The sequence below is a fragment of the Cotesia typhae genome, unplaced genomic scaffold (genome assembly GCF_013202065.1).
Source record: "Cotesia typhae breed Kobodo isofemale line unplaced genomic scaffold, CoteBio_Ctyphae contig_4, whole genome shotgun sequence".
Lineage (NCBI taxonomy): Eukaryota > Metazoa > Arthropoda > Insecta > Hymenoptera > Braconidae > Cotesia > Cotesia typhae.
In genome coordinates, this window is record NW_027423748.1 from 1442771 (window position 1) to 1575801 (window position 133031).

The 133031-nt window shown below is 36.5% G+C and overlaps 9 protein-coding genes across 10 annotated transcripts; 3 read left to right on the plus strand and 6 right to left on the minus strand.

Moving 5' to 3' along the window:
* Positions 1-927: 927 nt before the first annotated feature.
* On the minus strand, positions 928-4900 carry LOC141527080 (uncharacterized). Of its 2 annotated transcripts, none has more exons than XM_074242352.1 (3): positions 4677-4900; positions 4292-4373; positions 928-3812 (listed from the first exon to the last, which is right to left on the minus strand). In XM_074242352.1, the coding sequence occupies exon 3, from the start codon at positions 3145-3147 to the stop codon at positions 1231-1233; it is 1917 nt and encodes a 638-aa protein (XP_074098453.1). In that variant the 5' UTR covers positions 3148-3812; positions 4292-4373; positions 4677-4900; the 3' UTR covers positions 928-1230. The 2 variants fall into 2 exon arrangements, with proteins under 2 accessions (XP_074098453.1, XP_074098454.1); XM_074242353.1 differs by having other exon boundaries at positions 2922-3812.
* Positions 4901-5517: 617 nt separating this feature from the next.
* LOC141527439 (uncharacterized) lies at positions 5518-12751 on the plus strand. Its single transcript, XM_074242925.1, has 7 exons — positions 5518-5524; positions 5610-5774; positions 6108-6331; positions 6408-6506; positions 7204-7281; positions 8917-9123; positions 12138-12751. Exons 1-6 carry the CDS (start codon positions 5518-5520, stop codon positions 8962-8964), a joined length of 621 nt encoding a protein of 206 aa, XP_074099026.1. The 3' UTR covers positions 8965-9123; positions 12138-12751.
* A 2087-nt stretch (positions 12752-14838) lies between these two features.
* LOC141527440 (uncharacterized) lies at positions 14839-16358 on the plus strand. Its single transcript, XM_074242926.1, has 4 exons — positions 14839-15542; positions 15614-15701; positions 15746-16013; positions 16329-16358. Exons 1-4 carry the CDS (start codon positions 15284-15286, stop codon positions 16356-16358), a joined length of 645 nt encoding a protein of 214 aa, XP_074099027.1. The 5' UTR covers positions 14839-15283.
* A 5841-nt stretch (positions 16359-22199) lies between these two features.
* LOC141527441 (uncharacterized) lies at positions 22200-42423 on the minus strand. Its single transcript, XM_074242927.1, has 8 exons — positions 42196-42423; positions 40509-42072; positions 40029-40331; positions 39224-39362; positions 23159-23270; positions 22999-23070; positions 22481-22619; positions 22200-22387 (listed from the first exon to the last, which is right to left on the minus strand). The coding sequence occupies exons 1-8, from the start codon at positions 42421-42423 to the stop codon at positions 22200-22202; spliced, it is 2745 nt and encodes a 914-aa protein (XP_074099028.1).
* Positions 42424-49913: 7490 nt separating this feature from the next.
* LOC141527442 (uncharacterized) lies at positions 49914-51802 on the minus strand. The gene is made up of 2 exons (XM_074242928.1): positions 50671-51802; positions 49914-50584 (listed from the first exon to the last, which is right to left on the minus strand). The coding sequence occupies exons 1-2, from the start codon at positions 51800-51802 to the stop codon at positions 49914-49916; spliced, it is 1803 nt and encodes a 600-aa protein (XP_074099029.1).
* Positions 51803-51934: 132 nt separating this feature from the next.
* On the minus strand, positions 51935-53854 carry LOC141527443 (uncharacterized). The gene has a single exon (XM_074242929.1). The coding sequence runs from the start codon at positions 53852-53854 to the stop codon at positions 51935-51937; it is 1920 nt and encodes a 639-aa protein (XP_074099030.1).
* An 11839-nt stretch (positions 53855-65693) lies between these two features.
* Positions 65694-67570, plus strand: LOC141527239 (uncharacterized). The gene is made up of 2 exons (XM_074242611.1): positions 65694-67314; positions 67418-67570. Exon 1 carries the CDS (start codon positions 65872-65874, stop codon positions 66991-66993), a length of 1122 nt encoding a protein of 373 aa, XP_074098712.1. The 5' UTR covers positions 65694-65871; the 3' UTR covers positions 66994-67314; positions 67418-67570.
* Positions 67571-101259: 33689 nt separating this feature from the next.
* On the minus strand, positions 101260-102357 carry LOC141527581 (uncharacterized). The gene has a single exon (XM_074243150.1). It carries the CDS (start codon positions 102355-102357, stop codon positions 101260-101262), a length of 1098 nt encoding a protein of 365 aa, XP_074099251.1.
* Positions 102358-102403: 46 nt separating this feature from the next.
* On the minus strand, positions 102404-109772 carry LOC141527582 (uncharacterized). Its single transcript, XM_074243151.1, has 3 exons — positions 108213-109772; positions 105582-108128; positions 102404-102784 (listed from the first exon to the last, which is right to left on the minus strand). Exons 1-3 carry the CDS (start codon positions 109770-109772, stop codon positions 102404-102406), a joined length of 4488 nt encoding a protein of 1495 aa, XP_074099252.1.
* Between the last annotated feature and the right edge of the window lie 23259 nt (positions 109773-133031).

Consider the following 133031-nt stretch of genomic DNA (forward strand, 5'->3'; position numbering starts at 1 on the left):
ACCGCATTCAAGCAGGTGATAGGCCTGAAATTCTTAGGGTCAGACAAGTCACCTTTTTTAGGTATCAGTACGGTTCGCCCTTCTACAAGCCAGTTCGGAATCGGATCGTCAGCTCTAATGTACGATGTAAATATTTATGCAGGCCAGATGGAGGTGGGTAGAAGTAAACTTCTTCCACCAGAAGACATTAATGCCATCTGGTCCCGGGGCAGCCCAATTTTTGCTGCCATTTAGAGCTGAACGAACTTCATCCACACTGACTGCAGGGCTCTCTTCATCAGCATTCTGCCGACGGTGTTCCCGACAGAATGCTTTAAGTCGTGCAGAGCTGGAGTATTGGCGTTCACGTTTGGTTGATCTCCATACAACTCAGTCCAAAAAGCTTCCACCCGCTCAGGTGTTGGATAAGTCCCAGTAACATCGGTCTTTGCTGTCAGAAACCGTGAAGGGCTGGATCGAAACAACGAGTTGTCGACCAACCGCTTCAGCCTTTTCTCTAGTGACTTTTTGGCAGTCACTAGAGCCCGCAATTTATTAAGAGACTCTTCTTTGATGACAAGAAGAGTACTCTTGTTCAGTGTGTGATGACGCCACCGAAGTTCAGCAACAATGCGTCGAATTCGGGGCGTGTATGCTTTTTGAGTTGTTTCGAACTCAATCACACACTGAATGCGGGAGACATGTTTCCGGGATCTGTCAATTTTGGAGCCAAGTTGTAAGATGCGCTGTCTCAACCTTGCCTCGATCGAGAGACAATATCTCTCTCTCGGAAAAGCCGAAACTGCTGCACCATACACAACCTGGCTCACAGTGAGCAGGGTGGAGTCCTCCAGGATGGCTGCACGGAGATCTTCGTTTACCGCGTCAAGCTGTTGTTGGGAGTAAGTTATCTTTTTAGATATACTTACTTGCCGTCCTACAAAGGGATTGTTGTTGTCCAAGGAGGAACGGCGTCGCTCTTGGTGTAGTTGCGCCATTATTATTATTATTATTATTATTATTATTATTATTATTATTATTATTATTATTATTACATCATAATAATGTTGAAAGTTCTGGTTTTATCGGGTGGTTTTAAATTTTATGATTTTTTTTTATTATTCTAAATCGTAAAATGTTCGTATCCTTTTAATTGTTGCTAGTTTCATAAGTAGAATATGGTAATAAAGGTGTTGTCATAGGGATGTAGAAGATTAAAATGTTATTGTTACATTGGTATAATCTTATTTTTTATTGAACTTCAAAACTATTGGGTTGTAAACATACATAATCAGTCATAGAAGTAGAAGATAAGTTTTTTACGCTAATAAACACCATTTTAGATACTATTTTTTCTATCCTTATAGCTGTAAATTCATTTTCCCACTTTTTTACAACAAATATATGTTCAAGAATATCAAATTTCTCAACCGTGGCTACCGTTACCTTTACGTAAGCTTTATTATTTCGTTGATAAAAGCAATGAATCTTAGCAATTTTATTGTTGTCTAAGTTGACTATTGTGTTGTTTGTTTTATTGTTTTTAGTATAAAGTGTGCCATGAAACATTACACTCTTATAAATACACCGGCTATAGATTTGTTCCTCTTCTAGAATAAAGTCTTGAACATCATTGTCTACTAATAAAGCTCCATCACTGGTTCTTGTACAATTTATTATTTCTTTATTTCTATCTAATATAGTTTTGCAAAATTGCCAAGTAATGTCGTTTGGAGCCGTCGGAAGTTGGCTTCTGAATATATTGTCCCGTAAACATCGGCTTGACATTTGATTTGAGACCCCTTTAGGACTTGTCACTTTTTTTTTTAAATTATATATATTATTTTCAAATATATATGCGGAGTTATTGGATGATGGTCCGTTTTTTCTAACACTCTGTACTATGTGCCTTAAACTGTGGATGTTGAAAGTCATGAAAGAATCACCATAAAACTGTTGACAATCATGAATGAATTTTAAAAGATCAATCTCACAAGCTAATAAATTATCTTCAGATAAATTTTGAGAAAGAAGTTTTTGAATACTTCTAACTAAAAGTTTATATGAGTCTAATAGTTCATCATCCAAAATATCTGTTAATACCGGAACACTATAAAATAATAGCCAAGATCGCCACTCAGTGGCTTTCCAAAGTTGCTTATTTTTCAAAGCTCGTGGAACACGATGAATTTCACTTGGCGGTCTGATTTCTAGCAAGCGACGATTTATCTCTTTTCTATCTTCAACATTTAAATGCCATTTACTCCAAAAATTCCAGAGTTGTCTAGAGACTCCCAATAGAACAGCATGCATATAATCATGCGGAAAACCCCAAATACAATCGAAGTTAGGTAAAGAAGACAATACAGATGGCCCTTTGACGCCTTTTACGGTATAGCTTTCATTTTTTTTTGTTTTTGGCAGTTTTTTATAACTTGCTCGTAGAGTTTTCACATCTTCTAAGTATTTATCATGGGTTCTCTCTTCAGGAATGGTTTCAGTAAATAAATACCTCATGGAACGTGATTTATACACTGATTGCTGATAACACCAGCTACAACCAAATTTGCCATTAAATTGTAAACGGTTTTGTAAGATCAGCCGAGCAACCGAGTCTACCGGAAATGAAAAAATTTTAAAATAATACTTCTTTAAGAGTTCATTTTCAGTCATGATTTCTACTCCTTTCTTCATCAATTTAGAAATTTGCATTATAAATATTCTTAAATACAAATCCATAAATGCTGGTGTTGGCTCAACTAATGTATACCAGAGTCCTCCTAATAAAACAATTTTATGACGAAATGAAATAGGGATTTCATTAATTACACATTGAATAGGCCAAAAGCTGTGTTGGCTACTTTTGAATAGAGGTGCTCCGTCGAGATTTACATTTAAAGTTAAAACGATGTCTCCATTTATTTTTTTCGATGCTATGTAATTATCGTCGATATATCTATCACTATCACAAATATCACGAATATGATTTTCACTTTTTTCATTCTGTTTTTTTAACTCATTATCAATCATACTTCGTATTGATTTATCGGATAATAAAGTTTTTATTTGATACTCCATGTTCAAAGAAATAAAAAAGCTTTCCTCACTCGTTGATACCTTGTATTTTTTCTTACATTTCGGACATTTGGTAGACTTTTTCTTCTTCATTTGATATCTTGTGATAGGTTCTGTCACAGGTATACAACATGACTCGCAGTAAAAAACATGTAGTACAGCATTAGCCGACGGATTAAATTGTTTACTTATTGTATATTTCGATACATCTAAAAATTGAAAGTCAGGACCAGCCAAAATTTTTATGAGTTATAAAATTGCTTGTTGAGCTTCGTCAGATAAACTAAAACGAATAGTTATAGCTGTTATCATGTTCAGAACTTGTAATACAGAAATATTAGATGACTTAAACATAATCCACATTGCTAATGCTTTAATATCAACATTACTCGTACATGTTTCTTTCCATTGTGGATAAGAGTAAGAATCAAAAAAATTCTCATTACTTTCACTTTCTTTCCGATTATTTTGACTTTCTTCCTGATCATTTTCATGTACTCCGTGGTTATCTTCTTGTACTTCTTCAAAATCTCCAATTACTTCTTCATCAGTTACAGTTATTTCATCGCCCCCCTTCAAATCACTGGAGACTTCACTTCCACTATCAGATTCGCTTTCATCAATGTTCATAGCAGAAAAATTTCGTTTTTTGCGAGTAGACTTATAATAAGAAATCCGTTTGCTTACAAACGGGGTCTTCTCTAGTTGATCACTTGATTCATCTAATGTTTCAGTTTCACTCGAACTGCTTGTTGCTCCTGGAAAATAAATCTGAGTTAATGAAAAGTGACATAATAATGTAATTGCTTAGATAAACGAAAACTTTTAAAATTGATAAATCTCAGAAAAAATATCACATATATAAGATAGTAAATGACCAGAGTTTCATATTTAGAGAGTAGAAGATCCATCATATGAATAGTATTGACATTTATTGTTTATTATATTATAGAAATATATAAAATGAATGATATAGTTTTAATACGTTACTGAAATTATGCCAATTTAATTCATTTTCATTAAAATTGAATATCTTATTTAAATGTATAACTTGAAACTCAAATCAGTTGAGTATTAATAAAACATTGGGAATAAGCAAATTGTGTACTGTAAGAAACAGATTTGAATTATGATTAAAATATTAATATTTGTGTTAATGTATTTTTGAAATAGTAAAATATTACCATGGCAAAGACTTATTTTTTAAAACAATATAAACACATAAAGGGTTGTTTACCTTTAATTGGAGAGTTCCTTGATTGTCACAATTCAGAGTCCATTTTATCGAAATTAAATTTCCTTTTTTTCGCTGCTTTCATCTATAATTGAAAATTTCATTTATTATAAAAATAAAAATAACATCGTCTGCGAGTTTTGTATCATAATAATTCATTTTTACGTTTAAGCTTTGAAATGTTTCCATAAATAGTTGATTTGTTTATAACAATTAATTTATTTACAACAATTACTTATATTTCTGTAGACATATCCAAAATTTGAATACTATCTGTTTTTTATGAAATAATTTATTTTCAAAACGACTTTATGTTCTTTTAATTTCAATTTTTTTATCATATTATTGAATCTCATAAGAATAAATCATTTTTTTTTTTATTACTTACCGTAAAATCAATATCCATTAAAATGTGTATACATCCCAAAAATGCGTGATATAACCTCAATAATATAAATAATATTACTGCAATCACTAAAATATAAAACTTTGACTAAGGGTAATATTTTTAAGTACCTCTTTGACTCTACGAATCTTAACGATTATTGTTCTGCTTGCAAGATAATTTTATGTGTATATATATTTTTTATATAATTATATTATTTATTCAGTGCAATTCACATTTGTGATTTATAATTTATAAACAATATATATATATCTATATACTCATTATAGTATTCACCAAATATCTGCTAAAACAATTAGCTCCCTCTACAACGTTTGATCAATTTTGTCTTAGCTATTCCTGTCAGAATATAATTAAAAAATGATTGTATAAAAAAATAATTTTAAAAAATTTTGCAATATTTAAAATTCCAATATTATATTATGTAAAGTAAAATATTAATCGATTATTTTTAATCGCGTGATTTTGATTTTTTGCACATACTGAAATGTAATCAAGCAATATTTGAAAAAGAAAAACCCGTACATGTGACTCCAGGTTACTATGTTACCGTTCTGAGAACAAATAGTTTCCTGCTACATTGACAGTTATGTTATTTGCTCAATATCCAGCAGTCTCATAAAAATAACTAAGGAACGAAATGAAATCTTTTTTATCTTCTTGGTCGTCCGTTGAGTTTTAACTGTTACCCAAGCCTCTTGACTATTTGGTCGGATCTCACCGAGCAAGCGTCATTCACTGCGTATTCGATTTTTGTGTGATTATTAAGTAGATATCAAACTTTGATGTTCAATTAATCTTGCAATCATTAAATTCTTCTAAAATGTCAGGTAAGTATTATATTTATTACGGGTGTCTATTATTTAATATTTAATCTTAATGAAGATAACCCCAATGTAATTTTTTTTTTTTAAGTAAAACGTAAATACTTCGCTGGAATTTTAATTGAGAAAAAGAATAAAGCTACAGTCCCCGTGGAGAGTCTACAAAATTTTGATCCAGAAAATTTCAATCCAAGGAAATTGTACCATGTTAAATACAATGGGGAATTGAAAAAATGTCTTGTTCTAGGGGTTAGAGGTAATGTACAACAATTATATAGAATTTTTCGAAAAGGCTATCCGTCTTACGACACACTTTTGCTTTCATATACTCTCGTTAAGCAGCAGACGTTCAACTATTATTGGCTGTTTTTTGTGTTTTTTAAATTAATCGAATTTTATCATTAATATATTAAAAATATCCACATATAAATGTAAACAATATCTTAGATTATCATTTTTGAAAGTTTTTTTGTAAATTTTTAATTTATTTATTAACAAAATCATTCAATTCTATATTTAATATTAAAGTTGTAATAAAAATTCAAAGTCAAAATTTAATTTATTTAAAAATTTTAATTTGGACTTTTAGGATCAAAATCAGCAGTAGAAACGGAAATTTTTTCAAGGAGACATTCTGCCCCGCCTGCCAACTTAATCGAAAGTGCTTCAGAAGTGAGTGAACCTGATTTAAGTACGAAGTCAGGAAATAAAAAAAAAGAAAATATAAAGAAAGGTACTAGAGAAAATAAAAATACCTTAGCTAATAAAGCATTACTTAATCAAATTGAAGAATTGAAAAAAGCATCACAGAAGGTAATTTTTTATTTAAATTAATAACTAATTATGATTGGTCTAAATATAAATATTATTATATCTTGCGATTTTGCAGCGACAAGCAACGGATAATAATGATAATAAAATACCTTCAAAATTTTTGAAAGTAAAAAAAGATAATGAAAAGACTTTTGCACCACAAACGCTACAACATGTAAGTTTTAAATGATGATACCAATTTAAGCCATTTTTACAGAACCAAAAAAATCAAAACAGTAGCACATAGTAAGAAATAAATTGATATTCTTAGTTTTATTAAGTGATTACTGTAAAATAGTTTTTTCAATTCACTTTTTCGTCCATTTTTATGCTTAACATGAACATATGACTATATTACCTATTTTTCTTCTTATAATTAGTAGCAATACTAAGAATCATAATTTTCATTTTTTTTAAGTTAATTATTTTTGTCATAGTCATTGGCATGTTGATATAAAAGGATTACTGGTAAAAAAATAGTTAATTAACAAAGAAATTCTTGATTTAATTAAAAAACTTCACTTCATTTCGTACTTTCAATTGACGAAATAGTAATTTTTTTATGTTTTCACTTCCTTAACTTCATTTTTCCTTCTTTAATTTTTTAATTTGTCGATAAACTATCTTTACTTTTATTATCAAAGAGAAAAATATTCATCAAATACAATATTTTTATTTAATATTTAATTCTTTTAGATAACATTTTTTATAATTTAAATAAGTCATAAATAAATTAAAGATTGTTTTTAGAAAATCTGAGTGGAATGAAAAACTCTGTTCTATTGTTTTCTTTTTTTTTCCCTATTTATATGCTGGAAGCAAATCAAAAATTGATTTTATTAGGTGACTTATTTATTTTTTTATATTTCTAGCCACTCGAAATTTCGACAGTTGAAGAGAAAACAAAACCTCAAATTCGAACAAACGAAATGCTAGAAAGACCTGGTTTAGTAAGTATTTGAGATTTTTTTTTTTATTTCCTAAACTATAGTTCTTAATTTTACAAATAAAAACTTGATTAGGGGTATTTTTTCATCATCTTAAATTATTAATTTTTATTCGAGCTAATTCACACAAAACATCAATATGCAATTCATTTCCTAAATGTAATATTTTATTAGGATTTTCATTTCATATGTTTACCACCTAATGTGTGTATAACGTTACGATTTAGTAATTTCAGAAGTAAACATTAATTTAGTTTTAATTTGTAGAACACCTCATGGTGAAAATTAAAAAATTAAGTAGAAGTTAAAATTATACTCAAATTTTATCAAAATAATTATTTCTGCAGCGAAAAATGAACAGGCTCATCCAATATTTAGTTAAAAAAAAATGTGAATTTTCATTCGCAAGAAGTGTATGAGTTTACAAATGGTAGATATATATTATTATAACTCATAATTATGTGCTACATGCAAAAAAAATGCCTTATTATATATTACTGTGAAGGGTTTTTTCCATAACATTTCACAAAATAAGTGGAAGTAATTCTGTCACATTATATTGAACATTTAGCATTTTATTTCAGATGATTATAAACAATTAATATACTTCATCTATTCAGCATGGTTTAAAAATGCATTCATTTTAATGTTGCACTGATAGAAGAATTTATTAACTATTAATAATTTAATTTGTTTCAAGACAATTATTTAATTTATTAAATTTTAAAAAATTTTTTTTAACATTCAATAAATATTTATTTGGCAAGAAAGTACATTTATTAATAATTAATAAGTATTTATTAATAGTTAACAAATATTTATTAATAGTTAATAAATATTTTGTCGAGTAAATTTGTTTCGCTTACAATGTCATATGATATGAAGATTGCTTAAGCATCTTATAATTATAAACAAAAATCATCTTTATAAATTATTTGCATTAATTATATTACATTATAATATCGTTTATTGTAAAATACCAAATTCTATCACAGCTCATAATTATCGTTTATATTTAAAAATATTAAAAACGTTAATTTATTTATTGAATTTAATTATTATCATGTATTCCAGCTATAAGGTTATAAAAAGTGTCAAAATAAAATTGTTATTTTTGCTTTTTATTTGAAATAAATATTTGTTAACAGTTAACAAATTTGAATTAATCATTAATAAATATTTATTAACAGTTAATAAATTGTACATACTTAATAAATTACTTATAAACTGTTGATAAATATTTATTAACTGTTAACAAATATTTCTAAACATTTAATAAGTCGTATTTAATAAATAATTTATTAACTGTTAATAAATATTTATTAAATCCTATGTTAAAAAATCATTTATTTACAGTTAATAAAACTTATTAAATATAAACTAATCCTTCTATCAGTGTGCAATTTAATTTATCGATCTAATTCTTTTACTCATGTAAACTGTAATGTTTGAAGTTTTTCTCTTCAATTGAGGTTCCCATCTTTTTCTCTTTACGTATTTTTGTTGTAAGAAATCACCATTATTTGGTAACGCCTATGAAATTTTGTGAATGCTGACTATTATTTTATTAAGCTTTTTGAATGATTTTTCTCAAGAAATCGTTAATAAAATTTAAATAACACGTTTGTTTATGTATAGTTATTACCCATTGACGATTTTGGAGATGAAGAAAAAAAAAGCTATTGAGAGGCGTTAATTTATTAAGGCAAGAATTGAAAATAAAAGAACGAGAAATAAAAACCAAAGATGACGAGATAACCGAAAAAAAACATACAATTGCCAAACTAACAGAATTAAATCTACAGCTGCAGATATAAGTTATTGATCAGGTGACTCAATTAATGGGTACGTATGAATTTTATGATTTTCTGTAATTCATATTTTGATAGATTTTAAAAAATTATTAAAAATTACGTTTATTTACCTTATGCTGAGTGTTTCGCAATTCTATTACTTCAAAAATTCATATACTTGGATACACATATCGGTCATAAAGTGTTATGTTACTTAAATACCAGCCAAATTTTCTTATAGATCGTTGTGAAAATTGGTATACTTATTATTTGTATGTACTTTTGTAATCTTATTTCGCTTTTTTGTATTTGAAAACTTATTTTATAATTTTTATTTTTATCATACCTTATCGTTATAATAATTTTTTTAGAGAAAATGATAATAAAAATTGCAAAAATAAATTTTACCGGCCTTATTACTTGGATACAAAGTACAATTTCAAAAGACGCGATAAAGCTTAATATTTTCAATGAAACCAGACGATAATATCTTGATCAATTTTAAAGATGACCCAAAACTATCAAAGTCGGAAACAGACTAGTTCAGCCAACCCGTTTAGAAATATTGGTTTTAAAATTTTTAAAATATCAAAAAAATTTTTTATTTCAATTTATGGGGATTTAACATGTCAATTCGAAAGTGATATGCTATTTTAATTTCCTATGTCTAAAAGCTCATTTAATTACTATCAATTTTTATTATTCAACTCACTTTTTTAATTACTTAGCCTTATAGATGTTATTTAATTTATCAAATTAAATTTCACGCGCTTCTTCACATTTATTACGCTCAAAATTTATAATAGGTAGTGAAATAAGTCTGACAATAAGCCGGCATTGCCATTTTTCTTTAGATTAACTTGATTGACAAACAAAAATCAAATATTTCCAATGCTAGAGAAACTAACGAATCTTCTGAAATTCTCCTTGAAACCCTTGTGGAAATAATTCTCTGAAAAAACTCTTGACAAGTCTTTATAACTCTGAATAAGACTTTTCGAAATTCTTCACATCCCTAACTAAGTGAAGGAAAGACTTAACAAGTCTTCAAAACTCTGCAATACTCTTCAAAAGTCAAATTTTCCCTGCAATTTCGGAATTTCTCAAAGAGTTATTAAGACTTGATAAGACTTGTTCAGTTTTACAGGAAAAGAAGAAAATATTTCTTTTCAAAAAAATTACTTATCAGAATTAAATAAAACTATAAAAAAGAATTAATGAATGTTTTAAAAAATTTTTAAATAATATTTTCATCACGAAAATACTTTGATGGGCATCGAATCACTCATAGTTGAGCAAGTCAAAACATCAACAGCAAATGAAGTGCACTTGCTGTTGGAAACAGATATTACTCAAAGAGTAAATCCAATCGGTATTTAATTTGGACTATCAAATATTAAAGTCAACTTTCTAGGTAGGAAAGAATTTTCTAACCACATGCCACCTATTAGAAACTAAGAACACTCAAAGATTCTAACTGTAAATTCGTAAACTAAAATATGTTAGGAATCAATTAATTCCAGCAGATAGCGTGTGGATAGAAAATTCTTTCCTACCTAGAAAGTTGACTTTAATATTTGATAGTCCAAATTAAATACCGATTGGATTTACTCTTTGAGTAGTATCTGTTTCCAACATCAAGTGCACTTCATTTGCTGTTGATGTTTTGACTTGCTCAACTATGAGTGATTCGATGCCCATCAAAGTATTTTCGTGATGAAAATATTATTTAAAAAAAATTTTTTTAAAACATGCATTACTTCTTTTTTATAGTTTTATTTAATTCTGATAAGTAATTTTTTTGAAAAGAAATATTTTCTTCTTTTCCTGTAAAACTGAACAAGTCTTATCAAGTCTTAATAACTCTTTGAGAAATTCCGAAATTGCAGGGAAAATTTGACTTTTGAAGAGTATTGCAGAGTTTTGAAGACTTATTAAGTCTTTCTTTTACTTAGTTAGGGATGTGAAGACTTTCGAAAAGTCTTATTCAGAGTTATAAAGACTTTTCAAGAGTTTTTTCAGAGAATTATTTCCACAAGGGAATATATACTTTTTACGAATACATATTAATTTGTACTCGGTATTCTATTTACTCAAATAGTTTTGTTTCTGTGTATGTACCCATTACGCGCATATGGGGCATTCCGTGTCTAATAACTCAGTTTTACCCGAGCTTTTCGATTTGTTTCATATTTTGATGTTTTTGGGTGCTTTAAAAGATGTTTAAGTGCAAATATTGAGCTCACACTCGTTAAAACTTCGTCATTTACAAATTATAACAAATTCACAAAAAGTAGCGCTATATTAAGTTTCATATGACTTCTGATAGATTTTATACAATCAAAAAGTAATAGGTTATTTTACGAGTTATTTTTCTTTGTCTAAAAATGTAGTTTCGTAAAAAAATGATGACGCCAAAAAATTGATCTTTCTTAATTTTTTTTGTATTACATTTATAATTAAAATATTTTGATTTTTTCTGAATAGTGCCCATTTTGATTTGTTTTCACAAGATACATATTGCTCTAAAACCACCAAATATTTTCAGCCATTACCAACAATGTAGTTCGAATATTTTTGATTTCTGAATAACTTTATGCAAGATTTTTTTCTTCAAAATCCATTCTTTTGTAAATTCATTAATAATTCATCGAAATGTTATCAATATAATGAGAAACCGAGATTATTCTTTATTAGCGAAGATGAAAAATTCGGAACTTGTTTAAATCTTCGTAGAAAAATTTTTTTTTAATTTTCAAATTTTTTCCAACTTTTAATGACTTGTCGAAAAGTATTTCATTTTTAGTATTAACATTCGCATTAGGATGTCGCGCAAATTTGATTGTTGAGTACCTTATAATCTTTAATAATGCGCAAACAATATAATTATTTTACAAAAAAAAAATTGACCAAGTTATATTCAAAAACATTAAAAAAAAGTAGATCCACACCTAAATGCTAGAAATTGCACGTATGACGTTTTTGAGCTCGAAGAAAATATATTCGTTTTTGAGTTCGAAGTAAATATATTCACTTGTAAATCTGTATCTGTTGACTATTTTACAGATGAGGTTCGACAAGGGCTAGGGCTATCGCCAGTACAGAAACCAAAATATGAAATTGGTTAAGGTAAAGGGCCCTATTATGAGACAGTGTCCATATTTATGATACAGGACTGAATTATGCGATAAATAAAAAAAAAAGATCGAGTTAACTTGAATATAAAAATTATAATAAATCGGTATTTAACTAAGTTTCTAAGATGATCCTTTAATTTTATGATTAATTTAATAGATATAATTAAAAAAATATTTGAAATTGCTTGGCTTAAAATTTGCGCTCTTACAGACCTTTAAAAGGAGTGAAACAGCGACGAGTATCCAATTTTGTAGCCTGGTAAAAACATTGTTTTTGTGACTTTTATTCACGTGTTACATATTAATTGAAAGCTAAAGAGTTGTAAATTGAGTGAGTATAAGTATTTTTAAGTTATTTTTAACAAAAGTATTTAATTTTTGGGTGTCTCATAATACGTACAGTTATTTGCTTGCATGTACGGTTTTATGAGACACTTTATTAGGTGTCTCGCGCAACATGGACATATGATTTTGTTTATAGTCCCAGTTAGTGAGACAGTGAGTTTTAACAGTCATAAATATAAGTAGTAATTAATAATTTATAAAAAAACGGTGTGTATGTATAACTGAGAACCTAATTATTGTATAAAAACTCAATTTAATATTTCTTAGTAAGTATGTCACATTTATTAGTGAAAAATTATGAATCTAACCTAAAACTCTGACAGGATGCTGATGTACAAAATTCATTTTTAATTATTTCAAGTACTTAAATTTTATAATTAACTTGTATAATATTCGAAACATTACTATAAATATTGATTTTTCTTATATTTCAGATTATATAACAACAAATACTTATAAAAATTTTTTTAAAATATGGCTAAAAATCAACACAATCGAAGTTGAAAAAGAAAACAAATCCTGCAAAAAAATATGTAGTAACGTCTGAGAATGTAATTAAAAATTCAAAAAAAAAAGAAAATGTCAACGATTGAATTACAGTACAGAAAATGTTGAAAAAGCTTTAAAAGCTATAAAAGATACCGGAATGTCTTTAAGAAAGGCTGCTGTTGCCTTTGGTGTACCGGTTGTAACTTTGGGGAGAAAGAAAATTTAGATCCAGGAGAAACCAAAAGTAAAACTGGCCCAGGCATAGTTTTGAGTGATGATGAAGAAAAACAGATTGTTACATGGATATTACATCGAGTAGAGATTGGAGTGCCTGTTACCAAAAGTGAGTTATTGGACAATATCCAAAAGTATGTCAAAAAAATTAAGAAAAAACACCATTCAAAGACGATCGTCCTAGTCGACACTGGTACGAAAACTTTAGAAGAAGGCACCCCGAATTGTCAATTCGAAAACCCCAAAAATTGAGTATGACTCGAGCAGCAGTAACGCAAGAAGATCTTCAAGATTGGTTTGCAAACAACAAAATATATTTAGAGAAAAAGATTTATTGAGTATTCTTCCGAGTCGAATATTTAATTGTGAGGAAAGTAGCATTAGTTGTGTCCTGATGCTGAGAGTGTGTTGGCAGCAAAGGGGACTCGTGCGGTTTACAAAGTTGTTGACGGTGGTAAGGAAGCTTTAACAGTATTATTTATGTACAGAGCTGATGGTATTCATGGTCCTCCGATGCTCTTGTACTCTTATAAGAGAACTGTACTAAAAAAATAATTGAGAATACTCCAAATGGTTGGGGGATTGGAATTTCGGACAACGGCTGGATGACAACCGAAACCTTTTATGAATATATAACAAACGTATTCTATCCTTGGCTAGTCAAAGAAAATACGGAGTTTCCAGTAATAGTTTACATGGATAACCATTCAACCCATCTTAACTTGCCATTAGTAAATTTTTGTCGAGAAAAAAGATCGAATTGATTATGTTGCCGCCAAATTCCACCCATATTATGCAACCACTGGATATATCGTTTTTTTGCTCGACGGGCAGAAAGCGTCAACTTTCGGCCCGCTGCGCTAAATGAAGTTGCCACTTTCTGCCTTCGTCGAGCAAAAAAATAGCATACACTCCTCGGGAAGTAAATAAGAAAGCCTCAGATCACATGTTTGTTGACCTCGGCTTCGACTCGGCCAACAATTACATGTGATCTGAGACATTTCTTACTTTACTTCCCGCGGTGTGTAATATACTATTTCCATCCATTTAAGGAATCGTGGAGAAAATGTGTACCTAAGTGGAAAAATGAGCAGAGTGAGACATCAGTAACCAAAGAAAATTTTCCTCTTGTTCTTCAGTATACTCTGGATAATATGCCTAATGCTGAGAACGTGGTTCAGAGTGGTTTTCGAGGATCAGGGCTCTATCCATTTGACTCTAAAGCGGTAGATTACAATGTTTTAAATAAGGGGAAGAAATCAAAACAAAAATTTGAAAATAATGACATTTTTAAGGCCAATGAAGTTACAGAAGAACAAAGATTTTTACATGAGTTTGAAAAAAATTTACAAGAGGAACTACTTTTGGATTTTTATGCGGCAGCGAGTAGTGGATCATAGACGGGTGATGTGGAGAAGAAAGCTTTGTTTGATTATTGATTACAAATTTACAAAAATTCAACGGGTATTTAAAACAAATAATTACATTAACTTATTTTACAATTATCAACTTTAAGTATAATCGAACTATTTTTTTTACTTCATTTACAATTAATTTATTTTTACTATTGATTTTTTGAAATTTTATACGTACAACTTTTTTAGAATTTTATATATTCGAAATCAATTTTTCAGCTAACATAAATTTAATCTATTTTAAGTTTGTACTAATATTAACACCTTTTTTTTTTTTGTAGAATATCTGTTTGAATAATTTGACATAAATTCTCTTTAGTATATACATATAATCATTTCAATAATAGGTGAAACTCCAAGAAAGAAACCAATTATCTTGAGCAATGAGGTTTTACATGATCCCAAAATCCTTGATATTCTTAAATATAGGTCGCGTTCTAGTCAAGAAAACAATGTTGAAGATGTTGATCCAGGAATCAATCCCTTAATAAATAATAGAGCAACTTATAATGAAGAATATGAAACAAATTTCAAAGCAGAGAGTTGCGATACAAGATGGCAATCTGTCATTATTTTCGATAATCAGACGAGTATGAATAGCGACGAAAATGGTGTTGGGGCAATCAATGATACTTATGACATTGTATGCGATCTGCCAGTTCAGATAATTGATCAAGAATCATTAGTTAGCACTAATCCCATGCCAGACACACTTAGCAAACATTCTCCGATCGCTGCAAATTCAGGAGTTGCTTCTGATAACAATTTACTATTACAAAATCAAAGTGATCCTATTGACGTACAATCACTCCTTATAGACAAATGTTCATATAACCAGGATTATCAGCAAGGTACATACATTTCAAAATAATACATTTCACGTATTATTTTGATTTTATTAATAAAAATCATAAACTTTCAGGACTTGAAAATAATCAAGAAAACATTTGTAAATCAATCGATCGACAAAGTTCAAGCGTGAAAAAAATTCTCCAAAAGCAGACAAAAAGGTAATGTGAAATTTTTTTTTAGATTATAATTATGTATCAAAAAGGTATTTAATAAAATTTTCGCGATTTTTAGTTTTAGATAATTCGCCTAAAAAGCCATTCAAAGAAATATTTACATTACCTGTCGAATATTTACCGAAAAAAAAAAGGTGTAGAGTTGAAAAGTCGGGTAAATCAAAATTACCTTCTGTTGGAACATCTGACGAATGGTATCAGTCTGAATTGGAAAAAGAAAAAATTAAGAAACAGCAGCAAGATAAAAAACTAAAACGGAAAGAATTACAAGACGAAAAAAAAAAGCTCCAGGAAAAAGTAAAGGAAATTCAGAAAAAATTAAAAGAAGAGAAATAAATTATTTATTATGTGACTATTGAATTGTTATTTTGTAACAATTTATCTAATTTCTTTGATAATTGTGAAAAATGATCTCATATTAATAAAAAAAAAAAATCATATAGATATCGCTTTACTTATTTTTCAGCTGTCTCATAAATAGGGACCTCTTTCATGAGACATTGGGGTCATATGTCTTAAAACTGTCTCATAAAAGGGGTCATAAAGGTTGTTAGAAAAAATGGTTTATTTTTATTTATTTGTTAGATAAAATTGAGTTTAAATATATAATAGCTGTCTAATAATGACAGAGAAATGATATAATACCATCCAAATGGTATTTTTCTCTTAAATACTTTTCTAAGCAGTGAGAATGTCCCACCTACCTTAGAATCTGTCTCATAATAGGGCCCTTTACCTTATGAAGGAAACAAAATTTCAATTTTCTTGTTAGGATTTGATTTTCAAAATTAACCAAAAAATAACCGTTTATATTACAATAGCTTTACCTGCATTAATTAAATTATTCACATATTTTCTAATTTTGCGCGGGAAAAGTTCAATTTTAAAATTAAGAATGTATTAAGAGGCGAGCAAAAAAGTGCACTTAACAAAAAGATATGAAATCCGAACAAAAACAGTTTCACTGTAAAAAATAGCGCCAAGTCCACGTTCATGAAACTCGTCTCAATAACGTCTACACTTTACAAAAAAAAATAAGACTGTTTCAATAATTTTCATTCTCTACAAAAAAAAGTTAAATACAAAATAATACCAAGAAACCGTCATAATTTTGAAAAAATTGAAAAAAAATTTGTTGAAAATTTAAAAATTAAGAAAAATTTTTTTATCGTACTTGGCGCGCGTCATTGAGTACCCCAAATTTTTTCAGGATAAATGAACATCCTTTTAATGTTTAAAGATTTATAAGTAAGTCAGCCTATAAGATGCATAAATGTAATTAATAAAATATTATTTCATAATACGTTTAACAAAAGTTAGGTACAATCAACATAACATACGTATGTTATTTGAAATTTTTAAGTTCTCCGCACATCGTTGATGATTTCAATAAAACGCCCTCTCATGTTCGGTTATGCAATCTACTTACAAGTGAATACGTCTGCATACGGTGACTCTGTAGTAGAGTCACTGCGAAAATTGAGTTGACTAAAAAATGATACAAATGACCGACTAAATTGAGAAAATGCGGTGTGATTGCCAACTAAAATGTGTTAATTACAATTTAACAATTAAACGAAGCAATATCAAGTTTCTTCATTAAAGCTTAATGACAGAACTGAAAAAAATTAAATACAAAAATTTTACGTAATTTCAGATATCTTCACCACACCACCATATTGACAGTTATTTTCACTAAAAATCTGAAAAAAATTCTAGAAACGGATTTTATCACTGAAACTGATATTAATCCAGTAAGCAGTGTTTTTAATTAATTGAGTATACTCCACCAATGTGAATCTATAAATATAACAATGTATAAAATCATATATCATATAATTAGAGCTGATAAGATATATATAGAACTGTACATAATTAAATTACATAAATTCAAGCGAAATCGTTTTTTCTCGGGTTAAAATTCTTCCGAAAAAATTTGGGGTACTCAATGACGCGCGCCAAGTACGATAAAAAAATTTTTTCTTAATTTTTAAATTTTCAACAAATTTTTTTTCAATTTTTTCAAAATTATGACGGTTTCTTGGTATTTTTTTGTATTTAACTTTTTTTTGTAGAGAATGAAAATTATTGAAACGAGTCTTATTTTTTTTTTTTGTAAAGTGCAGACGTTATTGAGACGAGTTTCATGAACGTGGACTTGGCGCTATTTTTTACAGTGAAACTGTTTTTGTTCGGATTTCTTAATCAGGGTTGTTACAGTAAAAGTTTAGTCAGAATTAATTAATTAAACTTATGTTAATAATGTTGAACGTGATTGTAAAAATTTATATTGTGATTTATTTAATTACCAAAAGTTAATCCAAGGTATTAAGACCTTTTGTTCTAAATAAGTATTGTTATATTGTTAAGACCATGACTATGGTCTGAGTTACTGAGGAATTTTAATCCATCTAATATTTCAATGGAATTAAAATTAACGATTGGAATTTGAGAATGGTAATAGTTAGTTAGAAATTGGTTGTCAATTGAATATTGTTTGTCGTTTTAGTAAATTACTAATGATTGAATAATTTAATTTAAAATATTTAATTAAAATTAGTTACAGTCAATTTTTATTAAAATAAAATTTATAAAATAAAAATCAAGTAAAGTCAAGTTAGTAGTGTGAGTGTGAGACAAGTGTGGGTTATGTGTGAGTTACAGAGTATCTAGGTCTATGTTTCGTCGCTGGGCTGTTACTGCTGTAGCTGGTGTGGGTTATGAGAGTGTGCTGCAGAACATCTAGGTCTATGTTTCGTCGCTGGGCTGTTGTTCTGTAGTAAAGTGTGTATAATTTGCAGGAGTATCTAGGTCTATGTTTCGTCGCTGGGCTGTTACTCCTGTGAGCCGAGTCAACGAGCCCGGTATATGATTCGTCTCTGTGCGGGTGATTGTAGGTTTAGAAATCGGGTAGACGCCGGGAGGGGCCCGTCGAGAATAAGTTAGAAATTGACGGGTAGACGCCGGGAGGGGCTCGTCAAGAATAAGTTAGAAATCGACGGGTAGATGCCGGGAGGGGCTCGTCGAGATTGAGATACTGTTAAGTGTGGTTAGTGTGTACGTGAGTGAATTTTGTTAACTAGTTTTAAGTCAAACCTTGTTAAGTTTGTTAATTTTTTATTGTTAATAAATATCGATCGATCTTGTTAATTAATTATTTATCATTCAACAGCACCTTCCTCCACTCTCTCTACCCTAAGATTAAGTTTTCTCAGCTCTGGACCGGTTCCAGGAACCGTGATTAAAAATCCTGGTGGCGCCCTGATAATTGTATTGTTGTTAATTTTGTTTATTTATTTATAAAATTGATTAGGGGCCAACCTGAGCAGGTAAAACTGTTACAAGTTTCTGAAAGGAAATAAAATGCTCTACAAAAAAGGTCATATCATTTTTCGATAAATTCACTTTCATATCAGAAACTTTAAGATCTATTTAAAAAATATTGATACTTCTATGAGTTACAAAATTCCAAAATAGAAAAATGAAATTGTGAAAATAGACCAATGTTCAAGTCATTACTATACACAGTCATGTACGATTATAAATAACCATGCGTCTTTAAAATTACGGTCGAAATGTAACTTTTAGAACCATGTATGACTAATGTATGATAATGCAAAATCATGAAAAATCATGTAAGCCCTTACATGATCATGAAGCAATGAAAAAACTAAAAGTACACGGCCCAGCTTGGTGGTCCAATCATGATTGATCATACAAAGTCACGCACGTGTTACGTCCCGGTTTCCTCACAGGTTTGTAGGTAGACGGTGGAACAACTAGAGCTGGAGATAAAGATGTTACGACCTCCAGAGTCGTAAGTAGAAGGTTCTCGAATTAACTCCGAAATAACTAGCTTCGGTGAATTTAATTAATAAATAACTTTATTTAACTGTTTAAAATACACGTTTAATGAATATGATTTGACAACTGCCGTGAAGTACGTAATAGTGTTTCGTAACCGTAATTAATAGTCTCACGACAAGTATAAATTATGAAGAGCCTTAAGTGTGAGACGTTAAGATTAAGAAACCGTAGCAAAAAGACAAGCCTCGAACTACCCGTGCACCCAGCTTATATCCCCGTTGAAGCGCCGCGCCCTGAGGGGAGTAGGGCTGCGTATCAGGCCCCGAATGTCCTATTCTCCTGAGTTGATATGCGTGGCATTTCCGAGTCCGACTCGGATGATCCGCGCTGACTCAACTCCGGAGTCCAGGACACACAGGCGTTCGTTATCATTATTTATTTAGGACATTCCTCGAACGTTCTCGAATATACTTATGTACTCCACGCTAGTTGTCTTACAAAATGAATCATTTACCATTAACATTCTTCGTGAGAAAATGTTAATGTAAACTTAAAAATATTTTGTTTACTCAGGTGTTGGCTGAGTTTCACTTTTCTTATCATTTTCTATTTCTATATTTAGTATTTAATGTTTAACATTTGGAATTCTTTACTTATCATTTAACATTATATTTATAAAAAAATGAATGTTTATGAAATTATTGTACAATTGTTAGAGTTTAAATTAGCGCGCGTATTTGCTATCAGAGACATCTGCGAATGCAGGTGGGGACGTAACACACGGTCAAGCAGACTCGTGCTTGATCATTCTGGCCACTCACAGGTGGTCATGTATGGTTAAGCTTGGCGAAGAATAATTGTACGTGTCTATTCAAGACCATGCATAGTCATGCATGATAGTTTTAGCTGCGTGAGTTATTATGCATGATTAGACTTGGTCAAGCATGAATATGTAGTTTCTTACATACACATGCTTTATTATGCAAGCTCATGCACGACCTTTCAGTTTGATTGTATACAGTCGTGCATACTCGAGCATGACTGTATATGGATCATGCAAGGTCACGCAGGATCGTTTATGATCACCCAGTATTTAAATGTATGGTTGAGTAAGACCTTGCATGAATCATGCTTGACCAAGCAAGATCATTCATGATTCATGCATGCTTATGCTTGATTCACGCTTGGTTAAGCATGGTCATGCATGCAGATTTTTTCCCGGATAAAGATTCATTTTTTTGAAATATCTTTTAAACGGCTTATCTGATAAATTTAAAAAACTAATCAGCTCTTAACCCCAAAAAACTAGGTCGATCACCACCAAGTCGGTCACAATTTATTGATACGTTCGTGAGATACCGTCGAAAAAAATTAAAAAAATTTTTTCTTGAGGATTTCTACGAAATTCTTAGTCTGGCCAATTTGTGCTCTAAGATTTTATAAAGTGCTTAAAAAACTGTGTTGAATGCCGCAAATCAGGAGAAAATCGGTTGATTTACATGAAAGTTATTGCGGTTTGAACATTCAGAAAGTAGTGTTCTATGAAACTTCTATCAGACTTTTGAGCTCGAAGAGCTCAAAAGCATAAAAAAGCTATTTCTTTGAGCTCGGAGAGCTCAAAATAACACACAAGTTGTATTTTTGAGCTCGAAGAGTTCAGAAACGTCGTAAGTGCAATTTCAAGCGTTTAGATATGGAATTGGCGGGAAGTTGCAGGGCTGGCCTTTAGGGTCAACCGTTTTTCAGTTTGTTTTCTCATGTGACGGCTAAAGGAAATATTATTTTATTATTCTGTCTGAGTCTAGCTCGTCATCGAGACAATGGAAGTAAGTAATAATAATAAAAATAGAAATAAAATAGATACTTATTGTATTGAGTATATATTGCACATATAGGTCTTTTCTTCCTAAACCATTGATACATTGATTAGTGATCAGTAGCAATGCAATCAATTAAAATTAAAATTGTTGGTATGGGTTTGTTAGTATTATTATTTTTTAGTACAACTCCAAAATATTACTCGAAATATTTATTATTAAATTCACAATTAAGGTTTTTTATCTAATGAAATAATTAATACTCTATAGACTTGAGTAGTTTTCACTTTTATAACTCTAGTTTATAAATATTGATTAAAGGCTATAAGAATAATTGTGTAGATTTACACCTTTTAATGAATTTAATTTGAAGCTCATAAATAAGGCAAAAAGTTTAATCGATAGTTGTTGATATTGATGTTATTATACCTGCCACCGATACTGGTACTAGTGCTATTTTTTTTCTTGGTACTGTTGATTTAGTCAACAATTTTGGATTGTCAATAACAAATTATACAAAAATTTACATTAATCAAAGACTGTGAAGGTTACACGAAAGCTGTACAACTTGGAAGTTTAATTGGTGATAGGACCAAGAAGAATAATTTTTTTTTCAAAAACAATTTCTGGGGTTTCTTCTGATATTTCTTCAAGGCAATAAACATAAGATATCTTCCACAGTTATTACAATGATTATTACAAAATACATCAACACAATACAAATACAAGTTTAATGATACTTAAACAACTGTTTTTATTACTATTAAATTTAATATTAAGAATTAAATTAATAACTATTAAGTTTAAACGGGCATCTTCTTCAATATACTAGTGCACAACAAATAGATTTCATCAAAAATCATAAGACATGTAATACAAAGAAATTTAAATAAGCTATGACTACGTCCTCCACTGTCTTCATTATACTTTTAGCTAGTCTAATAATAAGTTTCAAAACATTTATCACGTTTGAAAAAATGATAGTAATATTAATAGTAGTAGTATCAGTAGCTTCAGTTCTTTCAATTTTATTGACGTCAGTGATACCTGTTTTAATATTTTTATTATTAATGATTTCACTTATATTACTACTACGACTACTACTACTACTTATGCTTTCTAGAATTTATGCCTTCTGACATTTTGGACAGAACCAATCAGACGGTTCCTCTTTTATGTCAATACAGTCCCAATGGCTCCAATATAAGCACTTGTCGCATTCAATACTTTCACTAATACCCAAATCTTTGTGACACATGTCACAGCTCCAATCAGTACCCTCACGTTTTTTTTTAATCAAGTTTATTAATTTTTTATAAGCATCACAAGTATTAAATTATTTTATCTAAAAATCTACAACTCAAAATCATTAATAGTATTTACCAATACTAAATATCTGAAAAATTGAAGGGCCTCTAAAAAAGGATACAAGTTTCAAGAAACAAACTAAACAAACTAAATAGCTTAGTTTATTAAATGAGAAGGAGGAATTACACAGAAAAAAAAATTAACTTGAATCAAAAAAATAATCTTAAAGAAGTTCAGCTTCTTGATTTGAGTATAACAATTCTTAAACTAAGAAATGTATAGCTATCAAATTTTTTAGTTCAGCGGTTTGTACAGGGACAATAATAAGGTAGAAGAACCCATATACTTACAATGAATGAATCAACTATATTGTTGTCAACCAAACTAGCAGCTAGTTTTTTATATTTTGTAAGTCGCGGTTCCTATAAAAGTATATTTATTAGTAGTACTCAGTATTTCCAATAGCTGCTAATATCATTGAAAATTTAATTAAATATTCATTTGTTTTACCTTGTCAGAAGAATCATGGTCGTGTTCAGGGTTGAATTGTGTTATTTGTAGCTTCTGCTTGTCTTTTGTGGCTCGTAAAACTAATTCAGCCGGACATTGCTCTACAGTTATTCTGCAAAATAATGAACAGTGATTAATATGATATTTGGCGTATTTAAACACTACTGTGACTATCGAAAAAAAAGAGGTGATTTTCGGGAATTTTTTTGACAGGGAAAATAAAGGAATTTGGGAATCGGATTTTTTTTTTATCTTATTAATGGTACATTAAATATTATTATCCTTAATTTTTATTGAAAAATATTTAACTATTCCAAATTTATTAACAATCTCGTCGAGCACTGGAGAAAATTTCCCCCCTTCACGGTTGTTTTGATAACTCAAAAACAGATCATCTGAAAATAAAAACCCAAATTGCTTTTTAATTTTTTTTTTTAGCACGTACGGAATTTGAAAAATTTTTATTTTAAAGATTTTTTTAGCCGGGTTAAAACAAAAAAAAAACATTAAGAATAGTGAGAAAATTTTCAATCAGTCGCCATTTTTATTTAAATTAAAATTTTCAAAATTCCATACGTGCGACGATCACTACATCCTTACTGATTAAAAAGCAATTTGGTTTTTATTTTCAGATGATCCGTTTTTGAGTTATCGAACCAACCACAGAGGGGAAAATTTTTTCCAGGGCTCTACGAGATTGTTAATAACTTTGTAATAATTAAATATTTTTTAATAAAAGTTTAGAGTAATAATCTTTAATGTACCCTTAATAAAATAAAAAAAATCCGATCCCCAAATTCCTTTATTTTCCCTGCCGAAAAAATTCCCGAAAATCACCTCTTTTTTTCGATCATCACAGTGGTGTTCCCCCTTAATGTCTAACTTATAAAAATTTTTAACAAAAAATAACATAGCTTACCCAGGATTTTCGTGTTGAAACTTTTCTAGTGCAGCATTTTTAGGATTAATTTCACATTTTAAATATTTATCGCAATATATTATTTCTTTATTGAATTGTCCTTTTGTTGCTGTGTTGGAGAGTGTTGTGCTGTTCCTAATGTTAAAATTATAACCGGTACTTGAATTATATAATTTTAATCTCTCCTGAAACTCCTTAAAGCTATTAAATAAATTGCCCTTCTTGAATAACGATTGATTAGAAGCCATAATTAACTTTATTTCAATTGATAATATAATTATTAGTATAATGGTCGCGGAACAAAGGAAAGGCTCAAAGAAATAATGGCGTGTAACTTGAAAGAAAAGTGATCTAATTGTAAGCTAGATACTAAAAGTGAATGACTATTAGTAGATGTCATTTTCAGTGTACGAGTAAGAGTTATAATAAATTGTAGTGACGATCGATAAAATAGGTTCCGAACATGTGACTACTGGCAGCATTTGAATATTATATGAATTCAACAGATGGTACACTGGTTTGAGTTGTCTTTTGGCTATTACCATAGCAGCATTATACGTGCTAAGATGGTAGTACTGAGATGATAGGAAGTAAACCAATACGAATTATAATCCAGTAACAGAAATTTAAAGAAGTTCAATTAATTTAATTATAGCCAAAATTTTTCAAGTGACGTACAGTAGAATATACAGATTCGCAAATACAAGCTTAATGAATTAGCTGGATATTAAAGATTCAGGTAATTTTATAAAGTAAGTAGACAATAAGTCAGTTTAATCTTCCGTTACTCGCGCTTTCTCTAGTGTCTTACTCGTACTCACACCAACTCTACAAGGTAAGAAAATTATGGGAACTTTTCCTATACCATTATGGGAATGCTTCCCATAATGCTATAGGAATGATTCCTATACTATTATAGGAATCATTCCTATACTATTATAGGAATGGTTTCCATAATTTATGGGAATAGTTTCTATATCATTATGGAAACTATTCCCATAATGGTATAGGAAAAATTCCTAGAATATTATAGGAAGAAATGTTTCTTTTTAATTTCTCTCATTTTCTTATGCACACAAATTATTGAATGTTTATTATTATTATTATTATTATTATTATTATTTTGCTATTAAATGCTCAGGGGGGTTATCCCCAGAGTCCGATTCTCCGAGGGCCCAGCCTGAGCTCCATCCGTTACTGCTGGATCACTCTGCACAACAAGGCGGTTAGTGATCACAGCAGGCCAAAGTCATTTCCCTTAAGAGACGGAGAGAACCAAGTAAAACAGCCTTCTGCATCCTAACTGCCAAGAACTCAGCTTTTGATGAGCAAGCTGGAACTTTGGCAAGTGAGGATACAAAAGACTGTTTCATCCCTCCTAGGATGCCAACAATCAGGATGACAAGCTTGACACGGTAACCTGGGTAAAGTTTGCCAATTTCAAACAGGAGATCCTGATATATTTGTCTTTTGTGCTTTTCTTTGGCTGAGATGTTGTATTCAGCCGGGGCCGAGAACTCAATGACATAAATGTCACGAGTGGCCTTGTCGAAGAGCACAATATCAGGTTTGTTGTGATCTATCCGCCGGGTTGTTGCAAATGGCATGTTCCAATATATTTTGCAACTGTCATTCTCAACAACCTGGGGAATATCTCCTGGCAAATAAGGCAGCACTGGTGTCACGTCAATACCGTAGCACTGACGAAGATAGTAGTACAGTACTCTCAGGGCAGCATTGTGACGCTGGATATATGCAACTCTCGCCAGCACTGGACATGCCGACAAAAGGTGCATAAGCGTCTCCGGATGTTGTCTACACCTCCTACAGGACGTGTCCGGAAGCTGCACCTGGAGCATCTTGCTACGGTACTCAAGAGTGTTAATGACACCATCTTGGCAGGCAAATATGAACCCTTCAGTCTCGGACATCAGGCCCGCTGACTTTAAGAAGGAAAACGTCAGCTGGATGGACAAGCCATGATCACGCACGTGTTTAAAGAACACGCTGTGCATGGACTTGTCCATCAGTTCGCCAAGGAGTAGTTTTTCCTCGGCGTTCCTGATGACGCTCTTAAATTCCTCCTTTCGGAGTTCCATAAGAGCGTTTATTTCTCCAAGACCAAGGGTTCTTGCCGCATATATTGCTGCCTTATACAAGAATGATCCCTTATGCGCATTTTCATGTTTATGTACAATTTGCATAAGAAAATCATCCTCGTCTGCAGTGAAATTGACAACTTCGTGTGTTAAACCCAGGACCAAACGGTCGTGAAGCCGCTCCAAACTCTGCAAACCTCTCCCACCGATGGACCGGGAGAGGTATAATCTGGCGACTGATGAATTGGGGTGCATGCTCCGATTCATATTAATGATTTTACGGGTTTTGATGTCGAGATCTCGTAAATCCTTTCGGGCCCATTTCAGGACACCGAAAGAGTATAGTAAGACTGGGACAGCGAGCATGTTAGTAGCTGAGACTTTGTTTTTGCCGGAAAGTTCGGAGGACCAAATTTTCCGGAATCTCCTATCATACTCGCTCTGGAGAGTTGTTCGGACTTCAGAGACCGCATGCATGCGGTGCTCTTCCATTCCTAGATATCTATACAACTCCCCGGCGTCTAATTGTCTTAAGACACTCCCATCTACTAACTCGACATCATCACCAGTATCAGAGCACTTACCCCTCGCCAGATGTACGACCGCACACTTGTCCAACCCAAAAGACATTCCGACATCTCGTGTGTACTCTGCTACGATGTTGAGGGCTGCTTGTAGATGATCTTCATCAGCACTATATAGCTTCAGATCGTCCATGTAAAGCAGATGGGTAATCGAATATTTTCGATCACCCGGAGGCTCCACAGAGTACCCACGAGTTTTACGGAGAGCAACAGATATAGGCAGCAGTGAAATGCAAAACAGCAGAGGGCTCAAGGAATCGCCTTGGAAGATCCCTCGTTTGTACTCTACAACTCCGGTTACGTGCAATGCGTTTCCACTTCCAATGTGAAAACTAGGGTGGGTCAAAAAAATCGAATAATTTATTTTTGATTTTATACTCTGAAAAATAGGTTCGTAGACACCTAAAAAGAATTCTCTCCAAGTATAAGCTCTTAATTATAACGGGAAGGTCCTCCGCTTTGCGGGTTTCTATTTTTTTCGAATAATCAGATAAAAAAATTTATATCTCGCTTCCAACTGCTTGGAAAAATATTCCGTGGCATAGATTTTGTGAGAAATTGAATGCTTTACAAAAAGGTCTCTTATGACTTTTTCAAAAACTCAACCGATTAAAAGATATTCATAGTTGAAGTTTGGCTATTTTAAGGAAAATATTCGTTTTTATTATGAATTTTATAAGTCGATGAAAAAAATTATTTCGGATTGCGGAACTCATGATTTTGTAGGAAATTTACTGCTCTACAAAAATGGTCTCTTATGATTTTTTGATTAAGTGAAGCCGTTACGAGATATTCATCGTCAAACATTAACGAATATCAATATTTCCAGTTTTTGATCAATAATTCGATAAATTTTAATTTAAACTATGAGTTTCAGGAAAATTTACATAAATTTGAGTTTCGATCGATAAAGAAATGTTATAATAAGTTAGATAAAGAATTATTGGAATTATCATTGATTTTCCTTGGAGAAATGCCTCAAGAAAAGATTTCTTTCAAACGTCCTGGTGCTGTTCATCATGCTAGATGGATGGCTAAGGCCATTTATAGTTTGAAAATGTATCTATTCAGAGATGAATTCAAACTCTCTCAGAAAGAATTGCATGGTCTTCGTCATTTCTGTATTTTTATAGTCACATTGTATTTAAAAGCTTGGTTTTCATCAACTTCTGCAACAACTGCTGCTTATCATGACTTGCAGTTTATGAAAAATTTATTGGAGTACAAACATATCAATCCTTTGATTTCTTCAGCTACGTGTGAAAAAATGATTTCGCACTTATGGTATTTGAGCGATGAACTTGCCATTTTATCACTGTTTGACGATGGCGTTCCATTAGAAGTAAAAAAGTATTGTTGAAGCTGTTAATACTCGTGAAGGTACAGATTCTAAAGCTAAAAGATTTGTAATTGCTAAAAAGATTTGAATTCATTGGCGCAGAGAACTCTGAGTGACTTTGTGTCTAAAAAGTCATTAAATCTTTTCAAAATCTTCGATCTACCGTATGACTTTCTTGATGTCGATGTTGAATTATGGCCTACTAATGAGAGTTATCTCGAAAATAAAGAATACTTTCAACAACTAAAAGTTGTCAATGATTCAGCAGAGCGAGCTGTTGCATTAGTCAGTGAATATAATCAATGCTTGACAAAAATGAAGAACAATTCCAGTACTTATTGCAAGTTGTCAAAGAACATCAAAAACATTCCCAAATTGTAATAAAAGAAATTATTTATAGTAATAGCGTACTGTTATGTTAAAAATATAGACAATTATATTGCAATTGATAATTCAATAAAAAATTTATCTATAAAAAAGTTAAATACTGGTTGTTTCTCACTTGATTCAATACTTTTCATATTAAATTTGACAAAGAAATATGTCATTCACTTCAAATTAAACTAATCATTGGCTATATGTCGAAAAAATGCTCTAATTTCTTGTTTTAATGCAATCAAACAAGCTCAAGACTGAAAACAATATTAAAAAAATTGTTTATAACATTTCTTTATCGATCGAAACTCAAATTTATGTAAATTTTCCTGAAACTCATAGTTTAAATTAAAATTTATCGAATTATTGATCAAAAACTGGAAATATTGATATTCGTTAATGTTTGACGATGAATATCTCGTAACGGCTTCACTTAATCAAAAAATCATAAGAGACCATTTTTGTAGAGCAGTAAATTTCCTACAAAATCATGAGTTCCGCAATCCGAAATAATTTTTTTCATCGACTTATAAAATTCATAATAAAAACGAATATTTTCCTTAAAATAGCCAAACTTCAACTATGAATATCTTTTAATCGGTTGAGTTTTTGAAAAAGTCATAAGAGACCTTTTTGTAAAGCATTCAATTTCTCACAAAATCTATGCCACGGAATATTTTTCCAAGCAGTTGGAAGCGAGATATAAATTTTTTTATCTGATTATTCGAAAAAAATAGAAACCCGTAAAGCGGAGGACCTTCCCGTTATAATTAAGAGCTTATACTTGGAGAGAATTCTTTTTAGGTGTCTACGAACCTATTTTTCAGAGTATAAAATCAAAAATAAATTATTCGATTTTTTTGACCCACCCTAGTGAAAACGCGTTCGCCAGAGCTGCATTGTACGCCGAATGCATTCCACTATTTCGGGATTGACTCCCAAGCATTTGAGTAGATATAAAATCAACTCATGTGGAGTTGAGTCAAATGCCTTGCGATAGTCAATCCAAGCCATTGACAGGTTGCGTTGATAGTAGATCGCATCTTGTAAGACGCATCGATCCACTATCAGGTTCTCCTTGCAACCTGACGGGCCTCTTTTACTGCCACGTTGTTCATATATCTGTTGCCATACAGGCTCTATCTGCTGCAAGATACGGTTATTTAAAATTTTTGTAAAAATTTTATAAACCGCATTCAAGCAGGTGATAGGCCTGAAATTCTTAGGGTCAGACAAGTCACCTTTTTTAGGTATCAGTACGGTTCGCCCTTCTACAAGCCAGTTCGGAATCGGATCGTCAGCTCTAATGTACGATGTAAATATGCAGGCCAGATGGATGTGGGTAGAAGTAAACTTCTTCCACCAGAAGACATTAATGCCATCTGGTCCCGGGGCAGCCCAATTTTTGCTGCCATTTAGAGCTGAACGAACTTCATCCACACTGACTGCAGGGCTCTCTTCATCAGCATTCTGCCGACGGTTTTCCCGACAGAATGCTTTGAAGTCGTGCAGAGCTGGAGTATTGGCGTTCACGTTTGGTTGATCTCCATACAACTCAGTCCAAAAAGCTTCCATCCGCTCAGGTGTTGGATAAGTCCCAGTAACATCGGTCTTTGCTGTCAGAAACCGTGAAGGGCTGGATCGAAACAACGAGTTGTCGACCAACCGCTTCAGCCTTTTCTCTAGTGACTTTTTGGCAGTCACTAGAGCCCGCAATTTATTAAGAGACTCTTCTTTGATGACAAGAAGAGTACTCTTGTTCAGTGTGTGATGACGCCACCGAAGTTCAGCAACAATGCGTCGAATTCGGGGCGTGTATGCTTTTTGAGTTGTTTCGAACTCAATCACACACTGAATGCGGGAGACATGTTTCCGGGATCTGTCAATTTTGGAGCCAAGTTGTAAGATGCGCTGTCTCAACCTTGCCTCGATCGAGAGACAATGTCTCTCTCTCGGAAAAGCCGAAACTGCTGCACCATACACAACCTGGCTCACAGTGAGCAGGGTGGAGTCCTCCAGGATGGTTGCACGGAGATCTTCATTTACCGCGTCAAGCTGTTGTTGGGAGTAAGTTATCTTTTTAGATATACTTACTTGCCGTCCTACAAAGGGATTGTTGTTGTCCAAGGAGGAACGGCGTCGCTCTTGGTGTAGTTGCGCCGGAAAGGAAAGTCTATTAGACTGCCTTCTGTCCGGCACAAGCGATCTTCTATTTCGCCGAAGATGAGCGGCATAATTATGCAGGTGTTTGGGCGTAAAATGCGCTAGCTCCGGATGCATATCACTGCAAAGAGTGTGCATCCGGGCCATATAGCCGCTCACCCCCGGCTCGCTACGTTGGTAGCACACCAAGAGATCGACTCTCAGTTCCTCCGTCCATTTAAAGTAAGTCCTTAAGGCGCCAGGGTCGTCATCTCTCATCGGGTCCGGCGTGCTCCTCCCACCTGATGAATGGTCCTCATCCGAAAAGGACCGGTTGTGGGGAGCACTTCTGAGTTGGTATCTTGTGGTAACTCAGTTATTTCCATGCACTGGGTAGTTGGCCCACTGCACGGGCTACGTCGTTCGCCTACAGACCTGATGTTATGGTCTGCGTTTCCCGCGATGCGCCGCTTGGAGGCCACGTAGCAAGCACCGCTTATTATGATTATTATTATTATTATTATTATTATTATTATTATTATTATTATTATTATTATTATTATTATTATTATTATTATTATTATTATTATTATTATTATTATTATTATTATTATTATTATTATTATTATTATTATTATTATTATTATTATTATTATTATTATTATTATTATTATTATTATTATTATTATTATTATTATTATTATTATTATTATTATTATTATTATTATTATTATTATTATTATTATTATTATTATTATTATTATTATTATTATTATTATTATTATTATTATTATTATTATTATTATTATTATTATTATTATTATTATTATTATTATTATTATTATTATTATTATTATTATTATTATTATTATTATTATTATTATTATTATTATTATTTGTTATTAATTGCTCAGGGGGTTTTCCCGGAGTCCGACTCTCCGAGGGCCCAGCCTGAGCGCCATCCATTACTGCTGCACCACTCCACACAACAAGGCGGTTAGTGAGTGCAGCAGGCCAAATTCATTTGCCTAAGTAGACGCAGGGATCCCAAAATGACAGCCTTTTGCATCCGCACTGCTAGAGACACGGCTGCTGAACTGCAAGCCGGTATCTTCGCAACTGAAGACACAAAAGACTGTTTCATCCCTCCAAGGACGCCGACAACCAAAACGACGAGCTTGACACGGTAACCTGGGTACAGTTTGCCAATTTCAAACAGGAGATCCTGATATATCTGGTGTTTGTGCTCTTCTTTGGCCGAGATATTGTATTCGGCTGGGGCCGAAAACTCAATGACATAAATGTCACGAGTAGCCTTGTCAAAGAGCACAATATCAGGTTTGTTGTGGTCAATCCGCCGGGTTGTTGCGAATGGTATGTTCCAATAAATTTTGGAACTGTCATTCTCAACAACCTGCGGAATATCTCCTGGCAGATAAGGCAACACTGGTGTCTCATCGATACCGCAGCTATATCTGAGATGATAATAGAGTACTCGCAGGGCAGCATTGTGACGCTGTATGTAGGCACCTCTTGCCAGCACAGGACATGCCGACAAAAGGTGCATCAGCGTCTCCGGATGTTGTTTACACGTCCGACAGGACGTGTCCGGAAGCTGCGCCTGGAGCACCTTGCTACGGTATTCGAGAGTGTTGATAACACCATCTTGGCAGGCAAATATAAACCCTTCGGTCTCGGACATCAGGCCAGCTGACTTCAAGAAGGAGAATGTCAGCTGGGTGGACAAGCCATGGTCACGGACGTGTTTGAAATACACGCTGTGCATGGACTTGTCCATGTGTTCACCGAGGAGTTTTTTCTCCTCGGCTATCCTGACGACGCTCTTGAACTCCTTTGTCGGGAGTTCAATGAGAGCGTTTATTTCTCCGAGACCTAAGGTATTTGCCGCGTAGATTGCTGCCTTATACAAGAACGACCCCTTCCGCGCATTTTCATGACTATGAACAAATTGCATCAGGAAGTCGTCCTCGTCTGCTGTGAAATTGGCAACCTCGTATGTTAAACCCAGAACCAAAAGATCGTGTAGCCGCTCCAAGCTCTGCAATCCTCTCCCTCCGATGTTCCGGGAGAGGTACATCCTGGCGACTGATGAGTTAGAGTGCATGCTCTGATTCATATTGATGACTTTACGAGTTTTGATGTCGAGACCTTTCAACTCATTTCGAGGCCATTTCAGGGTCCCAAAAGAGTAAAGTAGGACCGGGACAGCGAGCATGTTAGTAGCTGAGACTTTGTTCTTGCCGGAAAGTTCTGATGACCAGATCTTCCGGAGTCTCCTAACATACTCGCTGCGAAGAGTTGTTCGGACTTCAGAGACGGCATGCATTTGCCGCTCTTCAATCCCTAGATATCTGTACAACTCTCCGGCGTCTAATTCTCTTAAGACGCTCCCATCCACTAATTCCACATCTCCACCCGTATCAGAGCACTTACCCTTCGCCAGGTGTACGACCGCACACTTGTCCAACCCAAAAGACATTCCGACATCTCGTGTGTACTCTGCTACGATGTTGATGGCCGTTTGTAGATGATCTTTGTTGGCACTGTATATCTTTAGATCATCCATAAACAGTTGGTGAGTGATCGAGTATACTCGATCACTCGGTAGCCCCGCAGAGTACCCACGAGTTTGTCGGAGGGCAACAGATATTGGCAGTAGTGAGATGCAAAACAACAGAGGGCTCAGAGAATCCCCCTGAAAGACGCCTCTCTTGTACTGAACAGTTCCGGTTACGTGCAATGCATTTCCACTTCCTATGTGAAAACGCGTTCGCCAGAGCTGCATCGTACGTTGTATGCATCCCACTGTTTGGCGATTGATTCCGAGGCATTTGAGCAGATAGAGAATCAACTCATGTGAAGTTGAGTCAAATGCCTTACGGTAGTCAATCCAGGCCATAGACAGGTTGCGTTGGTAGTAGATTGCGTCTTGAATGACGCATCTATCTACCAACAAATTGATCTTGCAACCTGACACGCCCTGTTTACTGCCACGTTGTTCGTATATCTGTTGCCACACAGGCTCTATCTCCTGCAAGATACGGTTATTTAAGATTTTTGTAAAAATCTTGTAAACCGCATTCAAGCAAGTGATAGGCCTGTAGTTCTTTGGGTCGGACAAGTCACCGTTTTTAGGGATGAGTACGGTTCGCCCTTCTACCAGCCAGTCTGGAATTGGTTCGTCGCCCTGAATGTATGATGTAAAAATCCGGGCCAGATGAGCATGTGTAGAAGAAAATTTCTTCCACCAGAAGATGTTTATGCCATCTGGACCCGGGGCAGCCCAGTTCTTGCTGCCATTCAGGGCTTTACGAACCTCTTCCACACTGACTGCAGGGCTCTCTTCGGCGATATCCTGCCGTCGGTGTTCTCGACAGAATGCCTCGAAGTCGTGCAGAGCTGGAGTATCCGGGTTGACGTTTGGTTGATCTCCGTACAATTCACTCCAAAAGGCTTCCACTCGCTCAGATGATGGATAATTCTCGGGAACAGCGGTCTTAGGTGACAGAAAGCGTGAAGGGTTGGATCGAAACAAAGAGTTGTCGATCAACCGCTTCAGCCTTTTCTCTAGTGACTTTTTGGAAGCCACCAGAGCCCGCAACCTGTTAAGAGACTCTTCTTTGATGAGAAGAAGAGTACTCTTGTTCAGTGTGTGATGTCGCCTTCGAAGTTCTGCCGCCAGGCGACGAACTTTGGCGTGTACGGTCTTTGAGTACTAACATACTCTATCACACACTGAATGCGGGAGACTTGTTTCCGAGAAATGTCAATTTTGTGTCCAAGTTGAGCGATGCGCAGCTTCAACTTCGCCTCGAAGGAGAGAGAATGTCTTCTCTCTATCGGCAGAAGCGAAGCCGCGGCACCGTAGACAACTTGGTTGACAGTGAGCAGAGTGGAGTCCTCTTGAAGCTGTGTGGGGAGATCTTTGTTCACCGTGTCGAGCTGTTGTTTTGAGTGAGTCATCTTTTTGGAGATGCTCATTTGTCGACCTGTAAAGAGGTTGTCGTTGTCCTCGGAGAAACGGTGCCGTTCTTGGTATAGCGGTGCTGGAAATGAAGGCCGATTAGACTGCCTTCTATTTGGCAGCAGCGATCGTCGATTATGCCGAAGGTATGAGGCGTAATTACGCAGGTGTTTGGGCGTAAAATGTCTGTGCTCCGGATGCATGCCACACCAAAGTGTGTGCATCCGGGCCATATACCCTGATACCTCCGGCTCGCTGTTCTGCCAGCACACCAAGAGATCGGCGCGAAGCTCCTCCGTCCACTTAAACTTAATCCTATAAGCGCCGGGGTCGTCATAAGTCATCGGGTCCGGTGTGCTCCTCCCACCTGATGACTGGTCCTCATCCGAAGAGGACCGGTTGTGGGGAGCACTTCTGAGATTATACTGTTTTGGAACTCAGATATTACGGTGCAACGGGTAGTTGGCCCGTTGCTCCGGTTACGTTGTTAGCCTACAGACCAGATGTTGCGGTCTGCGTTTCCCGCGGTGCGCCACTAGGAGGCCACGTAACAAGCACCGCTTATTATTATTATTATTATTATTATTATTATTATTATTATTATTAACATTTTCGTAAATATAAGCTCATTCTAATTTTATACTCATCGAGACGTTTCATTTGAGTACCCACATAAATTTTTTTATATATCTTATATATATAATATTTATGAAATACACTACTGGAAAAAATTAAGGGATCAAAAAAAAATTCCAAATTTTTCGGTAGTTTTCAACAGGCCGTAACTTTGAGAGAAATGGTCGTACAGGAAATAAAAAAAGAGTAAATTGCAGCTCCAAGTGTCTAGTTTTTGGATTAGAACTTCAAAATTTTGTAGCCTCCGCGGTTTCTGAGTAATCGTAGAAAAACCAGCAACAAAAAAATTCTCAAAATTTTTTTAGTTTTTTTTTTGGTCTACGGGCGTGGAAAAATTTTTTTAGCTTAACCACCATAAGAATTGGATACTTTGTTCATTTAGCTTTAATTTCATTTTTAAACACCCTGATACGTCCACTCCTCGCTGAGATATCGGTCTTCAAATGGAAAAGGATCTTTTTGTCTTTGATTATCGATATCTCAGCAACCAATGATCGCACAGAAAGTTAAAGGTGAGTTTCAAGAACTTGAATGAATTCCCTTAACGACTGTCCATTGTTTTTTCGAAAAAAGTTTTTCTTTCCGTCACATGAATTTGAAAATGCAACAAAAAAGGGCTTTTAGTGGTTTTTTGGAAAATCAAGCGCTGGATCGAAAATATTGAGGAAACCACTAATGTTAAGTGTGCCTTTTACAGTTCAATATGTCCACAAAAACCCTACAAAGAATCAAATTAATCCAGCCAGCCGTTTTTTTGTTTCACTTGATCGAATTTTTGAAAAAATTAAAGGATCACGTTTTTTGCTCTGAAAAGCTCATAATTTTTAAAAATGAGAAAAAAAAATGGTTTTTTCGAGCTTTTTCCACATTTTCGTTCCAAAAAGTGCTTAAATTTTCAAAAAAAAAAAAATTAAAAAAAAAAAAAATTTTCAAAAAAAAATTTTTTTCGAAAAAAATTAAAAAAAAAAAATTTTTTTTGGAAAAATTTTTTTTTTAACAAGTTAAGGAAACTCAAAAAACCAACGCCCAATGATTTTTATCACCTTTCCACCGCTGCATTCCTTGATTCTACTGATCTTCTTTTAATTAAATTAATAAAAAAAGTTAATACCCCCAATCGAATTTCGATTTTTTCATACGCTTTTCGGAGTTTTTTTTTTTTCTTTTTTTTGTGAATCCTTAGCAAATCGCTTCATTCAACAGTTTTTTCAAAACTAATCCCTCTGCGCTAAAAAAATTTTTTTAATTTTTTGGTCAAAATTGAAAATTTCTGACTTTTGATTCTTAATCATGGTTAGACGACATTTATCGGAGGTGGAAGTCGCTCGGTTAGTGACTCTTATCGACGAAGGTTACACTCAACATGCAGTTGCTATCCGGATGGGTGTAAGTCAATCTGTCGTATCTCGAGCTTATACCAGATACCAAGAGACGAATCAATATCATCGTCGCCCCGGACAAGGTCGCCATCGAGTCACTAATGCCCGCGATGATCGAACAATTGTTAGAGAAGTTCGACGACAACCTTTCGTCAATGCGAATATTGTCGCTCGAAACTTCCCCAATCGCAGACAGCAGCAACAACAACAGCAACAGCGACGACGGCATCAAGTGCGAAACATTTGCTCTCGAACAATCATCAACCGTCTTCGTGAAACTGGGTTACACGCACGACATCCTAATCGTGTACCCCTGTTGACAGCAAGACATCGTCGAGCTCGTTTAGCGTATGCTTACGATCATCAAAATTGGAACTTGAGGGAATGGACAAATGTTTTATTCACTGATGAGTCTCGTTTTAATCTGTATGGCAACGATCGACGTCCTCTCGTTTGGCGCCGTCGTGGAGAACGTTTTCGCCAGAACTTTGTCCGTCCAGTCGTTGCCTACGGCGGTGGATCAGTTATGGTGTGGGGCGGCGTTTCACGAAATTGGAGAATACCTTTGGTAATTGTACGCGAAAATTTGACAGCTAGACGTTACATCGACCAAATTTTAAGGCCCATTGTTCTGCGCAGACGACAACATCTGAGGTCGTTCATATTGATGCAAGATAATGCACGTCCACACACAGCCAACATTACCCGGCGCTTCTTTGAGCGGCATGACATCACATTGTTGCGACACCCAGCAATGAGTCCAGATCTCAACCCCATAGAGCACGTTTGGGACATAATGGGCCGTCGGTTGCGCAGAGAGTATCCAAATTTGCAGAACTTAGCTGCTTTGGAGCGCGCGCTTCAGCACATTTGGAATACCATTCCGCAGCCTCAAATTACCGTCTGCATAAACATGGCTGAACGTTTGAGAGCCGTTATTGAAAATAGGGGTGGTAATACGCGGTATTGAACCAACAAAAACCTTCAGAGAATGAGTTTGGAGTCATTAAATACGGTGGAACTGACGAGCCACCGGGTCTCAATTCTCCTGAAATACCTTACACACACACACACACACACACACACACACACACACACGCACACGCACACGCACACACACACACACACACACACACACACACACACACACACACACACACACACACACACACACACACACACACACACACACACACACAGAGAGAGAGAAGCGTAAATCCGACCGCGCGACCTCCACGTGGTACGCTTTGGATAACACTAATGCCGGCGGTAATTGTTTTCTTAAACTTTTCAAGAGAAAAAATTTCAAAAAAAAATTTTTTTTTTTTCAATTTAAGCACTTTCTGGAACAAAAATGTGGAAAAAGCTCGAAAAAACAATTTTTTTTCTCATTTTTAAAAATTATGAGCTTTTCAGAGCAAAAACGTGATCCTTTAATTTTTTCAAAAATTCGATCAAGTGAAACAAAAAAACGGCTGGCTGGATTAATTTGATTCTTTGTAGGGTTTTTGTGGACATATTGAACTGTAAAAGGCACACTTAACATTAGTGGTTTCCTCAATATTTTCGATCCAGCTCTTGATTTTCCAAAAAACCACTAAAAGCCCTTTTTTGTTGCATTTTCAAATTCATGTGACGGAAAGAAAAAATTTTTTTCGAAAAAACAATGGACAGTCGTTAAGGGAATTCATTCAAGTTCTTGAAACCCACCTTTAACTTTCTGTGCGATCATTGGTTGCTGAGATATCGATAATCAAAGACAAAAAGATCCTTTTCCATTTGAAGACCGATATCTCAGCGAGGAGTGGACGTATCAGGGTGTTTAAAAAAAGAAATTAAAGCTAAATGAATAAAGTATCCGATCCTTATGGTGTTTAAGCTAAAAAAATTTTTTCCACGCCCGTAGACCAAAAAAAATAACTAAAAAAATTTTGAGAATTTTTTTGTTGCTGGTTTTTCTACGATTACTCAGAAACCGCGGAGGCTACAAAATTTTAAAGTTCTAATCCAAAAACTAGACACTTGGAGCTACAATTTACTTTTTTTTTATTTCCTGTACGACCATTTCTCTCAAAGTTACGGCCTGTTGAAATCTACCGAAAAATTTGGAATTTTTTTTTGATCCCTTAATTTTTTCCAGTAGTGTATATAAAATATATGAAAAATGCAAGTGGGTACTCAAATGAAAGGTCTCGACGAGTGTAACATCGGGATGAGCTAATATCTTTAAAAATGTCAATAGTTCACAAGATAGAAGGTCATTTCTTAATTATTGAAATTTTTAAAGATATAAGCTCATTCCTACGTGTTCAGTACTAATACCGGTACCTTCCTTCAAACTTGGGTAGGTTTTCTTACAAATAAAATTATTTATTGGTCTTGAAAAAGACCGATTGGTTAAGACTACGTAGTAGTCTTGAGATGACTTATTAGTCACACGCTCTTAATTAAGAGAAAATGATTATTGAGTTCTGAAAAGAACTGTTTGAATTTTAGCTCTTAAAAGAGCTGATTTAATGATACTCGAACGTAGCTGAGATTGAGATGACTGGATAAAGACGTTCGATTGAAGATGGACAAGCTTTGCACGCTTGCTATCCTAAATACTGTACTGTTGATGTAAGCCTTGCTCGCTTACTGTAGACTATTGGCGTATTTCCTTCTTCTTCTTCTTCTTCTTCTTCCTCGCTTGATGGTTTAAAGTGGACTGTGTCGTAGCTCTCCTCGCTACCTCCTTTTAAACAGTCTGTTGATTTGAGAGGGGATTAGAGTCTGTCAATTCACTGGCCCGGCAGCTCCGATGGACTGAGTGGGGGTTTCGAAGGTAGCGGCCCAATAACAATTTAGAATAATTTCCCACTATAAATAGAATAATTATCCACTAGCTCTCTAGTTAAGGTCCGTGCTTTTGTTAGTACCATGACTAGCTCTCTAGTCATGGTCCGTGCGATTTTTGATGCCAAATGATGATTTTGGCTTTTTTTTCAACATTCTCCCCCCTAAATTCTGCAGGAATGCAGAATTTTACTATGATGTATCTTGATGAGGAGCTAATGGGAGAAGAGCTAACTTGACAATTGGTCTGGTAAGAGTTGTTGTAGCGGTCTTGAGTGTGACTACTCGAGTAAGTCCATCTTTCCCAGGGTGAAGTTGGATTACTCTCGCGAGAGGCCATTTTGAAGGAGGAAATCTTTCATCTGTTATTAAAACTAAAGACCCTAGTTTGATATTGTCTTGTTGGTTGCGCCGCTTTGAGATGGACTGATGTGCGGATAAGCATTCTGTTGACCATGTGTTCCAGAATTGTTGGAATCGTTCCTGTATCCTTTGAAATTGAGATAATCTTGATTCGTTCACGGAAGTTAGAGATGGTTCAGTATGGAGTTGAGCGCAGGTCCTCGAATGAAATGGCCTGGAGTTAGGGCTGAGAGATCTTCTGGATCATCTGATAAGGCACTGAGAGGTCTTGAGTTAAGTACTGCTTCAACTTGTGCTAGGAGAGTAGAAAAGTCTTCAAATGTGAATTTGGTTTCTGATATTGACGATTGGATATGACGTTTGACAGATTTCACTGCAGCTTCCCATTTTCCTCCCATGTGAGGTGCTCCTGGGGGATTAAATTTCCAATTTGTGCCATCATTAGTGAGTAGACGTTGAAGCTCTTTTGATTCTGAGGTGGCCTTGGAGAAGAGACGTTTCAATTCATTGTCAGCTCCTTTGAAATTAGTTCCACAATCACTATGTAGTGTTTTGCAGATTCCTCGTCGGCTAGAAAATCTTCGAAATGCCTTCAAGAAGGCTTCAGTTGAGTAGTCCGAGACTGCTTCAAGATGAATTGCTGACGTTCAGAAACAGACGAAGACTGCTATCCACCCTTTAAATTTCCTTGCACCTCTTCCTTGAAATGTCTTCAATGTGATTGGTCCAGCGTAATCAACTCCAGTTGTTTCAAAAACTAATGATGGAGTTACTCGAGATGACGGTAGAGGAGCCATGAGTTGTGTTCGGACTGCTCGGATTCGGGCGCAGACTAAACAGTGTTGGATAAAAGACTTGATTGGAGCTCTTCCTCCTAATATCCAACATTGACGTCGTAGGTACATTAGTGTAAGTTGAGTTCCACCGTGGAAGGTCCGGGCATGAGCATCTGCGATGAGAAATTCAGAAAGTTTACATTGTCGAGGTAAGATGGGTGGGTGCTTGCTGTTATGATCAAGTTGAGAATTTTGAAGACGTCCTCCAACTCGAAGTATACCTTGATGATCTAATCTTGCAGTTAGTCTAGAGAGGGCATGAGATTTTGCTAGGGGTTTTCCTGACATTGGCCAATATTCAGGAGATTGAGCTAACCAAGGCGGACCGGTCCACCAGAGATGATGACTAATTAGTTGAGAGGCGTTTAGGCCTCTTGAAGCACAATCTGCTGGATTGAGTTTTCCGGACGTGTATCTCCAACAGGCGTTTGGAAGTGTTTGATGAATAGATGAAACTCTGTTTCCAACGTATTCTTTCCATTTCATGGGGTTATTTTTAACCCATGCAAGGGTTATTGAAGAGTCGGTCCATAGAAATACGGGGACATCTTGGAGTTCTAATGTAGATTGTGTATGCTTTATGAGATGGGCGAGAAGTACAGCAGCTGAAAGCTCTAATCGTGGAACGGTTAGTCGCTTGATTGGAGCGACTCTAGTTTTTGAGCAGACTAGAGTGACTTTCGACTTTCCTTGACAATCAGTGATCCTGAGATAAACAACAGCAGCCATTGCTAGCTGAGATGCGACGGAGAATCCGTGGAGTTGTACCGAATAAAAATTGGATTGCATATTAATCCATCTTGGTATTCGAAGTTCAGTTAACTTTGAGATGTCTTCTCGAAATTTGGCCCATTGATTTACTGTATCAGGGCAAAGTTGATCATCCCAATCAAGCTTCTCAAGCCAAAGTTGCTGGAGTAAAATTTTTGCTTTAATAACCACTGGAGAGATGAGGCCGAGAGGATCGAAGAGTTGAGCTACTTCTGAGAGAATTGATCTCTTGGTTATTACTGCACTTTCTGATATGGAGCTTTGAAATGTAAACTGATCATGAGTTGATGACCAGGAGAGACCCAATACCTTTGATAATGATTCATCAAACGTGTGAAGCGATGACTTGTCCTTGGATTGAGATGTCGATGGAATAATAAACTCTTGTGTGTTGCTTTTCCATTTATCTAGTGGAAGACATGCTGAAGCGCACATGCTGTTAAGCTGTTGAGCTATTGTGTTGAGATGGTCAATTGAATCAGCTCCACCTGAGATGTCATCAACATAACTGCCTTTTAGGATTGAATCAACTGCTAATGGGTAACTTTCCTTTTCATCTTCCACTAGTTGGAATAATGTTCTGCAAGCTAAGTATGGTGCTGATCGAGTTCCATACGTAACTGTTTTTAGCTGATATTCTTGGACTTCATTCTGTTGGTTGATCCAGAGAATTCGTTATAAGTCCCAATCATCCTGATGGACTTGAATCTGTCGAAACATCTTGACTATGTCAGTCATGAAGATGAATTTGAAACGTCTGATGAACAGCAATACGTCAAATATATCTCTTTGAGTTTTTGGACCAGCATGCTGAATGTCATTGAGTGATACTTGTGAGGTGGTTTTACATGACCCGTTGAAAACGACTCTGAGCTTTGTAGTAGTGCTTTGTTCTCGGAGAACTCCATGATGAGGTAGGTAGTAGACTTGTTTAGGTTCAGGGGCATTCTTTGGAACTGCTACCATGTGACCTAATGTTCCATACTCGTGCATGAAGTCCATATACCGCTGTTTGAGAAGTCCGTCAGATTCCAGACGCTTGAGAAGTCGTTTCAAACAACGATAAGCGATAGCTCTATAAGCTCCTAACTGTGAGATTTCAGCTGATAGTGGTATTCGCACTACGTAGCGCCCTTCTTGGTTTCGTGAGTGTGCTAATGTAATATTCTTCACATTGCGCTTCTGCTAAACTGAGAGATGGCTTTGTTTGATTTGGTACTTCTTCCTGAACCCAGAATCTTGTGAGGGAGTCTTGAAGCTCATCGTTTGTCACATTATGAAGAGACCTGAGAGGGAGATTTCGTGCTTGAGACGATGCTGGTCCAAGAAAGGCCCATCCAAAGATTGTGTGAATTGCTAATGGCTCATCTGATTGCCCTTTAATTATTGGAGATGTTTCTAGTATTTGATTAAGCGTATCAGCCCCTATGAGGATTTCAACGTGTCCAGGCTTCAGGAAGTCTGGATCGGCTCTTTCTAGCTTGCTCAGATGAGACCAATGCTGGTCTGTGATGGAGATTGATGGAATCTTAGTAGTGATTTGAGGCAGGATATGTGCTCTGCGATGGACTTGTTTATGTGAGATGCAAGACTCAATGGTTAAGTTCGTTTGACCAAGAGTTTTGCTTGAAGACTGATTACCCACGCCTAGGATTGGTATCACAGCAGCTAGTTGGTTAAGTTTTGCTTCTTTAACTAGCTTGGCTGAGACTAATGTCAGTTCTGATCCTGGATCAATGAGAAGACGAGTTGTATGCTTTTTCATGTTAGGAGACACTACTAATACTTTGCAAGTAGCCAGGATTACTGCAGTTCTTGTGTTAATTGCTGATAAGGCTATTGCATTTGCCTGAGCAGGCAATTGTTCTGGTTGAGATGACTTGGAGATATCAATTATCTAAGATGACTGGTTTGCCTGAGCAGGCAACTGCTCGGGTTGAGATGACTTGATGATAGTAACCTTTTGAGATGACTGCTTGTATTTGGTGATGTTGGTATCAGTTTGAGATGCTCTTGATCTGAGATGTCTTCCTGGCTTGAGATGACTGCGTGGGTTTCGAGATGACGGCTGCCACCGTCATTGTGGAGCTGGCTTGTCTTCTGTCTGAGAATGTTGAGACAACGATGATAACTTTTCAGAGAAGGCTGTGAGAGATGTTGGCTTTTCCTTTGGTTTTGCAAACAAGCCGTGCAACAATGTGTGATGGCGTTCTTTACACAGCTTACAAGTTTGAGTGTTAATACACTTGTACAGGTTGTGTCTACCTAAGCAGTTGTAACACAACCGCTCGGTCTTGACTAACTGAAGTTTTTCAGCATCGGGCTTCGTTGAGAAGTCTGGACAGAAGGAAAGGTAATTTTTTTGCCACAGTACTTGCAGGTGTTGTTTAAGTCCTTCACCCATGGCTTTACTTCAGTTTGAGATGACGTTCCAGGTTGGTCTGAGATGACGTGATATACTCTTGATGGTTGAGATGGCCTTGTGTCTGGTTTTGTTTTCTTAAAAGCTGTCTTGGATTGCTCTTCGATGCTTTCCAGAGCTCTAGCAGCACCAGTTAGAAAACCAGTTAGTTGATGTAGAGATGGATACTCTGTTTCTGATCCAAGGTGCATTTCCCAATCTTCACGAGTCTTGGGGTCTAGATGGTGTGTCATGAGATGTACTATTATTGAATCCCATTGGTCCACTGGAAGTCCTAGGGCTTTCAGTGAGTTAGTTGATTCAGAAACTACATTGAGAAGTGCGTTGAGAGTAACTGATGACCGAACTCCTGGCGTCTTTAATCGTAGCAGCTTATCCAGCTGAGCTGCGATTAGAAGTCTCTTGTTTTCATACCTCTTGACAAGCATGTCCCAGGCTACTTGGAATGAATCAGCTGAGATTTTGATGTTTGAGATGAGACTAGCAGCATTTCCAGATAGACTATTTCTGAGATGAACAAACTTTTCTGCATTTGAGATGGCTGTGTTTTCTCCGATTAGAGAGGCGAACAAATCTGAGAAGGCTCTCCAATCTCCAAAATTACCGGAGAATGGTGGGATTGGAATCTTCGGTAATTTCGGAGATTGGAGTTAAAGTTCGTCCATCTCCGCAATTTGTGGTCCCTCGAGCCGGATCTTCCTTCAGCTTGGGTAGTGATCAGCGACATCTCAAGACATATCTCTGAGTGTGCGTTGCATTTCTTGAGTTTGGGTTTCACTACTTTGCGCATTGCGGAGCACTAAGTGCTGCGGGAAGTTTTGCTATTCAAATCCTCAATAATGTCCGCACTTCAGGCAAGACTGTCTCTGCAGCAGTCCAAATATGCCTTCATCATGTCTCTTCAGAAGGAAGTCCAAGCAGAGACGCACCACAACTTCAACATTCACGTGGCCAAGGCAAAGCTACTAATGCTTAAGACGAACTGGGAGAAATTTGAAGCTGAGCATGAAAAGATCATATTGTCCACGGTTGAGATCCCATCAGACGATCCTTACATCATGAACAACGCCTACGAAACTGCTATGCAGTGCGTTGTTAATATTCAAGCAGCCCTGGAAGAAAGAATATCAGAGTTAGAAGCAGCTAACCCTCCTAGTGGAACTAGTCTTGCCAATGTAAGTGTAACCGGAGGTACAGCAGTCAGACCATCATCATTGCCCAAGATTCCGATTCCACCATTTTCTGGTAACTTCGGAGATTGGAGAGCCTTTTCCGATTTGATCGGATCATTAATTGGTGAAAATACAGCCATCTCAAATGCGGAGAAATTTGTTCATCTCCGAAATAGCCTCTCTGGAAAGTTCATATCCGGCTCGAGGGACCACAAAATGTTCAGTACTAATACCGGTACCTTCCTTCAAACTTGGGTAGGTTTACTTACAAATAAAATTATTTATTGGTCTTAAAAAGACCGATTGGTTAAGACTACGCAGTAGTCTTGAGATGACTTATTAGTCACACGCTCTTAAATAAGAGAAAATGAATATTGAGTTCTGAAAAGAACTGTTTGAATTTTAGCTTTTAAAAGAGTTGATTTAATGACACTCGAACGTAGCTGAGATTGAGATGACTGGATAAAGACGTTCGATTGAAGATAGACAAGCTTTGCACGCTTGCTATCCTAAATACTGTACTGTTGATGTAAGCCTTGCTCGCTTACTGTAGACTGTTGGCGTATTTCCTTCTTCTTCTTCTTCTTCTTCTTCCTCGCTTGATGGTTTAAAGTGGACTGTGTCGTAGCTCTCCTCGCTACCTCCTTTTATACAGTCTGTTGATTTGAGAGGGGATTAGAGTCTGTCAATTCACTGGCCCGGCAGCTCCGATGGACAGAGTGGGGGTTTCGAAGGTTGCGGCCCAATAACAATTTAGAATAATTTCCCACTATAAATAGAATAATTTTTCACTAGCTCTCTAGTTAAGGTCCGTGCTTTTGTTAGTACCATGACTAGCTCTCTAGTCATGGTCCGTGCGATTTTTGATGCCAAATGATGATTTTGGCTTTTTTTTCAACACTACGTTACCCTCATCAAGAGCTTTCATATGAGTACCCACATGCATTTTCATATATTTTTCATATATTCATATACATAATATATATAAATATATGAAAAATTAATGTGGGCACTCAAATTAAAGGTCTCGATGAGTATAAAGTCATAATGGACTTATATTTACAAAAATGTTACAAATTAACGAATGATAATGTATTTTGTTAACTAATGATGTTTTTAACTATATAAGCTCATTTCGATGTTACACTCATTGAGAGCTTTCATTTGAGTACCCACATGCATTTTTGATATATTTTATATATATACATATATTGTGACTTTATTTTAACGACCGGGATCTATTTAAAATGAACGTCACTAGCGCCAACGAATTTTTGTAGTTTTAAGCTGATATTTCAAGGCCAAATACCATAGAAAATATAATTTTGAAGATTAAAGAAAATTGTTTTGTGAATTAAGTGAGTGTTGATGCCGAGTAACGAAAATATAGTTTTAGAGTGAATTTAGAAAATTAATGTTGCAGTTGAGATTTTAGGATTTTTAAGAGTAGAGTCAGTTTTAGAGTCAAGTTGTGAAAAATATCAAGGTCAAGTCATTTAAGGATTTTATTAAGTTATTTTTGAGTTATTTTGAGTTTTGAGTTTCGAGTTCTGAATTTTTAGTTTTGGGTTTTGAGGTTGCAGATGACGTAGGTAAGTCAGCGTTACCGTGGAGCGGGACTGTAAGTCACCCGGCTTCGTTTGACGTTAGACACCAGTCTAACCTTTTGAGACTTCCAGGTGGAATGCTTAAGTCTGGTTGAGATGCCAGCGCTCCGACATAGAGGGACATGACGAAAGCATACGGGATCAGTTTGAGTTTTCGGTTACGTTTTAGCTAGTTTTGATAATTTCTAGCGAATAAAAATTATCCACTTTTGTTTAATGTTACGTTTACGTCTTGAGTTTTTGAGTTTCGATCCCAGCCGTAGTCAATTCCTGGAGAGCATCCATCAAAGGAATATCCGTACTTTGAGCCTCAAGGGTTTGATTAAAGATTTAAAATATTTGAGAATTAATTGTTTATAGAGATTTTAGTTGTGAGAGAGTCACGTTTACCAGTCGAGTTTTGGACTTCGTAGAGTACAGTCGCGTGTGGGAGTTGCCACTGGTCACTTCAGGTGATCGGACGTGCGTAGAGTTTAAGTTCCAGGTTAAGGTTTCAGTCTTTTGCATTTTATTTTTGGCTCCAGATAAAAATACAGATTTATAAAGTTGTTAGAAATAAAATAAAAAGTTACTCAGCATCGACATTGTTTCAAAAAGGTATGAGGTCGCTTGATTTATTGTAATTTGAGCGTTAATAATTGAGTTCTTAGTCATAAGATACTAGATAGCCGATTCTATAGAATACTTTTGTGTGTAAATAATTTAGAGTACGTTGACAGATTTATTTGAGAATATTGTTCAAGTTATTTAGATTCATTTATTTATTTGGGATTGTTATTTTGAGATTTATTTATTTTATTTGTTTAATTTTATAAGAGTAAGAGTCTGTAACATGACTATAGCGTATCCTATTGTTAGTTATATCGTTCCGATAATTTTGTTGCAGTTATGTTCAAGTTTGTTATTTAGGTTAAAGTTTTTGTTAAATAAATAAGGATTTGGTTGAATATAAATTTTGGTGTTGCGAATAAAGTCATTGCAATCATGGATTCACTCTCTACTCGAATAACATCCTCTCTCCACAAACCAGCACACTGAGCAACCCCGAGGTATCCTGTTGTCTCTCCGATTGTTGGTTATTTGGTCTGTATTTTGTTAAGTTTTGTGTTTCCGGTTACATTTACGTTTATTGGCTAGTTTGATAATTTCTAGCGATCAAAAATTATCTAATTTCGTTTAAGTTTTGTCTACGTGTACGGTTATGTTTAAGTTTTTAGTTTGAGTTTGGCTAGTTTGATAATTCCTAGCGAATAAAAATTATCTGATTACGTTTTCACTGGTTTGGTAATTCTAGTGATTAAAAATTACCTGGCGCCCTAATTTTATTGAGACCAGAAACCAAAAATCGGGAAGATACCGAAGTATAATTGAGAATTTTAGGAAGAACTAAGTTCCCGTAAAACCCCAAGGAAAACCCGATTATAAATTGGCGATTCCCGCCAAGGTCTGGGAGCGAGGACCACTGTAGCGATCGAACACCTGGATCGACTTTAAAAATTCTGCGTTATAATATATAATATATATAAATATATAAAATATATGAAAAATTAATGTGGGTACTCAAATGAAAGGTCTCGATGAGTGTAATGTCGAGATGAGCTTATATCTTTAAGATTATCATTAGTTGACAAGATACAATGTCATTTCTTAATTATTGAAGTTTTTAAATATATAAGCTCATTCCGATGTTACACTCATGAAGAGCTTTTGTTTGAGTACCTACATGCATTTTTGATATATTATATATATATATATATATATATATATATATATATATATATATATATATATATATATATATATATTGAGACACTACAAAATGTCCCGACTTTATCAGCCTGGCGAACTACCACCCGAAATTTCCGTTACCGACACTAGCTAAAATAATAGATAGTCCCGTGACGTCACAAGACGGCACGAGGAGGGGAAAAACGGTCACAAACCCCGATACTTGAGCGGTGATCGACACTTCGATCTATCCCCCGGTGTCAACCACCACGTTAGATTTATCTTAGTCAATCTTACCACTATTACCACTATACTACTATTACCACTATTAGGTGATTACTCACCAAAACTAAATAACTATTAACAACTACCAAATCTACTAATTAATTAATAAGTTTATATCATCATTATTACTACTATTTTGTGTTAAAATATCATTGCGTTATTATAAATAATTAACCATCGACAACCTAGAATATTGGTAAAATAATCATACCACAAATCTATTGTATTTCATCACCGAATATAATAAGTATAATTCAAGTGTTTAGCTAGTGAAAGAAAATTAAGTTTGTTGCAATTTTGTTATCAATCAAGTTAATTTATCCACTATACTATTCAGACTGCGTAATTTCATCTAATCAATTACAACACCAACCACGGAAGAAGGACCATCTGCACAGTAACTTTTGTGAGTAAGTAAAATAAACTTAACTGGCACACGTGATAACTTCTGTCCCATAATCATTCTAATCGAGCTCTCTTAAAACAAAAGACAATCATAAATACGGGAGCGGAATATCCCAGGGCAGTGGACCAAAATTATAAACGAAATCCAGGCAACTAATTCTGTTCGGTTATAATACCGGCACCTTCTCTCAAACTTGGGTAGGTTTCTTACGATTGTAATTCTTTGTTGGTCTTGAAAAAGACCGTTATAATCAAGACTACGCAGTAGTCTTAAGATGACTTGTTAGTCACACGCTCTTGAATAGGAGCCTTGAGTAGTCTTGAGAAGACTTATTCTCACTCTAAAAAATGGGAGTGAGAATTGATTAGTTCTGATAAGAACTGTTGAAAGTTTAGTTTTTAGCTCTTAAAAGAACTGATTTAACGATACTAGTCAGCGTTTGATGTAGTCGAGATGATCCGAAATGGTCCGAATGGTTTAGTCGTGGATATACAAGCCTTGCTCGCTTGAGATCCAAATATACTGCACTGTAGCTGTAAGCCTTGCTCGCTTACTGTAGATTCTTGATTGGCTTCTTCTTCTTCTTCTTCTTCTTCTTCTTCTTCTTCTTCTTCTTCTTCTTCTTGGCTCAATGGTTAGAAGTGGACTGTCAGTAGGTCTCCTCGCTTCCTCTTTTAAACAGTCTGGTGATTTGAGAGGGGATTGGATTATGTAAATACATTGGCTCGCTAGCTCCGATGGACTGAGTGGGGGTTTCGAAGGTAGCGGCCCAATGACAATTTAGAATGATTTCCCACTATGAATAGAATAATTTTCCACTAGCTCTCTCGTTATGGTCCGTGCTTTTGTTAGTACCATGACTAGCTCTCTAGTCATGGTCCATGCGATTTTTGATGCCAATTGATGATTTTGGCCTTTTTCAACATTCTCCCCCCTAAATTCTGCAGGAATGCAGAATTTCCATCAGGCGATTCTTGGTGAGGAGCTAGTGGGAGAAGAGCTAACTTGACAATTGGTCGAGTAAGAATTGATGTAGCTGTCTTGAGAGTGACTACTCGAGTAAGTCCATCCTTCCCTGGGTGAAGTTGAATTACTCTTGCGAGAGGCCATTTTGAAGGGGGAAGTCTTTCATCTGTTATTAGCACCAAGGATCCTAGTTTGATATCGTCTTGCTGGTTACGCCACTTTGAGATGGACTGATGTGCGGATAAGCATTCTGCTGACCATCGGTTCCAGAATTGTTGAAATCGTTCTTGAATCCGTTGAAATTGAGATAGTCTTGACTCGTTTACGGAGGTTAGAGATGGTTCAGGTATAGAGTTGAGCGCAGCTCCTCGAATAAAATGGCCTGGAGTTAGAGCAGAGAGATCTTCTGGATCATCTGATAGAGCACTGAGAGGTCTTGAGTTGAGTACTGCCTCAACTTGTGCTAAGAGAGTGGAGAAATCTTCAAATGTGAAGCTGGTCTCCGATATTGACAATTGGAGATGACGTTTAACAGATTTCACTGCAGCTTCCCATTTTCCTCCCATGTGCGGTGCTCCTGGGGATTAAATTTCCAATTTGTACCATCATTAGTGAGAAGACGTTGAAGCTCTTTTGATTCTGATGTAGCCTGAGAGAAGAGACGTTTCAATTCGTTGTCAGCTCCTTTGAAATTGGTACCACAGTCGCTGTGTAATGTTTTGCAGATTCCTCGTCGACTTGTAAATCGTCGAAATGCCTTCAAGAAACCTTCGGTTGAGTAGTCTGAGACTGCTTCAAGATGAATTGCTGACGTTGAGAAACAGACGAAGACTGCTATCCACCCTTTGAATTTCTTTGCACCTCTTCCTTGAAATGTCTTTAATGTAATTGGTCCTGCGTAATCAACTCCAGTAGTTTCAAAAACTAATGATGGAGTCACTCGAGATGACGGTAGAGGTGCCATGAGTTGTTGTGTTCGGACTGCTCTGATTCGGGCGCAGACTAAACAGTGTTGGATAAAAGACTTGATTAGAGCTCTTCCTCCTAATATCCAACATTGACGTCGTAGGTACATTAGTGTTAGTTGAGTTCCACCGTGGAAGGTCCGGGCATGAGCATCAGCGATGAGAAGTTCAGAAAGTTTGCATTGTCGAGGTAATATGGGTGGGTGCTTGCTGTCATGATCAAGTTTAGAATTTTGAAGACCTCCTCCAACTCGAAGTTTACCTTGATGATCTAATCTTGCAGTTAGTCTAGAGAGGGCGTGAGATTTTGCTAGGGGTTTTCCTGATACTATGGTGCTGATTTCGGATGAGTAGTATGCTTGCTGAGTTGCTTTAATCCAAAATAGTTTTGCTTTCTCTAAGTCTGCTGGACCAATTGGAGATGTTGATACGTTCGAGTTGGGGATTCGTTTGAAACATGAGATGGCTCGTTGACGTAGTGCTGTTATTCGTAGTAACTTGTTAAGATCCTTGTGGAATGTTTTTACACATGGAAGATCGGTCAAGTCCCAAATTGTTGGCTGTATAACTGCTGTTAACGAGATGCCAGGTCGTGCCTCGAGATCTTCTGTTGGAGATGGAGCTACGGAGATTGGCCAATATTCAGGAGATTGAGCTAACCATGGTGGGCCTGTCCACCAGAGATGATGCTGAATTAGTTGAGAAGCGGTTAGACCTCTTGAAGCACAATCTGCTGGATGGAGCTTTCCTGATGTGTATCTCCAACTTGCATTTGGAAGTGTCTGATGAATAGTTGGAACTCGGTTTCCAACGTATTCTTTCCAGTTCATGGGGTTATTTTTAACCCATGCAAGTGTTATTGAAGAGTCGGTCCATAGAAATACGGGGACATGTTGGAGTTCTAATGTAGATTGTGTATGCTTTATGAGATGGACGAGAAGCACTGCAGCTGAAAGCTCTAATCATGGAATTGTTAGCCTCTTGATTGGAGCGACTCTAGTTTTTGAGCAGACTAGAGTGACTTTTGAGTTTCCTTTATGATCAGTGACTCTGAGGTAAACAACAGCAGCCATAGCTAGTTGAGATGCATCGGAGAATCCATGGAGTTGTACGGAGTATGAATTAGCTTGCAGATTAATCCATCTAGGTATTCGAAGTTCGGTTAACTTTGAGATATCTTCTCGAAACTTGGTCCATTGATTTACTGTATCAGGGCAAAGTTGATCATCCCAATCAAGCTTCTCAAGCCAAAGTTGCTGGAGCAGAATTTTGGCTTTAATGACCACTGGAGAGATGAGGCCGAGAGGGTCGAACAGTTGAGCTACTTCTGAGAGAATTGATCTCTTGGTTATTACTGCACTTTCTGATATGGAGCTTTGAAATGTAAACTGATCATGAGTTGATGACCAGGAGAGACCTAATACCTTTGATAATGATTCATCAAACGTGTGAAGCGATGACTTGTCCTTGGATTGAGATGTCGATGGAATAATAAACTCTTGTGTGTTGCTTTTCCATTTATCTAGTGGAAGACAGGCTGAAGCACACATGCTGTTAAGCTGTTGAGCTATTGTGTTGAGATGGTCAATTGAATCAGCTCCACCTGAGATGTCATCAACATAACTGCCTTTTAGGATTGAATCAACTGCTAATGGGTAACTTTCCTTTTCATCTTCCACTAGTTGGAATAATGTTCTGCAAGCTAAGTATGGTGCTGATCTAGTTCCATACGTAACTGTTTTTAGTTGATATTCTTGAACTTCATTCTGTTGGTTGATCCAGAGAATTCGTTGTAAGTCCCAATCATCCTGATGGACTTGAATCTGTCGAAACATCTTGACTATGTCAGTCATGAAGATGAATTTGAAACGTCTGATGAACAACAATACGTCAAATATATCTCTTTGAGTTTTTGGACCAGCATGCTGAATGTCATTGAGTGATACTTGTGAGGTGGTTTTACATGACCCGTTGAAAACGACTCTGAGCTTTGTAGTAGTGCTTTGTTCTCGGAGAACTCCATGATGAGGTAGGTAGTAGACTTGTTTAGGTTCAGGGGCATCCTTTGGAACTGCTACCATGTGGCCTAATGTTTCATACTCGTGCATGAAGTCCGTATACCGCTGTTTGAGAAGTCCGTCAGATTCCAGACGCTTGAAAAGTCGTTTCAAACAACGATAAGCGATAGCTCTAGAATCTCCTAACTGTGAGATGTCAGCTGATAGTGGTATTCGCACTACGTAGCGCCCTTCTTGGTTTCGTGAGAGTGTGCTAATGTAATATTCTTCACATTGCGCTTCTGCTAAACTGAGAGATGGCTTTGTTTGATTTGGTACTTCTTCCTGAACCCAGAATCTTATGAGAGAGTCTTGAAGCTCATCGTTTGTCACAGTATGAAGAGACCTGAGAGGGAGATTTCGTGCTTGAGATGATGCTGGTCCAAGACAGGCCCATCCAAAGATTGTGTGAATTGCTAATGGCTCATCTGATTGCCCTTTAATTATTGGAGATGGTTCTAGTATTTGATTAAGCGTATCAGCCCCTAAGAGGATTTCAACGTGTCCAGGCTTCAGGAAGTCTGGATCGGCTCTTTCTAGCTTGCTCAGATGAGACCAATGCTGGTCTATGATGGAGACTGATGGAATCTTAGTAGTGATTTGAGGCAGGATATGTGCTCTGAGATGGACTTGTTTATGTGAGATGCAAGACTCAATGGTTAAGTTCGTTTGACCAAGAGTTTTGCTTGAAGACTGATTACCCACGCCTAGGATTGGTATCACAGCGGCTAGTTGGTTGAGTTTTGCTTCTTTAACTAGCTTGGCTGAGACTAATGTCAATTCTGATCCTGGATCGATGAGAAGACGAGTTGTATGTTTTTTCATGTTAGGAGACACTACTAGTGCTTTGCAAGTAGCCAGGATTACTGCAGTTCTTGTGTTAATTGCTGATAAAGCTATTGCATTTGCCTGAGCAGGCAATTGCTCTGGTTGAGATGACTTGGAGATGTCAATTATCTGAGAGGACTGGTTTGCCTGAGCAGGCTACTGCTCGGGTTGAGATGACTTGTTGATGGTAACCTTTTAAGATGACTGCTTATATTTGGTGATGTTGGTATCAGTTTGAGATGCTCTTGATCTGAGATGTCTTCCTGGCTTGAGATGACTGCGTGGGTTTCGAGATGACGGCTGCCACCGTCATTGTGGAGTTGACTTGTCTTCTGTCTGAGAATGTTGAGACAACGATGATAACTTTTCAGAGAAGGCTGTTAAAGATGTTGGCTTTTCCTTGGGTTTTGCAAACAAGCCGTGCATCAATGTATGATGGCGTTCTTTACAGAGTTTGCAAGTCAGGGTGTTGCTGCACTTATACAAGTTGTGTCGACCGAGGCAGTTGTAGCACAACCGTTCGGTTTTCACAAATTGAAGCTTCTCAGCATCTGACTTTGTTGAGAAGTCTGGACAGAAGGCAAGATAATGATTCTTGCCACAGTACTTGCAGGTGTTATTTAAGTCCTTTACCCATGGCTTGGTTTCTGGTTGAGATGACGTTCCAGGTTGCTCAGAGATGACGTGATGAACCTTTGCTGGTTGAGATGCCCTTGTTTCTGATTTTGTCTTTCTTAATGTGGTCTTGGACTGCTCCTCGATACTTTCTAGAGCTCTAGCAGCACCAGTTAGAAAACCAGTTAACTGTTCTAGAGATGGATACTCCGTTGATGACCCAAGATGCATTTCCCAATCTTCGCGTGTTTTGGAGTCTAGATGATGTGTCATGAGATGAACAATGATTGAATCCCACTGGTCAACTGGAAGTCCGAGAGCTTTCTGAGAGTTGGTTGATTCAGAAACGACGTTGAGAAGATCATTGAGAGTTGCTGATGACCGAACGCCTGGCGTCTTTAAGCGTAGAAGCTTGTCCAGTTGAGCTGCTATGAGAAGTCTTTTATTCTCATACCTCTTGACTAGCATGTCCCAGGCTACTTGGAAAGAGTCAGCTGAGATTTTGATGTTTGAGATAAGACTAGCAGCATTTCCAGAGAGACTGTTTCTGAGATGGACAAACTTTTCTGCATTGGAGATGACTGTGTTTTCCCCTATCAGTGAGACGAACAGATCTGAGAAGGCTCTCCAATCTCCGAAGTTACCAGAAAATGGTGGAATCGGAATTTTGGGCAATGATGATGGTCTGACTGCTGCTCCTCCAGTTAGACTTGCGTTGGCAAGACTAGTTCCACTAGGAGGATTAGCTGCTTCTAATTCTGATATCCTCTCTTCCAGGGCAGCTTGGACATTAACAACGCATTGCATAGCCGTTTCGTAGGCGTTGTTCTTGATGTACGAATCGTCTGGTGGGATCTCGACCTTAGACAGGATGATTTTTTCGTGCTCTGCCTCAAACTTTTCCCAGTTGGTCTTGAGCATCAACAGCTTTGCTTTGGCCACGTGAATGTTGAAAGATTGATGAGTTTCGGCCTGAACTTCCTTCTGCAGAGACATGATGAACGCGTACTTTGACTGCTGCAGCGACAATCTAGCCTGAAGTGCTGACATCTTTGAGGATTTGAGTGACAAGACTTCCCGCAACACTTAGTGCTCCGCAATGCGCAAAGTAGTGAAAATCAATCTCAAACAATGTTGTGCACTCTCAGAGATAAGTCTGGAGATGTCACTTAGTACTACCCAAGCCGAGAGAAGATCCGGCTCGAGGGACCATAAAATGGTTCGGTTATAATACCGGCACCTTCTCTCAAACTTGGGTAGGTTTCTTACGATTGTAATTCTTTGTTGGTCTTGAAAAAGACCGTTATAATCAAGACTACGTAGTAGTCTTGAGATGACTTGTTAGTCACACGCTCTTGAATAGGAGCCTTGAGTAGTCTTGAGAAGACTTATTCTCACTCTAAAAAATGGGAGTGAGAATTGATTAGTTCTGATAAGAATTGTTGAAAGTTTAGTTTTTAGCTCTTAAAAGAACTGATTTAACGATACTAGTCAGCGTTTGATGTAGTCGAGATGATCCGAAATGGTCCGAATGGTTTAGTCGTGGATATACAAGCCTTGCTCACTTGAGATCCAAATATACTGCACTGTAGCTGTAAGCCTTGCTCGCTTACTGTAGATTCTTGATTGGCTTCTTCTTCTTCTTCTTCTTCTTCTTGGCTCAATGGTTAGAAGTGGACTGTCAGTAGGTCTCCTCGCTTCCTCTTTTAAACAGTCAGGTGATTTGAGAGGGGATTGGATTATGTGAATACATTGGCTCGCTAGCTCCGATGGACTGAGTGGGGGTTTCGAAGGTAGCGGCCCAATGACAATTTAGAATGATTTCCCACTATGAATAGAATAATTTTCCACTAGCTCTCTAGTCATGGTCCGTGCGATTTTTGATGCCAATTGATGATTTTAGCCTTTTTCAACAAATTCTTATCCGCGAGGATTAGTGGCCTGGAAACTAAAATTTTTCATAGAAGTAAAAATTCTAGTGTTTCAATATATATATATATATATATATATATTGTAACAGGGTAAATTACCCTAAATCGATAAATCACCTGAGATCGATAATTAGTCGACTCAGCACTGGCGCGCCCCGATCTTCCGGGTCTCCCGTGTAGTAATTAAGAGGGGAGTGGAATGGGTAAGTATTCGGTAGTTGGAGGGTGACAGAATCAGAAGAGGTTTGATAGTCAGCCGCACCGGTCACCACTACGGAATTAACAGGTAATTATTTTTTCGCAAGCGTATTTTCGGAACGCTGCGATGGGTTTTTTTTTGATTGTCGTTTCAATCTATTAGACGGGAGTTCTAATTGTTGCACTGTTACAGGAATATACCGAATTTCAAGACGTACCCGGAGTGAAGGATAAGGAAAAGGAAATTTACAACCTGCACCTGGAATACTCACCACGGCACATAATATTCGTGAAAGGAGTAAAACGTTTACCCAGGTACATTATTCATTCCGTGGGTGGAAGATAGACCGCGGTTCATACTCGGTCTATCATTCCTCTTCTTTTCTTTATTAAAATTTAATAAATTAATTGTGGAACATTTGCTAGTTTTTAGATTGAGTGATTTTTATGGGGGTTTATACCCGAGGATCACTTAATCGACCTTGCAGGGGAAAATTTTAATATCTGAAAATTTTCAATTAATTAATTAACATCTGAAAATTTGTTAAATTTATTTTCACAATATTTAAATTGAAAAGTTGATTGATTTTTTTTTATTAAAAATAATCGACAAGTTTTTATTCGTGGAATTTCCGTCAAGCGTCAACTTTGTGTGTCGCATAAATTCCAATACCCAAGGTCAAACAAGACTTATCTAGCGAATGTTCTAGCAAATAAATTTGACTATTTCGACTTGTGTCGAATTATTATAACTGATCAACGAATGTTAAATTAGTAATAATATTTTATAGTGAGAAGATAATATTTATATTAAGATTATTTTTATTGAGAATTAATTATTGTGATATTTAAAAATTTACCATTTGAAAAATTGCCGGTCGGAAAATTATTTGAGAATTAATTATTAAGATTATTTTATATTGAGAATCAATTATTAAAAATATTACATTAAGAAATTATTATTGAAAACAGTACCGATCGAAAAATTGTTAGGAAGATTATATTGAAAATTTTTGTTGAAAATATTTATTAAAAAAATTTATTTTTTGTCAAGTATAAATTAAGTAAATTTTGGGGATTAAGTCCGTGAGGGGATTAAATTAAAACAAATGACACTTGATAATTGTCAGCGTGGATATTAAGTCCAAGTAATCAGTGATATTGAGTCAAGGTCATCAAGTAAAAGTTTAGTCAGAATTGGTCATTATATAGGAATTTTCGTTTCACCGATAGCCAATGATTGAGTAAAATAAAAGTAAATTGTAATTAATTTAAAATCATTTTTAAAATTAAAAATAAATTATTTAAGCGAAGTGTGGGTTATGTGTGTGAAGAATTGAGCGGGTTATGCGTGATAGAGAGTGTTAATAGTGTTAAGTTCGGTAGTCCTGTGGACTTAAATTTCAAGTGTGGAGTTAGTTGTGTTAGTCCGGTGGACTTATAGTTTTAAGTTTAGTTCTAAGACAGGTGTGGGAGACCGTTTGTTCGAAAAAGCCCAATTAGTTCTAAGACAGGTGTGGGAGACCGTTTGTTCGAAAAAGCCCAATTAGTTTTAAGACAGGTGTGGGAGACCGTTTGTTCGAAAAAGCCCAATTAGTTTTAAGACAGGTGTGGGAGACCGTTTGTTCGAAAAAGCCCGTCTAGTCATCGTATCGTCAATTGGAAGGTTCGTTTGTAAATATCGTTTAGTTCGCAGTTGTTCTCCGCTTCGTTAGATTATAAGTTAATTAAAGTGTGTGTGTGAGCGCTTAAATTTGTTAAGTTTGTTATTTTTATTGTTAATAAAACTGTACAGATTGTTAATTAAATTTTTATTATTTAGCGGCACCTTCCTCCACTCTCTCTACTCTAAGATTAAGATTTCTCAGCTCTGGACCGGTTCCAGGAACCGTGATTAATAATCCTGGTGGCGCCCTGGTAATTTTTATTGTTGTTAGTTTTGTTAGTTAAATTTAAAATTGATTAGGGGCCAGCCTGAGCAGGTAAAAACAGTTACATTGGCGCCCAACTTCTTAAAAACCCCATAGAGAGAGAATGGAAGTTGTTGAGTAATAAAATTTTGATTAATTAATTGGAAAAATATTATTCAATCATTGGAAAATTTTTTTTTTTATTAGTCGAAAATTTTTTTTACTTAGAAAGGTGCGTTAGTAAGTGTCGAAATATTTTCTTTCTTTTAAATTTTCCTCGAAATTGTAATATTAGCATTAATTTGATACTTATTTTAAAATTTAAAAAAAAAAAAAAAAAAAAAAAAAAAAAAAAAAGAAGTCATCATTATCATTCGGCTAAACCCAGTGGCTTGTGGTAGTTTTTCTACAAGTCACAGCTACTCTGGGTACCAAAGAAAATAGCCAAAACATCCAAACCCGGTAGTCGAAATAAGTCGAAATATTTTTTCCTTAAATAAGGATTAAAATACTTTTCGATTTTGACTACCTTGGGTAACTTATTACTCATTTTTGAGGAATTTACTTGAGACATTCCGACAATTGCTTTTGAAAGGAATTTTAATCCTGTTATATTTAAAATTAGCAAAAATTCTTTTCTTTGGTAGTGAATAAATAATTAAATTTTAATTAGTAAAATTAGAAAATCTTTTCTCATTTTGAACAAATTCTTTTAGCTTTTAAAATTTATTTCAATGTAAAATTTTCTTTTATTAAAATTTGACAATTGAATTAAAACGTAGTAATTACTTTTCAAAAGAATTTTTGACACATAATCTCTAGAGGAATTTTTATCCTACTCGAATTAAATTTAACAAAAGCTTCTTTTCTTTAACAGAGAAAATATTTAGTTATATCTTATTGAATAAATTATAAAATCTTTTTCTCTTGAAAAATTCCTTTTGGTTTTAGAATTTAACAAATATTTTATTTTACTTTTTCTAAAATATAATAAAATTAACATAGGATATTTCAATTACAAGTTTATTGTCGTGTTCCAACAGAGAGATTCTTCAGATTCGAGTAATATTTTGTACATTCAAACATAATGTTACGTCAAGGTGGACCGAGAACCAGGTCTCAAGGACTCGAAGAGCCAGAAGAAGAGGCTCGACGACTTTCCTTCGGTAGAGGCCGGGGTAGAACATCACCGACTATTACTAATAGACCAGGATCCAACGTTGATCAGAGACCCTTGGGGGAGTCAGCTCAAGTACCCGGGTCAGGCGTCATGCCTGCGCCCATGGGTGAGTCGACTCAATTAAACCCGGGTTATAGACAACAGGGATCCGCGGGAGTAATATCTTCGGTCCAAAACAAACAACGTATATCAATAGGCGAGACTCCAGGTACGAGTGGGACTGCGTTGTTCCCTGGAAATCAAAACATGGCCAGAATCAGCGATGTAACTGGAGGGAATATGATTACACCAGCTCCAGCCAGTTCGTCAAACTCTTCTTTACATTTCGGAGAGGTTGCTGACACGATGAACGGAATAATTGACGACATGGACCGTGAGCTCTCCTGGTTACAACACAGACTCCGAGGTGATCCTACAACCAATCAAGCACCTCGAACACGACTTCTAGGAGTCGAGGAAGCGATAAGAGTAAGAGAGACACGGGAACAGGCATTAAGAGACCAATTGAGACAAGAACAAATTCAACGAGAACGTCTCGAACGCCTGCATCAACAACAAGAGCAGGAAATTCGTCAACTTCGTGAACGGGAACGACTGGCTCGTGAGATTTACTCAGGGACAGCGCATCTTGGAGGAAATTCGAGTTCTCCTACATACCAACAGCTAAATAACCAAGAGACTCGACCAATTGGCTTGACTTCTCGCCCATTGATCAATACAATAAATCATCAGGATTATCAAACTAATCTTGAACAACAAGATCGTTACCGGGGTTTCACACCAGGTAACACTTGCATACCACAGGCTAATTATCCTGGGATTGGTCCCGATAATTACACACGTAGATTGCCTGGAGGTGACTTCAACGGGTTGAACACCAACATTAGACCTGGACACATCTCTTATAGCCGCTGGAAGGAAATCAAAGACAGCATACAGATGTCCGGCATTTCTTTTCCTCAAAAAGACACAACAGCTAACGATTTCGTGAATGCATTGGAGGCTAGAGCGAGACGAGAAGATTGGAGTGAACCAGAGCTAATGAAGGTGATCAGTTATACCCTGAAGGAGCAGCAGCTCGTTGGGTGGATACGAACTATTACAGATGGCAAAATTTCGCCCAGTTCAAGCAGGAGTTCCGAAAAGCTTTCGGGAGCCCCGTCACCGACCATCAAATGATCCTGGACATAAGTGAGATGAGGATGAATCCTGGGGACAATGCCACGGAGTTCGTGCTCAATGTCCAACAAAAATATCAATCGATGGAGATTCCTCCACCAGTCCAGGAACAGGTGAACTGTATCCGTAACCATTTAACTGACGAGCTGAGACTCATGGTCTTCTCCAGACAAGTAACAACATACGAAGACCTTCTCAACGTATTACACGAGGCAGCCAGGTGTACCAAAGACTCGAGTAGCAAATACCAGTCTAGTTCACAATTGAAGAACACGGATAAACCTCGTTTTGGAGCTATCCAACTTCCTAACGAAGATATAGAGTTTGTTGAGGAAATGGTGGAACTCCCCGAATTCAATAATATGAAATTAAATTCAGGGAATACGACAACCGTTACGGAGTCATCAGACGTCCGAATAACCAGTTTCAAGCCAACAAACAATATTATCGCACGAAGTTTTATCCATCACAACAACCAAATGCTACTCAACTAGCAAACCAACAATTGCCGGTGCAGAATATACAAACTGAAACCCCTAATACCATCTCATCAGGACAATATGGGACTCTTCAACAACCAGGACTACAATTTTCCAATGCACCTATACGAGACCTGGGCCAAATGTATAACCTAAAATACATCCGAGGACCGAGCCCTTGTTTCAACTGCGGCACACCAGGTCATACATTCGAAGTCTGCCCTGGTCCAAGAAGAGAAGTTTGTAATTTCTGCTACAAAATAGGTCATACCAGGGAGAACTGTCCTTTATCAGCTCTCTGGAATAACCAACCTGGATCAGCAGCAACTAATACTGAACCTCCTGCAGAGAAGGTCGTTCAATCTAACCAAAAAAATGCTTAGAGGTAACACGTAAGTTTCCCACGTGTTTACCGGAACAATTTGAAAACCAGGGAAACAATAATTTCACTGTATTAAATGAAACCAATCTGGATTCATACCCGGGAAAAGACGCGGGAAATAAACCAGTCTCTTCTCGAGGGCCAGATGAGGTAGACAGTGACAATGTCATTGATTCTGTTGCTGAATTAGAGATACAAGATAAGTCAATAAATAAACCACTCTGTGAAGAGGAGGTATTAAGAGCAATTACCTTATTAGAGGATCCCTTATCAGCTCCTCCGGAGGAAGTAATTGAACCCTGTATATCCTTGGTGGAACATGACTCCGAAGAAAATTCAACAGCAGGAGAAATCTCTGATTCGGAGTGGGAAGACGAAGTCGAGACTCTATGTGAACCAGCAACTACACCAGCTGTCTTGGAAGCCTCACAAGCTTCATTTTTACCTCGAGTATTTCAAGGTAGACCTCTCTCTGCGTCTTTTATTCACAGACTGGCTACCCGACGAATCTTCAAACCGGGAAATGGTTCACCACCGGAAAGAACGTCACGTATCCCGATTTCGGTATGGTTATTTGGAGTAAAACTCCAGGGAATTCTGGACACAGGCAGTGAGAGGTCGTATATAAATGAAAAGGTGTACCAAGATATCAAACATCTAGCTGCTGGTGAGCTTCAAGACGATCAGACTAAGAAAGGAGTGCTTCTTGCTAATCACTCTACTTGCAAAAGTAAGGGTGGAGCCCCTTTCATAATTCAGATCGGATCTGTTGCTGGAGAACAGTATTTGAGCGTTTTACCCGACCTAGGTTATTCCTTGGTCTTGGGGATGGACTTCGCGACAAAATTCGAGGTGCTGATCGACTGCAAGAACTGTACATGGAAATTCACTGACTCTCCGGAGGTTTTTCCTTTCCAACCTATCAACTGTCACGAGAAGTCAGCACCATTGTGTGCTATGTCAGAACTCCAAGAGGAGGAAATGGAGAAATTTCTGGAAATCGAGTTAAATAAAATTGATGAAGTGTCAAATTTGGGGGCGACAAAAATTATTCAACACGAAATTCTTTTGGAACCCGGAACACAACCTGTGCGAATAAAACCTTATCGCAGAAGCCCAGTCGTGAATGAAGAGCTGAATAAACAGATTGATGAGCTGTTAGAGAAGAAGTTCATCCGCCCGAGCTTCAGTGTCTGGTCATGTTCACCATTGATGGTTTCGAAATCCAACAACAAGTGGAGATTTTGTATCGACTATCGTCCACTCAACAAAGTCACGATTCCACCAGCTTATCCATTGCCTAACATGCTCAGAATTCTGAGTGCTCTCCACGGAGCCACCTTTATATCTACAATGGACTTACGCGAAGCATTTCATCAAATTTCAATGTCTCCAGATTCAGTTCCACTGACAGCCTTCTCGGTAGAGGGAAGAGGCCAATTCGAATGGTTAAGAATGCCATACGGACTAGTAGGAGCTCCTAGTACCTTTCAAAAAGCCATGGACCATGCGAAAACTAGATTCTGTGAACTTTTGGTCCAGAGGGAGTTGCCTCTCAAATGGGCTGAACAGGTTTTCGCTTATCTCGATGATTGGATCGCGATAAGCGAGACATTCGAAGAACACTTGAAGGTCCTGGCTCTGCTGTTCGAGGTATTTCGTGAATTTGGCCTCCTCATTAATCCGGAGAAGTGCAAATTCTGCAGAAACGAAGTTAGATTTTTGGGATTCGTGGTCAACGAAACTGGATTATACCCGGATCCTGAAAGGATCGCACCTGTTGTCAATTTCCCTACTCCTACAAACAAGAAACAATTAAGAAGCTTCCTGGGCTTAGTAAACTGGTACCACCGTCATCTCCAGAATGTTGCGAAGGCTCAAGGTCCTTTAAATAAATAAATTAACTGGCGCAAATTCGGAGTGGAAATGGGGTCCAGAAGAAGAAAAATCGTTTCACGAATTAAAACAAGCTCTCGTTGATGCTCAGCCCTTGGCAATTCCCAAACCAGACTGGCCGTACGTATTATACACTGATGCCTGCGATACCGGTCTGGGTGCCTTTCTAGTGCAAAAAGAACCCGGAACGGACAAGGAACATTTAATTATTTGCCTGAGTCGCCAGCTCCGAGGTGCAGAAACTAGATATACGACTACAGAAAAAGAGTGCTTAGCTGTAGTCTGGGCGGTGAGGAAGCTGAGGTGCTATCTCGAAGGCGCCCCATTTACCGTAGTAACAGATCACGCTTCTCTATTATGGCTGCACTCACTTAGAGAACCCAATGGACGCCTGGCAAGATGGGCAGTGGAGTTATTTTCTCACCAAGTTACCATCAAACATCAACGAGGTACGACAAACGAAGGCCCAGATGCTCTCTCTCGCCTATACGAAGATGATTCTCCCGAAGATTGGATGGAAATAAAGGACAGATTACAAACAGCTAGGTTTGTCCATATCCAATCTTCCAGTTGGTATGACCTAAAATTCAACAATGTCAGGAAACATCCGAAGAACTTTCCAGACTGGCAAATACGGGAGGATTGTCTTTATTATCGCAGACCCGATCCCCTCAAGGAGATCCTGGGTGACGAAGACGAATGGAAGAAGGTCCTAAGAGATTATGAAGTACCAGAAATACTGAGGAGAAATCACGAAGAACCAGATGCTGGTCATCTAGGTCGTGACAAAATGTACGAGCGTATTAAAATAAAATTCTACTGGCCAGGAATGTCTAAAGACATTGAAGACTTTGTTCAAGCCTGCGAGACTTGCAAACGGGTTAAGTACAACCAGAGTACATCTAAAGCTCCACTCCAGACGAGACAACCGATTAAACCCTGGGCAGTAGTGGCAGCAGATGTCACGGGTCCTTTCACTCGGTCAAAGTTAAGGAATGCATACATTTTTATAGTACAAGACTTGTATACCCGGTTCTCGTTGTTCTACCCGCTGCGTAAACACACTGGAAGTCTCATACTGGAGTGTTTTAAGCACTCTTTCTCACTCTGGGGATACCCAATGTTCCTGGTAACAGACAATGGGAAAGAGTTCATAAATTCTCTAGTACAAGAGTACCTGGGGCAAGTTGGAGTAAAGTTTAGCCCGATTGCAGTCTCTCATCCTCAGGCAAATCCTGTAGAGCGCATAAATCGTACGATAAAACCCATGATTCGAGCATATGTCGGTAAGGACCAAACAGATTGGGATAGACACCTAGGAGAGTTCCAATTAGCCTATAATAGTGCTTTCCACTCATCTCTTAAAATGTCTCCCTATTATCTATGCCATGGCCAAGAACCACGCCAGGCGGGTGACATATGCCACCTGGAATTAGAAGACCTGGATTTTAAAAGCCAAGAGTGGGCTAAGAGAGTACAACGTCTCGATGAGCTCAGGCATAAGATTGAATCCAACATGAGGAAGGAAAAGGAACGACAGGAAAAATACCACGGGTTAAATTTTAAGATTCCGGAGGTTTCTGTTGGAGATAGAGTTTATTATCCTAATCGTAAGCTTAGTAATAAGACGGCCGGTTATAGCGCGAGTCTCGGAGCTAAGTACTTAGGGCCTGCATTAGTCTCTAAGTTAATTAGTCCGTTGGTCGTAGAGTTAAAAAACGAGAAGGGGAAATTGTTAGGTCAGCATTATATCCCTGATTTAAAACTCCCGAGGCGCAGTAATCGATTAGCAGATAAAAAAATCTAGTATTAAGGAAAAGTATGTCGTCAAAATTTTTCTAATTAATGATTTTTCCAGGATTATGGAGAGAAATGGAGGAGGGGCCAGAAACCAAGGGAAATACCCGAGGCAGAAAGAGACAGCCCAGATTAACATCGGAGGAGTAAGGCCAGGGACCAACTCAGTAGCCGTACAATGTACTATCCTCTGGGCTGCTAACAATTCAGCCTTCTACGTCGCGGGTATCTGCTTTTTGGAGGCTGGGACCTCAAGTGCCTGGTTCTCACTTACTTCCAGCAACAACTACACCCTCGGTGGCAAGCCCTGTGGGAGTTGCCGTTTCCGAGACGGGTACTCCAGCCATAGTGGACGCTGGTCCATCGGTTCCAAACCGAGAGGAGTCCGTTGTGACTGGGGGGCGCGTCTCGACGGCGTCAGCTGCCAAACCCTCGGTTTTCCACCGAATGGGGGTTGCTGGAACCAGCAAGTTGGAATCGAAATCTGCAGAACCCTCGGTATCTCACCGAGCGGTACCAGCTCAGGATAAAAAGAAATTGATCCAAGGGAGAGTCTACACTAGTGAGTCGAAATGGCATGGCTGCACTGAAGGTCAGACCCGGCTCAACAGGCGTCGAGTTAGGTTTAATAAATTGCTGCTGGATCCCCAGACACCTAAGGTGAAACTGCGGGCAGCATGGGCAAGAGCATCGACTGTGGGGGAGCGAATGAAGGACAAAAGGCCCAGACTTCTAGAAGTGTTGACTTTTGGATCTCGAGCGGCTCACGTGGAGAAGGAATCGGAGACTTCTCCTCTGACGGTTCGAGTTTCAATTCCACTGGAGAATTCTCAAACACCTACGTCTGCGCCTGAAACGACTCAAGGGTCAGAACTCGTTGGGTCTATTGCAACATCGGTTGAGGGAATTGGCGCTATACCCGGACACGTTCTAGGTGTGTCCAAGGGTGCCATACCCCGTCTTAAGACGACTTCTCCTAATATCTCGGTTGAGTCCAGAATACCAGTGAAGACCAGGGTCTTCACCCGGTCTAATGTTGCCGTGACCCCACCTCGAAGACTGTTTGCTCCATGGAAACCTCCAGCGTCTCGGTCCAAGCCAGTTCCACCCAATAAACCAACATCTAGGGATGCAGTGGGGGCTGCGGTAGCTCCAACCCGGAGCCAATACGCTGCTGACACTCAGTTAGCGACAGCTTCGATGTCAACGTTCGTGTTGCCTGAGTGCCCGCCACATCTGAACCCTGCCTTCGCTGCATACCGGGCCAGTCTGTTCAAGGAGGCTATGGAAAGAGCAGCTAGGACTGGCAAGATGGAGACTGGCATTCCGCGCGCCGAGTTGATGCCGAGACCGGAACCAACTGACGTTCCAGTCCGTCGACGAACTGCCAAGAGGAAGAAGAAGAGGAACAAGAGGGAGCTCCGAGGGCCAAACTGGAGTGAGATGGAGATGGGAGGCCAAGGTGAGCCGATATCCGAGGACTCGGGCCTAGAGGACATTGGCTTGTTCAATGACGAGGAGACCAGTGACGAAGATGTTCTTCAGCTGGACCTCGATGAGGACTTGTAAATAGTGCTAAATAAAATTATCCTTGTTAAAAATAATTACACTGTTTTAGTTGTGATTCACCAACCCCGCGGAGGAACTGAGGATCGGGACCCCCAGTGCTGGTCTGGTGGGGAGGAGTGTAACAGGGTAAATTACCTAAATCGATAAATCACCTGAGATCGATAATTAGTCGACTCAGCACTGGCGCGCCCCGATCTTCCGGGTCTCCCGTGTAGTAATTAAGAGGGGAGTGGAATGGGTAAGTATTCGGTAGTTGGAGGGTGACAGAATCAGAAGAGGTTTGATAGTCAGCCGCACCGGTCACCACTACGGAATTAACAGGTAATTATTTTTTCGCAAGCGTATTTTCGGAACGCTGCGATGGGTTTTTTTGATTGTCGTTTCAATCTATTAGACGGGAGTTCTAATTGTTGCACTGTTACAGGAATATACCGAATTTCAAGACGTACCCGGAGTGAAGGATAAGGAAAAGGAAATTTACAACCTGCACCTGGAATACTCACCACGGCACATAATATTCGTGAAAGGAGTAAAACGTTTACCCAGGTACATTATTCATTCCGTGGGTGGAAGATAGACCGCGGTTCATACTCGGTCTATCATTCCTCTTTTTTCTTTATTAAAATTTAATAAATTAATTGTGGAACATTTGCTAGTTTTTAGATTGAGTGATTTTTATGGGGGTTTATACCCGAGGATCACTTAATCGACCTTGCAGGGGAAAATTTTAATATCTGAAAATTTTCAATTAATTAATTAACATCTGAAAATTTGTTAAATTTATTTTCACAATATTTAAATTGAAAAGTTGATTGATTTTTTTTTATTAAAAATAATCGACAAGTTTTTATTCGTGGAATTTCCGTCAAGCGTCAACTTTGTGTGTCGCATAAATTCCAATACCCAAGGTCAAACAAGACTTATCTAGCGAATGTTCTAGCAAATAAATTTGACTATTTCGACTTGTGTCGAATTATTATAACTGATCAACGAATGTTAAATTAGTAATAATATTTTATAGTGAGAAGATAATATTTATATTAAGATTATTTTTATTGAGAATTAATTATTGTGATATTTAAAAATTTACCATTTGAAAAATTGCCGGTCGGAAAATTATTTGAGAATTAATTATTAAGATTATTTTATATTGAGAATCAATTATTAAAAATATTACATTAAGAAATTATTATTGAAAACAGTACCGATCGAAAAATTGTTAGGAAGATTATATTGAAAATTTTTGTTGAAAATATTTATTAAAAAAATTTATTTTTGTCAAGTATAAATTAAGTAAATTTTGGGGATTAAGTCCGTGAGGGGATTAAATTAAAACAAATGACACTTGATAATTGTCAGCGTGGATATTAAGTCCAAGTAATCAGTGATATTGAGTCAAGGTCATCAAGTAAAAGTTTAGTCAGAATTGGTCATTATATAGGAATTTTCGTTTCACCGATAGCCAATGATTGAGTAAAATAAAAGTAAATTGTAATTAATTTAAAATCATTTTTAAAATTAAAAATAAATTATTTAAGCGAAGTGTGGGTTATGTGTGTGAAGAATTGAGCGGGTTATGCGTGATAGAGAGTGTTAATAGTGTTAAGTTCGGTAGTCCTGTGGACTTAAATTTCAAGTGTGGAGTTAGTTGTGTTAGTCCGGTGGACTTATAGTTTTAAGTTTAGTTCTAAGACAGGTGTGGGAGACCGTTTGTTCGAAAAAGCCCAATTAGTTCTAAGACAGGTGTGGGAGACCGTTTGTTCGAAAAAGCCCAATTAGTTTTAAGACAGGTGTGGGAGACCGTTTGTTCGAAAAAGCCCAATTAGTTTTAAGACAGGTGTGGGAGACCGTTTGTTCGAAAAAGCCCGTCTAGTCATCGTATCGTCAATTGGAAGGTTCGTTTGTAAATATCGTTTAGTTCGCAGTTGTTCTCCGCTTCGTTAGATTATAAGTTAATTAAAGTGTGTGTGTGAGCGCTTAAATTTGTTAAGTTTGTTATTTTTATTGTTAATAAAACTGTACAGATTGTTAATTAAATTTTTATTATTTAGCGGCACCTTCCTCCACTCTCTCTACTCTAAGATTAAGATTTCTCAGCTCTGGACCGGTTCCAGGAACCGTGATTAATAATCCTGGTGGCGCCCTGGTAATTTTTATTGTTGTTAGTTTTGTTAGTTAAATTTAAAATTGATTAGGGGCCAGCCTGAGCAGGTAAAAACTGTTACAATATATATATATATATATATATATATATATATATATACACTACTGGAAAAAATTAAGGGATCAAAAAAAAATTCCAAATTTTTCGGTAGTTTTCAACAGGCCGTAACTTTGAGAGAAATGGTCGTACAGGAAATAAATAAAAGGAAATTGTAGCTCCAAGTGTTTAGTTTTTGGATTAGAACTTCAAAATTTTGTAGCCTCCGCGGTTTCTGAGTAATCGTAGAAAAACCAGCAACAAAAAAATTCTCAAAATTTTTTGAGTTTTTTTTTTGGTCTACGGGCATGGAAAAAATTTTTTTAGCTTAACAACCATAAGGATCGGATACTTTGTTCATTTAGCTTTAATTTCTTTTTTTAAACACCCTGATACATCCACTCCTCGCTGAGATATCGGTCTTCAAATGGAAAAGGATCTTTTTGTCTTTGATTATCGATATCTCAGCAACCAATGATCGCACAGAAAGTTAAAGGTGGGTTTCAAGAACTTGAATGAATTCCCTTAACGACTGTCCATTGTTTTTTCGAAAAAATTTTTCTTTCCGTCACATGAATTTGAAAATGCAACAAAAAAGGGCTTTTAGTGGTTTTTGGAAAATCAAGCGCTGGATCGAAAATATTGAGGGAACCACTAATGTTAAGTGTGCCTTTTACAGTTCAATATGTCCACAAAAACCCTACAAAGAATCAAATTAATCCAGCCAGTCGTTTTTTTGTTTCACTTGATCGAATTTTTGAAAAAATTAAAGGATCACGTTTTTGCTCTGAAAAGCTCATAATTTTTAAAAATGAGAAAAAATGGTTTTTTCGAGCTTTTTCCACGTTTTCGTTCCAAAAAGTGCTTAAATTGAAAAAAAAAAAAATTAAAAAAAAATTTTCAAAAAAAAAATTTTTTCGAAAAAAAAGTTTAAAAAAAATTTTTTTTTTCGAAAAATTTTTTTTTTAACAAGTTAAGGAAACTCAAAAAACCATCGCCCAATGATTTTTATCACCTTTCCACCGCTGCATTCCTTGATTCCACTGATCTCCTTTTAATTAAATTAATAAAAAAAGTTAATACCCCCAATCGAATTTCGATTTTTTTCATACGCTTTTCGGAGTTTTTTTTTTTCTTTTCTTTTTGTGAATCCTTAGCAAACCGCTTCATTCAACAGTTTTTTTCAAAACTAATCCCTCTTCGCTAAAAAAAATTTTTTTTAATTTTTTGATCAAAATTGAAAATTTCTGACTTTTGATTCTTAATCATGGTTAGACGACATTTATCGGAGGTGGAAGTCGCTCGGTTAGTGACTCTTATCGACGAAGGTTACACTCAACATGCAGTTGCTATCCGGATGGGTGTAAGTCAATCTGTCGTATCTCGAGCTTATACCAGATACCAAGAGACGAATCAATATCATCGTCGCCCCGGACAAGGTCGCCATCGAGTCACTAATGCCCGCGATGAACGAACAATTGTTAGAGAAGTTCGACGACAACCTTTCGTCAATGCGAATATTGTCGCTCGAAACTTCCCCAATCGCAGACAACAGCAACAACAACAGCAACAGCGACGACGGCATCAAGTGCGAAACATTTGCTCTCGAACAATCATCAACCGTCTTCGTGAAACTGGGTTACACGCACGACATCCTAATCGTGTACCCCTGTTGACAGCAAGACATCGTCGAGCTCGTTTAGCGTATGCTTACGATCATCGAAATTGGAACTTGAGGGAATGGACAAATGTTTTATTCACTGATGAGTCTCGTTTTAATCTGTATGGCAACGATCGACGTCCTCTCGTTTGGCGCCGTCGTGGAGATCGTTTTCGCCAGAACTTTGTCCGTCCAGTCGTTGCCTACGGCGGTGGATCAGTTATGGTGTGGGGCGGCGTTTCACGAAATTGGAGAACACCTTTGGTAATTGTACGCAAAAATTTGACAGCTAGACGTTACATCGACCAAATTTTAAGGCCCATTGTTCTGCGCAGACGACAAAATCTGAGGTCGTTCATATTGATGCAAGATAATGCACGTCCACACAGCCAACATTACCCGGCGCTTCTTTGAGCGGCATGACATCACATTGTTGCGACACCCAGCAATGAGTCCAGATCTCAACCCCATAGAGCACGTTTGGGACATAATGGGCCGTCGGTTGCGCAGAGAGTATCCAAATTTGCAGAACTTAGCTGCTTTGGAGCGCGCGCTTCAGCACATTTGGAATACCATTCCGCAGCCTCAAATTACCGTCTGCATAAACATGGCTGAACGTTTGAGAGCCGTTATTGAAAACAGGGGTGGTAATACCCGGTATTGAACCAACAAAAACCTTCAGAGAATGAGTTTGGAGTCATTAAATACGGTGGAACTGACGAGCCACCGGGTCTCAATTCTCCTAAAATACCTACACACACACACACACACACACACACACACACACACACACACACACACACACACACACACACAGAAGCGTAAATCCGACCGCGCGACCTCCACGTGGTACGCTTTGGATAACGCTAATGCCGGCGGTAATTGTTTTCTTAAACTTTTCAAGAGAAAAAATTTCAAAAAAAATTTTTTAAAAAAATTTGTTTTTTTTTTCAATTTAAGCACTTTTTGGAACGAAAACGTGGAAAAAGCTCGAAAAAACCATTTTTTTTCTCATTTTTAAAAATTATGAGCTTTTCAGAGCAAAAAACGTGATCCTTTAATTTTTTCAAAAATTCGATCAAGTGAAACAAAAAAACGACTGGCTGGATTAATTTGATTCTTTGTAGGGTTTTTGTGGACATATTGAACTGTAAAAGGCACACTTAACATTAGTGGTTCCCTCAATATTTTCGATCCAGCGCTTGATTTTCCAAAAAACCACTAAAAGCCCTTTTTTTGTTGCATTTTCAAATTCATGTGACGGAAAGAAAAAATTTTTTTCGAAAAAACAATGGACAGTCGTTAAGGGAATTCATTCAAGTTCTTGAAACCCACCTTTAACTTTCTGTGCGATCATTGGTTGCTGAGATATCGATAATCAAAGACAAAAAGATCCTTTTCCATTTGAAGACCGATATCTCAGCGAGGAGTGGACGTATCAGGGTGTTTAAAAAAGAAATTAAAGCTAAATGAACAAAGTATCCGATCCTTATGGTGGTTAAGCTGAAAAAATTTTTTCCACGCCCGTAGACCAAAAAAAAAAAAAAAAAAATTTTGAGAATTTTTTTGTTGCTGGTTTTTCTACGAATACTCAGAAACCGCGGAGGCTACAAAATTTTGAAGTTCTAATCCAAAAACTAGACACTTGGAGCTACAATTTCCTTTTTTTTTATTTCCTGTACGACCATTTCTCTCAAAGTTACGGCCTGTTGAAAACTACCGAAAAATTTGGAATTTTTTTTTGATCCCTTAATTTTTTCCAGTAGTATATATATATATATATGTTATGTCCACCCCAAAATTTTTCTTCAACTTTAAATCACCCGCCCAGATGGAAGACTTCTCCATGCGCGAAAGCCACAATAAAATAAAAGCTACGCGACTGCTGGTTGACTAGCGGGGACTTCTGCAATCTCAGCACCGCGAGTGTTTAAAAAGGCGATCAACAGCCAACGCCTTGTCTTTGCTAAGTTAATTTGACTTCCGCATTTAACTGACGGGCCCGTGCCTTATAAAAATCCCTTATCTTAATTTGCGCTGCACTTAAGATGAGTTCAAATTCGGTTCAACCGGCAGGCCATGGATTAGTTTTAATTATATACGAGTCGGGATTCTCAAAGTTCTACTTTGCCCTGCACTTAGACGAGAGTTCGGTCAATAAGTATAATATCTTTTAATTTAATATCTTTTAAAGCTAAATTTACGCACTTTACCCTACGGGGAACTGGAGGACGTTAGCTCAAATAAATAAAATTCATTAATATAATTTCGATTAAATAAAATTTGTGAAAGTGTAAAAGTTTTAGTGTTTATAAAAAGAAATCGTAAAAAGAAGTGAAATTCCATTCGAGTCCGTTAATTTCATAAAATAAGAAGCCCTTAGAATAAGCAGCCCAAATCCATCCAACTCCATCCGCTGCGAGAACCAACCAAAGGGCCCAATCAAGGAACCGGCGCTAACAGCTGCCCTGAAACCACGGATCTGACCATCTATAAATTTCCTGTAACAGTAAGTACATCTACTCTCATAAAAATCCATCAGTCTCAAACGAAGGCGTGGTAGGTTCGTATCTCGAAAACGTTCCACATAAATAATTAAAACAACTGTTATGTCGGACTCAACGTCCGACATTGTTATTTTATAACAAATAGAATTTAATTATTCATAAATAATTTTATGTTCTTACAACTAATTACATACATTTATTTTATTTTTAAAATTTTGTTATCTTCAAATTTATCAATAGTATTTTCAAAAGAAACTTATTTGAAAAATTTAGTTTTAGTTGGGCCTGACCATACTAAGGGATTTGAGCCTGAACAAATACCGTAATGAAATTTTAAACTTTGTCGAGATCCGAAATAGAAGTTTTCGATAACAAAATAAATGTATATATAAACAATAGTTTAAATAAAATAAAAGTAAATAATGATAAAAGAAAAAAATAAAAAGGAATGTTATGATAATTCTGGTATCAACAGAAAAAAAAATATATGTTGATAATTTAAGGAACAAAATTTAATAACTATAATTTAAGTTTAAACAAAAAAAATAAATAAATGTTTTCTTTTATTTTCGAATAAAATAACGACTTAAATAAAAAAAAAAATTTAGATCTAAGAAACTAATGATAATTTGTAATCTATGCACAAATTAATTTTTATCTAACTAATTTAATATAAAAATTTGGTCACAGTAAATAATTTAATGTAAAATAGTACACATGTATGTCTTTGTCTATGCATAAATGCGCTTACGTATACACAAACACATAGATGTATAATAGAGCATAAGAGTAAAGGAGAAGCGATATTGTACTCTGACCCAAGTAGAGGGGACTCATGCAACATTATAGATAAATCTAAGAGAGAGAGCAAGGGCTCAAGGAAATAAAAAAATACTTGGACATTATTTCTCCCATCTAGTAAAAATAAGTAACGCCCTAAAATTCGACACCTTTACGATTTTCAACAAAAATATCTCTTGTTGTCCTGACGTCCTAGTGTTAACATCGAAAAAGTTTTTATAAGTTTTAATGAAACCACGCGTCAGATTCAAAAAAACAATTGTTAGTAAAGTAAATTTCAATTATGTAAAGAAACAATGACATTTAAGTAAGTTCTTAATTGAGATTTTTATGTTTGTTTTAATAATTCAAATCTTTGTATGATAATTTTATAATATATTTATTAAATTGAATTCATTTTCTTATATTATAACTTCAACCCCTTCCCATAAAGCTTCCGATCCTTATCTATTAGCCTAACGGCTAGGATAAAAATAATTAAATTTTAGTTGCGTTTTCAACGTAACACAACGGAATTAAAACCTCCGTTGCATATTCTTTAATTCGTTAGTCCAATCCTCCTTCCCTTTCCCTTTCCCACCTATTAGAAACTAAGAACACTCAAAGATTCTAACTGTAAATTCGTAAACTAAAATATGTTAGGTATCAATTAATTCCAGCAGATAGCGTGTGGATAGAAAATTCTTTCCTACCTAGAAAGTTGACTTTAATATTTGATAGTCCAAATTAAATACCGATTGGATTTACTCTTTGAGTAGTATATGTTTCCAACATCAAGTGTACTTCATTTGCTGTTGATGTTTTGACTTGCTCAACTATGAGTGATTCGATGCCCATCAAAGTATTTTCGTGATGAAAATATTATTTAAAAAAAGTTTTTTTAAAACATGCATTAATTCTTTTTTATAGTATTATTTAATTCTAATAAGTAATTTTTTTGAAAAGAAATATTTTCTTCTTTTCCTGTAAAACTGAACAAGTCTTATCAAGTCTTAATAACTCTTTGAGAAATTCCGAAATTGCAGGGAAAATTTGACTTTTGAAGAGTATTGCAGAGTTTTGAAGACTTATTAAGTTTTTCCTTTACTTAGTTAGGGATGTGAAGACTTTCGAAAAGTCTTATTCAGAGTTATAACGACTTTTCAAGAGTTTTTTCAGAGAATTATTTCCACAAGGGCAGGTTTTTCGAACTCTGCAATGTTAAAGCATACTGAAGTAGAATTTGAACTGTTAACTGATCCTGAGATGCTTCTTTTCATTGAAAAGGGTGTTCGTGGTGGGGTGTCGATGTGTGCTAATAGACACGCTGAAACTAACAACCGGTACATGGGTAAAGATTTTGATTCAAACAACCCTGAAACATACCTTATGTATTATGATGTAAATAATTTGTATGGAGCAGCAATGAGTATGTCTTTGCCCAAGGGTAATTTTGAATGGGTTGAAAATGTAGACAATGTAGATCAGTTTTTCAATGATGATGAAAGTGTAGGCTACATCCTTGAAGTAGATCTACGCTATCCTGAGAAATTACATAATCTACACAAAGATCTACCTTTATGCCCAGAACATTTTGTACCACCTGGTAGCAAGCAACTGTTATGTCCAAGGGCGTTTTTAGAGCGGTAGCGTAAACGGTGGAGGTTTGGACTAACAATTTAAAGAATACGCAACGGAGGTTTTAATTCCGTTGTTTTAATTATTTATGTGGGACGTTTTCGAAGTACGAATTTACCACGCCTTCGTTTGAGACTGTTCACGGATTTATTGAGAGTAGATGTACTTACTGTTACGGGAACTTTATTGATGGTCAGATCCGTGATTTTAGGGCAGCTGTTAGTGCCTGTTCCTTGATTGGGCCCTTTGGTTGGTTCTCGCAGCGGATGGAGTACGGTGGATTTGGGCTGCTTATATTTCGGGCTTCTTATTTTATGAAATGACTTGTTGGAAACTGATTTCACTTTAATTGAGATTTATTTTTATTAACATTAAAACTTACACTTTCACAATTTGGATTTTAAAGAATTTAATTTAATGAATTTTAGTAATTTAAATGAGCTAACGTCCTCCAGTCCCCGTAGGGTAAAGTGCGCAAATTTAGCTTTTTAGTGGTATTTTATTTAAACTTACTGCCCGGATTCTCGCCTAAGTGCAGAGCAAATTAGAACTTTGAGATTTCGGTTCTCTAGATTTTTAGAACTAATAACTAATACGTGGCCTGCTGGTTGAACCGAATCTGAACTCGTCTTAAGTGCAGCGCAAATTAAGATGAGTGACTTTTACAAGGCACGGGTCCGTCAATTAAACGCGGAAGTCGAATTAATTGCTCAAAGACCAATACGTGGCCTGCCAGTTGAACCAAGTCTGAACTCGTCCTAAGTGCAGAGCAAATTAAGATGAGTGACTTTTACAAGGCACGGGTCCGTCAACTAAACGCGGAAGTCGAATTACTTGATCAAAGACAAGGCGTTGGCTGTTGATCGCCTTTTTAAATACTCGCGGTGCTGAGATTGCAGAAGTCCCCGCTAGTCAACCAGCAGTCGCGTAGCTTATATTTTATTGTGGCTTTTGCGCATGGAGAAGTCTTCCATTTGCGCGGGTGATTTAAATTTAAAGAAAAATTTTGGGGTGGACATAACATTCCCCCGGAAAAGCGAGAAGCTAGTATAGTTTTTCGGTTTTCCTATGGCCACCTTCCCCATAAGCGAGAGCCACTTACAAATTTTGATTTAACTTAATATAATTTGATATAATGAAAAGAGTAACAGTAGGAGTCATCTAGTGCTTGTAATTAAGTTTTATTCATATTTTAATTTTGCAATGCATTGCATTGTACGTGTTTTGCTGACAAATGAAAAAAATTTTTTTTTTTTTTTCTTTTTTTTTTTTTTGCTTGCTTCTCGAGTTCGCGTAGTCGGGTTGAGTGTTAGTGTACTTCAAACCGTGGGCTGTTGTAAGGATATTCTCCTCAAAAAAATATAAAAATATGTATACTTGTGAGGTGAATTTTGAAGGCTATGGTACCTGGTACCAGATGGTTCTAATGATGTATGGGGAGAGGGTAAGTAAAGCATTATTTTAAAATTGATAACGAAAATTTGTATATAGAAAAATAAAAATTATTTAATATTTTTTTTTTTTTATAAAAAAATTTTTTTTTTTTTTTTTCAGGATTTGAGAAGGGCGATTCGTCTCTTAGCGGGGTTGGCTCGTCCTATCCATCCGAGAGAGGCCTTATTTTCGGCTTCATGCCTGGTGACCCTGTTTGGCTCTCTGCCTCCCGAGGTCGTGGATGCAGTTGTCTTCTTCGCGTTCCAGGACCTAGCGATGGTAGCTGAGGTTCAGGACTTTGAAGAAGTGCTTGCCCCCAACCACGAGGACATCGATCGGTTAAGGATCGCCTTGATCGAGACGGTCTTTAATGGTTTGGTCGCCATGGGATAGAGGTATGTTGCGTGATGCTTCATAGTTATTATTTAGAAGAAAAACTTTAGGATTTAATTGTTTTTCCCCCTTTTTTTTTTTTTTTTTTTTTCACTTTAATTGCAGGCCAGGCGTGTCGGGTGACATCGCTTCCGCCGAGAGCTGGACGCCTTCTCTTTTATTTTTATGTGAAAACTTATGTAAAAGAAATATAAAAATTCTTTTTTTTTTTTTGAAAAATAAAGATTATTTCTTTTTATTTCGTATTGTTTTCTCATTTTTGTTTCCTGTACTTTCTCCTTTTTTTTTTTCAAAATTAATCCTATTTAGAAAAAAAAAGGTAAGTAGAGTTTAACGGTATTTTAATAATTGATTAATAAAATAGTTAACTATAGTAATTTAGTTAGATAATTTAGGTTTAGGTAGTGAGGAAAATTTCTTAAAGGTTTAGTTTAGAAGAGTGTGAGAGAGAGAGAAGTGTATTCGTAATTATATGTGTATACGTGTATTATATGTATACCCATGCGGTAATGCGGTTGTGGGCGTGGCTTGCCGAGAGGCGGTTGCGATGAAGCGGGCGTCGATAAGCTACTCCGCTGGACTTAATAGCTCGTTACGTTTAACGCTAGATGCCTCTTCTAGTTCTCTTTTCCTATTTTATTTTTGATTATTAAATACTAAACTTTTAAGTTAATCGTTTTGAATTATAAAAAGAAAAATTTTTGAAGAAATTTTGTATGAGTGACGTTAGCTCTGAAATAGAATTTTCATATAAAACGAAGTAAGAATTTTGTATATGGAAATTGTTGGGTGTATATATTTAATAGTTAAATATTTAATAGTTTGACATAATAATAGATAATAATATGACTAAACATGATAATTGGTTACATATAGGGGATATGAATTTTAAATAGTGTATAATTGGGTTCTTAATATAAGTTTTATATGGATTTAATATTGAATGTAATTAACTAATTGAATAATTGGATAGTATATAGAAAAATAAAATTCTTAATGTATGATATAGTGATAGTAAAATGGAAAAGGAAAATTTTATGTTAAATTTATATTATATATAAAGAAAAGCGAGAAAAAAATTTTCAATTGAGGTTTTGCGCTGTTTCCACTCGTCCCCTCAAGGCCGGAGGTAAATTTATCTTCGGTCTTGTGAGTTTTATGGTCGCAAAAAAATTTTGTAAAATAAGAAAAAAATTTTGTAGATTAAGAGAAAATTTGTTTTACATTTTACTATCTCTTTCTCTTAGAAATATTGATGTGAAAACCGTTGACTCGTTTTTGGCTATTTTAAAATTTCATAAGGCAAAATGTCATTGGAAGATTTTTATTATTAATGGTTTACTTTATCAATTTTCGGTTTTCCCCAAAATGAGCCATCGGTTTTATGATTAACAATTCTTTAATGTTGATCTTATTTTCCACGATGTTGATGTTCGGTTTGTCTAGATCGGTGATTTGTAGTCTTTTATTCGGAATGTTTTCGACTTCTTTGGTTTCTCGTTGTTCTCGGGCGCTTCTTCAGTCGTTGTTTGCTTACTCGGTGAGCTTCCTTCTTCGTTGGTTTCAGATTTCTCTGGGAGTGATTCATTGACTTTCGACGGTGATGTCGTTTTTTCTTTTGTTGTTTTCACTTCTATAACGACTGGCTTTTCGATTATTTTGTTGTTCTGTCGTGTTTTTAGTAGGCATCGACGAATGAGCTTTTGTATTGCGAACCCGCTTATAATGATCGATAATATTCCGATTGTTGATACCGATCCGATGGTTATTTTCTTATTTATTTCTTCATTTTGGTGATCTAGTGCTATTAATGACATTTTTTCTTCATTTTCTTCTAGCCCTCGACCCCAAGGTTCGAATTTGTCGATGATTGTAGCTGGGTTTGAAAGTTTTGTTAGTAGATTGGGATTTTCGTTGTTAAATATGATACTCGAGTTTAACGTTTCGAGAGATAGATTGAAACTTGGTGCGATAATTTCTATGTTTGTTGATTCTCTAGCTGTTCCTCGGACTTTATATTGGTTGCAGTTTGCTTGGCATCCTTGTTGTAGGTGTATTAGTCCGATTCCGTTGATTATGGTGTTTCCGGTAGTTAGTTCTGGGCATTTCCACTGGATGTTTTCTTCTTTACACGTTGAGTATGCCCACGTGTTTTTCTCGTTCATTTTTATCCAAGTTAGTTTACATTTTTCGATTATTCTTACGTTGCACTCTTTGAGATTTTCGGTTTTTGGATTTATGAGTAACTCCATTTCACAATCTACTTCTTTTTCTAGTTTCGTTATTTTTGTTGGAATGTCGGTTGGGCAGGCCATATCTGGTCCAATGGGTTTGCAGTGGTTCACGTAATCTTGTTCAGCGAGGAAATATTCTTCGAATGCAGGTTCCGTCATTAGATATTTTGACGTAGGCTGAATTGTCAATGTTGATAATTGATCTCCGATTTTCTCGGCCTTGGGAAGTGATTTTAGTTCATATGATAACCACGGCGTCTGGTCGAAGAGTGGTACGGTTATTATTATCAGGAAGTGGCCGTTCGATTTTCCTGTTTCTACTTTCGACACCTTCGCTAGCGTGCTGATGTCCATGTGGTCCAGGGGTTGTGGCGGATTTAAGGTCGGATGTTTTTGATCATGTCCGCGGTGGCTTGGTTTAGTTGTTTAGCTGACACCGTTAGGTAGGTCAGTTTTCCCCATTTTGCTTCCTCTATGGATTTTTCTGCATTATTAAGAGTTCTTAGGTGGTTAGTCATTCGGTGAATATTTTCATTGCCGATCATTGAGAACAGTTGAATCCTTTGCATGTCAGTTATTTGTTTATTCGTTGTTTGTTGCAGAGATGCTGAACTTTTTGCTAATTCTTTGATTCGGTTGGTTATATTTATTTCGTGTTTGAGGATTTCGTTGATTTCGCTCTTAATAATGTGGGTGTTATTTTGAGATAGGTGTACGAGTTCCTGTTGTTGTATTGATATAACTTGTCTAGTTCGTTGGAGATATGTTCTTTGTCGCTGTAGTCCATGGTTCCGAATAGTTTTCGCGCAATCGAGCCTACGAAGCCGAACCACGGTGCTCTTTTGGTGCGATTCTGTGGATGTAGTTTTTCGAGTTGAGGATCTTCGAGGAATTGCCTTAGTCGGTGTTTTGCTTGTTCGATTTCAGCATATATTTCCCGGTGTGTATTTGTTCTTAGGTACGACACACAGGATGAATGATTGAATTTTTGAGCGCATATCCCATAAGCTTCCCATATATTTTGATTTAAGTAGGGATAGAGAGTTACTAGTTTTTCGATGTTTATTGAGCTGATGATTTGCCATTCTTCCCTGATGAGGTGGACTCTTTTGAATGGATCGTATAGTAGGCCCGGATTCGCTTCCATTGGTTTTATTTTCACCTCGTCAGCTCCCCATGCCAGGTGTGCGATTCCCAGGAGGAGAAGTGGTGGAGTGATCATAATTTTTTTTTTTTTTTTTTTTTTTTTTTGTAGATTTCTGCGTCTATATGTATATTTACTGAAACAAACAATCTAAGTTCTTTTTAGTCGAAATTTTCGCGGCTGGCTGTTTTAGCCTTATTTGGGTGGATTAATTTCCGTTTTCCGTTTTCTTTTTCTATTATTAAATTCCCCATTTCGTTTATTTCCACTATTTTGTATGGGCCAGTATAGTAATGATCTAATTTATTTTTTCTAGGTTCTTTTAACGTATACACGAAGTCTCCTACGTTAAATTTTGCGGGGTGTATATGTTTGTCAAATCGGATTTTTGACTCGTGTTTAGCTTTCGTTAAATTTTCCGCAGATATTCGTTGAATTTCGGAAATTCGACTAATTAAGTCTGCTAGATAATCGTTATATGATTCGATTTTACTGAAGTCCGGAAATTGAGTTGGACTTCGGGCTTTTCTTCCGTACAAAATTTCGTATGGTGTAAATTTTGTGGCTGTGTGCACGGTGGTGTTATAATTCAACATTGCCATTGGGACATACCGATCCCAGTTACTGAATTTATCTACATAAGCCCGGAGGTAGTCGATTAAAGGCTGGTGAGATCGTTCCAAGGCTCCGTTCGATTGTGGATAGTAGGAGGAAGTTGTTATTCTTTGAATTCTCAGTGCTTTGGCTAGCTGTTGAATTAATTTGCTTGTAAATGAGGTGCCCTTATCTGATAGAATTACGCGAGGGCACCCATAAAGAGCGATATAATGATTTAACAGGGCATCTGCAACAGTTACTGCTCTGATATCAGGGAGAGGAACTGCCGCAGCTGCTTTAGAAAAATTATCCTGGATCGTTAGGATGTGTACATTTCCGTCAGGGGTCATGGGCAGGGGTCCTACCGTATCTATACTAATTTTTTCGAAAGGTTCGAAGGGTGTGTCTGTGATGAACATAGGCTGTTTGGTTTTTATTCGCGTGAGTTTATTTTTCTGGCATATCTCGCATGCTCGTATATAATTGTAGATTTTATCTTTCATTCCTGGCCAGTAATATTTTTCGCGAATACGCCAATATGTTTTTACCACACCTTTGTGGCACCCTATTAGGCTGTTATGATTTTCCTCAATTATTTTTGTTCGAAGGGATTCGTCTGGTACCTCGACGTTCCCTTCGCACAAGGTAATTGTTATTGGACAGTCTCTTAGTTTGTGTAATAAATAGGCTTTTATGTCTAAGTCGTTAAATTCGTCCCCCTGCTTTGCACAGCGAAACGAATGAATGTCGTGTTTGTGCATTGACTGTCGAAGATTTCTCAATCCTTCGATCAGTTCGATAGGGTCTAATTTTTCGAAATGTTTTGTTTTGATAAATACCGTAAAGATTTTACAACGACCTAGCTTGGTGACGAATACGTCCCCGTTTGTAGGCTTTGAGGCGTGAAGGTCATCGGCATTTATAAATTTTAAGTCGCGGAGCAGCTTCGCTACGGGTTTTATTATTTCGCAATCAGCTGCTAAAAAGTGTACTAAGTGGTCTCGAGCGTAAGTAAGCCCGTCTCGGCTGGTTGAAAATTTGATTTTTATGTCGGACCCTTTTGGCGGTATACTTTCGTCTGAACTCGAGGGTGAAGATATTCTTGGTCGATGGCGCCTTTCAGCAAAAATATCTTCAGCCTCTTCGAAAGTTGGAGGGTCGTAGGCGACAAATGGTGGTCCGAATCGGCTGTTCCCTACGTCATCCCCCACTGTTTTATTCCCGCTTGTAGTTGTTTCTCGTCTAATTTTATTGGAATTGCTAGGCTTTTCCGAATTGCTAAGTGATTTAATATTATTATTAACCTGTGAATTATTTAGTTTTGATTCCGTTTCGATAAGTGTGTTATTGGGGTTGGCCGATACGGTTCCGGCCCTTTCGGTTATTGCTTCGCCGTTTTCGTCTACGATTTGGCCGCTAACATGGTCATAATGGATCCCCATGGCCGCTAATTCATCGGGAATGAGGACTCTTCCGAAGATTGGGGTTCGGGGTTCTGGACCGTCTCCTAAATATCCCGCGAATCGCGATCTGTTTACGTTCTGGGGAGTGAAAGTATTCATGTTTGACTCGTTTCTATCGTACGTATCGGTGACGTTTCTGAAATTAATGTCGTCTGTTTCAGTCGAGGGCTCTGGTTCTATGATGATGGGCTTTTCTGCTCCGCTGGAATCTCCGCTTTTTCCGGTTTTTTCTGGACTGATATCGCTGCTTGATCCTTCCTCAGGGTTTTCGCTGTTGTCTCTTAGAAATTCGTCGACATTAATTTCGGTTGCAGTGTCATTGTCTAACGAGTCTTCTTCATTACTCCAGAGTGGAGGCATTTTGCTGAGTGCTTGGCGGATTGTTTTTGCTGTCTCAGAACTTGTTCGTTTTAATTCGGCTAACTCTTGGGGAGTGTAGTTGAATATCGCTTCTTCTCGTCGGATTTTCTCTAGAGCTTTTTCTTTGTAAGCGTTTTCCGGTGGGGGTCGTTTTTTTATGATTTCGTCGAACATTTTTATTAGCTCGATGGTTTTTCGTCTTTGTTTTGGTGGGATGACGTCTTCTCTATTCTTTTCTACTTCTTCGTCCCTCTCTGCTTCGTCGTCCCCCTCTTGTCCCATATCTGGTTGGGTAATCGCGGAGGTCCCGGGAGTTAAGGCTGGCAAGAAAACATCATCGTCCCCCTCTTTTTCGTTTCCGGTTTTCTGCGACTTGGGATCATCTATAGTTAACTCAAGGTTGCTATTTTCGAAATAATTTATTTTGGGAGGGACTCGTGTTTTTCCCATTTCCCTTTTCCTAAGACGAGAAGCGATTGTTTCTCTGACTTCGGGGGCGCTGCTGATTCTTGGTCTGTTTTTCGATCCGAGAGGACGACCAGGGCGCTTGACCCATTGAATCGCTTCTTCATCCGAGAGTATTTTACGAGAGTTTTTATGGTAGTATTCTCCATGATGGGCAGTGCCAAATATTCGTTTTCGGTGGTATTGTTATTTTCGTTTTCTAAGGGCTCGGGGCGACCTTCGGGGTTGTATGAGAGTCCTTCTGCATATTGTTCGGTGATTTTGTGCCGAACTATGACAGAAAATTTGTATTCGCTTAATCTGGACCGCCATTTAGCTTGCCTTTCGGTGACAGTCGTGCTGTCCCTTAGCCAGGTGACACAAGGGCTGCTCGTTATTAAAGTAAAGTGTTTTTGGAGATATGGTCGAAATTGTTGGATGGCATAAACTACTGCAAGGCATTGTTTTTCGATGTCAGTGTATCGGGTTTCGGTGTCGTGAAAGACACGTGAAACACATGACACTATTTTCTCTCCGTCTCCTTTTAAGTCATCGTCCCCTTCTGTCGTCTGCTGACTGAGGATTCCGGATATTCCTGAGTCTGACGCGCTGACAGCGAGGATGAAGGATTTGTTAAAATCTGGGTATTTGAGGAATGAATCTACGCAGAGGGCATTTTTGATATCATCGAATGCCTTTTGTGCTTCCTCGTTCCATATGAAGGGCTTCGTTTTTCGCGTGAGATCTGTTATAGGTTTAGCCCTTTCCGCGAAGTTTTGTATGAATCTTCGGTAATAGTTTGCAAGTCCCATAAATTTCCTGGCTTCCGTATGATTTCTAGGTCTTGAGGCATTTTTAAGTGATGAAATCTTTTTAGGGTCTGGTTTTATGCCTTCTTTCGTTATTACGTGACCTAAATAATCTACTTCAGGGCAGAGAAATTTATATTTTTCGGGTTGGAGGGTGAGACCAGCTTCTCTCAGTCTATTGAATAATCTTTGAACTCTCACCCCATATTCTTGTAGGGTTTTTCCATAACTGACTAAGTCATCGATATAAATAAACAATTCTGTCCCTTTTAATCCGCTTAAGGTGGAATCCATCATTCGTTGGAAGATAGATGGAGCGCATTCTAGTCCAAAAGGCATGCAACGATATTCCCAGTGCCCGTCTGGAGTAGAGAATGCCGTTTTTGGTGCGTCCGCGGGGTGCATCGGGATTTGGTGGAAACCCATGGCGAGATCAAACACGCTGAAGAAGTTAGCGTCGCCTAATTGGTCTAATATATCGATAATTAGAGGTAAAAGATAGGCGTCCCCTCTAGTGATTTTGTTTAATTGCCTAAAGTCAATAACCATTCTATATTTTTTTATAGAGGCGTCATTTGATTTTTTTGGTACAATCCACAAGGGTGAGTTGTACGGCGAGTTAGATTTTCTGATTATTCCTTGTTTTTCAAGATTTTCGACCTGCCTGGCGATTTCTTCCCGATGTTCTGGGGGAAATCGATATTGTTTTATTCTCACCGGTTCGTTGGTGGTGGTTTCTATCCGGCAGGTGAAATTCTTGGAACGACCTAATTTATCTCCGGGGAGGTGAAATACGTCGTGATTATTTCTAATGAGATTCTGAACTTGTTCTTTTTCTTCCTGATTTAGGTGATCTACAGGTATTTTCTGAAGTAAGATCTTAATACGTTCTTGTTTGTCTATTACACGATTGGAGTTTTCTATAGAAGAGTCGTCGGATTCATCCCCCTCTGAACTAGGGTTATCGAATTCGAATTCTTCGAGTGTTTGAGGTCCTATATCGATATCTACTGGGTTTGAATTGAGGTTGATGACCATGCACATGGCATACCCGTCATTTACCTTGACAACGGCTTCTCCTCCGAGTACCCCTTTTGGAAGGTTCATTCGGGGGAGGTATCCTTCGTCTTTTTCAAACTCTTGGATTGGTACTGATATTGATACTCTCATTCGAGGTGGTAAGGTGTAGCTGGAAGAAGGCTTTGTTTCGAAGCTAAAGGGTGTCGGTTTCGAAGGGCAGGATAATAAAACTAGGGTTTGGTTATCGTAAGAAATTTCCGCCTTTTCGGCTTCGAAAAAGTTGTTTCCTAAAATTCCCACTCCAGGGGATGGTAAATCTTCTAAACAAACTTGAAATTCTACGTCGATATTGAGGATTTTTAAGGTGGCCGTTCCTAACGTTTCGAAAGTGCTTTCACTGAGTCCTCGGAATCTCCTAGCTTTTCCGGTGTCGATAATTATTTCGGGTTTTAAAGCGGATGCATTGATGAGGCATACATCCCCCCCTGTATCGATGAGGAAGCGCTGATAATTGCCTAGGAGTGAGTTACACGACACGTATATTTTTGGCCCGGTTCCTAGAGCGAGGACTTTTTGCTCTGGGAATTTTCTTGGGTTAATTATAGGGATGGGTTGTATTGGTTTACTTTTCATTACTAAGGTGTTCCAGTAAAACGAGATGGTTACGCGTTCTCGAATGAAGAATTCATTTCCGAGTATGGCCTTATAACCTCCGGGTGGTTCTGGTACGAGATGGAAGGTAATTTTTGTTCCAAATATTTTTAAGTTTGTTGAACCGATTATGGGCATTGAGCTAGTAGCGATGCCTCCTACTACTCCTGTATTTTCGTTGTTACAGAGGACTTCGTTGCATAGTTCTTCGATGCAGAGTAGGTTGAGGTCAGAGCCGGTGTCCAGGAGTGCGTTTACCCCTCCATTACGAAATGCTGGGCTTCGTATATGGACCGAGGGGCCTTTTCCGGTCGTTAGACATTTTGGTTTGTCCTTCCCTGGACTCGTAATTCTCCTGCCGTCATCAATGGCGGGTTCTGTTGAACGAGTGGTGGTTTTACGTTGTTCGGATCGGGTTGTTGTTCCGATCTCTGATGGGTTATCATTTCGTTCGTTTCTGGATGGTGTTCTAGGTCTGGCCTCTGGGAGTTTTGGAGGATTGGTCGGGGGTATTGGTTTTGAAAGCCCCGATATGGACCCCTTTGATACTGATGATAGCTGTTGGGGTTCCTCGAAGGTGTGATCGGAGACGGGACGGGCATACTCGCCATTGCCTCCTGTTGACGAGCGCCCGTCCCGTTTAAAGGGTCATAGGCGTCTCGTCGTTCTCCGTTAGGGCAAAAAGGACAATTACAGACTACCGAAGGGTCCCTTTTATGTCGTAATTTGGCTTCTTCGGAATCTTCGTCGTCTTCGAAACGAACCGATCTTTCAGTAGGACCTGGTACTCCCGGATGAAAACGATTTTGGTTATAATTTTGGAAAGGTCGCGGTTGATAATAATTTTGAGTCTTAGGCATATATTGTGTATTTCGCTCGGTTCCGAACGTGAAAGTAGAGCCCATCATTTGTTGTTCTACTTGATAACCCGCGCCGTAGTGACTGTCAGGAGCGTAGTCTTCATATGTGTCGGGAAATGGGTCATCGTAATACCGAGGAGCGCTTGTTCTTGGACCTTGACTATATTCTTGATATGCCAAGGTGCGGGGTAATTCGCGATAATTACCACGATCGTCATAATCACGAGAAGATCTCGGCATTTGCGGATAATGTCGGTTACCATCTTGTCCGGTTCGTCTGTGAAATTCTACGGAGGGCGGTAGGGATTGGCCTGGTATGACTCCGTCGTCTCTCATTGCGCGTCTACGGTCTGGTCTTCTGTATGCGTCATTTTCAATGGCCTTGTACATGTCGTTTAGTGTTTCGGCTCTTCTCATTTTACATAAGCATCGTAAAAAGTCTGGTAAGTATTCATAGAAAGTAGTGGCTGCTGTCTTTTCGAAAGTTCTTTTTACTACAGCTCTATCATCTTCGGGAGCATTAAGTTCGATACGCCGGACCATTTCGCTTAACCGAAAATAGAAATCTTCGATATTTTCAGATTCTTTTGGGTCTGCAGCAGCTAGATTTTTCTGCCACGTGGTGTATGGGTCGCCTCTTTTTAACTTTTGCCCTAGGATTAGTAAAATATCTTCAACAGAAGCTAGTTCTGCATGTTCTATTAATCTTTTAGCTCGTCCATATAGTTTTTGTGCTACGCGGCGAGCGAAAAAGCCCTGATTATCAGCTGGAATACTGGGTAACCAGTTTCTTACTATTCCGTCAAATAATTCGAAATCTTTTATCGCGGTTGGACCTTCTCCGTTAAAATACGGGAGCGCATCATGTAATTCTTTAGCGAGGGTTTGAATTTGGGTATTGAGGTTTTCCTCGTTTATAGAGGTATCAACGCGGAAGGTTCTTCTTTCCTTGGCTCTAAACGGGAAATCGTTAGAGCAAGGCACGAAAAACGTTCCGGATTCGTCCTCGAATGGTTCCACGATTTTTATTTGATTAAATCGTCTTAAATTTAGCTATTCTGTGTAAGAGAGGTATTTAAAGAAGGGTTACAAGGGAGGTTTGTTCAAGAGAAGAAAAAGAAAAATTTTGATTTTATCTAATTTAAATCGCGATGTATTTTTATTCGGTCATTAGGTAAGTAGGTCAACAGCTGTAGAGTACAATGACACGAAAGAAAGATTAGTTATCGCGGTGTATGGTTACCGAGTGGCGAGTACGGTAGTGTTCGCAAGGAAGAGTTGATATAAACAATTTTACGATTGAAATAAGAGACGATTTAAATGCCTTTAATCAAACAACAAAAATTTTAACTGATAAAAAAAATTCCCGTGTTCGACTGAATATTCAATAGTGGTGAATAGTTTAAGGAGGTCAAACAGGAGTTTAAGGGGAATTAATATGTATAATTCGGAAAGATATTAAAAGTAGAAAGGATAAGGTTTAGATTTTCGGATAAATCTATTTGCAACGGGGATTTAGATGTCGTATAGACGGGTTTAGATGAGCATTGATAGGGTTTTGGGTTTGTCTAAATTTTAGTATTTTTTGTAAATTTCCGGGATAGCCTTAACGTTTTCTAAGATTTTCGGACCGCCAGCCTGATTGACGACTACCTTATTCGCGGGTTCCGTATCTTCTTCCCAATATTTAGTTTCGATAAGAGGGCGGTGGTATATTCTGCCGTTAACGAAATCGGAAAGTATCTTTTTCAGATGGTATCGATAGCCCGACCGTCTACTCTTTCCCATTAACTTTTCTCGAATTCCGGAAAAATTTTTATCGATTTTAACCCAACATAGTAAAAGTGTTCGAAAATTTTGGATCGTAAAATTATAATTTTATCGATTGATGATAGGGGATTATAGTTTTCTTATAATTAATATGGGTTATTATTACAAGTATACAAATATAAAAATTTGTTTTATACCCTTGTGAGTGTGTAATCTAGAGAAGGTGCTAAATTCAAAGCACCCTTCCCAAGAGTTTTGTGAGAGCTTCTTTCGTAAAAGAAAGTGCTAATTAAAGCACCTTTCTAGTACTAGGAAACTTCTGTGAGAATTTTGTCAGATGAGGTGCTAGGTTCACAGCACACTTCTCTTAAAATGTAGTGTAAAGGTAAGGGATAAAAAAAAATTTTCAAAATTTCGAAATAAATAGAGTCTAATGTTAGTATTGCTTAGTTAGCAAAAATAATTTCTTTATTTCGCAATACCGAATTAAAATAAATTTTGCTGACAGGACTTGCGATTGCAAATTCCGCTGGTGTTAATCAACTCTGGCATATACGCGTCAGCGAATTCCTTTTGAGGTAATTTATTGTCTAAAGAAAGTATATTAGGTCAGAAAACGATTTTGAAACGATATTATTTGAGTTCTATAACCTTTAAAAAAATTTCGGACAAAGGAAATTTTGCAAAATATAATTTTATGAAGTTTAAAATATGTCGAAATATAAAAGAAAATTTTGTAAGACTCGAAATTCGTTCTACAATTAAGTTGAATTTATATCAAGATTGAACGAAATTATAGCTTGAATTTACTTTATGAATTTATTTTACGCAGTGAATTTACTTTACTTTACAAAAAAATTTGAATAACGAACGAAAATTGTTAGAGTTTTTAAATTTTCTCAAACGGAAGTTAAATAATTTCGTATTCGAATCCCACCGCTGCCACCAGTGTTCTTTATGTTATGTCCAAGGGCGTTTTTAGAGCGGTAGCGTAAACGGTGGAGGTTTGGACTAACAATTTAAAGAATACGCAACGGAGGTTTTAATTCCGTTGTTTTAATTATTTATGTGGGACGTTTTCGAAGTACGAATTTACCACGCCTTCGTTTGAGACTGTTCACGGATTTATTGAGAGTAGATGTACTTACTGTTACGGGAACTTTATTGATGGTCAGATCCGTGATTTTAGGGCAGCTGTTAGTGCCTGTTCCTTGATTGGGCCCTTTGGTTGGTTCTCGCAGCGGATGGAGTACGGTGGATTTGGGCTGCTTATATTTCGGGCTTCTTATTTTATGAAATGACTTGTTGGAAACTGATTTCACTTTAATTGAGATTTATTTTTATTAACATTAAAACTTACACTTTCACAATTTGGATTTTAAAGAATTTAATTTAATGAATTTTAGTAATTTAAATGAGCTAACGTCCTCCAGTCCCCCGTAGGGTAAAGTGCGCAAATTTAGCTTTTTAGTGGTATTTTATTTAAACTTACTGCCCGGATTCTCGCCTAAGTGCAGAGCAAATTAGAACTTTGAGATTCCGGTTCTCTAGATTTTTAGAACTAATAACTAATATGTGCCTGCTGGTTGAACCGAATCTGAACTCGTCTTAAGTGCAGCGCAAATTAAGATGAGTGACTTTTACAAGGCACGGGTCCGTCAATTAAACGCGGAAGTCGAATTAATTGCTCAAAGACCAATACGTGGCCTGCCAGTTGAACCAAGTCTGAACTCGTCCTAAGTGCAGAGCAAATTAAGATGAGTGACTTTTACAAGGCACGGGTCCGTCAACTAAACGCGGAAGTCGAATTACTTGATCAAAGACAAGGCGTTGGCTGTTGATCGCCTTTTTAAATACTCGCGGTGCTGAGATTGCAGAAGTCCCCGCTAGTCAACCAGCAGTCGCGTAGCTTATATTTTATTGTGGCTTTTGCGCATGGAGAAGTCTTCCATCTGCGCGGGTGATTTAAATTTAAAGAAAAATTTTGGGGTGGACATAACACAACAAAAACTCACTACAACTCTGTAGGATAAAAACAATTATGTTATTCATTATCAGAATTTGAAACAATGCTTAGATTTAGGTTTAGTTCTTAAGAAAATACATCGAGTCTTGAAGTTTGAGCAATCAGACTGGCTCAAATCATATATTGATAAAAATAATGAATGTAGAAAGCTCGCAAAAAATGAGTTTGAAAAAAACTTTTATAAATTAATGAATAACGCAGTTTTTGGAAAGACAATGGAAAATGTTCGCAAATACAAAGATGTATATTTGAGAACGAAGTGGCAAGGTCGATACAATGTATCCGATCTTGTATGTAGACCCAACTTCCACAGTCTTACTATTTTTGATGAAAATATGATTATAGTAGAACTTAAAAAAGCTAGAGTCTGCTTCAACAAGCCAATATATGTAGGCTTTAGCATATTAGATTTATCCAAGACTTTTATTTATGACTTTCATTACAATTATGTGCTCGAAAATTATGCAAAAACCTCTATATTATTGTACACCGATACAGACAGTTTAATTTACCAATTCAATGTACCCAACATCTATAAAGACATCAAACGTGATATTTCAAGGTTTGATACTTCCGATTACCCACCTAACAATATCTTCAACATGCCCCTTGCTAACAAAAAGGTTCTGGGACTCATGAAGGACGAGAACAATGGAAAAATCATGTCCGAGTTCGTGGATCTCAGAGCCAAATTGTATGCCTTCGAAATTCATGATCCTGAGAAGGAAAAGGATAGGATTAAGAAACGGGCAAAGGGTATCGGAGGATCAGCCTTGAAGACTATCACGTTTGATGACTTCAAAAGATGCCTTTTTGAAAATGTGCTGTTAAAGAAAGAACAGTACATGATCAAAAGCAAAAAACATCAAGTGCACACAATAAAACAGGAGAAACTTGCTCTCAGTTGGGCTGATGACAAACGTCAACTCATTGAAGCAAGCACTGATACTGTGCCTTGGGGTTATAAAGGCTCCTTAGATTTTAAGAAACGAAAACTTGTAGAAGATGAAAATAATAATAAGAGACAAAAAGTTTTGTAATAGTAAAAATAATGTAAATATATTTTTAAGGATTTATGTATTAAGATTTTGTAAATAAAAACATTGTAAATATAATTTGTGTTTTACATATCTGATTTATTGATCCAACTATTATGTTTAGTATCAAAACCTAACCATTTAACATAGTATTTATTTCCACGTTTTCTAATTACTTTTTCAACAAGATATACATTTGGATATTTGACTTTGCTGAGTTCTTCGTTGTAAAATCCGCCTTCAATTGGTTGATCCTGATAGTCCACGAGCTTGTACGTCGTTGGATTCGTATTCTGCACCGATTTGATTATGAAGATTTCTGTTGTCCAGTTTGGCGTGTATCCTTTGTCAAAAACATGCTTGTACTTGCTGATTCGGACTTTGTCTCCAACTTTAAACTTCTGCTTTTGTTTCGATTTGGTTTTCAGTGGTTGATATATATTTTCCAACAGTCGTGTCTCCTGAGCAGCGGTAACATCAACAGGTTTCATTTTGATGGTACTGTGTTTGGTATTGTTGTAAGTATTCACCAAGTCATCAAGTATATCAGTCCACTTGTAGCTGCCACGAGCTGTAAATTCTCGCCACATTTTATTCTTGAGTGTTCTATTGAAACGTTCACATATGGATGCTTTGAGATTGCTGAATGTTGAGTAAAGATTTATCTTGTGCTGCTTCATCAGATCTTTGAATTCTTTGTTGTAAAACTCTTTACCCTGATCAACATAGAGATTCTTAGGTACACGACCTTGCTGGAGTACAGACTTCATAGCACTAGTGACATCTACACCACTTTTTGATTTAATTGGAACTGCCCAGGCATATTTAGAAAATATGTCTATGATTGTAAGCAGATACTTGTATCCTTTATTGACTGTCGCATATGGAATCATCTCAACCAAGTCAGCTTGCCAAGTCTCATCGAGACCTCGGATGTTAACATGACGACGTTTATAGTTCCTGCGAGCTGGTTTGTGAAGCTCTTCAGCTATCACTGTCTTTTTGTCGTTCATTGAGTTTCTCAGTGAGATATTTGATATTATTTTGTTGAGAGGAAAGTACTGCTTTAACTTCCTCAATAGTCGTCTGCAAATTTCCCACAGCAGCTTTCAGTATTACTATTTCAGAGTGTAAATGTGAAATAATCTCTTTGTGTTCACTGTCTATACTTTTATTCAGTTCAGACATCTGTCTCAGTACAAACTGCACTGTCGCCGCATCATGTTCATTTGAAGGATTACCGAGATTGCACAACCTTTTATTCTCAATGTTATAGTTTCCATCAGAAGTTACATTGAAATCTCTACCAGCTGGTCCTCGTTGACCTAAGTTATTGTCCAGTGGACGTCCAAATATATCGATGCTCATGGTTGTGAACACTTTGACTGTCAGCGTGTGAATGATTTAATTTTCCAGAAGCTTTTAATATATAAATCCAGCCTCCCTAAGCTCTTCAATAATTGACATGATTTTATTCGTGTGACTTGGATTTCCAGCAGCTTGAGATGCCATAAGTAGTCGCAAACGATCAACTAGTTCATTTAGATCATCCCAGTAAACATAGTCCATTGGTAATCTCTGTTTTCTTGCAATCATATATTTTGGTAACCCTTTACCGAACTTGGTGATAAAATCAGCAATGTATTTATTAAACTTGATTGTTGTATCTTCACGAATAGTACGATTTGGATCATAATTTTTCCTATGAGCGTTGGTATGTTGAATTATGTCCAAGTACTTTTTCTTATCATCTGGGGTGATGAGTGCATCCTCTGGTGATTTTCTAAATAATGATTCCAACAACCCAGGAGTTATTGGATAATTTTTTTCTTTGACAGTTATTGTATAATTTGCAAATGAAATAGGTGAATCATCTATATGCATTTCACCACGTTTTCTGCCTACACCATATCTCATATCATTATCTTTATGTTTTTTACTTAAACGTTGTAGATAATTAGTGAGAAGAGGATTTCTACGAGCTGGAGTACTTGTTGATGGTGGTGGCTGAGTAATAGCAAGTGCTGTATTATTAAATGAACTTTCATCATCTGTTATTAAACTGTTGTATACTTCTGGATCATCATATAAAGATTTTTCAACCTCTTGTTTTTCAACCTGTGGTCAAAAGAAAGACTTCCAAGAAGAAGGATGTTGCTCTGAGACAGATTGTTGATGAAGCTAAAAAGTCCATGCAGCCTGGTGGAGATCCAGTTAAAACAGCTCTTGGAGGTGCCCACAAAGCTGTCAAGAAAGTTGGTGGGAAGAAAAACGTTCGATTGCCTCGTATTCTACCAGTTCCATCAAAGATTGGTGGAGTACTTCCATTCTTGATTCCCCTGTTTGCAGGGTTATCAGCGGTTGGTGCTCTAACAGGTGGAACTGTAGGTGTTGCAAAAGCTGTGAACGATGCCAGCGCAGCCAAAAATCAATTAGCTGAAAAGAAACGTCACAACTTGAAGATGGAGGAAATAGCTGTAGGTAGAGGATTATACCTCAAACCTTACCGCAGTGGTATGGGACTTTATCTGAAACCATACCCAGAAGGAGCTGGCTGCAAGAAGTCAAAAAACCAGTAGAGCTACCACATCGACCACTGACTAACATCGACTTATTAAAATATGTCAAGCTGCTTAAAATTTCAAATTTTCGTGGAGTTTTCATGAGAAATAATTTACCAAAATCTGGACCAAAGACAAACGAATCAGCAATAATAAATTTAGATGATAAACTTGGACCTGGAACTCACTGGGTTACATACAAGAAGAATCATAATCAAGTAATTTACTTTGACAGTTTTGGTAATCTACAACCCCCACAAGACTTGATGAAATATCTCGATGTAGGTAGCGTAAAGTACAATCATAAAAGATATCAAAACTTTGATACAATCATATGTGGACATTTGTGCTTAAAATTCCTGGCTGGACAACTATAAATTGAAGTGAGTCGAGACAACAAGCGTCAGTCATGGCAGAGTCATTCACCTTGACACTATCCGGAAACTCCTCCATACTGGAGGCAAATTATTTTCCACCGATTGAGCTATCACCAACAAAAAATTATGTTCTTGGGCTTGTTAAGCTCCTAACATTTAATTCAATACCAAATATTGATGTTGGTGCTAATAAATTTTATGTGTCATCAAAAAGATCTAAAAGAAGTACAATCAAGAGATTTCAAGAAATAACTATACCAACAGGGAGTTATGAAATCAAAGATATTGAAACTTATATAAACAAGACATTACCTGAACTAAGTTTCACTTTAAAAGCAAACAACAATGAGTTGAGAAGTGAAATAAAATGTGATCAATATATAAATTTTGAACCTGAAGATTCCATTGGATCATTACTTGGATTTACCAACCGCGTGCTTGAACCTAACACAGCACATAAATCTGATTTACCAGTCAAAATATTGAAAATCAATGCTCTGAGAGTCGAGTGCAATATAACTACTGGATCGTACATCAATGGTGAGAAGAATCACACAATCCATGAATTTTTCCCGAGGGTTCCAGCAGGATATAAGATAGTGGAAGTGCCAACAAACATCATTTACCGACCAGTCGCCGTACGAGCAATACACAACTTGAGGCTCCGCATTGTTGATCAGGACGGGGGAATAGCAAATTTCCGTGGCGAGACTATCACGATAAGACTGCATATAAAAAGCCTGTAATGGGTATCGTATATGAGACAAAGACTGGTAACGGGTATAAAAGGATTGCAGGATGCCCAAAGATCATCAGTCATCATCGAGCTCTGAAAGTGTTGACACGTCAAAACGCAGAGTTCCTAAAAAGTCTAGGACTAACATTACATGGAAAATTCACAAGATAAAAATAAATTTTTGTTGTCTAGCTTGTGTGATACCATGGCGGAAATCTTAGTTATAAAAAAATCAATTATTTTCGATGAGTCTATTGCACACTGTGAAGCTCATTCACACTTGCCATATGCATCATCAACATTCAACAACAGTGATTAAATCAGGATTGCTGTTCAACATCAAGATCTGTGCTTGCTCCCAAGCAAGAGCACATTACATTTTTATGGAAGAATGAGGAAAGCTGATGGTACTGCTGTAAGTGCTACTACGAAGATGGTCAACATGGCTGTTTGTCATATGTTTGAAGAGATACGTTATGAGCTCAATGGCGTAGAAATCGATAGATGTAAGAATGTTGGTATCACCAGTGTTATGAAAGGATACGCTTCTCTGAGTCCGGGACAACAAAATATTCTGGAAAATGCTGGTTGGATTGTTAATGAAGATGACAACAAGCTGACTGATAATAGCGGTTACTTTGATATCTCAGTAACGCTGAGTTTCATTCTTGGATTTGCTGAAGATTATCAACGAATTATCGTGAATGCCAAGCATGAATTGATACTGATCAGATCAAATACTGATCAAAATGCTTATGTTGTTACCGTTGAGAATGAAAATGTTTCAATTACGATTCAAAAAATTGAGTGGATTGTACCGTATATAACAATGTCTGACAAGCAAAAAATCGAGGTGTTGAATTACATAACCTCCGATCCAGCTATCCCAATCAGTATCCGGACTTGGGAATTGTATGAGTATCCACTGCTACCAGCTACCAACAAGCATATTTGGGTAATCAAAACAACAAATCAGCTTGAGAAACCTCGTTTTGTTATCGTTGGATTTCAAACAGCAAGAAAGAATCAACCGGATCAAAATGCAAGCGAGTTTGACCACTGCAACATTAGAGACATTAAGCTGTTCTTGAACTTTCAGAGTTACCCATATGGAAATTTGAACCTCAACATTGTGCATAATCAATATGCCTTAATGTATGACATGTACACAAATTTTCAAAGTGCTTACTATGGAAAAGAAGCTGAACCCCTAATGGCTAAGAAAGATTTTCTGAATAAAGCACCTCTGTATATAATTGACTGTTCCACGCAGAACGAGTCAATCAAGTCTGGACCTGTGGATATACGTCTAGAGTTTGAATCATCAGCACAGTTTCCAAAGCAAACTACTGCTTACTGTTTAATAACTCACGACCGAATAGTGGAATACCATCCAATCAGCAGCACTGTAAGAAAACTTACGTAATGGTACAGTTTGATCCCAGACCCACCATACATTACATGTATGTGTGGAATTTTGCATCCAGACAAGCAAGGAAAGGCCCATGGGAACAAGCAGCAGGAGATCGAGTTATAAAAGGCTGAGTTGACTTTGAAAGTCATCATTCAGTCACTCCTCGTTGTCAAGAGCAGTAAAAATGGAGGTCATTCTGGATGTTCAAGGATTCAGAGGACCTGATAACCGCTTCATTGCCAAGGAGTTGGCCTCAATAACAATTCAGCATGATATTGATAATATTGAAGAGTTGTCATACACACTATTTCAACCACCATATCGCTGGAAAGTGCTACCAGCCAACTATCAACGTCTGAATGCCTCGCTGATTCGACATTATCATGGAATCGGTTGGAACGCTGGAACAACTTCATATTACAAGCTCAAAGAAGTTCTTAATTATTTAACTTATGGTAAAAAAATTATTTATGTAAAAGGTATCGAAAAAAAATTATGGATACAAAAGTTAATTGATTGTACTGATAAAATTGTAATCGATCTTGAAAATTTCAATTCTCCATCTCTAAAAAGCATGAAAATATGTAACAATCATTTTTGTAATCATCATTATTCTTTATCTGATTTATGTGCTTTGGAAAACGTAAAAAATTTAAAAGATTGGTTTTTAAGCACTCAATAAATCTAAAATACATGAATTACCATTGTTATTATTATTATATCCTATCACATTTAAAATAGAATTATTATTAATTGTTAGTCATTAAGTTCAAATACTTTTACAGTACTGCTGATGGTAGTAATACCCCCATCTATAGATAATTTTAATATATTTAATTTGGATATTCAAATTATTTTACAATCCTGTTACTAATACACTTAAACGGTAGATGTTTTTACTATGAAAATCAATTTTTATGGCCATTATTATTTTCTAACATTTTTTTATTTGTTTGAATTAAAAGTTGTATGTTATTTTATATAACCATTTGAAAATAAGTATTGATTTTTAAAAATATATTGATTTAAGATTTTTCAATTTAACTAAAGATGGCGCTTCAGTCGCATATTACTTTTTAAAAACATTCGATATAAGATTTTTCAATTTAACTAAAGGTAGCGCTTCAGTCACATATTAGTTTTTTAAAAATATCTATTTAAGATTTTTCAATTTAACTAAAGGTGGGACGCTTCAGTCACATATTAGTTTTTTAAAAATATCGATATAAGATTTTTTAATTTAACTAAAGGTAGCGCTTCAGTCACATGTTAGTTTTTTAAAAATATAGATATAAGCTTTTTCAATTTAACTAAAGGTGGGACGCTTCAGTCGCTTATTCGTTTTTTAAAAATATTTCGATATAAGATTTTTTTCAATTTAACTAAAGGTGGGAGCTTCAGTTGCATATTAGTTTTTTAAAATGATAATTTTAAAATAAAAATTATTATTATAATTATATTTTTACATCTAAAATTAATCAAATATAATCAACAAGTTTTTTAACTAATTAATTTTTTAAATCAATAAAATAGTTATAATTTCAAATAGCTATAAGTTGAATCACCCTCTTGAAATGGTGGATATCCGATTATATAACTGACTGTATAACTGACCATGAAAATTCTCATGAATCAAAATGTATCAAAGTATATACTATTCCTCACATCATTTTTAAAGTGTTAATTAAAATGATATTCAATCAATATTAATATTTAATTAATTTCAAAATAAAGATCTAATTATTAAGTTATAACTAGAAAATTTTTTTAATATTTTTGAATTGGCTGCTTTTACGCGCCAAATGCACCCTCAAAGCAGAATTTGCTGTGATTAAATTTTAATAGAAGAAATTGATGAAATTTGATGAAATTTCGGATTTAGGGATAATGAAAAATGATTATCATATTTATCCAATAATTTTTAAATAAAAACGTTTATCAACATTTTTTGTTAACATCCAAAATGTCAACTTGTTAGCTATGTATAGTGTGTACCCAATGAAAGAACCAATCAGTATCATGCGTTTTCGGCCTGATAGCTGCTATTGGTGGAATGAAGACCTTTGACTCTATAGGAAGAAAGAACTTTCTAGGGTGTTAGTGAAATAAGACAATGCAACTACAATAGAATCAGTTACAACAATAGTTACAACCATAACGTCGTAAGTGTTTTTTAAAATATTAATAATATTAAATAAATTCAAATATTGATAATATTAAAATAATTTAAATCCCACTATATATAATTAATTATAATATATTTCGTAAATGTGAAATTTTTTATATATTTTATATATATATATATATATATATATATATATATATATATATATATATATATATATATATATATGTTTGTTGGATTTATAGATTAACGAAGCATTCCCAATCAAATATCATCATCAACAACATCAATATTTATAACAAAAAGTATTATTTTTTCGTAATAATGCTTTATGTTAAGAAGTTTATACAAAAATTTTATTATTTACATTTTATTTTTTATCTAACTTTGTAGATGGGAAATTTAATAAGCTATGAAATTATTATTCCTATGGAATGGACTAGGATTGAACCTGATACATTATGGGATCTGATCATCATCGAACTTGATCATTTAATTCTAGGTGGTGAAGAATTTCATGATGCAATTATAACCATTAATGGTATAGCAACCTTGCTAACAATCATTCATGAGAAATTATCTTGGTGGTTTAGGATTCCAGGGCATCAAGAACCATCACCTCAAAGATATGTTGTTTTTGGGGATCTCTTGGTAGAAATGTACCCTGAGCTCTACAATGAATATGTTGTAAAACAACAATTACATGTACCAAGTAAGTTTTTATCTTTCAATAATGTAAGATAATAGTCTTAACATTAAATATTTAGTTGCCGGGACTGGGTGTTAAAAGATGGAGTAGACACATTCGTGGTTATAATACTGTTTATTCTAAATTAATCACAGGCATAGTTTATTGTACAGAGTTTGAGTAGTTTACAAATATTGAGCACGTTGAACATAGTTATAATCTTGAATTATCACATTAATTCATGAGTACGCGTTGATTGAGTTAATTGAGTTGTATTAATTAATGCATATTAATTAGACTGAGCATGAGTTGTAGAAAGTTGATCTTCAATTGAACTGTTAATTAACTTACAATGTAATTAACACTAGCAATTATGAGCGAGAAATATGAGTAATGTTGTAGAATTAGGTCACCAGACGATTAATTAATTACACTTAATTAATAGTCATAGTATGAGCGTATAAATTGGATTGACTGAGTGTAATGATTGATAGAGTGAATGAATGCAAGTGTAGTGAGAGTTTGAGCTTGAGTCTGTAGAGTTCACAGTAATGATTAATTGGATGAGCTGTATAAGTTAGAGTCACTGGATTATTGATCAATTAACAACATGATTAACTCTCACAGTGTGAGCGAATGAGCCTTAAACTAACGAGCTCAATTGAGTACTTGAGTCTCGGGATACGAGATAGAACACACAACGTTGAACACGGAATGGCGACAGACCCAGAGCATGTGGCAGTCATCCCCAATCACCACCAAGCAACATCTGCAATGCGGCAGTTTATTTTGCCGCAGGATGACGTATCAATTAGTAATTGTAACATGCACTGTTGCTGGGTTGAACGTGTAGGTGACTGTTGTACGTATGTATGAGAGAGAGCGACACATGGGTGGCCATGTGACAATGAGTAAGAGAGAGAGGGAGCATGAGAGTATCGATTGTGATAAAGTGATCTCAGATGATTTATAACAAATACTTAATTGTACCTGAGTTGCCAATGATTGCTGGTGAATGAAGATGAGTAGCGATGCTGTAGTTGGCTTCAGTGAAGTTGAGTAGATGAGCTTGGAGATTTTGTAAATACAACGAAATGCACTAGTCACGGTAAATGCGTGTGTACGCTGTACAATTAGCACGTGTTATGAGGAGTATGGCTGTTTGCCGGTGAGCCAGTTGAGTTGCGGTGGGACACCCGAGGGCGCTTGTGTAGCGGCGCCTCGGTGCTACCAGTTTGTTGCGGGAATGTTTGAATGATTCCGCAACATTCCGCCCGCCATCAGGAACTGGGTTGCTGATTATGATCTCAGGAGTATTGAGTACTTGGTGGTGATGAGTTATAGTTCTGGAGCCAGTGGCAATACAGCTAGCTTGGTGATTGGACGAGTGAGAGTGCCATTGACTGTTTCAATGGTTGCCACTCGGATGAGTTTGTCATTGCCTGGGTGGACAGCAGTGACTCTGGCCAACGGCCATCGAGTTGGTGGAATTCGTTCGTCAGTCAGGAGGACAAGTGACCCGATGGTGATATTGTTGTAGGCCCGGTGCCAATTGGTCTGAGCTAGATGTCGTTGAATGTAACTGTTGGACCAATGCTTCCAGAAGCATTGGATCCGTTGTTGAATGAATTGCCACCTGGAGAGTCTGGCAGTGTTGAGTTCGAGTAGTGATGGTTCTGGAATAGCGTTGAGTGCCCGTCCAATGAGTAGGTGACCTGGAGTGAGTGCTGAAAGATCCTGGGGATCTTGTGAGAGTGATTCCAATGGTCGTGAGTTGAGAATCGCCTCCACCTGGTGCAGAAGAGTCGTAAATTCTTCAAACGTGAATGACGATTCTCCGATTCTCCGAGTGAGGTGATGTTTCATTGATTTCACAGCTGCCTCCCACTTTCCACCCATGTGTGGAGCAGCTGGGGGGTTGAAATGCCAGATGATCTCGTTAACTGTGAGTGTGTCAAGTATTTCTGATGATTCCTGAGTTCCTTGAGTAAAGAGCCTTTTGAGTTCAGCACAGGCGCCTTGGAACGTTGTCCCACAGTCGCTGTAGAGTGCTGTGCACAGTCCACGACGGCTGGTGAACCTGTGAAGTGCTGCAATGAATCCAGATGATGAGTAGTTGCTGACGAGTTCAAGATGAACTGTAGATGATGCCAGGCATACGAATACACATATCCAGCCCTTGTAGGTACGTGATCCTCGGATGATGGTTGTTTTGATTTGCACTGGACCTGCATAGTCCACTCCAGTATGAGCGAATGCTGATCCTGGTGTGACATTTGGAGCTGGGAGCTGTCCCATGAGTTGTTGAGCACGAATTCCTCGATGTCGAGCACATTTGAGGCATTTGAGTATTTGAGTTCGCACTGGTTGGCGTCCACCTATTATCCAGTACCGTTGGCGAGTGTATGCAAGTGTGACTTGAGTTCCACCATGCATGGTACGCTGATGAGCATCAGAGATTAGGAGTTTGGAAAGAGCAGCATCACGAGGAAGAATGGCAGGGTGCTTGATCAGAATCTGGTGTGTTTTCCAGACGTCCACCTACACGAATAATGCCCTCGGTGTCTAGGAAGGCAGTTAATCGTGCAAATGGATGATCTCTTGGCCATGATGCTTGATTTTTGATCATTTTGAGCTCTGGATGGAAATGAGTGCGTTGCGTTTCTTTGATGCAGAATTGTAGAGCTTGTTTGATCTCAATAGAGGTGATGGGGTGAGCTAGAGATGAGTTTGGCCGTTTCTTGATCAGGTCCCGGATTCTCCAACATATTGCAGTAGCTCGCAACATGCGGAGTAGTGGAATTGGTCGGTCCATGATTGACCATCTTGATGTTAGAGGCTTGGTAGTTAAGGGGGATAGCCACTGTGACGCTGGAAAAAATAGGCAATTTTCGGGAATTTTTTTTACTAGGATAATAAAGGAATTTGGGGATCGGGTTTTTTTTGTTTTATAAAGTATATGTTGAGGATAATTCTCCTAAATTTTTATTCAAAAATATTTTGTTATCACAAAGTTATAAACATTTTTGTAGAGCACCAAAAAAATTTCCCCCTCCATTGCCGGTACTGTAACTCAAAAACGGATTATCTGAAACAAAAAAACCAAACGGCATTTTAATCTATAGGAATGTCGCTATCGTCGCACGTAGGGGATTTTGAAAATTTTGATTTGAGAAAAAATGGCGCCATATTGAAAATTTTTTCGTCTTTTTCCTCATTTTTTGGACTCAGACAGCCTTAAAAAATCTTAAAAATTAAAATTTTCAAAATCCCCTACGTGCGACGATAGCCACTAAGTAGACGAATACGGGGAAACAAAAAAATTGAGAATCGGTTCATATTTACGAAAGTTACAGTACCGGAAAGTTTGAAAAAAGTCGTTTTGAGAAAAACGCGAGTAAAGTTTTAAGAAGATTCTCGCAACTTTAAAATCTAGTCTTTCACAAAATATTCATACTCACATCAAACTATCAAGTCCTGGGCCATATGAGGGTTCTTCCTCCTTATCTTTAGTATTGACCTTGACTTTTTTATTTTTTACTGGCCGTTTCCATGCGGCTTTCAGCAGCTTTAACCCGAGTAGCGTCGCGCTCAGCGCAGTATGAGTAGAGTGTTGGTCCTACTTTAACATCGAGATTCTCTAATATCTTCAGAGTTGCTAGAGCCCCATCATTGAATGTAATTGTTGAAATATATAAAGCTATTTCAACAATAAGGGAATAAGAAGAATTTGTTTTTGGGGCGAGCTGCCACACTAATGCATTGAAGCTTTCATTATTATTTTGTGTAAACCCACCGACACATCGTTCCAATAACTCTGGATTCGATAGATCTTCATAAATCGGTATTAAAGCTTCCGCAATATCTGCAGGAAGTGGTGGTTTTTCAACTAATGAGTCCAAAGTATTTGTTGCCACAGCTTTTTGAAATTGACACCACGAATTTGCACCTTCAGGACAAAGAAAATGCTGCGGATCTTCGGGTGATGAAAACTTGTGATAAAATGTTTGCCAAATAGCATTATACATCTCATCAACATCATTAGAATGACGTCTGATTGCTAAACCATAATACTTTGTAAATTCATTAATTGCTTTGTCCGTTAATCGACCTTTCCCACCTAAACTTTTCTGTGTATTTTCTTCTTTTCCTGTTTTTGTCTTCTTGTTAGTTCGTTGCTTCTTCAAAGCCCTTAGTCGACTGCCCATTCGTTTTTGTACGTGATTAATACATTCCTTTTTTTTATCTTCACCATGTCCCCATACGGTTTAGCATCACAAATATTTTTATACGTTTTAGTGTCACCATCACCTATATAGTTTACATACTTAACGTTATGTAATAACTCTGATCGCATAAACATCTCTTTTATTCCATCTACCTCCATTTGTCCAGAAGAATTTTCATGGTTTATTGGACAGTCTAGAGCATGGTCTTGCATAAATTGATCGTATTCAGCTGTTCCTTTTTTGAGCTCATTAGCGCACACATCTTACAATAACTGGATTTCATACTTACATCTACGATTTTGCCAGTGAAGTAACCAATTAGAGAAGATATACCAAATGAAGATTTAAACCCTCTTTTCTTCCAACTACCGTCACCGGAGACAGAAATTCCAGGAATGTCATTGGATTTTAAATGCTTGCAGGTTTCTTGGATTTCTTCTTTAGCAGCTTTTTTCAACACTAAATCACAACAGTTTCTAGCTGCATTTCTGATTTGTGTGACCAGACGATCGTAAAAGCTATGGAACATTGGTCGTGGTAAATCCATGAAAGCACAAAATCTTTCAGCTCCAGATAACCCAATACCAATTATCCGCATTGCAAAGATGAAACGGCGATTAATTTCATACGCATTCTTGATGAGTGGACATGAATTTATCAAAACTGGATCACATTTTTGCAATTCACAACTAGTTTAAAACCTAATCCTCGAATACTTGTCTCAGTAAAGTTTACATCACCACCACACTTTTTACACGATACACAGCCACTTAGTAAATTAAATATCGAAAAAAATTTATAATTTTGTAGCTAATACTCGAATCAATTGTACAATCAGATTTTTGTGATAATTTCCTCTTGGAAGCACTATCACGTCGTTGAGAGCCAGTATTTTTTCAGTTTCATATCTGTTGAGCGGTCGATTAAATTTTTTCCTGTCGTTTGGCAGTTTTCTTTCGTTTTTAATAACTTTACTTTGTTTACGATCCATTATTTAACAAATTTTTTTGTTAAATAAACAAAAAAAAAAAAGATCAGAAGATTTAAAAAAATAAGTAAGTAAACAATAACGAGTACACTAAGAAACTCAATAAATTAAAGAACGAGTGTGTATTCATACAAAACAACTAAACTATGAGGTACAGTATCTCAACAATAAGAAAAAATATACGTTAAAAGTCAAATAATTGTAACGGTTGACAATCGTGAGGGAAAACAATCGCCAACCCGTACGAATCAAAGACGGAGCGAGCAGGCGACGTTTTCGTCGAAGCGCCGCGCGTAAAACGGTCAATCGACGCGCTCTTATAAAAATGACTATAACTCGAAAACTATTCGGAATTTTTCTATAAAATTTGAAATACATAATTTTGAATATATAAACTTCAGTTTAATGAAAAAAAAAAAAAAATTTTTTTTCCGAAATTTTACAGTGGCTATCCCCCTTAAGTAGAGTGCCTTTACTGGCCGTTCTTCCAGTTGAGTATTGGAGTCGAGTTTTGTGTTGATGAGTGGCCAGGACGATGAGTCTTGAAGTAACCATGGTGAGCCAGTCCACCATAGTTGATGACTTTTGAGTTGGAGGGTTGTCAATCCTCTTGTTGCACAGTCTGCTGGATTTTCTAAGCCAGGAACGAACTTCCAGTGGCCATCTGGAATTAGATCTTGGATTTGTGACACACGATTTCTGACGAAGTCCTTCCAACGAGACGGATGCGAATGTATCCACGTGAGTGCAATTGCAGAGTCGGTCCAAAGGTATGTTGGCACATTGTTGAGCTTGAGTATTGACTGGCAGTGAGCGATGAGTTTAGCCAACATATGAGCAGCGGTGAGTTCTAACATTGGTATGGTTAATTGTTTTAACGGTGCTACCTTGGTTTTGGAGCAAAGCAGCGTAACCTTTGCTCCTTGAGTGCAGTTGTGATGATGGACCTTGATGTATACCACAGCTGCCATCGCCAATTGCGAGGCATCTGAAAATCCATGGATTTCGAGTGATGAGTTCGTGGACGAGTGGATCCACCTGGGAATTTTGATACAGTTGATCATGGCAAGTTGATGGGTGAATGCTTTCCACCCTTTACACAGAGTTTCAGGTAATGGTGAGTCCCAGCTGAGTTTGACAAGCCAGAGTTCCTGCATGAATATCTTGACTTGAATGATGAGTGGTGACAAGAATCCCAGGGGATCAAAGATTTGGGCTATCTCTGATAAAATTGATCGCTTTGAATACCTTTGAGCCTTGCATGGTGTCGAGTTCTTGAAGGAGAATTGGTCTCGTTGAGGAGACCAGTACATACCCAGAATTTTTGTACTGTTATCTGGATCCTCAATAGCGTATTGTGTGATTGCTTCCGCATGATTGAGTTGTTTTAATTTAGGGTGATTGCTTGCCCACTTGGCCAGAGGAAATCCGCCCGCCATGCAGAGTTCTTCTGTTTGATTTGCTATTTGTTGTAGCAAATCTTGAGTATCTGCGCCACCGGATATGTCATCCACGTAGCGTCCTTGAGTAAGTGGTTTCACTGCCAGTGGGAATCTATGGCCTTCGTCATTGACGAGTTGGAGTAGAGCACGAACCGCTAGGTATGGTGCAGCCCTTGTCCCATAGATGACAGTGGTGAGCATGTATGGGGTGATGCCTCCATCTGGGTTGAACCAGAGGATTTGTTGAAGATATCGATCATCAGGATGGACCAAGACTTGGCGATACATTTTTGCCACGTCAGTAATGAAGAAGAACCGATGTCTTCTGGATGTTATGAGAACATTGAAGATGTTGATGAGTAGATTGGGTCCAGTATGCATGATGTCGTTGAGTGAGAGCCCAGAACTGGTATTCTTTGAGCCATTGAAAACCACACGGATTTTGGGTGAGTTGGTATTCTGCTTCAGTACTCCATGATGTGGTAGGAAGTATTGCACTGATGATGATTGCAATGTGGTTGGTTCCATGTGGTTGAGTGATATGTATTCTGCCATGAATTCCATATAGAGCTGTTTGAGTTGTGGGTCTTTGCTGAGCCGATGCATGAGGTGGCGAAGGCATTGGTATGCTGCCTTGAATGAATCTCCAAGTTTGTGAACTGGAGAAATGAATGGTAATCTGACTATGTATCGCCCAGATGAGTCACGAGAGTGAGTCTTTGCAAAGTGAGCTTCACAAGCCTTCTCGTTGGGTGTTAATTGAGGTTGATGAGTGGTGATGATCTCTTCTTGAACCCAGAACCGTGTCAAGAGGTCCTGTAGGTTCATGTCTTGGTGAATAGTAGCTGCCTGGAATGAACTCTTTGACTGATGAGTATGATCTTGGGTGGGACCAAGAATGATCCATTCAAACAGAGTGTGTTGAGCGATTAGACCCGGAAATTCAAGCTGAATAAGTCCCCCAGTAATCACTTGGCCGTAGTAATCGGCTCCAATGATGATGTTAATTGGACCTGGTGTGCAGAATTCAGGGTCAGCCAGAGTAAGATGTTGTAGTTGTGTGAGTTGATTGTGCGAGATTGACACCGGTGGTAATTGTATTGTCAATCCGCGCAGTACATGAGCGTGAAGGTTAAGTGTTTTGCTTGAATGTTGTGATCTCAGAGTTAGCTCAACACAGCCCTTGGTTCGGCCAGCCTTTGCATTGCCAATGCCAATGACACTGAGTTGAGATCGAGTGCGAGTGAGATTAAGACTATGTACTAGTGAATCTGAAATAAAGGAGATCTCAGAACCAGAGTCTAGCAAAATGCGTATTGGAATGGTACTTAACTTTGTAATGATGTTGACCAGGCAGGTAGCGAGAATTGTGGCAGAATGTTGATTATTGAGATTACCAGTTGGGGTGTGGTGAGTGTGATCATGCTGATCATGAGTGTTGATCTTTGGCGGATGTAGACTATGAGTGTGAGTAGAGTTTGATGAGTGCCAAGTGGTTGAGTTGAATGTTGAGTGGATGAGTGATGCTTCATGCGGAAGCTCGAGTTCCTATTTAGTGAATGGAGTGTTTGCGATTGCTAATTTGAGTGATGGTCCAGGATGAATCATGGTGTGGTGATTCGCGTTGCAGACCTTGCATCTGAACTTGGACTTGCATGCTGCCACTTGATGATGTCCTAGACAGTTTGGGCACAGTTTGAGCCTAACAACTCGCATGGCTCTTTCAGCAGGTGTTAAACTGGCAAACCTTTCACACCTTACGATGAAGTGATCGCCTTGGCATTCATCGCAAGGGTACTGTGCTGTGGCAGTGCTTGGCCTCTGGACTTGATTGGAGCTCACTGGATGAGTGGTGGGTGATGATGAGAGGTGACAGCGAACCTGATCTCGTTGTGGAGTTGCGTTGTAGTGACCCCGGTGGAATCTAGATGAGTCAGGGTGAGTTTTCTGGGGCGTGGATGAGTCTTTGGCTGAGTTGAGCTTGTTGGTGCTTTCTTCGTACCGCTCTTGAGCTCTTGCACACTCCAATAGGAACTCGTTGAGTTGTGTGAGTGTTGGGAATTCTATTGATGATCCCAATGAGTGTTCCCAGGCTTCCCGAGTGAGTCTGTCCAGTTTGGAGATGATGAAGTAGGTAAGGAAGTGGTTTTCACCTTGCGAGAATTCCACTTTCATGGCTTTGAGTGCTGCGACCACCTCGTGAACCTGGTTGATGAGTGCATTGAGATGTGAGGCTGATCTGGGGGTGAGAGGTTGGATCTTGATGATTTTCTCCAATTGAGCTCCGATGAGTAGTCGAGGAACCTCGTACCGGGAGCGTATGGCCTCCCAAGCTATGGGAAATTGATCGCCAGATGATGGCAGGTTGACCACCAGTTGAGCAGCTGATCCAGTCAGATAGGTCTTGAGATAGTGGAGCCTGTCCACATCTCCCATGTTGCGATTGATGACATGTGTTGTGAACATGTCACGAAACTCGGGCCACTTAGTGAAGTCACCAGAGAACACCGTGATATTGAGAGGTGCCAGATTGATGGTGGATGGAGCTGATTGGTTTTGTTGAGCAGGTGGAGCTGGTGGAGCTGGAGTATCCACCTGGTTGATGAGTGCAGTGAGTGCAGTACGAGCCCCTTGGTATGATTGATATGTCACCTGGTACACACCATCAGTGACATATGGGTGATGCAAGAACTCCCTGGTTCCAGCTGATCCAAGATGGTCGTTGACTTCTTGGAACAGCTTCCATTCTTCGTTGAGTACTTGCAGATGAGCCTTGAGAATGTGAGCCCCAGATGTTGCGTCGAGTGCAGATGAGAGAGTCTCCTTGTCGGAGATGAGCTTCATGCGAGCCAGTTGGCCGGCAATTTTGAACTCCATTTCGCACATGCGAGAGGTTGTTCGCTTGCGAGTGTTGCTAGGAGTCAGATTTTGCTTCCCATCAGTCTTTGAATTGCCATCACCATCAGTGACTTCAGAGTCACTGAGATCATGGCTGCCCGAGATGTTGGTGGACATGGGGGGTGGCACCAGCAGTGGTACGCTGTCTGATGTGAGACTGATGGTAGCAGTTCCATGGCCTGGATGAGTAGGTGAGCTCTGATCTTGTGAAGCTGGAGTAGCAGTTTGCTGTTGAGTGGTCTGCTGGGCAGGTTGGGCACCTTCCTGATTGTCAGGGACCTTTCCGTCTGTCATGATGAGTGTGGAATCTGAGGAATGTACAGCAATTAGTTGATTGTTGATTATGAGTGTGGTATAAGTCTGTGATCACTTTAGCTAATTTTAACACCCAATCCGGCTCGAGGGACCAAATGTAAGATAATAGTCTTAACATTAAATATTTAGTTGCCGGGACTGGGTGTTAAAAGATGGAGTAGACACATTCGTGGTTATAATACTGTTTATTCTAAATTAATCACAGGCATAGTTTATTGTACAGAGTTTGAGTAGTTTACAAATATTGAGCACGTTGAACATAGTTATAATCTTGAATTATCACATTAATTCATGAGTACGCGTTGATTGAGTTAATTGAGTTGTATTAATTAATGCATATTAATTAGACTGAGCATGAGTTGTAGAAAGTTGATCTTCAATTGAACTGTTAATTAACTTACAATGTAATTAACACTAGCAATTATGAGCGAGAAATATGAGTAATGTTGTAGAATTAGGTCACCAGACGATTAATTAATTACACTTAATTAATAGTCATAGTATGAGCGTATAAATTGGATTGACTGAGTGTAATGATTGATAGAGTGAATGAATGCAAGTGTAGTGAGAGTTTGAGCTTGAGTCTGTAGAGTTCACAGTAATGATTAATTGGATGAGCTGTATATGTTAGAGTCACTGGATTATTAATCAATTAACAACATGATTAACTCTCACAGTGTGAGCGAATGAGCCTTAAACTAACGAGCTCAATTGAGTACTTGAGTCTCGGGATACGAGATAGAACACACAACGTTGAACACGGAATGGCGACAGACCCAGAGCATGTGGCAGTCATCCCCAATCACCACCAAGCAACATCTGCAATGCGGCAGTTTATTTTGCCGCAGGATGACGTATCAATTAGTAATTGTAACATGCACTGTTGCTGGGTTGAACGTGTAGGTGACTGTTGTACGTATGTATGAGAGAGAGCGACACATGGGTGGCCATGTGACAATGAGTAAGAGAGAGAGGGAGCATGAGAGTATCGATTGTGATAAAGTGATCTCAGATGATTTATAACAAATACTTAATTGTACCTAAGTTGCCAATGATTGCTGGTGAATGAAGATGAGTAGCGATGCTGTAGTTGGCTTCAGTGAAGTTGAGTAGATGAGCTTGGAGATTTTGTAAATACAACGAAATGCACTGGTCACGGTAAATGCGTTTGTACGCTGTACAATTAGCACGTGTTCTGAGGAGTATGGCTGTTTGCCGGTGAGCCAGTTGAGTTGCGGTGGGACACCCGAGGGCGCTTGTGTAGCGGCGCCTCGGTGCTACAAGTTTGTTGCGGGAATGTTTGAATGATTCCGCAACAAATAATAATAAATTGATTATTTATAAAATTACCATTAATGATTCTTTATTACAGATTATTCATCGAAAGGTCCTGAATTGTGTTACACCGCATTAGTACCTAACGAATGGTTGCTTGGAGGAACAGAAACAGAAGTTTCAAATTTAATTTGCCAAAATCTGAGTCGAAGGATGATGGATAATCAACTAATTAATGGTTCAGAAATTACAATCCGAGGTGTGACAACGGTTTTGTTTATAAGCAATCAATGCTTAGCAGGGTCATTTATTAAAAACGGCGACAATGGAGTAAATGATCATGAATATACCCGAATTAATGATTGGATCAATGGATTATTCCGTCGAATGGTAAATTTTCATACTCGACGTCATCAACTTATAGAAGCTATGAATAATGTCATGAATGTGGAAGATGATGAAGGATTTTTTGAAAAATTTTCTAGTGACGAAGATGATGACTAAGATAATATTAATTAATTAAAGTTTTTAATAAAAAATTATATTATTGATTCTTTTTTAGTATTTAAAACATAAGAAAGTTTATTAGAAATGTTTTTTTAATTTTATAATATTTAATTTTTTTACCGAAATAAACATATAAAGTCTTAAATAACTATGATATGATTGATAATTATTAATTAGAAATTCCTTAAACCTCCTCACTCATTACATCTACTCATGATATATACACCGAGAAAAAAATACTTTTGCTCAATTAACAATTTCTTGGCTCAGGAAACTTGCTGATGATAAAATATTTAATTATTAATTTCTGAAGAGAAGAACATCAATATTTTATCTTTGGATGATAGATAAACAAAAGAACAGCTTTATTTAAATTAAGTAAGTAAAAATTATTTCTATTAACTTAACAATTTCTTTAGCTAAGAATATATATTCTTGAAAATTTTCAAGAACATAAATTTGTATCCAGTAAATTTTCTTAATAAAGGAATTTTTCTCAGTGTAAAAAATTTGATATCAACTATTTTCTTTAATGTCAACTAATATGAAGTTTGAGATGCGCCAGACATAGGTATATGGTTGAGAGGTGGGAGGTACAGTCTAACAGCAATAACATACTGTTACTATTGGAAAACACCTTTTACTACTCTCCTAAAGGTGGCGCTGTAAAAGGTAGCGGCGGAAAAGATTGTTTGAAGCACTCACTTTCCCGCGCTAAGAATATACTAATATTAGATGACTCTGGTACAACATGCGCGAAATTTGAAATATATATATATATATATATATATATATATATATATATATATATATATATATATATATATACATATATTATGATGGGTTTTTCTTCACGGTGCTGGCGTCGACAGCGCCGGGGAGTTCCACCTAAATGTTGGCTTACCTGGTTCGTAGCTTGTTGGGCGCCAGGAACGTTACGTTCCGCGGTTCGAATTCAGTAATTGATCGTCGTCGGGCGGCAGGTCAACGTCGAAGAGATCCTAAATTTTGTAGAGCGAGTGTAGAAATCGAGGCGGAATAATTTTACCACCAGAGAATAGAAAAATAGAGACAGCTCAAAGAAACAAATAGTGCGCAGGGACTATTCAATAAAAAAAAAGAAACTGAATATGACCGAAATTACAAATAATGAGTTATTCTTGGTTCGTTTAACAAACAAAATTTCGGATTGAGGAAATTAATTGCATTCGCTTTATTATCGCCAACAACAAAAAAAAATAACAACAAAAAAAAACCAAAAAAATAATCGTTTCGCTTATCGTATCGTAACAACAAATTTCGAATTTCTCAACAAAACAAATTAAATGTCGCCGCTTCGTATTAACCAATTCAAAAAAATTAACAAAGAGAAGGAAAAAAAATGTTCTAGTTCGCGTTTATTTTCCTAACAACAAAAATTTCGACTTCATCAATATAATTAATTATCGCCACTTTCTTCGTAACAAATAAATTTGAGTTTTCAAAAAAATTACAAAAATATAATTGTCGTAGCCTTTCTTTCGTAATAACAAATTTTTAAATAAAAATTAAATCAACAACAAAAAAAAATATACTGTTTCGTATTTCTTTCCTAACAACCAATTTCGCATTTATCAATAGCATCGATTTGTCGTATACTGGTTCGATGATACAAGCGATCGATCAATTATCCGCCGCGGCGGGTATGTGAACCGGCGGTAACTGTTGTTACCCGGCGGGCAATCTACGGGACAAAGCTCGAGGTATAGTTCCTAGTTACGCTCGTAGATGGACCTGGGTTCGCGCCAATTTTATTCGGCATGCAATCTCAAACTTTGGTCAATTAAATTGACACTGTACACAACATTCCTTACAACGGATTAAATATTTTTTTTTTGGCACCGAATACCTGGCTGACGTCACCCCGAAGCCGAAATTCAACAACGCAATTGCTGAATTTCGGTACGATTTTACTTTCTGACTTAATTACAACATTCGTAATTATCTGAATTTCGATAACAATAAAAAAAATAATCAATTAATTGCAAATCATAACTCTCTGCGTAATTGTGGACCGCGGTGAAGTCACCCAGGTGTATTAACAAACTGCGACCGCACTTACCCCGTTCAGTCGATTCTCCAGGTAGATGTGAAAGTCCTTGCAGCAAGTGTCGGCGGTACTGATGGCGGCAGAGGCTCTCGGCGATGGCGTCACGGAATTTTTGTTGTAGGAATGACCAAAATTTTGTTCGAATTCTTGACTGCCTGGCAGTTGACAATTACAGCAATTTACGAGAGAAATTCTAGCGTCGACTGGATCGACACTCAAGATAACAATAACTCAACACATTAATTAAATTCACCACGTAAGCGGCTGAATTTTTGTAATAATAATTAACACTCGTTTTAACTGTATTTCGTAGCGTAACAATAAAATAATCAGCGGTTCAACAGTGGCTTTTACGGTGTCCGGCCCAGAATTGCTGGCTTTTTCGTTTTCCAGCAACATGTGGTGTTTTCGCTAGCGCAGCTACAAAGCTGCGCGTCCAATCAGCCGTTGTTGGATAAATTTCCATAGTCGATGGTTGGTCGATTCGCAATTTAGTACTCCATTCGGCGTTCAGGTGGAGCCCTGGTGTGCTCCCGTTGCTTCATGGTACGGTGATTCGTAGATTCCGATTCCGGGTTTTCCTCGTTGCTCGTTGTCACTCCCAGATGTCTCCCTGGTCATTGATGGTAAACTGAACTGCGGGTTCGCCCGGTCGCTTTTGTCATTCGCTCTCTCTCTCTCGCTCACACACTCTTAATTACATAGTAAATTTATTTCGGACGCATCCATTCATACTCATTTTGATAATTTGGCATGGTTTGGCTTAATTTTTAATTACCTCGAGCTTCGCCTTCTGACCGGAAACCACTTGGGGCGACACAGGCGCGTCGAATCTCAGCAGTCCATCAGCATAGCCAACTTTATAGACTAATTAATACGTAAAAAAAAATAATCTCTATTATTAAATTTTAGTGGGAAAATTTCCCCACGTCACAATATATATACAAATTATGGTATGTACAGCTTGAAACACTTGATTCCTAGTAGAACCTATAAACTATAGATTTTAATCTTAAATTTAAAATGACAGGAGATAAAAACAAAAGAATTATTCATATTAAAATTTAATATTTTATTCATTTAGATAATTCTACTATTACTATTTACATCGAGAGTAGAATTAATAAATTCAAATTTATTGTATTTTCCATCATGGTAACGCAGAAATAAGTGGTTTGATTCCGATAAATCATTCAACATCTCCATAACACCATCACCCTTCAATAATACTGCTGCTCGGGTCGGTAAATAAATGTTGAACTCATCCTCAATATTTGCAACAATTCTCGATCCATATTGCGTTGAGACGTGTTTTAACCCTTTGATTTTGTACTCCCGATTGAACTCTAACTCATTCATTTTCTTGATCGGTAGGATTCCCACTAAACAATTGACCTCATTCAATTTGGATAGATCCATGCTCGAAAGCTGTAAAATATTAATAATTAAAAATTGATTAGATGATTGATTAAAATTAATTGATAGAATAATTGAAAATGATTACTTACACTTGATAGTAAAAAGATGAACTTTTGGTATACTTGTAGTTCAATAAAACTTGTAGTCACCGAGAGCTCGTACTTCACTGGAGACGCGTACTTCGTTTTGTGAACTTCACTCTCGGCAACCTGCTTATATAGACAGAAAATACTGCGCAGTTACCCTCACTACTTTATCTCAAAACCTGTTTGATGATGTCATCTACTGCGCAGTAAGAAGATTCTAGATCAGAATGAGTCATCTACTGCGCAGTTACCCCCACTCTTCTTCTTCAAAACCAGTTTGATGAGGTCATCTACTACGCAATGAAAAAATAGAACGAAGAGATCTATGCAGTTATGCGACCTTGAACAGGTTCAGACCTGCTTAAAGGTAGACAAAAATCCCGACTGATGGCGTATCTTCTCGCATGTACATGTCATACATACAGTTTCAATATATTAATCTTTTCAGTATACAAACAATGAAATGCACTTGTGATCTAAGCAACTATAGTTGATGCTGAGATCACAGGTGCATTTTTTAACAAAATGATGAACTAGGACTCGAAACGATGGATTCGTAATTAAAAATGGCGCATTGCAGCTATGCGTTGGCAGATTCAAAATGGCGGATAGCAGCCACCAAATGGCGGATTCAAAATGGCGGATAGCAGCAACGAGATAGCAGATAGTAAAATTCAAAATGGCTGGAAAATGGCGGATAGCAAAATTTAAAAATGGCGGAAGAATTAACCACCAGCGCCACCATATCCCTAATGTGTCGGTAAAACAGAGCCGCCAAACCCCTTAAGGTACAGATAAGACCCCCCATTTCCACTGCCGGTAAGGTAAACCCAGCTTAGTATGGATATTGACCCGCAAATCTGTTTTGCCGACTGAGTAGCACCTGTCAAGAGTTTTTTCAGAGAATTATTTCCACAAGGGTTTACTAAATAATCCTCCTGATATTGATGATGCGAAAATTAATTTACAACGTAAACTAGCACAGTGGCAATGCCAGTACAATATTAGCCAAACTGCATGTGGAGCTTTGCTTAAAATTCTGATTGACGTCGATTCAATAGAAGAATTGAATAATCTCCCCAAAGATCCTCGTAGTTTATTAAATACTCTGAAAACTACCAATATCCGTTCTGTGTCACCTGGTGATATTTTCACTATGGTTTACAACGAGGATTAGTTGAGCAATTTAGAATTATTGATGTAAATAATCTCAGTACTAATATTCTAATTAATGTCCATATTGATGGATTACCAATATCAAAAAGCTCTAAAAGGCAATTATATCCAATACTAGCTGAAATTTTCCCCAAAATTGCTTCACCGTTTGTTATTGGTATTTATCATGGATTCGAAAAGCCAGATAATTGTAATGAATATTTAGAAGATTTTATTAATGAGTATAAGGACTTGCATACAAATGGTTTTCAATACAATAATAAAAAATTTTATGTGACGATGAGGGCTGTTATTTGTGATTCACCAGCTAGGGCATTGGTAAAATATACAAAAGGCCATACTGGTTGTAGTAAATGCATGCAAGAAGGCAGTTACAATGAACACTGAATGCGATTTCTACAAATGGATTCCCCATTACGAACCGATGATAATTTTCGGAAGAAAATTAATGAAGACCATCATTTAGGAACATCTAAAGGAACATCTAAATTTGAAGAGACGGAAATTGATATGGTTTCTCAGTTTCCTGTAGAATATATGCATCTTGTATGCTTAGGAGTTATCAAGAAAATCATAAACTTGTGGGTCAAAGGATGGCGTGTAAGTCCAAAAATATTATTGAAGCTTAGCCACAAAATGATAAAGAACATTTCAGATTCATTGAACTCAATAAAAACTTGGATACCTTCCGAATTTGTCAGAAAAACACGCGATTTAGGTGAAATCGATCGGTGGAAAGCAACAGAGCTTAGATTATTTCTACTATATGTTGGTCCAATAGTCTTGAAAGGTCATCTCCCTCAAGAATACTTGTTTCATTTTAACTGTTTACATGTTGCAATAAGAATCTTATGCAATGAAACTGATTGTATAAAAAACAATGCCTGTGCTAAAAGTTTATTGCATTACTTCGTAATCGAATCAATTAAATTGTATGGTGAAAATTTCGTGATTTATAACATACATAATTTAATTCATTTACCTAATGATGTGCTGAAATTTGGCCATTTAGATACGTTTAGTGCCTTTTCATTTGAAAGTTTCTTATATTTTCTGAAAAAAAATTTGAAAAAAGGTGAAAAGCCATTACAGCAGCTCCATAAACGTTTTGAAGAGCGTGCGAGCTGTGATTACCAGCAAGAAATTATTAAAAAAGTTTTACTAAAGCCGGAGGTATCTAATTTCAATCGTAAAATGACAAAATTTAGCAAATTTCTTTCATATAATAAAATAAATTACGGTAGGTTCATTTTATCCGCTTCTCAAACTTGCAATAGATTTTGTTATTTCAAAAATAAAGTTTTTTGCGTAAGTAATATTTTAAAAAATAATGGAAAAATTTTCTTGAAAGGTAAAATTTTAATAAACTTTAAAAATTTGGATAATTACCCAATTGATTCGAGACTACTTTCTCTAGTTACGGGAAATACGTGTTCCAATTTTAAATATATAAAAGCAACTGATATCACGACAAAAGCTGTTTGCATACCTGAGAATGATAATAAATCATTCACTTTTTTCCCATTGATTCATTCTTTAAGTTGAACATTTTAATTACTAGATTTTAAAATATGTATATTCACTTTGTATTATTTAATCCATGTACAGTATAAATATATATTCCAATATTATAAAAAAAATTTCAATGGTTGTATTATTAATTCCATTAGTTGTTCTAATTTGAATTTTGTGCGCTGCTATCAACGCGCCACCTTATGGAGAATTGGATTGAGTACTTGGTACTTGGGATCAAATTACATGTGCGTCTTACTTTAAAGTTTGGTCTGACTTACTTATAGTGTGTTGTTATGGGCAATAAAAAAGTAGTGAATGACAAATTATATAAAATAAATAAAAAATGGTAATTAAAAAATATATTTATTGAAAGTGATATTTGAATTACTTTTTATGTTTAATAGAGTAATGGAGAAATATTGCAATATATATATATTCTATAACATCACTTCTACTCTTACTAATATTAAACGTTTCTTTCTTCAGGCTTTCTTTGTAGTATTTTGTGGTACTTGGTGTTCAACTGTTCATGAATCATTGATAAATGAAGATACCAAAAAAGTTTCATGGCCGCCAAAAAAATTAATGCTTCAAGAGCGTGCATAAAAAAATACACACCAAAGCTGGATTGGAAAACTCTAACGTACACTAAAATACTTGCCCTGTTTAAAATTTTCAATAGGATCCCATCAAAAGCGACAAAAGCCACTTAGAAACCCCTAAGGGTGGACCCGTACGGTAAGTCATTGCATTTTTTATGAGTAAAATCGTATTTTTCATTATCAATGTTTATTAATTTGTGACTTTTTTTTAATTATTAAATAAATAGAAACTTATGACACAGCTAGAGCTGTTGAGGTTGCTGCCGTTGATATGTCCACTTGTGATGAGACATCTGTTCAAAATGTTATTGATTCCAAGAAGAACTCAAAACGTTCACGAAAGAAACCATCATGTTTCCAAGATAGTTGTACTTCTAGCAGTAGCGATGACACTGATAAAAATAACGAAGACGATGAAGGTACAGTATTAATATATTCTTACATTACACTGCTAACAAATGCATGACATTCCGATTATTATTTCATTTTATTTTTTTCTTACAGGTCTTGGATTAGATAATCTAGAAACGAAAGTATTACCGTCTTTTCATTATGACGGTAGTGATAATGGTAATATTAAGCATACAGAGGAAGATGTCGATGATTTGCTTGAAACTCAAGAGCTGAACTACGGAGATTTTTTTGAAGATCATCCCACTCACAGTGATAGAGCATTGACGAAGAAACTGATCATACGTAGTGTTGAACGTGTTCGTAAGTGTTGCATACCAAAAATATTTAATACCCAAATAATTTTTTTTTAGTTGCTATAATTTTATTAATATTATTTCTAGAAATACCAAGGATTGAAGCGAAAAAAATCACTAGTATGGGCAAAGATGTTCAGGTAACAAAAGATCCGTATCAACCAAACAAATCCGGTAAAACCGAAAGTTCTAATGATTCGAAAAATCCACTAGCAGCCAGTTCTGCAGTCGAGTCCAATAATAATTCAAACATGATAAATGAAGTTAACCATGATAGTGTTGCAGCTAGTTCTACGGGCATGAAAAAAGATACAACAAATCAAGTTGACACTCTTACTGAACAGTCAGTAACATGTAATTCAAACTGCTGCTGTAAGTATCAATTGATTTTGTTATTGATCTCTTTAAATTTCTCATTTTATCTTTATTTCATTGAAATGGGATAAGGAAAAAAATTCTCAATTGCTGTATAGTAAAAAATATTTTTTTTTCTAACAGCTGGATGTCGATCAGTGTTATATCCCGTTTCTCGTAAGCTTGACACATTATTAAGTATTATAGGGGATAATCCTCGGCCAAATATGATTAAAGCATCAGATATACTGCCAAAGTTTCCAATATGTAATCATGAAGATTTGGTAAAATTTAACAAATTATTGACAGATAAAGTAGCAGCACGCACTCAATACGTAATTACTTTTTCTATTCTGGTGAATTGCATCAAATTTTATGGTTGATTTGTTTTTTAATTAATTTTTGCCTTTTTCAAAATCTAAATTTATTTACGATTATTCTAATAGAAATATAAAATTTTGACTTTTAAAACTTTACAAATTCAACTAGTTCTTACGGTCTTTAAGTTGTTATTATTTTTGCTTGCAAACTACATCGTCAACCATGAAACTAAATGATAAAAAAGAAGAAAGACGGAATAGCTGTCTTCAGACAAAATTTTTCAAGAGTACATATTCATGTTACATGCTTTTTATTTTTTTCATGCTATAAAGAAAAGGCTATGAATAATGCTAATGAAGAAACTATTGCTTATTACTATCTAACTTGAATAATTTTTTTATGGACATCGATTATGCTATACAAATGTTATGTAAAACAATGTTTTTTTTAAATAATTTTTAAAAATAATTTCTTTTTATTTTTCCATTAAAACCGACATAATTTTTCCTTCGTCTATAGATTAGATAATAAGATATATAGGGCCCATGTCCCCTACTCAGGCACTTAGCCTAAGACCTCAATGCATTTAAGACTTTAAAAACCTAAGTAAACAGATAAATGGGAGTTTATTATACAAAAAAAAAAAAAAAAAAAAAAAAAACATTTAGAAGATAGTATCCGAAATTTTCAAGGACATTCTTAAATGCATTGTGGCATTTGAACTTAGACTGGGAAATATTTTTTTTTTATTACAACTCAAAAAAAAAACCCCATTAAAAACTCATAAGAATAAAATAGTTTCTCTACTGCCTAGACATATAATAAAAAAATTAATAATTTAAGTTTACAAATAAACTAAGAAATATATTTAATCCACGCGTTGAGAATAATAAATTATTAAATAATAAAATAGGCAAATACTGACTCAAAATAAATAGTCTAGTTAACAATTATAGTATAAAACAAGTTTTAAATGCTAACATATGTAAATGAACAAATCAAAATTATTAATTAAATCTTAATAGGGATTGATAAAATATTTAATATCAGTTAATTGTTCGATTAAATTATTTTAAATATTAACTAAGTTTAATAAATAAAGTCTAATATTTAAAGTTCTAATATAACATAATGTACATTAACATTGGGGTCTCTAATGCATTAGTGTGTGTGTATAGATACGCCTATACACTATCACAAATGTATAGTACGTAACCTGTGACCTGTACTTGTACGCCAGTATACAGGGTAGACCGCCCTCGCAACATTTTCCGATGCTTCCGAAGAGAGGGTAAGCGTCCCCGAAACTCGAATGTTAATTGGACATTGAGTTCTCCCTCCAATTAACAATCAGGGGACCACAAAAATCTTGGACCCGGAAAACTGCTGGGTGTTCCCTCTCTTCGTGCTTTGGCCGTCCTAGTGGTAACATCGCCTAAGTTTTAATAAGTCTTAACCGACCACGCGTTAATTTATCGTATCGAAACTTAAAATATTGTAAAAGAAAGTAAAATAAAGTAAAATAAAATCGTAGAGGAAACCAACTAAAATTAAATTAAATCGACAAGGCTCATCAACTTGTATCAGGTATATTCTGAATTATTTAATATTTGTGGATTTGATATCATTGTAGACGAAAGAAAACATTAATAGTTGATCATTGTGTAATAGCTATAATAATTGTAATAACTTTAATTCAATTAAGATTATAAATTTTCATCTACTTAATATACATATTAAAATTATTCAACGTCCAAATTATTCAAAAACCTATTCTCAATAAATAAAACCTCAGAATTCCCGGTCTATTAGCCTAACACGCTAGGACCAAATATTTTACATTTAATAAAAAATCAAGTAATTTTTCATAACATTTTGGCGCTCGAACAGGGACGCTGAGGTTTATTTATTAAAAAAAATACATTTATTAGAGAAATTTTTGAGAACTAAATTTTTTTTTGTTATTAAGACACAGAGATACTTTTTTTTTTAAAACAGTGCAAATAATATTTTCTTTCTTTTTATACTTTATATTATTGTGGAAAATGAATTATTCTTTTTTTTATTGTTTTTGTTGTTATTAATGTGTATAGTGTTTTATTATTTTCAAACGTTTGGGAATTGAAACTTGGTTGTTCAAATAAGTTAAAGATTGTACAATTAGAATCATTGATCTTGTTACGGTTATGAATTAATGTCGGATAACGATAAATCTTACGATCTAAGAAAGCACGGACGAGCACCTTTTTCAGAAGGGTTACCCCCAACCACTAGGAAAAAATTTCAATTCTCAGATTCACCCGACGCGAACGCGACCGTAGATTCAGGGATTGGAAGATCTTTGATTCGACCGGAAATCACTTCAGACGAGGACTCAGAGGAAGATCCGATCGCCAGAACCCCAAATAATTCTGATTTAGATAATCTTAGTGCTAATACGCTTATCGATAATAGTGGAAATAATTCAGTCGTTGACGATCTTAACGTAGAAGGTGATTTGCCGGTTCAAAATCAAGTTGATCCTAATTTAGATAATCAAATTATTCAAAACGATTTAAGAGATTTAGACAACATGCAGTTAGCAGCTAACCAAAATATCTCACTAAATGACGCGCTTACTTTTGTTCCTCGGTTTGATGGAGTCCCGAGTGAATTAATTGACTTTTTAAATTGTTGTAAGGACGCAAAGTCCGTTTTACCGGAAGCTGCGGAGAGTAATTTAACAAAACTAATATACGGTAGTAAACTCAGTCCCAAAGTACGAACTTCCCTTAATAATCAAATACCGGAATCAATCGCGAATTTAACAACGGCTTTGAAGAAAATATATGTTCCTTCCAAAACCTTATTCCAACTGCAAGGGGAATTAGGTACGATCTACCATTTAGACCACGAATCTGTTGTCGATTTTGTAAACCGCTTGCGAAAAAAAGGTCGCGAAATAGTTGAGTGTCACGTGTCAACAAATCCCAATTTAACACGTGAACAATTAGAACTTTTTAAGAATAGTATAAACACGTCCGTTGCAGAATGTTTTACACAAAACTTGCGTAACGAGATTGACCAACGCATGCCCGTGTGCGCTAATGTTGAGGAAGCGTTAGAAAATGCCATAAAAATAGAACAAAAATTAAACGCCCGAAAGGAACTGCGCCGCGAAACCGAAGCAAAAACCCCTAATAAAGAACAGAAAAAGAGTGATGAAAAACTTAAAAATTCTTTTAAAAATGTCAATTTTTTATCAACAGAAACTCAAAATAATTCTAAGATGTCGAACAAACCCTCCACATCCCAAATTAATAATAAAAACAAAAATAATAATGGTCAGAATTCTAATAACAATCAAAATTTCAATAGAAATCAGAATAATAATTCGAATACCGCAACTTGTTACAATTGTCATCAACCAGGCCATATTAGTAGGAATTGTCCAGACCTTCAGTGTCAAATTTGTTTTGGAAAAGGGCATTCTGCCAAAAATTGTCCCCAATTAGCAGGGAGAAATAATGAAAATAACGTTTATACTCGCGCGCTGTGTCAGTTGTGCGGTATCCAGGGGCATACAGCGAAATATTGCGACCAAAATCCGAATAAAGCAAATTCAAACACAAATTCAAGTTCGCGAGGTAATAATAACTGCAACGCTAACACGAGAAAGTTTTGCAGAATCCATCAATCGACAACTCATAATACGGAAGAATGCAAATTTGCAGAACGACTACAGAATGCTCAACAAGCTCCTTTTCCAAGGGAGTCAGAGAAAAACAATCGACCGATACACATGGTAAAAACAGCGGGAACATCGAGCGGAGACGACTCCGAGTAATGAAAGTAAATTTAAATTCAGATTTGGATAATTTACCGTACGCCGTAGTTGGTAAATCATCCACAACGGGTGACGTGATAATGATGCTCGATTCAGGCGCGTCACCAAACTTGATTAAAGCTAAATATCTAACAGACAATACAGAAATTGATGTAAATAATATAATTGAATTGCATGGGATATCGAACATCCCGGTTTTTACCTTGGGTAGTGTGAAGATTAAACTTTTTGATAAGGAAGCTGTATGTCACGTGGTTCCGAACGATATGACTATTCCCCACGCTGGTTTAGTCGGATCAGACTTTTTTGCGAAACATGGTGCGAAAATAGATTATAAAAATCGCGTTTTAGAAGTGGATCACGAAAAATATCCCTTCAAACAGTCTAACAGAGTTGAAAACGGGGTCATGTATGTTCCGCAACGCAGTAAATCTACCCTTTTTGTCAATGTTAAGAACCCAGAAGTTAAAAAGGGTTATATTCCAAGGTTAAAAATTTGTAAGGGTGTTTTTGCAGGGGATTGTTTAGTTAGAGTCCGGAAAGGACGGGCCTATTTACAAATTTATAATACAACCGATAGTGAGGTCGGTATTATGATCCCTACTCTCAGGGTCCAAGAAGTCGAGCAAATAGATGAGTCTATCCCTGTTGATCCAAATGATTCCCAAAAAGATATACATCAAAGTCTGGGAATTTCTAAACGCATTTTTACCGTTGTCAAAGATTTTGAATTCACTAACAGATTTGAACAAATTAAACCCTTTTTGCATTTAGATTATTTAGATAACGATAAAAAAAGACATGTTGAACGTTTAGTAAGAAAACACGCGGACCGGTTTTACATTCCAGGGGAGCCTTTAAAGTCTAGTAGTTTATATAAACATAGAATTCCAACAAATTGTGATATTCCGATTACTACAAATCAATATCGAATCCCCCATCATTTAAAACCTGAAGTTGAAGCTCATGTTAAAGAGGGCCTCAAAACAGGCATTATAAGGCCTTCTGAGTCGCCCTATAATAGCCCCATTTGGATTGTCCCGAAAAAACCGGATTCACAGGGAAATAAGAGATGGCGTGTCGTGATAGATTTCCGTTTGTTAAATGAAAAAACAATTACTGACGCGTACCCCCTCCCAAATATAATAGAAATTTTGGATCAACTAGGTGGCTCGCAATATTTCTCGGTCTTTGATTTAGCGTCAGGTTGTCACCAAATCGAGATGGACCCTAAAGACAGTCATAAGACAGCTTTTTCTACTCCACAGGGGCATTGGGAGTATACTCGCATGCCTTTTGGATTAAAAAATGCCCCAGCAACCTTTCAGAGGTTGATGGATACTGTGTTGACAGGTCTTCATGGAGTCTCGATGTTTGTGTACCTTGACGATATTATTGTTTTTGCCAAAGACCTAGATGACCATGAAAAGAAAATCGACGAATTAATGAATAGATTGCGACGAGCGAATTTACAATTACAATCGGAAAAATGCAATTTTCTACGGCCAGAGGTGAGCTATTTAGGTCATATTATAAGTCGCGATGGATTAAGACCAAACCCTGATAAAATAGATGCAGTCAAAAATTTTCCTGTTCCAAAGAAACAACGAAACATCAGGGAATTTTTAGGTTTAACTGGATACTATCGTCGGTTTATTAAGAATTTTTCGAGAATAGCTAAACCCTTAACAAGGTTATTAGAAAAAGACGTGAATTTTAAATGGGACGATAAAACTCAAACGGCTTTTGAGGAATTAAAATCAGCTCTATGTACCGCACCTGTATTACAATACCCAGATTTTTCACAACCCTTTATAATAACAACTGACGCTTCTGGACTCGTGGTCGGGGCTGTACTATCACAAGGGAAAATCGGCAAGGATCGACCTATCGCGTATTTCTCCAAGGTATTAAGGGGGGCAGAATTAAGATACGACACTTATGAGAAAGAAGCGTACGCCATGATTCAAGCGGTTAAAAATTTCCGAGCTTACGTGTATGGTCGTCCATTTGTAATACTAACGGATCACAAACCTCTAGTTTGGTTTCGCACTGCAACGGACGGAAACTCTCGCGTTTTGAAATGGAGATTAAAATTAGCTGAATATGAATACAATGTTCTTTATAAACCCGGCAAGATCAATTTAAATGCGGACGCGCTATCCAGGAACCCCGTGGAACTGGTGAATGTCACTACCCGAGCACAAAAAACAAGGGAAGAAAGCAACGAAAAATTACAGCCATTAAGAGATTATTACAAGGAACCTGCAATAGAAACACCGAAGACTTCTCTGCAGGAAAAGGAACCTGCAGTAGAAACACCGAAGACTTCTCTGCAGGAAGAGGAACCTGCAGTAGAAGACTCCTCTGCAGGGAACAGTGGGCGCTCCAGTCAAGAAGAGGGGAAGACCGCCTAAACATCGAGGGAAACCTGATGAAATAAGGATCGACCCGAGCGAATTGATGCCTTCATTAGGTCCCGATGTTAATAACGAATCTTATTCGACGTCCGAGGAGGAATCCAGTTCCAGCGAATCGGACAGTTCAACTGAAACTACCAGCGAGTTAAAAAGGAAGGAAAACGATAAAGCAGCGAATATTATAGTAACGAGAGATTTATTTCAGTATCGATATGATAATATGGTTTACTTTTTAAATGGAGATGGGCAACCTTGCGATGAGGGTGCTCGATCATTGAAATCAATTGGTAAACTTCTTAATGTTGGGTTTATCGACACTGGTCAAGTGTATTGGACCAAGAAAGGGAACACGAACCATTTCGGATTGGTGATTCGCGGAACAAGCGGGGAATCAATCATACGTATCAGAAGCAACATCGCTAAATGTCTAGTGAAGCTCAAAGGAATATTGAAGGACAAAGGAATAACAAATTTTTCAATAGCATTCTCAGAATTCATCGAAAATATACCTTGGAAAGAAGTGTTATCGTTAATCCATGATATCTATGAAAGGGAACCGATAAAAGTTATAATCTGTCTTGGAACAATTCGCTATGTTCCATACGACAAACGCGAACAAATATTCTATGAAGCCCACAAATCAGCAATTGGGGGGCACAAAGGAGTCTCGAAGACGTATAATCGTATTAAAACAAAATATTATTGGGAAAATTTGAGGCAAGATATCCAGATACGCATCCAACAGTGTCTGGAGTGTCAGCTCAAAAAGCTCGTCCGCGTCAAGACAAAGCAACCGATGTTGATAACCGATACTCCCGGAACGGTTTTCGAAAAAATCGCTATGGATATCGTTGGTCCATTGCCGGTTACTGAACAGGGTTTTGAATATATTTTAACTATTCAAGACCAACTCTCTAAATTTTGCCTAGCGGCACCATTACATAATATGTTAGCAACGACAGTTGCTGACGTATTTATCAAACGTTTTATTTGTACATTCGGGGCCCCGAAAGTCTTATTGACTGACCAGGGCCGAAACTTTATAAGTTCCTTCATGCAAAGAATTAGTAAAAGATTCAAAATTAAAAAGATACAGACAACTGCATTTAGACCGCAATCAAATGGCTCCCTAGAGCGTTCCCATCACGTTCTGGGAGAATATTTGAAACAATTTGTAAGTCGAGACAATGAATGGGCTAGCTGGCTTGAACTAGCGACCTTTTCCTATAACACTTGTGTTCATGAGGGAACTAAATTTACTCCCTATGAACTTGTGTTCGGAAACGTCGCTCGTGTACCGACTAGTGAACCCCTTCATGAACTCGACTGCTTACCAACCTATAACGATTATATTAGTAAATTAGTGAGTAGATTAATAAACATTCGAGAATTAGCCCGCGAAAATTTAATTAAAGCAAAAGAGAAATCTAAGGAAATATACGATAAGCATATAAAAATTGTAACTTTTAAAGAGGGAGAAAATGTTTTTCTTTTAAAGGGGCCCAAGGCCAATAAATTCGGGGACCATTACGATGGACCATATAAGATTTTAGAAGTTTCCCTAATGGAAATATAAGTATAAAAATAGGGGGTAGAACGAAGGTCGTACATCCGAATCGGTTAAAGAAAACAACCATTGAAGTTTCAACTCCCAAAAGGAAACGAACTAAAGTCGTGGACCCAGATCCCGACTTTAGACCTTAATTATTAATTTTTGTTTCAGATATGAATATCCAACTACTTATTGTAATGGTTATGTGTTGGGGTTGTTCCGAGGCAATAATCGGGTATGACTGTGGTAGTAAAATTTTAAATATGACTACGATATCGCTGGTAGACATCGATGAATGTGACATGGAGGAAGATCGGGTAGAAACGTCTCTCCCTGATATCGCACTCTTACAACTGAACGAGTATCAGCATACTAAAACAATCCAATGTAAAATAGAAATTCATCGTGTCATCCAACATTGTGGGTGGCAGTCATATAATTCCATAGTCAGCCAGGGAATAAACGAATACATCTACCCGATCTCCCGCGAGCTATGTCAGGTCGCGCATGACCATAAGACGTTACGTATAGGAAATACATTCATCGATGGTCTCGAAGTAAATACCACCACAGTACGTAGTATCAGTTTGGCAGGCAGTGTTAACTCTAACGCTGACTGTACTAATTCCCAATATTCTGATCCCTTCGGTACGTGGGATAACGTTTTTGTAATAGGAACGTCTAAGATCACACTTAAGGTACAATCAATTAGAGTTAAAGTTTCAGAAAACAAGGTTTATTTCCCATCAGGACATCAATGCAATTTAGATAAAGGTAATTGTATTGATCCCGAGTACGGATATTCGTATTGGAATTCGCTTCCACAAAGATTTTGTATTACCAATACATATTCAGTATTGTTTAAGGGTTTTGCAACTAGATTAAAGTCCAAAACAGAAACAGTATACTCTATGAATGTAAAAGATACTAGTTTTTCGCTGAATACTATTGGAGCTGAGACCTCGTGTGGCGTAACGATTATCCGAACAGAACATCCTAAATTATTCATTGTCACAAATAAAGATCTAGAGTCATTAGAAAAAACAAACATAGTTCAATCAGATCCAGATAATTTGGATATCTTTATGTACACGAACGCTAAATTTGTTTACGTCGAGCGATACATCCGGTCTCAGGTCCAATCGTTATACTTAGACGTAATGAAAAATAAATGTAAGCTAGAGAAAGAAATCTTGAAGAATACGCTGTCAATCGCCTCTACGCAGCCGGACGAGTTCGCTTTCCGTTATATGGAAGGATCTGGATATATGGCGGTGGTGGCAGGGGAAGTGATCCACATCGTGCAGTGCGTTCCAGTAGAAGTTAAGGTTCAACAGCTAGACAAGTGCTACAATAGAATGCCCGTTCAACGTGGGAACCAGAGTATGTTCTTGACTCCAAGGACCCATGTTCTCGCAAATTTAGCAACAGAATTACCTTGCAACTCGCCACTTTTGCAGATTTATAAACTTGGTACCATTTGGTACAAGTTCATGCCGAGACCAGTAGAAGCTTTACCACCAAAAACTTTGAAACCCAGTACAAAGATGACATGGACTTATCAAAATCCAGCCAATTTAGCAGTCGGGGGCCGAAAGTGCATGGTCAAGAACTTGGGGAAAATTCACCGGGTTCGGCACCTATTGTGCTGGCATTATCGGAATAGTCATGTGCCTGAGGATCATCAAATTGGTTGCGGATACCGTCATCCATGGGTATGCCCTACACATGGTATACGGGTGGTCCATTTGTCTCGTTGGGGCACTGTGGGATTCATTCACTCATCTGTTGCTGCATTTAGGTAATCAGAAACGACGACAAGAAGAAACTAGTTCTATTAAACGGTCAACCTCTGAAGACAACGTTGAAAGAAAAGAAACATCACCTACTGCACCTGTGTGCTACCCCTGTCTGACCAACGCCACTATGCGAGTTGATCCGATGGATTCATCGACAACGGAACCGATGAAAGGAGTTTTTGTTTAAGAATACATTTCAAGCGAATATTAAATTAAGTAAATAGGCCAACAAACAAAGGAAAAATTTTGGCGTCGCACTCGTTCATTTAAGGTTCATTCGTGCTTCCGTCTAACGGCGGGAGTGTTATGTAAAACAATTTTTTTTTTAAATAATTTTTAAAAATAATTTCTTTTTATTTTTCCATTAAAACCGACATAATTTTTCCTTCGTCTGTAGATTAGATAATAAGATATATAGGGCCCATGTCCCCTACTCAGGCACTTAGCCTAAGACCTCAATGCATTTAAGACTTTAAAAACCTAAGTAAACAGATAAATGGGAGTTTATTATACAAAAAAAAAAAAAAAAAAAAAAAAACATTTAGAAGATAGTATCCGAAATTTTCAAGGACATTCTTAAATGCATTGTGGCATTTGAACTTAGACTGGGAAATATTTTTTTTTATTACAACTCATAAAAAAAAAAACCCCATTAAAAACTCATAAGAATAAAATAGTTTCTCTACTGCCTAGACATATAATAAAAAAATTAATAATTTAAGTTTACAAATAAACTAAGAAATATATTTAATCCACGCGTTGAGAATAATAAATTATTAAATAATAAAATAGGCAAATACTGACTCAAAATAAATAGTCTAGTTAACAATTATAGTATAAAACAAGTTTTAAATGCTAACATATGTAAATGAACAAATCAAAATTATTAATTAAATCTTAATAGGGATTGATAAAATATTTAATATCAGTTAATTGTTCGATTAAATTATTTTAAATATTAACTAAGTTTAATAAATAAAGTCTAATATTTAAAGTTCTAATATAACATAATGTACATTAACATTGGGGTCTCTAATGCATTAGTGTGTGTGTATAGATACGCCTATACACTATCACAAATGTATAGTACGTAACCTGTGACCTGTACTTGTACGCCAGTATACAGGGTAGACCGCCCTCGCAACATTTTCCGATGCTTCCGAAGAGAGGGTAAGCGTCCCCGAAACTCGAATGTTAATTGGACATTGAGTTCTCCCTCCAATTAACAATCAGGGGACCACAAAAATCTTGGACCCGGAAAACTGCTGGGTGTTCCCTCTCTTCGTGCTTTGGCCGTCCTAGTGGTAACATCGCCTAAGTTTTAATAAGTCTTAACCGACCACGCGTTAATTTATCGTATCGAAACTTAAAATATTGTAAAAGAAAGTAAAATAAAGTAAAATAAAATCGTAGAGGAAACCAACTAAAATTAAATTAAATCGACAAGGCTCATCAACTTGTATCAGGTATATTCTGAATTATTTAATATTTGTGGATTTGATATCATTGTAGACGAAAGAAAACATTAATAGTTGATCATTGTGTAATAGCTATAATAATTGTAATAACTTTAATTCAATTAAGATTATAAATTTTCATCTACTTAATATACATATTAAAATTATTCAACGTCCAAATTATTCAAAAACCTATTCTCAATAAATAAAACCTCAGAATTCCCGGTCTATTAGCCTAACACGCTAGGACCAAATATCTTACATTTAATAAAAAATCAAGTAATTTTTACATAACACAAAATTTTTCAGGAGAATTTTATAAATCAACGACGACATGTCGATAGGAAAAAATGTATTCGAGTTGTATTGGGACATATTTTAACAGATGACCTCTGCTGCAAACTATCTTGGAGTGGTCAAAAAAACACAATAAAAGTTGAAAATATGGCATTTGTGAAGTATTTGAGAGGTATGCACACACTTTTAAATTGAAATAACTTTGTTCCCCTATTGAAAAAAATATTGAAATATTCTTTTAAAAATATAAAATCTTCTCAATATTGCATGATGCTGAAACGGAATTATTTTGACACGCAATTTTCACAAGGGTTTTGACAAACTTCCTCAGGAATAAAACAAAAAAAAATTAAATCATGAAAGTGATTTTTGACAAAGTTGTAGTGTTATCAAGCCCATTGCTCCCGTAAATACCACGCTCTTATTTATTTAATTTATCAGAAAAACGAGTTTTTTCTGAGAAATCATTATTAATCGACAAGAAAATTTTTTTAACGTGTTCTGTAGCTACTATTATATATTTCAGTATGCTTTTTATCCATACATTTTTTCGTTTAAATTATGAAAATCACGATTTTTAGGCGAGAGTAGAGCATACCTGCGCGTTTCGCGCTAAAAATGAGTATACAGCGTATAGTCAGAATAACGATACATATCCTTATTCTGATGATATTTTTTTCTCCGTGTATGTATTAAGAGACTTGAACCATATTCTTTTCAGGATTATTTCAATATAATTTTATTCTTGCAGTCATTTTGTCTCCGTGTAAAAAAGTTGCGGGATTCCGCCGGTAATCCGCAGGTGATCCGCTGACTATCATGTGGAAGTCATATTTTGACACAAATAAGAATTCTAAATGAATTCCGGATGAAATCCTGATGAATACACAAAGATAGTATACTGTAAAAAATTTCGGTGTAAAAGATGGACCCAGAGACTTTTACACCGTCGTGTAAGTGTGAAAAGTCGGTGTAAACACTTGTGTAAATTTAACACGGTGTAATTAACTGTTTTACACTATTCCGTGTTATTATTTATAACTCTGGAATTCCATCAATTATAAGCTATAATTATGTGACTAAAACTTATATTATAGTGAAATTTATCTCATAATATAGAAGAATAACTAATTAACAACATCCCTTTGTCAAAAACCTCGATTACTTTTTGAGTTTCTCGTAATTATCATTTGACTGAGTGTGAGTGGTGGGACATAAAAAAATTCTTCTCTCTTACCTTGGTATACTTTAAGTCCAATTTCAGTTCGATCACTAAGTTTAAAAAAAATATTTCCCTCTCAATAAAAAATTTATCCTACAAACATTCAATATTATGAAGAATTAGACTGTTTACCTACGTAGTAAAAATTTTTTTTATTGTAATTGGTGGGACAGACATTTGTGACTGGTGGGACAAGTACAAAATGTCTACATCAAGTTGTTTATTAAAAAGGCTGTTATATTATTTCAACTCTAGAAACATTAAATAATTTTTATAGTAGAAAAAAAGCCATATAGACAAATTTGTGAATTAGGGAAATAAAGGATAAAGGGAAATGGAGGACCTTTACTCAGTAGGAATTTTCGGTAACTGAAAAAAAGTAATTCGGACAGCCCAGACCGTTGTTTATATATTTAACTATAAATTATTTAGGATAATTAAAAAAAACTAATTAAAAAACACAAATAAAGAATTTAGCATGCTGGCAACACGATCTTGATAAACTTAGGTGTTAATTAATAACGAACATAAACAAAATTTGTTCTTAAAACTAGAATAATAAATATGTTAGTTAATAATAAACATTTTTTACAGTGTACAGAAATATTGTTCTA

Coding starts and splice junctions, on each gene's coding strand:
- LOC141527080 (XM_074242352.1), bottom strand. CDS start 3,147: ATGAAGAAGAAAAAGTCTACCAAATGTCCGAAATGTAAGAAAAAATAC.
- LOC141527582 (XM_074243151.1), bottom strand. CDS start 109,772: ATGACAGACGGAAAGGTCCCTGACAATCAGGAAGGTGCCCAACCTGCC. Junction 108,129..108,212: donor AGTCCAAGTTCAGATGCAAG/GTCTGCAACGCG, acceptor TTCACTAAATAG/GAACTCGAGCTTCCGCATGA. Junction 102,785..105,581: donor ACTTAAGGGGGATAGCCACT/GTAAAATTTCGG, acceptor CCAGCGTCACAG/TGGCTATCCCCCTTAACTAC.
- LOC141527440 (XM_074242926.1), top strand. CDS start 15,284: ATGAATAGCGACGAAAATGGTGTTGGGGCAATCAATGATACTTATGAC. Junction 15,543..15,613: donor TAACCAGGATTATCAGCAAG/GTACATACATTT, acceptor ATAAACTTTCAG/GACTTGAAAATAATCAAGAA. Junction 15,702..15,745: donor CTCCAAAAGCAGACAAAAAG/GTAATGTGAAAT, acceptor TGTATCAAAAAG/GTATTTAATAAAATTTTCGC.
- LOC141527443 (XM_074242929.1), bottom strand. CDS start 53,854: ATGAAAAAACATACAACTCGTCTTCTCATCGATCCAGGATCAGAATTG.
- LOC141527581 (XM_074243150.1), bottom strand. CDS start 102,357: ATGCATGGTGGAACTCAAGTCACACTTGCATACACTCGCCAACGGTAC.
- LOC141527442 (XM_074242928.1), bottom strand. CDS start 51,802: ATGAACTGGAAAGAATACGTTGGAAACCGAGTTCCAACTATTCATCAG. Junction 50,585..50,670: donor AGCTGACAACGAATTGAAAC/GTCTCTTCTCTC, acceptor TTTAATCCCCAG/GAGCACCGCACATGGGAGGA.
- LOC141527239 (XM_074242611.1), top strand. CDS start 65,872: ATGGGGGTTGCTGGAACCAGCAAGTTGGAATCGAAATCTGCAGAACCC.
- LOC141527441 (XM_074242927.1), bottom strand. CDS start 42,423: ATGGACTTCATGCACGAGTATGGAACATTAGGTCACATGGTAGCAGTT. Junction 39,363..40,028: donor TCTCTCAGCCCTAACTCCAG/GCCATTTCATTC, acceptor TCAAATCAACAG/ACTGTTTAAAAGGAGGTAGC. Junction 23,071..23,158: donor ACCATGATTCTTCTGACAAG/GTAAAACAAATG, acceptor ATACTTTTATAG/GAACCGCGACTTACAAAATA.
- LOC141527439 (XM_074242925.1), top strand. Junction 6,507..7,203: donor CACCACAAACGCTACAACAT/GTAAGTTTTAAA, acceptor TTATATTTCTAG/CCACTCGAAATTTCGACAGT. Junction 7,282..8,916: donor TGCTAGAAAGACCTGGTTTA/GTAAGTATTTGA, acceptor GTTTATGTATAG/TTATTACCCATTGACGATTT.